Source organism: Mastigoproctus giganteus, chromosome 6 (assembly GCF_048544385.1).
Source record: "Mastigoproctus giganteus isolate SK-2022 chromosome 6, ASM4854438v1, whole genome shotgun sequence".
In the NCBI taxonomy this organism is placed as follows: Eukaryota; Metazoa; Arthropoda; class Arachnida; order Uropygi; family Thelyphonidae; genus Mastigoproctus; species Mastigoproctus giganteus.
In genome coordinates, this window is record NC_143580.1 from 31719901 (window position 1) to 31864079 (window position 144179).

General features: G+C 36.5%; 1 protein-coding gene across 2 annotated transcripts; it reads right to left on the bottom strand.

The window, feature by feature from the left end:
- Window positions 1-13015: 13015 nt before the first annotated feature.
- On the bottom strand, window positions 13016-86756 carry PGS1 (Phosphatidylglycerophosphate synthase 1). Of its 2 annotated transcripts, none has more exons than XM_090375052.1 (9): window positions 86561-86756; window positions 70526-70694; window positions 64549-64626; window positions 64163-64437; window positions 55493-55674; window positions 42313-42638; window positions 30923-31148; window positions 25768-25850; window positions 13016-13146 (listed from the first exon to the last, which is right to left on the bottom strand). In XM_090375052.1, exons 1-9 carry the CDS (start codon window positions 86575-86577, stop codon window positions 13027-13029), a joined length of 1476 nt encoding a protein of 491 aa, XP_090231178.1. In that variant the 5' UTR covers window positions 86578-86756; the 3' UTR covers window positions 13016-13026. The 2 variants fall into 2 exon arrangements, with proteins under 2 accessions (XP_090231178.1, XP_090231177.1); XM_090375051.1 differs by having other exon boundaries at window positions 70526-70787.
- Between the last annotated feature and the right edge of the window lie 57423 nt (window positions 86757-144179).

The following is a 144179-nucleotide window of genomic DNA, read 5'->3' on the forward strand; positions in this document are numbered from 1 at the left end:
AATTTATCTAGATTTTCTTGAAGTATTATACCCTGATTGTCACTAATCACCATGCTCACCTTTGTATCATCAGCAAACTTAGGAATTAAAGTTGAAATACATTAATAAACATTAAAATGGTAATGGGCACCAACATCATGGTATCTCATTGATAGAATAAGTCCATGAAAAGCAGTGGCCATTTATAATTACTGTCTCCTACTGCTTAACCATCCGTTTATGCAATGACCTCTTAATTTACACAGGGGTTACGTTCCAGAATGTCTTGCGCAATTTAAATTCATGCATAATGTAAATAATCACCAAAAAATGCGATAATAGGCCTATGAGAGTAACTCACATCTAGCTAAGTTACCCCTAGCGGTACGTACCATTTGTTTTCTTTGGTTGGAAAACTGGGCACTAAAGAAAATGATTAGCAACCAAATTGATTCATTCATCTTTATTGATTTACTTCTTTTTTTTCCAATAAAAAAAAAAAAAGAATTTCACTATAACCAACATATACAGTACAACATAACAATTGAGAGAGAGAGAGAGAGAGAGAGAGATTGGGGTGTGGGGGTGGCCTTAAGCAGATTGATAAGAGGGATCGTCGTGGTCAGATTCTGTTCCCTCAGATTCGGATCAGCTAAGTGGGAGATGGGAGTGTTACACTAACCCAGGAGGTAGAGGGTTCACTTGACTGCTCCCTTGAGCACTTGAAAAAGGAATCCAGAGTTAGTTGCTTACATGAGAAGAGGCACGATGCCTCTTCCCATGTAACAATTCAGTAGCAATCAAGTTCTAGCATAGCTTTACATTGCACTTTAGAGCTTCTTCGTTCAAGATTAGGGTCTTCATCCGCTAACAGATTTAGGCCTTCATCTATAAGATTTAATGCTTTCAATATTCCTTTCACTGTCAGTCCCCATTCTTCTTTAACCTCTGGGCTTTTGCTCACTGCTGTCTTCTCTTGAATGCGATGCTATTCCAGTGCAAACAGATCTTCATTTGACAATTCTTGATGATGCAAATCAGTTAAATCATCAACATCAATTGCCTCCACTTGGGTAAACCTTATCTTTTTAGTGAGTTTCACGCATTTGTTTGTCTTTAATTTGTGCACAATCTTCATTGGTATCAGAGCCTTTCAAGGAGTTGCTAAGATTTGAACATAACTTATGCCATGAACTTCACGATATGCAGCATCAATGAATTTTAAAGCATCTTTTATATTGCAAGACAGAAGGAATTCTGCCTTGCAATACACTTCCGATTCTGGTCATAACTGAGATCTAAGATAACTTCTGAAAATAATAGCAGTCATACACCCTTTAGGGTTTGAGTACCAGTACACGGACATGTAAGACCTGTTGTAACCTTTAAGGCACGAGAGTTTTGATGGTGGTAAATGCACACAGGTTTATGATCCTCCATATTAGCACCAAATAGAAGTGTCAGCCGATCTTTTGACACCCTAAAGCCAGGTGCAGTCTTTTCAGCAATGGAAATATAAGTGTGATCAAGCATTTTTTTCCAATATAAACTTGTTTCGTTGAGGTTGAATATCTGTTTGGATATGTTTCGCAGGAAATGCATCCACAGAATTTTTATCGGTTGATGCAGCTTCTCCATACATTTTCACATTATGAAAACCATACTGGTGACGAAAATTTGCAAACCATCCTGAACTTGCTGAAAAGGGCTTAACTTACCCATCCTCCTGTTCTTTTAAACTATCATAAAGGCTACAAGCTTTCTCTTGTACTAGGCTATGTTTTTTATTTTGGTCACTCATCCATGTAGCAAGCATTTTTTCCATGCATTCCATCAAACTTGACCGAGCATGCAACAACTTTTGCGCAGGTAAAGGCACACCACTCTTAACGCTTTCTTTAATTTTATCACCACTGTCTCGAATAGTACGTAATGCACTCTCACTCAGACGTAGAGCATGTTTAATACATGCCGTGCTCTCACCTTGTTCATAGTACTTAAGCACTTCCAGTTTCATTTCAAGTGAAATCGATTTCCTTGAGCACTTACTATCACTTATGCTAGAACTATGAGGACACTTACTAGCAAGGCCTCCATAGCCAGGTGGGAAGGAGCAGCAGTGCGTAGCACACGCTTCTTGATTAGACCGGGGTTCGAGCCCGTCACCACCAAATACGGAGGATGCGGAAAGGTCAGGGAATGACCACCGAATATCCCGGAGCAATATGGCCTTAGTTGCTAATGCTCCTATTAAAAAAAAAAAAAAACTTACTAGCAATAAGGGTAATAATAATAAAAAAAATAAGTAAAAATAAGCACGAAAGAAAATAATTATGCACTTCCAATAGACAACCAACCAACAATCTTCAGCAAAACAAAATGAGAAAGTGGTGCTGGCCTCTCATGACTGGACTTGGCACATCATAGCCTTAGTTGACCATGTGCCATAAAAACCAAACCAAATCTCTCGTGGCACTTTCCGTAAATACGGTTGCCGTGCGTTAATTGTTTTTTGCTTAAAGTAAGAAGTTACTGTACATAGTAGTAACTTTCCCCTAATTTCACATTGTTTTTGTATTAAATTAGTGCAATGTTTATGGAACAATTGTTCACGTGGGACAATATCAAAAATATTACTGAAATCAGAGCATATGACGTCCGAATTATTCTTTGCATCCAGTCCCTTTTTGATGACCTCATAGTAACTAATTGGATTGGTCAGACTATCTCCCCTTAACAGATGTGCTGTGATTGTCTTAAGGCCCCATTCCTATCAAGATGATCTTGAATTAGTTCTTTAATTATCATAAATTCTAATTATAATTGAACATTCATTTTTCTTTATTTGCATGCACACCTTCCCCCAGGGTATGGCAGAAATTTATTATTATTTCTTCAGAAATAAATTACATTGGCCCCAAAATAGCATTTATTCATATATCCTGATGTAGTGTTTCAAATATGTTGGTGGGCTGGTGCCCAAATCTTTGAGGTATAAAGAGCAACTGGGATGATTCAACTCTGTACATATCTTGTGACTAGTTCTGTATTATGAAATCCAACCAGTTCTTGTTGAGCAATCCAAAGAGCAGCAAGAAAGTTTTTTGCTTCCCTAAAATGATATCGGAAGGAAAGGTTTCTGCCCCATATCAAGCCAAGGTCTCAGTGGTAATTGACGTTCAATTAAGATGCCACTAATAATAAATGGTAGAGGATGGTTTCTGGCCCAATTGACTGTAACTGTGGATATCTGAGATTTGCATAACTGCATTTTGGAAGACTGGGTGCTGCCTCAGGCTTTTCACAGGTGATAAAAATTTTATCATCATCTGTATATGATACGTTACAGCAGCTGGCAAGAAGAGGTTCCAATTCTGCAGCAAAAAGAGGCACCAGACAATGCTCTACCTTGAGAGACTTCTCTGAAGATATCATAGTGACACTGGAATTGTTGATATGGCAGTGTGCCACATCACTGAGTGCAGATATGGAGGCCTAAGATGGAAGCAGTGGTCAATTATCTGTGCAAGAATAACCTTTTCAAACAGTTTAAGAAAGGAACATCCAGTTGTGATAGGTTGGAATTTCTTCACCCCCATTTTGGTCTCATTCCAAACGAAAAGTATAAAAGCGATCTTAATATTTTGTTAAAGATGAAGAGAAAGACATCCACTACGAAAACTGCTGATTTTTATCAGAACACTGGGAATTCATCAGGCCCAACAGTGGATCTATATGTCAGCCATTAATAACTTTAATGAAGTTCTCTTTAGTAAGTACTATGGAGGAAAGAGGGACAGCATTTCAAACCAGGATGGAAAGGATCATATATGAGCTGCCATTATCTGTGGTATTCTGTAAAGGTGGTTTTAGCCCATGAATAATAAAACTTTATTCAGCTCAAATATTTTGCTGCATTTTGCAAACAGATATTTATATTGCTGGAGTTTATTGGTTAAAAGACAATAGCATGCTTGTCTCTTGAGTTAAAGGAAGAAAGCCCATTCTTTTTTTTTTTTTTTTTTTTTTTTTTTGCCATTTCCTATATGCTCATAGCTTGCTAATGAAGGCTGTCTTGGGGGGTCAGTTGAAAACCATGGTTTTATCCATTTGTTGATTTGGATTTTTTCGAAAACTCCTTGAAATACCCTACCATACCATTGAGATGCATAGCAAGACTTTTAATAGCATAATCAACTGGGAAGGAGGAAAAAGTATACCCAATTTGTTGAAGTGAATCATGATGACATCTTTCTTTAAGAATTTAACAGAACAATTTTAGTTAAAATTTCCTTATTTTTAAGCTTAGGAGATTTGTTATCTAGATCTTATTTATGTTGAAATACAGTAAAAGCCAATTATTATATGATTTTTCTTATATGTGCTTTTGAAAATGTGTGTTGTTTAAATTTTGGCCATTATTGAAGCAGACTGGCAGTGTGCTTTCATGTTTCCATTGTTCCAAGTTTTTTTAAACAATGAAAACATGTGCTAAATGTGAAAACATCTGTTCTCATGTTTTATCTGCCTTTCTGTTTTCACTTTTGCAGGTTGGTAGTAAGTAGTACATTCTAAGGCAACCTTTCCTATGGTTGAAATTAAATGGAAAGTTGTGTCCTACTTTTTTTTAGCATTCATATCTGAGCTGCCTTATTCATCTGTATATTTCATTATCTATTGTGGAGTGCAATAAAAATTATAATGGACAGAGATTAAAAGTGGGTATACAGCATATTTTTCTCAGTTTGTTTTCTTCACCAAAAATGAATCTGTTTTTTAATAAGTAATTTTCTGATTTTTCTCAGCTCTTATCCCAATAAAAAATTTTTTTTTTAAATTTGATATTAAAATTGGCCTAAATGTTACTGTTTTGATTTTAACATTTTCTAACTTGAAATTTTGCCTAATCAACTACTGTTTTATTAATGGGTAAAGTTTTTCCTGGTCATCTGTCTAAAAACGATTGTGAGATAGAAATTTTGCAAAAAAAAAAAAAGTCCAAATCATAATTACACATACAAGGTGCCCATTATTACTATTTCACTTGGCCATTTCCTGACACCAAATTTTATTAATGAACCTTATTGTTTTTGCAAAGCTTCAATCTCACAATCCTTTTATTGATAAGAACTATTACAAATGTTCTGTTTTACTTCTGTTATGGGAGGTTTAAACTTACCTCTCATTAATTGGAAATTGTGGACTAGCAACTCAACCTTATAGGCTATATTTTTTGAATTAGTATGACTGTTGTCTCAACCTTATAGGCTATATTTTTTGAATTAGTATGACTGTTGTCTGTACTTAACATGTCAAAGAGAGTACAAAAGGCAGGAATATTCTTTATCTGGTCATCACATATGATCCAAATATCACAAATATGCTGATACGGTAACATCTAGCAGCAAGTGAACACAATATCTTAATATGGACCGAGATTTCAGCAGTTGAGAGTAGGAGCAAAAGGTTTAATTTTAAGAACAGTGCTGTGGACTAAAAAGGTTCTTGGACCTCATCAGTTGGGACAAAAAGGAAGGTATAGTTGAACTGTGTGGTACTTCCAAGAGATTCATGATTGAAGTGACAAATAAATTAAATCCATTAAGGGAATACTACAAAAGGATGAGTGATGGATGCAAAGGGATTTAGCAAGCTTAACATAACAGAAAGCAGCATGTAACAATCAGTGATGGGCAGCTCAGATTCATAACAAAGTTGATTTATGAGAAAGCATTAACCAAGGGAACCAAGAATGGTGGCTATTCCTAAATGGTTTTATTCATGTGTAAATATGAAGAGGTTAAGGGATTAACCAGACTGGAAATGGATCAATTATAAATAAATTAGCAAGAGTCATTCATGAGCTAAACAGCATCAACTTTCACAATAAAAAGGCCCTTTCTGGGTGGAGGCTAGTGCTAATATACCTAAGCATAGGATTTGATACTGATATTACAGAGGAGCATGTAACAAACCTACTGGGTTTAAAAGTGGGTAAAGCCTAGATAAATACAGATGGTATTTATCCAGTCATATTGAAAGAGGCTGTGAAGAAATCTACCAAACCTTAAAAGTTCATGATGTAATTTTTGAACTCAGGGATAGTCCCTTAGATTGGAGAGGTGAGGTGCCAATATCTTATCACCTCTAAAGGGTGGGGACTAGGGCTTGCAAACCGGTTTTATAAAACCGGTTAAATCGTTTTCATATTGAGTTGTTAAAACCGAAACCGAGCTTCTAAAACCGGATTCGAATATTTTCTTAGTTAGCTCTCGAATATAGTTTTTTGTTACGCACATTTTCTTTTGTTTGTTCGTTTGTCTGGATTGTTCAACTGCTTTATGTTTTAAACATATTTTTTATTTTATTTTATTTTATGTTTGGGAACGAATCTCATGGGCAAGTGGCCCAAATCTAGGATGGAATACCTTTTATCTTCCCACCTGTATCATGGCACGATGCAGGTGTACTCATTTACGACTGAGTGAGTCGGAGCGATAGCGTAAAAGAAAATGCTCAACATTTCTCCGTTCCATCTATCTTGTTCGCCAGGCAAGTTATGGTACGCGCCTTATTGATGGTTACCCACTAGAAACAGATTCGCTGAATATTGCATCAAATTACAATCGTAGAAAGTTTTTTGCTTCTTTATTTCTATTAAATTTGTGATCAAATGTTCTCCAAAAAGCAGCTTCACCAAATTTAGCTTTTATGTAATTTTGAAAATACAATAGATTTAATTGGGAAAAAAAAAAATTGCGAGTAAATAAATAAAAAATTTCTTTCGTGAAAATTTTGAAACTTGCCTCGTTTAGACTCTTCATTCAGTGCTTGCAGGAGTGACGCATAGTATTGTGCCTTTGTTATCTTCAATATTTTTATTTAAAATTGTCGGTGATATAAATTCCTACTAATATTTATTACTCTTAATATGTCTAAGATGAAATCAAATGTATGGAATTATTTTGCTCGAAAAAGCAAAGATGAAGCACAATGTTCGAAATGTCAGAAGATAATGAAGTCGTCTGGAGGATCTACATCATCTTTGATGTTGCATTTAAAGAAAATGTATCAGATTGACATTAAACAAGATAACAGTGAACCTCCCGTAAAAATGGTAAGAACATTAGAAAACTTTGTATCGTTAAAAAATCTATGGAAGAAGAGATTTCAAAATTAGCTGCTTTAGATGGATTTTCTTTTAATTCAATTGCCAAGAGTGAGTTTATACAATCAAGCCTTCACCTTCAGAGAAATAAATACGATAAATTACCACCAGCCTCAGTGAATGGAATTAAAAATATGGTTCTGAATTATTATAAAACTAAGAAAGAAGAACTCATTCAGCATTTCAAAAATTCATTGGTTTTGGGTGCACGGTATTCACTGACTCTAGACGAATATACGTCTATACAAAATAAAAGGTATATGAATATAAATGTGCATTCAAAAGATAATCATTGGTCATTAGGTCCTAATGAGATTAATGGTTCACTTGATACCAGAAAAACTGAGCAAATTCTGAATGGACACTTGAAGAAATTTGGTTTGAACTTGGATGAGGATATTGTTGCCTGCACCACCGATGGAGCAGCAATGATGATTAAGTTTGGCAAAAAAATTACGCCTAATCATCAACAATATATAGCCCATTGTATACATCTGTCAGTTATATATGTACTTTATGAAAAAGCAATCAATTATAGTGCCACAGTCTGAGTCTCCCAAAGACAATGAAGAAAGTAGTGATGATGAAGCAGTTGAAGAAAGACAGCAAGGCATGCTTTATAAAACCGACATTACCGATGAGTTCATTTATTTCTTCAATCCAATGACCAATATTGCACAAACTATTAACAAAGTCAGAAAAATTTGCAAGCTTTTTCAAAAATCGCCTACCAAAAATGACGTATTACAAAATTTTGTTAAAGCAAAATTTAATGGGAAAGAATATAAACTTATATTAGATTGCAAGACTAGATGGGATAACACATTCTATATGATTGAGAGAGTTTTGAAATTGAAAAATTGCATTCCAAATGCTCTATGTGCAGTACTGTCAACTGAAGTCTCAACTGTGTCTGACGATGACTGGAAAACACTTGAATTGCTATGTGAAACTTTGCGACCAGATGAAATGATTCTGAAGGCTATAACCTCAGAAGATACAGACTTACTTAAAGCAGAGTCCTCAATAGAATTTCTGCTTGCTAAGCTTGATACAGCAGAAAACCCATTTGCTTTAAAATTTCACCAAAGCCTTTTGCAGCGTTATAATGCAAGACGAAATTGCCAAACTTTGGCTTTGCTGAGCTATGTACACAACCCCAAAAGGTTTAGGAAAAAAGATTAAGGTTCAAGAACTTTTTGATTTTCCAAGTAAGCAAGTTTTGAAAAAGCATGCTGAAGAGATTTATCAGAGATTATTTGCAAAACATTCCAAAGGAGTCTTAGCGTTGAATGAAGAAACTGAAAATAAACGAACTGTTCTTTTAGAAGAAAACAAAGACTCGTCTAGTTCCGATGTTGGAGATGCACTCATGCGAGAGTATGTAATAGTGTAATAAAGAGATTAACTGAAGAGCCTTCAAAATATCCGAGTGAATTGGTAATCAGCAAAGAATTTAAAATTTTAGAGGCAGCTAGCTGTAGAAGTGAAAAGCTGGAGAAAGTTTATAGAGCACTGCTGACCATTAAACCAACAAGTGTCCAATCTGAGAGAGTGTTTTCGATCACTGGTCTCTTTAACACAAAAATAAGGTCAAGTCTATCAAGGAAAAATGCTTAATATACTTGTTTTTTAAAGGATCATTTTCAGAAGCTGAGCAATAAATAGTAAAGTAATTTCCCCAAGCTGTTTTTTTTCACATTATTTTTATTTATTTATTTATTATTATTATTATTATAGGGCTTATTATTTTTTTGTTTACTATACGAGAAGATAGTTTTTATTCAAAGGATTTGAATACAATTTGTAATTTTTTATAATCTCAAGCTGGTTACTTTTTTTGGAGAATTTTAATTTTTTTATTTTTTTTTACTATAAGAGGTGATAGATTTTGTTTAAAAGATTTGATTACGATTTGTACAGTCTACCCAAGATAAAATAAATACCTGTGTTATAAGCTTTTAATTATTTTCCTTAAGTCTGAAAAAATCGGTTTTAAAACCGGTTTTAAGAGTAAACTTCGGTTAAACTCGGTTTTATGCAAGCCCTAGTGGGGACAAATGGTCATATGGGTAACTATAGATGAGTTGATTTAACCCTACTGGCAGGAAAGATTATGGAATTGTGGTTAAGGTACATTATAAGATCACCTTAAGATATTCTACAGCAATCACAACATAGCTTTGTAAAGGTAAAATCTTGTTGTATTAACCTGATAGTAAAATGAGATTTGCATTAATCTTCACAGTGTGATCACACAAGGGTTGGATGCAAGAAACAATTCTGACATTATATATTCCGATTTTATCAAAGAATTTGTCACTATTCCACATGGAGGTTTCTGTCAAGCTCGAATGTATTGGTATTGCAGGGTCGAACCCAAGCTGGATTAAAGAATGATTCAAAGGCAGGAGACTGAGGAGTGCTATAAATAGCCATTCTTTGGAGTGGGTCCAGCTTATAAGTGGGGTCCCTTGTGGTTTGGTTAGGGTCAATCACATTTGTAATCTTAGATAATATTGATGAGGAAATAAATGATACATGTCCAGATGATATATTATCTGCAGATGATATAAAGATTAGAAAGGTGGTTAATGATACAAGTCAGGCAGAGTTTCTCTAGGGCGACTTGGACAGGCTTTGTGAACGAGTGAATAAATAGCAGTTATGTTTCAATGCTGCCAAATGTAAGGTTCAGGAAATAACAACCTGAGAATAACTTATGCACCAGAGCTGAAGAATATAAATGAGGTGACATGTGTGTTTTAATATGATCAAACAAGGTTAGCATGCAGTATAAGCAAGTGGCCAGGAAGGTGCACAGTATCTTTCCACACTGGTGTGCCTAACATTGCTACCACTTCACTGGCAACCCAAAGGTCGCGGGTTCGAATCCCGCGCCTCGAGCTTGGATCAAAGTACTGCAAAAACCTTGGGAGGTGCATTATGGCCACAGAAGCCGATGCGCCAACAACTACCCAAATTAAAAAAAAAAAAAAAAAAAAAAAAAAGCTACCACTTCTGGAAGTCTTCAGTTGTGGACTGGTTAAATTCTGCTGTCACATCACATTGGATGATTGGTATATAATCAAATCTTCTTCCTTTGAGCTTGGGGAATTAAAAATCATGAGACAAGGTCAGGTGACTATATAGAGGATGGGTACTGCAAGAATGTTTTTTGGGCTTTGGGCCAAAAATCTGAATGAAGAGTGCAGTGTACAGAAGTCTTATTGTTAATTGTCATCATGGACCATTAAACATTTTCAAACAGTTGGTAGCACTTTCTCCTAACTTTTTTCACTCAATCAAACAAGAACTATTTTATAAAAGGCCTTATTAGTTGGAATATCATCTGAGCAGATCAACACCCTGAATGTGAAAAAAAAAAAAAAGTAATAAAGAAATTTTTACATCTGAATAAACCTGTTGTGCCTTTTCTCTCTCTCCCCCCATTTTGTGGTCACATACTCACTGCTCATCATGATAATAGTGTAACTGATGAAAAAATTAGTGTCCCTTTACATCCTTCTTGATTATGAACCATTTGGTCATCATTCAATCTTGAAACAACTTTTTCTGGCTTGATACATTTCTAAGGTCACATTTGCCTGGAATGATCCAAAGAAGATTCACAGTTCATCAGTTGCTTGGATAATTGCTTGCCAATTAGAACAAATTTCTTTTGTCCACTTCAGCAACTATATCATCACTGATAAATGATATCCTTACTTTAACAAGTATCACCAAATGCAATTTAGCATTAGTAGAGGCATAGGCTACAAGCAAGCAAGCTTATATAGCATCAGTCACTCCAAATGTTTGTCTAGTTCTGCCTTGAACTTAAGTTGTTGACTTCCACTACAACAGATGGAAATTTGTTCCAATTATCAACCACCTGCTGGCTAAAGGCAAATTTCTGCATACCTATTTCTTAACATCTAAGGGGTTTTCACTCCGTTTTCCCCATTCTTCACACAAAACTTGATGCACACACACATATTCTGATTTTGTTTCCATGATGACTGCAAACTGCAACACATCTTAGGTCCTAGGTTGAGTTGGAAGTGGCTTAAACCAGAAATGTGTTGGCTTCTTCCTTATTTCTTCACTAGGGTCCTCAATCCTCACCACTTCTTTTGTAATAAATAATCTTTGAACTTTTTGATCAGACTGAATACAGATCTGATAGGAATAGTGATCTTCATTACTGGTATTTTAAGATTAAAATACTGAGGGGGGAAAATTTTTCTATTACCAAAAAAAAGAAGTGTTTGATTTTTTATTATAAATTGTAAAATCAAGACAATATATGTCCAATTTAACATCAAATTCAAACATTTCTATACAAAGATGACAAATTTCCTAACCCTAAAACAGAACAAGATACATCCTGGAATCTTTAAATTGCAAACACTCTATATGTCCTATAATAAGAGTGAAGAAAATCAAGAATACTAATTCTTATAAGTTCAAAAGTCTGGAAAAAAAGAAATTGAGAAAGTTTGCTCTACAATAAACATATCCGCAACCATGCCTACAACTGGAACACCAAAGTGGAAATAAAAATAATTAACACACTGCATTGATGATGGGCGAATTAGTCCACTAAGAGCAGCATTAATGGATGCTACTCTTTGTGTACTAATGTTATTAGTGGAATTCCCCAGGGTGTTGGACCCACTGTTTTGTATATTTATCAATGATATTCATGAAGGTAGATCAGGCTTAATGTCCAAGTTTGCAGATGATACAAAGATTGGTTAATGGCAGTGTGCTACTGCAACAGGATCTAGAAAAGTTGTAGATGGGCTGAGAAGTGGCAACTGAAGTTTAACATTAACAAATGCAAAGTACTGCATATAGGTAGAAGTAACCCCAGGGAACAGGAAATGTACTGACTGTGGTACTAAACTTAAGGTGGTAGAAAATTAAAAAGATCTGGGAGTAATTGTGCAGTCAGATATGAAGTTTTCTGAGCAATGCAGACTGGCTGCCAAAGCAGGTCATGGGGCATTATCAATGATATACAGGAATTTTGCTAGTAGGGAAAAGGTAATTATCCCTTTGTATAAGGCTATGGTCAGGCCATGCCTTTATTACTACAGGCCTCAATTTAGGAAGGCTGTACAGTTGCTTGAACAAGTACAGAGAAGGGCAACAAGATTAGTGAGTGGAACAAAGGGTTGCTGTTATGAAGATAGGCTTAACTTCTGGAAATTGCAGCATCTGGAGAATAGGCACCTGCGAATTGAGGTGTATAAGGCCTGGATGAGTTCAGCATGCTCAACTCTTGCTCAGATTACAAACCTATGGGCGCATAAATTCACAAATTGAGCACAGACAGTTGTAGAATAGATGTGCGTAAATTTGCCTTTAGCTAGCAGGTAGATGATTGCTGAACCAAACTTCCATCTATCATAGTGAAAATTAATACCTTAAATAAATTCCAAGAAGGAATGAACAAACTTTTAGAGGGAATGGATGTGTTAAATGGGGGGGGGGGGGGGGGGGTTGATGCTACATATGCTTGCTTTCTTGCATCACATCATGCCTCTACTACTACACTGGCTAAAATTAAATAAGCACATCTACAAAAACATCTTTGAGAAAAATAAATTATGACAGCTTAAAGCAACGATTATAGCAAAAAAGCTTTACATTTAGAGATGTTTAGCATCATTAAACTGGTAATACATAAGACTTTCATCATATGCATTAAATTTTGGGGCAAAGTACCTAGCCTTCTAAAAAAAAAAAAAAAAAAAGCAAAGAATTCTTCATAAAATTATTTATTTACATAATGATGTCTTTTTACAGTGAAGGATGAAGTTTAATGTACAGTGGATGATAAATATATTAAATCTCAAATGTAATAAAACTTAGAAGTAGCTTTGGATGAAAGGTGCTAGTAATTTCAACCAGAAGGATATATGCCTGTCAGGTTTCTGGAAAGTTTCTGAAGTAATGGGTGTAGTGAGCCGAAACAGGCGTTCTTGTTCCTAAGAAGAAAAAATATTTACTTGTGTGGCTGAGAGTAGTATTCATAACAATGAAATATAATTATTGCACTCACTAAAATTATATTTAAAATTTTTTTTTTCATTATTCTTCATTCATTCTTCTAAAAATTAAATTCCTCTGAATAAGTAATATAAGTATTAAATTAAAATGTGTATACAAACCAGCTTAATGAACAGGAAATAACTTTAAACAACTTTTCTGACAAGAGGAAAGAAATTATCCTTCCATTTACTTAAGCTAACTTTTGAACACTTAAATTTTCATTATTTACAATTCTTTTAGTCAAAGGTGTAACCTAAAACTCAATAAAAATTTAGGGCTGGAATCCTCAGACTACAGAAAACTTACTGTACATACAAATTAGTGCACAGCATCAGATCTGAATCTAGTAAGTTTTCTGTGGTCTGAGGCTTTTGGCCCTAAATTTGAGTTTTAAACTAATGTACACCATTTGGCATCTCTCACATTGTAAAATTAATTTGTGCTCGATTTTCAGTCATACTACCAAGTACCTGCCCACTCACCAATGAAATGGCCATCTGGGTGGTGGTATCCACTGAGACTAAGTAACAATATTGCAGAAGCATTACTTATTTGAAGTATAATGAACAGGCAACTCATTGTGAAGGCATTCACAATATAAAATGCCATGTAATCAACTTCAGTTGACGACCATGTACAGATGATGCGGTGCACTAACTTGTCATGTCCAAGCATGTAATGTGAAATCTCAACTTTTCCTAGCTTAAGTGACTTAAAAACATTTCCCTTTGGGTTTAAGCTCCTAAACCTCAAGGAGGATTGTTACATTCCTATTTGTAGTAATGGTCAGTAATAAGATGACCTCTAATGTGGATTGGGGGACACATTTGCATTCCTTGATAGAGACTATCTGGGCTTACCTTCTGTCAAAGGTACCTTGGTATTGATCTATAAAAATTACCCAAACTTTTAAAAAAAAAGAGTGATTTTGATCATTCTTTATCCTTGGTGGAGGCTAGGATTGTCTACGTTATATAATGTATACACTAAATGAAGATATGAAAAATGCCTGGAATAATGTAGAAAATTTCTTATCCTGACAATCTTTCACTTTACCAACAAAGCTTGGCCTCTTTTTACATTTTGACCTGTCATACACATTTTCAGTGTTTAACCATAGAGTATATATATCCACAATGAAATTCAATATTTTAATATTTATGAGTTGCTTGAACTCGGTCCTGTGATATTTTTTGGAGATTATAAACCATGTTCTTCCCCACAATAAAAAAAATACTATTAATCCTAAGTCTTTCCTCACATTTGTGATTAGAAATATACTCGGGAGTAGCAGTCTCCAAAAAGTAATATATTCATATTGCATATTTTGTTTTGTCTCACTATAGTAACTGGATCCCCCCCCCAATCTGTTTAAGGAAAAAGGTCCAAAAACCACTGCTCAGGAATATCCAATACTATACAGTGATCCATTTCAGACTTTTAAATCTGATATGATGCTTAAAATCACAGCTTCATTATACCTGAAAAAAAAAGTGAAACTGTATTTGTGTACTTATTCAATTCCACTTTTTTTATCAGAAAAAAATGGCATTGAATAAACATTGCATATATCATGCAGAAAACTAATTTTTTCCTAAAGCAAAATTTAAAAAAAAAAAAAAAAAAATACTTCAGAAATAAAATTGAGCAGCAGGTGCTGTATGGCTTTGGTTACCACTTGTGACACAATCAGTATTAGATTAGGACTTTATGATTGTCCACAAAATTACTAAAAGCAACTTTGGTACTGTTAGTAATTTTGTGCAAGTTGTACACCTTCCTAACACCATGTGTGGTAGCTTCACCTCCAGGCTATTTTTGCTATTTCTTCATGCATGGCCTTCATGAACTAACTACTTTACTGAGATTTAGCAGGTGACCAATTCTTTTAATCAGATTTAGGTCCATAATTACTGTCAACGTGTGCACACTTACATTCATATTAACATATATTTTATTTGTCTTGGTTTTTTTAAGTTATTTTAAAAAAAGATTTTGCAACTAATATATTTTTATTTCAAAATAGAATAACTTTGGATTCAAGATGAAGGCAGAAAACATTGATCAACCAGGAGTTCTATGCTTGGTTCAATACCTTGTGGGGGATCATTACTTATAATGCAATCACCTCTCCTATGTTTCATTTGTGTACTCAGAATTTTTCAGTTAATTATAGGTAGTGCTCCTATATGCATATACAGTTAGTGTAAAAGCAGAAGTGTGTAGTAGCCCTAAGATTGGATGAAATGTGACATGCTCAGGCCATTGGGTGGTGGATCACAGTGTGATTTTTTGGATGTAGATCAATCGGATTGTTTCAGATATGTCTGAATAGTGAAAATAAAATTTCATCATTAAACCATGTAAGGATGGTCTTCAGCATTAATCAACAACCTTCTTTTGCAATAGCTTTGTTTAAAAGTATTTCTAATTTATCAAGGGTCAATACTGCATGTCTTAGTAGAAATCTTGACCAGTCATAATGTTGAAAAATTCCTACAAGTGCTCAGAAACAGGTTATCTGCCTCAATCGTTATGTTACTCAGATTAATGTCTTAGTTGGTAGCTGAGTGGTTCGGTGCAGTAGCACACGCACTTGAGTGGGCCATGTTCACACTTGTGACTGTTTCAATCTTATTTACCAGCCCATGTGACTGCTAAATACGGTTAATAATTGTTTCATTGTCAAAAAAAATCAAGCTCTCAGCTGCCCACATCAACACCAGAGCTTGCACTTGGTTGTTATGCAACACAGCGGCAACCCCCAAGGCAGAATACGCTGGTCCCACAGGAACTAGTAGTTGTTGGTGACTCTGTTGTCAGGGAAACGGGGAACATGCTTTGCAAAAAGGATAGGTGGAACAGGACCAGGATATGTCTGCCAGGGGCAAAGGTTGATGAAGTTGTGCGGATATCATCTTTTAAGGGCACAAAAGGTGATATAGTTGTACATGTTGGCACTAATGATATTAAGAGTAGAAGACTGGCAGAATTACTTAACAAGTACAGTTCACTGTTGAAAAAAAAGCTGTGAACTACAGTTGAATTTGAAAGTGTCTGCAATTCTGCCCAGACATGATATAGGAGGGATTGCGCAAGGAGTAGAATTTTTTTTCTGCCTGATCTGTACTTGTTAACAAGAGAGACTACTTCTACAGGGATGGGATACACTTAAATAGAAAGGGTGCAAGAATATTTGCTGATGCTATCGAGGCAGTGTTAGGTGGGTCGGAAAACTGCTAGCTTGGGAGGATACGACGACTAATAGATTAACAGTAGCCACTGGCAGAGGTGAAAGTGATAACTACCATCAGAGGTAAAGGGAAGGGTTATTGCTTTCGTAAAGGCGACTACGATTGGTCTGATACAGTATTTAAATTCTATACAGTGGGGCCAACTGATGATGTTACCAACAGCAAATTCAAAATGGGAAGCATTCAAAGAACTTATCTTGGAAGCTACTAGGCTTTACATACCAACTAAGAAATATTGTTCAAGGTTTAGGCCTAAATGGATGTCAGATGAACTAATGAGACACATGGCAGAGAAAAAAAATGCATGGGATACATATAAATTAACACGTGACACAGAAGCCTACGATAGATATAAGCTGGTCTGTAACCAAGTCACAGAGGAGGTTAGGCAGGCAAAGGCAGATTATGAGAAATCTTTGGAAAAGGATGCAAAGAGTTCTTTACTTATGACAACTCTAGAAGGAAGGGAATGAATCAGATTGGTCCACTTGATATCAATGGTTCAACTGTTGATGATCCTGCTCAGGTAGCTAACAAACTAAATGAATATTTCGCATCAACATTCACACATAAGGAGTTATTCAGCGAGGGGAATGCCAGAGGTGTATTCAACTCTGGCAGTAAGCTAGATAATCTTGTAATAACTGAGAGTAAAGTAAAGGAGAAATTATTGAAGATAAACACAAGAAAGGCACCTGGGGTGGATGGGATCTATCCAGTTATATTAAAGGAGGCAGCAAACCCTTAGCCATAATTATTTGCACTGGAGATGTGCAAATGTGACCCCAATTCACAAAGGAGGATCAAAGGCTGACAAGTAATTATAGACCTGTGAGTTTAACTTCTGTTCCAGGAAAATTAATGGAGGCACTGGTTAATGAAGCACTGCAGGATCATCTAGACAAGACTTCGGTTATAGCTCGGACACAGCATGGTTTTGGTAAGGTGAAATCTTGCCTGACCAATTTGATTGGATACTATGATGCAGTCACAAAAGAGCTGGATGCAGGGAATAACTTTGATATTATATACTTGGATCTTAGAAAGGCTTTTGCTACTGTTGCACATGGAAGACTGCTGCACAAATTGCAGCGGTGTGGCATTGGAGGCAAATTGCTGCTATGGATAAAGGGGTGGTTGAGGGGGAGAAGACAGAGAGTGGTAATCAATGGACATTATTATTGTTTTCTGTATTTATAAATCCATTATTGTTTTCTGTATTTATAAATAATATTGATGATGGTATATGAAGCTTAATGTCCAAGTTTCCAGACGATACAAAGGTTGGCAGGGTAGTTAAGGACACTACTGACACTATGCTGATGCAACATTGGCTGAGAAGTGGCAAATGAAGTTTAACATTGACAAATGAAAAGTACTACATATGGGAAACAGCAACCCCAGAGCAACGTATCAACTCTGTAGTACTACACTGACAATGGTAGAGAATGAAAAGAACCTGGGGGTAATTGTGCAGGCAGAAATGAAGTTCTCTGAGCAGTGCAGATGGGCTGCAAGAATAGCTCGTGGTGTCTTGTCAATGATACGCAGGGATAAGGAGGTGATTATTCCCTTGTATAAACGCAATGGTCAGACCACACCTTGAGTACTGTATACAGGTCTGGAGGCCTCATTTCAAGAAGGATGTAGAGCTGCTGGAACCAGTACAGAGAAGGGCAACAAGATTAGTGAACGGAACAAAGGGTTGCTCTTACGAAGAAAGGCTTAAGTTTTGCAAATTACAGTGTCTGGAGACTAGACACCGGCGAGGTGATCTGATAGAGGTGTATAAAGTCTTGAATGGTTTGAGCATGCTCAATGCTGATGGGATTCTTCCTCTTGCTCGGAATAATCACCTGAGAGGGCATAAATTCAAATTGAGGAAAGACATGTAGGATAGAGGTGCAGAAATTTGCCTTTAGCCAGCAGGTAGTTGGCAGGTGGAACAGACTTCCATCCCTTGTTGTGGAGGTTGATAGCCTCAATGAATTTAAGGCTCCGCTGGACAGGTATTTCAAACGAATGTACGGGTGAAGTGGAAGGTTTTTTTTTTTTTTTTTTGGCTGATACTGCATAAGCTTTCTTTCTTGCATCATATGCCTATGCTAATGCTAAAATTATCAACTCTAAACTCCTCTGCCCTAGTGATCATGCCACATAAAGAAAATAAACATTTCAGTAGAAATCTTGGCTTGCAGTAATGATTAAGAAATATATGCAAATTCTTGGAAACTTATACATTACTCATTTTGGAATTTGTTACCATCAATTTCTGCACTATTACAGTACAATAAAGGTTTTGTGCTGCTGATTCTTGCTAGTAGTGTTGGACTGTATTGTCATAATTACTCAAGTGAATTTTTTTTTTTTTTTTTGTAAGCTGTGGAAGGTGTTTTCTCAATTAACATTTTTCACTTATATCTTCTATTTTATGAGTCTGGAGAATGTCTAGTGAGCAGTGCTTACCCTTTTTAATGACTTATGATAAAGGAATAAGCAAAATGAACTTCATAGAACTAAGTGTAGTTACCTTTATCTTCCAGGTTCTAAAAATTAACTTCTGAGGTTTAATTCTTTGTGTAAAAAATTAAAATAACATTAATACTCAAGCATGTATACAATATCAGATACAATCTGGATTTAATAATTAGCTAAAATAACAAATTTTCAAGTTTCTGGTGAGAAAACAAACAAACCTTTCTCTTACTCTTCCAGACAGGTTTAAAATCTTAGAGAATTATTTTTCATCTTAAAATCAAAATTCACATCCTTATCCTTTAACATAGAATCAAATCACACCAGCAGGCAAACAGATAATATAAAATTGACTGAAGTCTTAAGAATATGTTGTTCCTTAAGTGGCAAATATTCACAATAACTTCTCATTATCAGCATTGCTTGAAGAGCTCCAAAAAGCTTACCTCCTTTTGTAGGCGCCTCCGTAGCCAGGTAGGAAGGAGCAGCAGTGCATAGCATGCGCTTCTTGATTAGACCGGGGTTCAAGCCCGTCACCACCAAATACGGAGGATGCGGAAAGGTCAGGGAATGACCACTGCATATCCCGGAGCAATATGGCCTTAGTTGCTAATGCTCCTAAAAACTAAATAACAACACAACATAACATAACCTCCTTTTGTGGAATGAATCTGCTTGATTTTCAGAAAATTGTGTATAGGAATGTCTATGTACATTTCTTTATTTGTTTAACTCTGCAAGTCACCAGCCCCTTAAAGACAATGCTTAACATTCTAGTCAACAATAAGTTCATTTATAAGTATAATTATCATTACAAAAAAAACAGAACAGCTCTATTTCCTTTAACTGGCATAACTAAATTGAACAAACTTAACTCACTGAATGATAGATTTAAAGTTTAAAAACATCAAGAATCCTAGAATAAATTGAGTTCTTAACTGTTTTTCCCGTGTAATTTCCATTATGTGCATTAGTTCTGCCCCCCCCCCCCTTTTTTTTACAACACTGTATATTATAGTTACCTGGAAACTTATGAATAGAATTTCCCAGATTGTGCAATCTGCAGATGTCCCTACTGTGGCATCTCACAGATATGACACAGTAGGGACAGCAGAATGCCCTCCTGCTGTCTGCTTATCTATTCTGTGCTGCAACAGAACAAGATTTGTTTTTTTCCCATGTGTTATGTTGCTTTTTGCATAGTAAGAAAATATGCAAGGTTATTTTCAAAAAATATAAATACGGCCCCTTTATAATGTATAAAAGCCTTGTTTGTTTAGGACGTATGTATAGACTACTACACTTGAAGGAAAATAAAAAAATGAATATATATATAAAATAAAAATTCATTATTTCTATCATATATAGTTAATATAAGAAGTGTCAGAGGGAAGTTTGACATTACTGCATATTATAATCATATTTATGTCAAATATATCCTTTTTATAGATGAGGAAGTGTAATGACAACTTGCAGTAGTAAAAATAAACACAGTGAAGCACTTCACAATTCATACAAAATATTCAAAACATTCCCAACTTTGAGAAAAGTTGTAATTGATGTTAGAAGAGCAAAATAAAATGTTTTTAATTTTTGAAGGAAAATAAAATAATTCAAACTGCTAATTTTTGAAACCCACATATTACTCTGGGGAAAACATTTTACTCTAATAACAATGGTTATTGAATAAATGAAATAAATAAATAATTGAAATAAACAATGGTTATTGAAATAAATGAGAAGCAAATAAGAAAGATTTAAATTAAGATGCTTTTCCATTCTTGGTATGCACAGGTCAACTGGTACATTTAGACCCAAAACAATACTAACAGCTAAATAAAACTGGCTGTTTCAGATTTTGATATCAAAATCTGTCTTTAGGTCTTGGTTTTTGGGAGTTCTAAAACAACTCCTATGACCAGACACTTTTCTAGTCATAGGAGTTGTTGACCAGACACTTTTATAAAATAGAAAAGTGTCCTATTTTAAATCAAACTTGGTATTACCTCACGATGACCTTCTCGAGTTTAATTAAAATGGAATAATAGATTTTTATATATATAAGTTATTTTAGCACGATGCATTCAAAGTAAATATTTGAGTGTATTGCTTCCTTTCTATTATAATTTATTTTCCTTTTAATTTTCAACTTTTAATAACAATACAGTAAACGCCCGGTATTCGCGATCGCCAATTTAATATAAAATGAAACCTAAAAAAATGTGAATTTTAAAGCGCCGTGAATATTTTCCGCCATAAAAAAACATGGGCGTGGCTAAAATTATCTTTCCTGGTCAAAACAGCGCTCAGTGGGTGGGGGGAGAGGGGTGACAAAATCGCAAGCATGGATGTTTCTCGCTAATCCTTGTTCAGTATGTGTTATGCACTTGTCATGGAAGGTTTCGTCGTTTGCTTTTAATTTATATGCTTATAAATTTATAAATTGATATGCTTACAAAAATGATAAATCTACCATTTTGCAGTGTAAAACAGACTTTTTCGAGTGTGTTAACAGAAGAAAGTGACTTTATTGTGGACAAGTTCTTTTTTACCTGTTCAAAAATATGGCTACGAATAACAAGGGAAATGTGAAAATATCAAAGAAGGTGATGACATTAGCGAATAAAATTGAGTTATTAGACAAAATTTCTAATGGTGAAAGTGTCTCCTCAGTGGCAAAACATTATAAAATCAATGAGTCAACGGTACGATCAATCAAAAAATCGGAAGAAAAAATCCGCCGTAGTGTCCGTGAAAACACGCTAATTGCTTCAAAAATTTGCTCTGTAACTCGTGATGTTAAATTAGAAAAAAATGGAAAAATCTTTAAATCTGTGGATAGAAAACCGAATCAAAATAAAATTCCGTTAAGTTCACTCATCATTCGTGAAAAAGCAAAACTCCTTTATCAACACTTTAGCGAAACTGGTGATAGCTGGCGGGATAAGTTTTTTTGCTAGCAAAGGCATATTACATTTAATATTAAATTGTTTCTTATTTTCATTTCAATGCCATATGCTTGCATTTCACTATATACTGACTATATACATAGTCATATTATGAAGGTACATATAATACATACATACATAGACAAAATTTTAGACTAGTTTTTTCTTATATATTTCATACTTTGGAACGGAAACCCTTTATTACTATGGGAGCCATAACTCAGTATTCACGTTTTCGGTATTCGTGACATTTCTCACGAACGTAACCCCCGCAAATAGCACGGGTTTACTGTATTATGAAGCTATTTATTATTTGGGTTTTTTTGTTTTTTTTTAGGAGCATTAGCAACTAAGGCCATATTTCTCCGGGGATATGTGGTGGTCATTCCCTGACCTTTCCGCATCCTCCGTATTTGGTGGTGACGGGCTCAAACCCCGGTCTAATCAAGAAGCGTGTGCTACGCACTGCTGCTCCTGCCCACCTGACTACGGAGGCGCCATATTTTATGAAGCAGGCGCCTCCGTAGCCAGGTGGGAAGGAGCAGCAGTGCGTAGCACACGCTTCTTGATTAGACCGGGGTTTGAGCCCGTCACCACCAAATACGGAGGATGCGCCATATTTTATGAAGCAGGCGCCTCCGTAGCCAGGTGGGAAGGAGCAGCAGTGCGTAGCACACGCTTCTTGATTAGACCGGGGTTTGAGCCCGTCACCACCAAATACGGAGGATGCGAAAAGGTCAGGGTATGACCACTGCATATCCCAGAGCAATATGGCTTTAGTTGCTAATGCTCCTAAAAACCAAATAAACAACAAACATTTTATGAAGCTAAGTTTGTATATCATTGTATTACAACTATAACTGACATGGCACACACGAGATATTTTTCAATCACATCCACATGAATTTCTACAGTTCAAAGCATTATTAACCCACCAGTAACTTAAGGAACTTCCTTAAGTTATTAACCTACTAGTAAGTTACTCAGCAAAACATACTGGATTTATAATAAAAATATTTTCCTTCTGTGCTTTTTACATAAATTGCAACTTATCCATAAGGTGGGGTGTGTAATGAAACAACCTTTTTCAGATGCCAGCAAAGCAGGGAAAACTAAACATCATAACATTTGCCAACCCACTACCTACTCTGCTATCCACTTTTGCATTGCCCTTCTGTTATATCAATGTATACACTTGATGTTTATTATTCCATTTCATTTCAGTAAGAGAACAAAATTATTATTATTATTAGCCATATGGTGCAAGGAAGCCTGAGGCTTATGCTGCACCAGCAAAAAAAATTCCCGAGTTACCCTGAGAGAGAGGAATCACCAAGGAAGAGAAGAATGACGACGTCTTAAGCTGGATGTCATCATTCTAATAATAAATAAACAAAATAATAAACTATAACTTTAAGTTGATTAAAATTATTAACCATAAACATGTGAGAGTGTCTTTTCATGTTCTTTGTAACCTTAGGACATACTGAGCAGTTGCTTATAACATTACATTTTTAAGAAATGGAAACGTTTTTATTCAACCCCACCAAGTAGACTGAATAAAACCAGCAGAGGAAGAAAGATTTGAGAGTACAATGTGAAATCTCAGACCAGTATAAACAAATGGCAAGGAAAGTCCGTATATACAATAAATCACTGAGAGGGTGCTTGATGATTCTTGTATTGTGTCCAAGTATGGAGACTACCTAAAAAAAAAAAAAAAAAAAAATTTTTAATTTTCAGAGGGTCTAAAGAAGGGTAACCCAAAGAACTTGTCAACCAGACACTTTAGAGGGGAATCTTATTGAATGTGTGATAATACCGACAACTGGAATTCTGTGGGTTATTATTATGGTGAAATGTGTTTACATTTCCATGAAATCTTCAATCATATAAAAAAATTTATTTGCAGAATCTTCTCTTCATTCCTATTTTTAAAGCTTCGTAACTTGTTACTCCATTCTCGCTTGCGCGTATCATGTTACTTGCAATTTGTGTGTGCTATGTTCTTTGTCACTGATTGCTCATCTTTTTACTGTTTTAAATTTTAACCCCCACCCACAAATGTCAGTGAACAGAAATGTTAACTAGTTAGTATGTACATATTACAGTACTTATTAATTATTCCTATTTTCACGCATCATTTAATTTTTTAACTGGTAAGTAATAAAGGGTAAATTTGTGCTTAATATATCTTTACTTTTATAGCCTGTGGATAATATTCCTATTTTCGCTAATTAGAATTGCTGTTTAATAGAATTAAAATTCAATTCACAAATGTGATCACAATGACTGGTGCTTACTACACATCATATAATGAATGGTGCTTTGCTGTGGCGAACGTGATTTCATTAAACAGTGAACCAATTGTAAAGCGGGGATCCATTGTATTTTTAACTGTTTACGTGAAACTTCGGATAATTGGGGCAGCTGCTTAATCGGGCTAAAATGCACTAGTCCCTATGTGTCCCAAATAAATGGAATCGAACATATTAGTTTATTTGTTCATTTATTTTTTGCTGGAGCAGCAAAAGTCTATGGCTTCCTCACCTGCCAAACAGCAAAAGGACCACGGCGAGCAATGTAGAGTCAACAGAAAATGCACCATAAATATGAATAACCAAAAAAAAAAAAAAGACAAAACAAATTTCCATGTTGACCAGAACCAACTGATACGCCTAAGGGAAATACAAAATAAATTAGAGTAAGATAAAACAGAATGTGTGCTGTCCATTTCACTTTGCTAAAAGTATAAATTAAACATGCTATAATTAAATAATGATTTATATAATTACATTACTGTACCACATACAAGAATTGCTACAAACCACTACCTGTATACAAGCAAAATAAAATAAATAAAACTATCTAAAAATAATAATATATATAACATTTTGTAATTTGGTATTTTAATTTGTCTTATTTTGTAATTTTAGACAGCCTATTTGCATTTCAGTTAGGCTGTCCAATTAGCTTAAGCAGAAAACTTGCCAACATGCAAATTCACATTTTGTTTTTCCAACTTCTCAAGGTGTTTCCTGATTACTGGGTTAACCACATTTAAGATACATTTTCTGTTAAATCTGTCTTTACTGCTTGCATAGGAGTATCTATGATCCCTTTGCTGTTTGGCAGGCAGGCCATGACAAATGCAAGTGTTCAAGAATTTCCACACACATGCCTCCTTGAAGTTGTCGTCACTGTGACTCCAGATTTTCTTTCGTGCTATTTTTCTTCTTAGTGGGGGCATCTGTATTCACTCGTTAGGTTGATGGAGTGGGAAGGGGTGCATTTTCCTGTGTTTCCAGGCAACAGTTGCACTACACTTTACACAGGCTGCTGTGCTTTCTTAGGTGAGTGTACATCTTTGCTTGTTGGATGGAAAATTATTTTTTAACGTTACTGGGAAAATCCATCTTGTTCTCAGTTCTTTATATAGAATGTGCAATGCACAGATCACAAATTATGGCACATTTCACCCATTCTATTATGCTAAAATATACAAAACTGAGAAGTGTTAGCTATGCCCTCAAAGCACATTTTCTAATATCTACTCATACACAGGTCAATATATTTTCTGATTTACCAAGGCCCTGTACTTGAGTATCTGCAGTATTTAATACTCCCCCCCCCTTACAATTAAACAGTTTGAATTTTTTATTTTTTTGCTTGTATGCTGAGCAGTTAGCAGCTCTTCAGCACCACTTTTTGCAGTTTGCAGTAATTCCTATATGTGGTACAATAGTGCTTAATTATATAAATCATTATTTGATTACACCACATTTAATTCACAATTTTAATGAAATCAAATACTACAATATAACATTTAACATTACAATTACTAATATTTGAAAATTGCAACTTTAAAAAAATTACTCACGGTATGCAACTGCTCTTTCAGCTGCATATTATCTGTATAAATAGCCACTTGAGCTTCTAGATCTTTATATACAGATCGATAACCTGTTTAAAAAAAAAACATTCAGTTAGAAAAAATTAGCAATTATGAACTAGATAAGTCTAGCAATGTGAGTAGAAAATATTCTTGAGTATATTTTAAAAATAGTTGCCTAGTCACAAAAAAGCACTTGAATACAATGATAATGTAACTACCTTCAAGAATATATATTAGTAATTACACAATTAAATTAACAATGCATGCAGCTTAAGAAAATGCCAAAGAAAATCTTTTAAGTACTTTAAACTTTAATAAAATTATTAAAGGGGTTCTCTGAGGGATTGGCCCAGAATGAATCTAATTTCACTACATATGAATGGGATAATTGCCCTCACATACAACCTTTTTTAGCATAATAATATATACCCATCACTCCTAGAGCCTTACCTTTGCTCAGTTTTAGCATTTTTTTCTAATAGATTCATCCAATCATTGCAGAATACCTATTTGACTCTTATCTATGCCACTTCTGGGCTTTTATGACTGACTCTCCATTTTTTAGCTATCTTCACTAGTGATTCCTCATATTATGGTGAAATTATGGAGGCGGTTGTCAATAATTAATTACATTTGTAGTGACGTAATTGCCTCAAATAAATATCACTAGGAGGAAAATTTTTTTAATGTATAGAGAGATAATATAATATATAAACATACTACATATACTACCTGTTTTAAATTGTCATAAGGTACTTCATTTTTGAAAAATTAAAATATGCCTACCCATCTCATAAGAACTGATGTTTTTTATCCTTTTTTTTTTTTTTTTTTTTTTTGTTACATTCTGACATCCACAATATTTAAAAACATCTAATTGTCTAAAACAGAAGAATAACACTTAAATACACTATGCAGCAATGCAAATAGTTGCCAAATCATAAATAAATGCAGTAAATTACTCAGAGGAAACAGTTTTAGCATATGAGAAACAATAACACAAAGGGGAATGGCATGAATCAATACAAAGCACCAAATTCAAATTAATTCAATTCATATTTTAATTCTCCTTTTATGTCTTCATAACAGTATGTGGTTGCTAAGCATGAAAGAAAGGGGGGCAGAATTTAAAAAACATAACTTTTGTAACTTGGAGTTAGCAGCAGAAAAGAAGAAAAAGAGTTGGAAATGGAAAAGATTTTGAGATGAATGCAATTATTAGAATGAATTCCTTTACTATAAGATTATGCATTTTGTTTGACTTTACAAATTTCACACCTTCAAAAGCACGTAACTACAGAATAAATAATATAGTCTCAGCAAGGGTAAAGACAGTCTCATCTTAAAATCCACACTGGTTACATGTACTTAAAAGAGGTACTGGAATAAAATAAAAACAAAGAATACTGAATACTGCAATACCAAATATTGCAACTACAATCACAAGCCTCCACTTCAACCAGTTAATTGTTGCAAGCACCTGTAGCATGCAATTTTCACCATGCACGACCACCATGGCACGCACAGGTTATTCTGTATTTTTACAATAACGGTCACAACTGAAGAAGGGGATCCCCCATCCAAAATCTTTTGTGTTTATTACTTTGGTTTTTTGTTCCTAACCTAGTTTATTAAACGGAATTTTAACTACAAGCTGTTTGTTTAATCTGTTTTTTTCCCAGTGGCACAACATTGTTACTTTAAAGTGATATGTGGCATCACTGGCCCATTTTCATATTTTCTTTCTTTCATGTTACATGATGAAATTTATACCAATTTTTTCAGGCCATCTGAAACATAACCATGTAGCTCCAATAAGATGAAGGATCACCATATTTGTCTCAGTGTATGAGAAGTACTACGAGCAAGGTTTCCTGATAAGTGGACTATGAAAAGAAGACCTGTCTCTTGGTCATTATGCTCTCCAATCTGAGTTATAACAGCAGCCGCAACAAAACTTTAAGACACAAAAAAAAGTATATTCAATATGGCTGTGCTTACTAACTTCTAAAACTGATGTTCTCAGTTTTAGAAATCAGTAGTCAACTGAAATGTCTTAGAAATATCTACTACTTAGTTGGCTGCACTAATGCAGAGGGTCTGGACACATCATGGCACATGCTCTGAGGTGAAGAGATGTCCAAGTATGATAACCCATATCAACCACACTACATCACACAGTGCTACGTACTTTGTGGTATTGAATTCAGGTGCCAAATACTTTTATAATTAATATTTCTATTTAATGTTTCCATTTCTTTTTATTGTTTCTATTTATGTGGATCATTTAACCCTTTGGCGGTTGTGATCCCATTAAAAAAGTGGTGGGTCGCAATGTATCTGTCGGATACATTTCTAATTTTTTTTATTAACATTTTATTAAAAAAATTTTTATTGCATTTTTCAAGTAGTTTCATACTAAATTTAAAGTTTTAATTATTTTTACTTTTTTTTTTTTTTTTTGTTAATGGTTTTTACCTAAATTTGTTGACGAGAAAATTGAAGGAAAAAAATTTAAAAGTAATTTCAATTTATTTCAAATCTGGGCATACACTTAAACACAAAAGAAAATCATGTTATAAAGGACTGGAGCTGTACAAATGTATCTCCAATTCACAAAGGGGGATCAAAGGGTGACATGAGTAATTACAAACCTGTTAGTTTAACTTCTGTTCCAGGGAAAATAATGGAGTCACTGGTTAAAGAAGCACTGCAGGATCATTAGGAAAGGCACATGATGCAAGAAAGCAAGCTTATATAGCATAAGCCAAAAAAAAAAACACCATTCTCATTTCACCCATCCACTCGCTCCAAATATTTGTCTAGTTCTACCTTGAATCTATTTAAGCTATCAACTTCTACGACAGATGGAAGTTTGTTCCAGCAATCAACCACCCGCTGGCTAAAGGCAAACTTCCACACATCTATCCAATGACTGTCTTTCCTCAATCTGAATTTATGCCCTCTCAGGCAATTATTCTGAGCAAGAGGAAGAATCCCATCAGCATTGAGCATGCTCAAACCATTCAAGGCTTTATACACCACATTCAGATCACCTCGCAGGTACCTAGTCTCCAAACGCTAATTTGCAAAACTTAAGCCTTTCTTCGTAAGAGCAACCCTTTGTTCCATTCACTAATCTTGTTGTCCTTCTCTGTACTCATTCCAACAGCTCCACATCCTTCTTAAAATGAGGCCTCCAGACCTGTATACAGTACTCAAGGTGTTGCCTCACCATAAGGAAGTGATTATCCTCTTATACAAGGGCACAATCACTTCCTTATCCCTGCAAGAAAAATTCCTGTATATCATTGACAATACACCATATGCTACTCTTGCAGTCCATCTGCACTGCTCCGAAAACTTCATATCTGCCTGCAAAATTAACCCCCAGGTCTTTTTCACTCTCTACCACTGTCAGTGTAGTACCACACAGTTGATACATTACTCTGGGGTTACTGCTTCCCATACGCAGTACTTTACATTTGTCAATGTTAAACTTCAGTTGCCACCTCTCAGCCCACCTGCTCAACTTTTCTAGATCCTGTTACAGCAGCGTACTGTCATTAGTATCATTAACAACCCTGCCGACTTTCGTATTGTCTGCAAACTTGGACATTAAGCCTGATATACTATTATCAATATCATTAATAAATACAGAAAACAACAATGAACCCTGGGGGAATCCACTAAAAACATTGGTCCACGAAGAGCAGTGTCCAGTGATTACCACTCTCTGTCTTCTCCCACTCAACCATCCCTTTATCCATAGCAGCAATTTGCCTCCAATGCCACACTTCTCCAATTTGTGCAGCAGTCTTCCATGTGCAACAGTTACAAAAGCCTTTCTAAGATCCAAATATATGATATCAAAATTATACTTTGCATCCAGTTCCTTTGTGACCACATCATAGTATCCAATCAAATTGGTCAGACAAGACTTCCCCTTAACAAACCCATGCTGTGTCCGAGCTATAACTAAAGTCTTGTCTAGATGATTCCGCAATGCTTCTTTGCCTCCATTAATTTCCCTAGAACAGAAGTTAAACTATCAGGTCTGTAATTACCTGTGTCTCCCTTTGATCTTCCTTTGTGGATTTGGGTCACATTTGCACATCTCCAGTCCATGGGTACCTCCCCTGAGTCCAAGGAAGCTCTCATAATTATGGATAAGGGTTTGCTTAATTCCTTTGCTGCCTCCTTTAATATAACTGGATAGATTCCATCCACCCCAGGTGTGCCTTTCTTATGTTTATCTTCAACAATTTCTCCTCCACTTTACTCTCAGTTATTACAAGATTATCTAGCTTACTGAGTTTAATACACCTCTGGCATTTCCCTCCCTGAATAACTCCTCATGTGTGAATGTAGATGCAAAATATTCAGTTTGTTAGCCACCTGAGCAGGATCATCAACAGTTGAACCATCAATATCCAGTGGACTAATCTGATTCATCCCCTTCCTTCTAGAGTTTACATAGGTAAAGAACTCTTTGCTGTTTTCCTCTGCATCCTTTGCAAAAAATTTCTCGTAATCTGCCTTTGCCTGCTAACCTCCTTTGTGCCTTGGTTACAGACCAGCTTATATCTATCATAGGCTTCCATGTCACCTGTTAATTTATATGTATCCCATGCATTTTTCTTCTCTGCCACATGTCTAATTAGTTCTGACATCCATTTAGGCCTAAATCATCTGATGAGCAAGAACAATGTTGACAGTACTGAGAAAGATTCCATCACTTGAATGCTTAATAATCAGTGACACAATATTCTTAAAAAAAATCAGGATTAATTCCTGAATTTGAAAAGAACTGTTAAATGCATTCATGTCCAATTTTTACAGCATTTCATTAATTGCTGGTAAATAATTAATGAAAAGTATATTTCAAATAATGTATGGCTAATTTATATAGCAACTATATTGTTTGTGGAGGTATGGGCTCTCCAATGTCAGGTTAGGTTTATACAATTGTAACAATGTCTAGGTCATGATAATCCTGTATATCTATGAACTAGCAGACCACTTAAAAATAATATGAAATAATGCTGAAAAAATTTAACTTTTTTCTGGCAAAAATTGAAAGAGCATATATTTATATCCTTTATTACAGAATTCCAATCAGTGTGAAATTATTACTTACCAAAATTGGGTGACCCAATAAGTGTGAGTGATGGAAGTACATCATCAGGCTTATAATACCATAAACCCTTAACATGAAAAGTCCAAGACTCTCGCTCATACTCCTGTAGAAAAATTCTATTCTGCTGGCTCCGCTGCTGTACCTGTTCATAGAACTTCTTAGCAATATATGTGTATACTGTGGGAATTGATCCAGCAATTCCTGCAGCACCATAAAATCCATTCACCTGAAGAAAAAAAAAAAATTACTTCACCATTAATGGCCAATTACTTAACTAATTTCAGTAATTACAAACCAGTTACATTCAGAATAAACAAACAAAATCTGGCATTCTCCTACATTAACACACAAACTGAAGACAATACAAGTTAATAAAAAGAAGAACAATTTAAAAATATAAACTCAATTTAAATAAAATTTTCATATTAGTTAGATTACCAAGAGGTAGCTGAAATTCACACAACACAAAATGAAAATGCCAAGGTAAAATGTACAGTGGATTCCGGTTATTTGGGCCACCAGTTAATCGGAGCAGCCGTTTATTTAGGGCAAATCTTAAAAAACAGAAACCAATCAAGAAAATAGCCAGGGTTTACTTTGCTTAATTGGGACAGCATGCTGTTTGATTGGGGCAGGAGACTGCAGCACTGGAGATTACCCTACAATTGTCTTCGACAGTACCACGTGGTTCGGTCAAAATTCTGGAGGTCACAACCATAAAACAATAAAAACAATTAGCCGTCACCTGTTTATTGGGCTTTTCTGTTAGTGAAATCTATCATAAATGGACAGTAAACTCGATCTTACTGAATTTGCGATAATACCGACAGCTGGAATTCTGTGGGTTATTATGGTGAAATGTGTTTACACTTCCATGAAATCTTCAATCATATAAAAAAAATGAATTTTCAGATCTTCTCTTCATTCCTATTTTTAAAGCTTTGTAACTCGTTACTCACTTGTGCATATTGTGTTACTTGCAATTTGTGTGTGCCGTGTTCTTTGTTATTGACCCACAAATGTCAGTAAACAGAAATGTCAACTAGTTCGTATGTATTCGTATGAATTTTTTAATTGGTAAGGTAATAAAGGGTAAATTTCTGCTTAATATATCTTTGCTTTTATAGCCTGTGGATAATATTCCTCCTATTTTCGCTAATTAGAATCGCTGTTTAATAGAATTAAAATTCAATTCACAAACGTGATCACAATGACTGGGGCTTGCACATTGTATAGTGAACAGTACTTTATGTTGAGTTCGTCGTAACGTGATTTGATTATACAGTGAACCAATTGTAAAAAAAAAAGGGGGGGGGGTACATTGTATTTTTAACTATTTACGTGAAACTTCGGATAATTGGGGCAGCCACTTAATCGGGCCAAAATGCACTAGTCCCAATGTGTCCCAAATAACCGGAATGGACTGTATATATGAAAAGCACAATAACACAAGACTGAAAATTTTCTTTGTAACCCTGAAACATTTTCTAAGTTCAGAAACAGATTTTTCTAAGTAATGGCAGAATATGATGTTCAGAATGACTATAGCCTAACTTTACTGCAATTTCTTAAAAAATTAACCTTTGTTGTGAAGACAGGCAACTTTCACACAATTGCAAACATTTAAAAACCAAACAGTATATGATTTATACTTTGAGAGGTAGGTAAGACAATATGCCTCACAAATACTATTATTTTACACCAAAATGATTGATTACCACACTATAGAGATTCCCAATATGGTGGAGTGGACCCTCAAGGAGCATGCTGTTTTAGCGAAAAACTCTTAACAAAATACAGGCAAACTATTCCAGGTTTTTTTTTTTTTTTTTTTTTATGTAAACCCCAAACACGAGAGGTATTAGAACCTATAGTACTTAGTATCATGATTGGGTTGGAGATTGAGAAGATGACAAGATATTTGTTGACATTGGAATTGAACTTCTGTAGACTGTAATTTTCAGGAAATACGTAAGAAGGAAGGTTGTTCCAGAAAACGGCAGTTGAATGAATAAACAAGGAAGATGAAAAGTTGGTTCTGTGAGTTTGAAGTTGGACAGTAAATGGATGTTGGCTGGTGGCGGCACGTGTTCGGAATGTTTTGAAAGGGAGAGCGGGAATTATAGAAGCCAATTCAGAAGAACAGTGCCCATGGAAGTATTTGTAGAAAAGGCTTGAAGCAGAAACAGTACGTCTATGAGACAGTGAGTGGAGAGACTCTGTTAGAGATGAATCATTAATTAACCTAACTGCCCTCTTCTGAATAGAATCAAGAAGCCTGAGAGAGGTTTTGGGGGCACCACCCCAGATGTGGGAACAATATTCCATGGCAGGGTGAATTTGCAATTTATACAGAGTGAGCAGCTGTTTGGAAGAAAAGTAACATCGAGAGCGAAAGAGAAAACAAAGTTTTTTAGATGCAGAGGAAGCAATATTTGTAATGTGCTTGTGCCAAGAGAGATTAGAAGTCAAGGTAATCCCCAAAAGAGATATATCATCTTGCCTAGAAATCAGAGTGTCGCCAAAGATAAGCATAGGAGCAGAAGAATCCTTTTTGCAAGATATAAGACAAGACTGAGTTTTAGAAGGGTTGAAATCAACTAAGTTGTCTTTGCCCCACTGGAGAATTACCTGAAGATCCACATTTAAGGAATTGGTAGCAGATTTTCGAGAAGTTGAAGCTGATTGAGCAGGACAAGGTTTCTCAAAATGGAAAGCGGAATGCAATGTGCTATCATCGGCAAAACTATGGATAGGATTTCCAGTCAATGGAAGAAGGTCATTAATATACAAGAGGAAAAGAGTGGGAGAAAGAACTCAACCTTGGGGGACAGTGGCATTAGTGGAGAAGTTAGAAGACAGAGAGCCATCTACCATCACTCTCAGTGAGCGATCAGAAAGAAAACTGGATAACCAATTACTAAAAACAGTTGGCAAACCATAAGATGGAAGCTTGTTTAGAAGACCTTTATGCCAAACACGATCGAAAGCCTTTGAGACGTCAAGAGAAACTGCTTGTGTTTCACCGAACCTTTCCATTGAATTAGTCCATAAATGGGTAACATAAGCCAGAATATCACCAGTGGATCGATACTGACGGAATCTATACTGGCGATCGTTGATCAGACTGAAAATTTCTAGGTAGTTTAAGAGTTGGCGGTTAATTGATTTCTCCATTACTTTAGAAAGAGTAGAAGTAATTGCAATGGGCCGATAATTGTATGGGAGGGATTTGTCACCCTTTTTAGGAACTGGCTGTATATGAGCAAATTTCCAAGCAGAAGGAAAAACACCTTTCGAATAAGAAAGTGAAAAAAGGCGGCAAAGAATAGGAGTAAGTTCAAGAGCACAGATTTTGAGAACAAGTGGAGAAATACCATCGGGACCTGGAGCTTTCTTGGCATCAAGATTCATCAAAATCCTTCTGACATCGTTTTGACGGAATACCACAGGAGGCATTGAATGGAGCGTGTTGGGAATAGTGGCAGGTGTTTTACGAAGATCATTAATACATGAGTTGGAAGAAAAATGGGATGCTAGCAGGTCAGCTTTATCCTTGGCTGAAATGACAACAGAACCATCTGGTTTGGACAGAGGTGGGAGCAGAGATGGGCAAAAGTTGCGGCCAATAGCTTTGGCAAGAGACCAGAATGCTCGGATACCATTAGGGCAAGAAGCAAGTTTTCTACTCTTAGCCTGTTCAAACTCTAGTTTGGACTGATTAATAACTGCTTTACAATTGTTGCGAGCTTTGGTGTAGGCAGAAAATGAAACTGGAGAATTAGAAACAAGCCAATTATGATATGCAACATTCTTCTCTTGAACAGCCTTAGCAAATTTATTGGAAAATCAAGGTTTATTTAAAGGACGAGATTTTAAAGTGGAGTGTGGGATAAAGGAGAGTGTGGGAAATTCTTCCATTCCTGCAAGAATAATTTCACTGACACGATCTGAGCAAACGTTGACATCAGTAAGTTTTGAAACAGTAATCCGAACAAGGAAAAGAAGAAAAGAAGTCTCGCAGGTCATCCCATTTTGCATTCTTGTAATGCCAAACAACACGAGGTTGGGAATAGCCATGAGATAAAGGTTCCATTGGAGAAGAGACAATCACCAAGTTGTGATCTGAAGTGCCTAAAGGACCTCTGTCATCGACCGTGTACTTAGAAGGGTTGTTTGTGAGAAAAAGATCAAGCATATTGGCTGTATAATTAGCACTGTCCGGTATTCTTGTAGGTAAATGAACAATCTGTGCAAGGTCATTAGTAATTGCAAAAGCCTCAGCATCTCGACCAGCTGGGTTGGTATGATTAGAAAACGGAAGCCAGCTGGAGTTGTGAACATTAAAATCACCAAGGAAAATTACCTCACTGTTAGGAAAGTTGGACTGGAGAAAGTCAAGTTGCAAAGATTGGAAGTCAAAGAGCTCCAAAAGTGGAATGGTTTGTCTGTATAATCTTTCTTTCTTTTATATTAATCAATCTTTTATATTAAATATATTGAACTATATATTCATATTATCAGCCATGTGGTGCAAGGAAACCTGAGACTTTTACTGCACCACGCGAGAGAAGGAAATCATCAAGAAAGCGAAGAATGATGATATCCAGCTCAGGAGCCTGGGTGTGTCAAGCCCATACTCAAGTTGTGAGCCCCTATATATATATATAAAAGTAGGTGTACTCATAGCTAAATTTTATGTCAAACCTGTTTATCTGCACTTTTTCTGGAAAGGGGTTGTGCAATATTTGGGGTTGGGATGCAAAATATCAAAGTTTAGAAAACCTGCTATAGCAGAAAAGTCCAGTTAGTGTTGATTGGCTCATCAAAAAGCAGTTGTCATTTGTGTTTATTTACAATTTTGAATTTAAAACTTCTTTTGACATAGGTATTAATATAGTAATGACACAGGTATTAAATACTGCATCTAACAATATAGTGTAACTAATTTCATACTTAGTTTTAAATTGTTATCTAAACTAAATTTTTGAAAGGTGTTTATGGGATTTACTGCCATAGCTGTACTTAAAAAATTAAATTAACATTAATCTGTATAAGAAATTGCATCAAGCATTTAGTATTAGTCATATACAGTAAACTCCCATTTCAAAGAACACTACTTTAATGAAAATTTCACTGTAATGAAAATATTTCCAGGTCCCAATTGACTTCCCTTATTAATAATGCTTTGTAAATCTTGTTTCAGCAAAATAGTTCTGAGAAAAGATTCAATATTTCAAATTATTTTCAAAATCCACTAATGCCTAAAATGTATTAGTTTACATATGTGACAATTAAAAAAAATATGTTACTCTTGTATTATAAATAAAGTTACAGGATTCAATTAAAGAATGTGAAAAAGAAGTTTTAAAATTTTAATTTTTTTAATTTAAAGCAAATGAATTCAATTTCACACCCTCTAAATTATCTACATTTTTGATTACTCAAAGCCAATTCTGATATGACGTAATGGCACCCTCCCCATCCCTAAAAAAAACAAGTGATGTGAAATGACAAATTCAGGCACCTACTTACCTTTACCAGTTACTTTTTTTTCCTTAACTAAAAAAAAAAATTATATTGAAGGAAATTCAACTTTAGTGCAATCAAAGCTCATTTCAACTGCACTAAATTGAATTTTTGTATTAATGCTAGGGAAAAAAAAAAAAAAAAAAAACCTAAATATTAAAAGCAAAAATTTACATATTAATGCAGTACAGCATCAATAATCCAAACTAATTGGGACCAGGGATAATTCGGTCTTCCGATTTGTTTGGATGTTCCAACTTATCAAAAATAGTGTTCTGGAGACTAAAAACTGCCTAATTTTTTGTTAAAATTCAGTGCCTTTTCACACAACGAAGGTCCAGATATGGGTTCTCCTAAACTTCATCTCTGTGTGAACCACAAATAAACGGCACCTTCGAGGTCATTAGCTGTTCTCATAGTTTATCTTTATTTTTGCACTATCTCAATCAAGTGTTGATGCGAACTTTAAAATTTTTTTCCTTGTCATTTTTAATGTCTGTTATGGTTGACTTTCCAGCATCATAAAATTTTGCTAACGAAGATTCACTTTCTCCCTTTGAAAGTCTGTTTAAAATCTCAATCTTCGATTCAATTGTTAAAAATTTCTGCTTCCTTTTAAAAGATGAAGAAAACTACAGTATGTTACAATAAAATTCTGTAAAAACTGTGTTCAGAATCTTTTTACTCCATATCTTACTTGCAAGTATTGTGTTAGTTGCAATTTCTACGTGCCATGTTTTGTTATTGATTGACACTTAATTTTTTTACTGTTTTAGATTTTACAACCAAAAAAAAAAAAAAAAAAAGTCAGTGAACAGATATATCAGATTACAAAGTGTGTTCAATAACAGATTACAAAGTGTTATGTTTAGTTAGTATTATATGTATATTAATTAAGCTATGTACATAAGCATAAATTTTTATTTTTATTTTGCTAACCTGTGAATAATATTCTTTTAATTTTCACATATCATTTACTTTTGTTAATTGGTAAGGAACAAAGGTGTAAATTTGTGCTTTATATCTTCATTTTTATAGCCTGTGGTAGTGACTGGTAAAAAATTAGAGATGTGAAGTTCAGGATCCAGATGAAATTTGCGTTGTGCGATAATATTCCTCCGATTTTCATTTATTAGAATTACTGTTTAATAGAACCAAAATTCAATTCGCAAATGTGATCACAATAACTGGCACTTACTGTAATTATTTTATGGCTCCAGCATAAAAAAAAATAATAAATGCTGGCTCATTCAGATTACTGACATTTCGAATTACTGACATTTGGATTTTTGATGCTCTACTATACATGCAAATTAAGAGAAATTTATGTTTTGCTCTACCATAAAGTTAGGTTTATCAAAATTTTATACAATACAGTATTTCTTATAAATACGATATGCTTTTAAAACAATCTCTGAACAATTATTTTTACTTTATTTCAATTTATTTATTTATTACTGACTTTAAAAAGGCACCTCCATAGCCAGGTGGGCAGGAGCAGCAGTGTGTAACACGCTTCTTGATTAGACCGGGGTTCGAGCCCGTGCCCACCAAATACGGAGGATACGGAAAGGTTAGGGAATGACCACCGCATATCCCCGGAGCAATATGGCCTTAGTTGCTAATGCTCCTAAAAACCAAATAACAAACAAACTGACTTTAAAGTTCAATATTTAAATAAGGCAGAACTACTATTTCTATATATTAGGAAAGTATAGCAGAATTTATTTTAACAAATAATGGTTCCACTGAAATAATTTTAAGTGACATTCATTGCAAAAAAAATGATTCATGCACCCCCAAAAAGTTCAGTGTTGGAAATTTTGCAGTAAATTATCATCCAACATGCAGAAATTTGCCTTCAGCAGGCAGGTAGTTGATTGTTAAAACAAACTTCCATCTGGTACATCTGGTTTTGTGAAAGTGGGTAGTTTGAATAAATTCAAGGAAGAACTAAACAAACTAGTAGAGGGGATGGGCAAGTGATATGAGAATCTGGCTGAATATAAGCCTCTAGGGGGGCTCTGTATACGTTTATGTATGAAAAGATTAAAATCTTGCTTTATAGTGGAGAAATATATCATTAACTGGTTATCAGGTCTTCAACCTGATAGATGTCTAGCCAAAGTTCCAGCAAGCACTGCAGCTGACTATCCAAGTAGTGGCACATGATATAAATAGCAAAACTGAGAGAAATATAATTTATGAAGTAACTCTTAGTGATATCTTTAATAGACAGTATTGGCAAATGATGCAAGGAAGCAAGCTTATACAGTAACAGCCAAAAAAAAATCTACCACCTCATCCTTTCCTTAAATTTATTCAAACTATCCCACTTCCACAACACCAGATGGAAGTCTGTTCCAACAATGATCTGTGGCTGAAAGCAAATTTCTGCACATCTATCCTGCAGCCATCCTAAAGTAAAGATGACATCTATATTTAGTTTACTTAATTCATTTAAAGCCTTAAATACTTCAATGAGATCCCTCCTCAGGTGCCTAGTAAGTGTTAAAATTTGGTGAACTGAAGTCTTTCATAGTAAGACTTCAGTTTAGAGCCAGATTAGTCAAGGACACCCCTTTTGTGTCCTTGACTAATCTGGTTGCTCTTTGATTCCACCTTTCCAAGAGATCCACATTCTTCTTAAAATGAGGCATCCGGACCTGTACACAGTACTCAAGGTGTGGCATGATCATTGCCTTATACGAGGGGATAATCACCTCCTTACCCCTGCTTGCAAAATTCCTGTATATCATTAACAGAAATCCCATAAGCTGCCTACACTGCTCAGGGAACTTCGTGTTGAACTGTAAAATCCCCCCCCCCCCTAGGTCTCTTTCATTCTCCACCAACTTAAGTGTGGTACCACAAAAAATGATATTTTATTCTTTTATTCCAGGACTATTGCTGTCTGTATGCAGTACACTTCATTTATCAATGTTAAACCTTAATTGCCACTTCTCAGTCCATCTGCCTAATTTTCCTAAGTCTTGTTGCAACAACAAACCTACCAACCTTTGTACGATTTGGATGTGCTTCATAATATGAGACGGGCACATTTTGTAACAAACCTAGTTTGCTTTCTTCATAACGTGCTAAATGATGCATGTGCAATAACGGCATGCAACTAATAATTTCATTATCTCAAGCTTTTTATCTTCAATATTTTTGTATGAATAACATATAAGGACTTCTGTCCAGGTGTAACAATCTAGACTGGCAACCAGTTTTAGGCTTTTAATAGCTTTGTGTCCTAATAACGACAGTCAAACTCAGTTATAACAAGCATATAACTCAAATATAATTAGGGCAAAGCTATAGTGAGAAAATGCTATAAGTGTGTAAATGTTTGCAAACATTAACACACAAAAATTTCACATATATAATAAGCATGCCTCACAGTTACACTGTGCTGCCACTTCATTAGGTACACCTACCTAGTAGCATGTTGAGCCTCCTTTAGCCTTCAAAACAGCCTGAATTCGTCTAGGCATGGATTGAACAAAATGCTAAAAATGTTGTGCAAGAATGGAGTACCATGCAGACATGAGTGTGTCACGCAGTTCCTTGAGATTCGATGGAGGTGTAGGCCTGCAGCAAACAGCCCTTTCCAGCTCATCCGAAAGATGTTCAATAGATTTAAGATCCGTGGACTGAGCAGGCCACTGCAGCAAATAAAAGCCATTGTCATGTTCCTGGAACAATTCCATAGTGATTCAGACTTTGTGGACCAGCGCATTATCCTGCTGGAAGTAACCATCTGACTGAGGATAAACTGTCAACATGAACGGATGCACTTGGTCAGCAACAACGTTTAGGTACGATGTGGCATTCAGATATGAACCTATGGGTACCAATGGACCCAATGTGTGCCAAGAAAACATTCCCCACACCATAACACTGCCCACACCACCTTGCACAGTAGTCAACAGACATGACGGGTCCATGGATTCATGTTTTCACCAAATTCTGAGCCTTCCATCAACATGATGCACCAGGAACTTCAACTCATCAGACCAAGCAACTGTTTTCCAAAGCTCAATAGTCCAGTGCTGGTGTTGCCATGCCCACAGGAGGCGTGTTCTCTTGTTCTTCATTGATAACAAAGGTGCGCGATGTGGCCGTCGGCTATTGTAGCTCATTCGCAACAAAGTGCAACTAGTGGTCCATTGCGATATTTTTTCTGCGCACCAAGGTTGTATTCTGACGTGATGTGCGACATTGTGGCCCGTCTGTTTGTTTGCACAATTCTAGCCATCCTCCTCTGACCTCTCTCATCAACAAGCGATTTTCTTCCATAGGAGTGCCATCGAGAGGATGTTTTCTGTTCACTGTACCATTCTCGATACATCCTTGAAACTGTGGTGTGTGAAAAGTTCAGGAGAACTGCCATTTCAGAGATGCTTTGTCCAGCATGTTTTGACCTACTACCATGCTACGTTCGAAATCCGTTAGATCACTCCTTTTCTCCATTCTTGCTACAGTTTGTACACTTAACTGATACTAAAAAGGTTGTTCTGCATTTATATCCACAACTGTGGTCATGTGACTTGCAACGTTGTGGAAAAAAATCATTTGTGTGCACAGCAGGGGTGTACCTAATAAAGTGGTAGCACAGTGTATATTGAGCAAACTTGGTCCATTGGTTTCCAAAGTATGGACCACTGAGCTAATGTGTTCTCAATTTAGAACATTACATTTTTATAAAAACAGGACTTATCCATGAGTAATTATGTAGATGTTTTTTTTTATTTGCTTAATTATTTTTATACTGTTCTATATACATTTTATACTGTTCTCATATATTAAATAAGCATACTTTTGTTCATTTATTTACTTTTATCTGTACTTGCTTATTCACTTTTATTTATTACGTCAACACTTTTATTATATTAATACATGCATGTTTTTATGTTCAAGGATATTAGGAATAAGGGTTTTGTTGTTTTGTTATTTTGGTTTTTAGGAGCATTAGCAACTAACGCCATATTGCTCCGGGGATATGCGGTGGTCATTCCCTGACCTTTCCGCATCCTCCGTATTTGGTGGTGACGGGCTCGAACCCCAGTCTAATCAAGAAGCATGTGCTACACACTGCTGCTCCTTCCCACCTGGCTACGGAGGCGCCATAAATAAGGGCTATACTGAACAAAATTACCTGATCCCATGGCACTCATTATAACTGATTCCAATTGTAGTTGTTATTCAGGATGAATTAGCAATCAAATCAAGTAAGCATTAAAAAATCACTAAACTGAACATCAGCAATATAACATAGGGCTAATCTTTATCCAAGTAGTATATATAGTTTGATATATACTGCTTATTGTATTATTAATAATACAGTAAGTAGTATATGTCAAACTATATCATTTTACAATTTAAATAACAAAATACCAGTGAATTTTAATCATTTCAGTAGTTTCCCCATCCTCCTTGGCCTTACCTCACTTAAATGCATATAATTTATGATTGCTGAGTGAACCTTTGCATTTATCTAAGGTTGGCTCAGCACTGCCACACTTTTAAAGTTAAAATATTGTCTTAGAGGTCTGTCTAAGTAATGCATATCTGAATTAATACTCTCCATTCATAAAATTAGTAATGAATTTGTTGAATTTAAATTTAATTTAATAATAATCATCTTACTACCACTAAAAAAATAAGTTACCAAATATTATGTAACACTGCCCCTCAAAATAGTAAAAAACTAAAGACTTCAACATACATTCTTCCATTAAATTAGTAAGCAATTCATTATTATACAAATAAAGCAGACTTCTTTCCTACATAAACAATTTCTTTATTATCTAAAAAGTACTTAATGTACTTCATTGTTACTTAAAAAAATTAATTACCTTTGGTGAAGCTACAAGTAGATCGTACATGGCACGAGATTTTAAGACAACATCCATATACTGATTGGTAAGATTAAAATATCCAGAGGCTAACTTTATTAATGACTTTGAATTGGCTTGCTTGAGCAACTGGTTGGTTACTTCCTCATCTTGGGTAATTTCAAGAGGAAACATCTGTAAGAGTGGATATACCCATGTATCAATTTCTGTCTCAAGTTCTGTATTAATTCTGTCTTTCGATAGCACAGAATCCTTGATTGATTTCTTTACTGATAACAAGTGAACCAGAACTGTGTGTGCCTTTTCAATAAACTCGTGAAAGTTCCCTGTAATTCAAATTATGTTTAATTATAATTATTTATAACAGCATACACATATATTTCATGTCAAAATCTGGTAGTTCTATTTAACAATTTAATTATACAAAGAGTTTTTAATTAGCAAATAGAATTAGTATTATTAGTGGAAAATGATGCAAGAAAATAACTTTATACTACATCAACAAAAATAAACACTCCCACATCACTGGTCTGAACCCTCTAACAATTTGTCTAGTTCCTCCTTAAATTTAGCATTAGCATTAGTAGAGGCATTTGATGCAAGAAAGCAAGCTTATGCAGCATCAGCCAAAAAAAAATAAATAAATAAAATAAAATAAATAAATAAATAAATAAAAAATAACCACTTCCACTTCACCCCTCTGTTCGTTCGAAATACCTGTCCAGCTGAGCCTTAAACTTATTTAGGCTACCACAGCACCAGATAAAGTTTTCCAAAAATCAACTACTGCTGGCTGAAAGCAAATTTCCACACATCTGTCCTGCAACCATCTTTCTTCAATTTAAATTTATCCCCCCCTCATGTGCAATTGCTGTCTGAGCAAGCGAGCGAGAGAGAGAGAGAGGGGGGGGATGTTATTAGTATTTAGATTACTGAAGCCATTCAAAACCTTAAACACCTAGGTGCCTGCCTAGTTTCCAGACACTGAAGCCTTTCTTGGTAAAAGTACCCTTTTGTTCCCCTTTCTATTCTCATTGCCCTACTCTGCACCTGTTTCAACAGATCAATATCCTCTCTAAAATAAGGCTTCCAGACCTGTAAACAGTACTCAAGATGTAGCCTAACCACCACCTTATAAACGGGACAATCCCCTCCTTACCCCTGCTCGCAAAATTCCTGTAATATAATTGACAAAACCCCCATTAACTGTCCTGGTCACCTGTCTGCACCACCCCAAAAACTTCATGTCTGACTTCATTGACAAAGGGTATTAGGCTATCTAACTAGAAAATGATTCTAACAAGCTAGGTTAAGATTATGGAGAATCTGCCAGGATCCAGAACTAATGTCTATTTCCCACAGTCTTGTGATAACCTGTTAGTAGCAAATCAGCTACATGGCTATAAATGAATGAAGAAATGAAGATGGGCTGGCAAATATGGGGGCTAAAAATTTTTGGAAAATATAACAAAAACATTCATATTGGCATACAGTAGACTGCTGATTAATCTAGAGTGGATGAAATTAAACTTGTTTAAATAACACTGGTCATCAAACTCTCTGGCCTTTACAGAGTTTGTACTGCTGTTATGTTGTTATTTGGTTTTTAGGAGCATTAGCAACTAAGGCCATATTGCTTCGGGGATATGCGGTGGTCATTCCCTGACCTTTCCGCATCCTCCGTATTTGGTGGTCACGGGCTCAAACCCCGGTCTAATCAAGAAGCATTTGCTACGCACTGCCGCTCCTGCCCACCTGGCTACGGAGGCACCATTTGTACTGCAAAACAGAGTATACAAAAAAGGGGTTGTGGGGTTGATTGTCAAGCTTTTTCTAGCATGTGTAGTTTTTGTAATATGACTAATGATATTAACAGTACAAGTTAATGAAAATAGTTTTTATTACAAAACACAAGACTGACTACAATCACATTTTTATCACCTTTGCAAGTTAAAACCAATACACTTTATACACGTAGTTAAAATAATTTTGGACACTGTTCCAAAAAATATACAATTCAAATGTTGGGCAGATAATTTCCTTTAGTACACTTTGTTTGGAATTTCAGGGTATAACATTGAGCAGGAGCAGTAGTCGCTCAACTTACATATGTTCCAGTAACCTTGATAGCGATTTTACATTGAATTAATGTCTCGATGAAATCATTCCCTACTCATCATCCACCATGTAAATGGTGGATGATGAGAAAAAAAAAGAAATGAATGCAAGAAATGAAGTTTCAGAACATATGACATCTCTTAATATGCATCACACAATGTACAAATTCCATCTTTATATGCAGGAGACTTGTGATTACCTATGGCTTTGTTTCCACAAAGCCATTTGAAAGACTGCCATGCTTTCATGTTCTAATACAAAGGCTTTTCTAATGCTTTCATCCTGCAGAAGTTTCCTGATTTGAGGCCCCAAAAAATTCCAACTTTCACTTTTGCAGTACTGATCTTTCAAACTTTCTCACTTAAGTAATAAAACACTCAAATTTCGAGTTCTCAAGACTGGAGAACTTTTGTTTACAAAAGGACAAAAAAATCGGCATGCACAGCTGCACCCATGCTTCTAAGTTTTATTTGTGAGGTCTCTTTGTATAATCACATATTTTTCATATTATAACTTCAGCAAATAACTGTATGCAGTGCAGTTTTATACTTAATATTCATTCAGCTGCATTATAAGTCTTGAGATCACATTTTCAAATTTTTATACAAAACTTATTATAGTTACAAAATCTATATTTTATTTTCATAAAATTTATAGTATTACTAACCAGATAAAAATATTAGATTTTTGGTGCAGCCAAAATCTAATATTTCAATACTATAACAATTTTAAATATTGATGTAAACTTGCTATAAGCAACTAATTATCTAATAGGCTTTCAATTTTTTTTTTTTTTTTTTTTTATAACTACCAACACTATGAGGGTGATACATTATTTTTGAAGTCAAATTTTTGACTAACAAAACAAAAAATTGTGAAAAATATTAAAAAATGGCTCATTTATAACTGATTAAATTCATAGGGTTAGAAATTGGTTGAGTAAGTGTGTCACCCCATGTGATACACTTACTAAAGTATTAAAATACATTCCCTTTAACATGTCAGTTTAAACAAAACAGAATACTGTATTTCCCCATGTATAAGACGCACCTTTTTTCAAAAAAATTGGGGGTCTAAAAACTGGGTGCGTCTTATACAGTGGTTGTAGATTTTTTTACTTGCATTTCCCGCTTTTTTGCGCTTGTTGTCTTTGTGCTCATTGTTTCGCACTTGTTACCGGTATATTAGGTTACGTTTTGCCACGTTCTGCCCAGAAATGGGTCAGAAAAGATTTTCATACAATGCTGAATTCAAGTTAAAAGTGATCCAGTTTGCAAAAGTGGTTGGAAATCGTGCTGTTGAACGTAATTTTGGTCCTCCTCCAACTGAGAAAACAATCCGAGACTGGCTACGGGAAGAAGAAACCCTACTGAAAACGCTACAGCAGAAGGCCATTAGAGGCAAGTGTCAGCAAAATGGCCTGATTTAAAGAGGGAATTTTTAAGATATGGATTGAGGAGCAAAGGGTAACTGGAATTCCTGTGTCCACAAAGATGGTTCAGCATGAGGCAAGAAGAATTGCTGATGAAAAAGAAGTTACTGATTTCAAAGGAGAACACAATTGGTGCTTCAGGTTCATGAAACGGAATGGACTAAGCACCAGACTTGCCCAAAAGATGCCTGAAAGCTATGAGCAGAAGGTCCTTGCATTTCATCGTTTTGTCATTCAATGTCGGAAGACACGTCAGTTTGAGTTGGGACAGATTGCAAATATGGACAAAGTCCCCCTTCAATTTAATGTCCCAAGTAACAGAACTGTTGATAAGAAGGGGGTGAAAACTGTAACTGTGAAGACAAGTGGACATGAAAAGAGCCATTATACAGTTGTTCTAGCTTGTTGTGCTGACGGAACCAAGCTGCTTCCTATGCTGATTTTCAAATGCAAAACAATGCCAAAAGAAGACATTCCTCGAGGAGTGATTGTCCACGTTCATGACAAGGGTTGGATGGATCAAGATTGGATTAAGATCTGGTTTGAGAAAGTTTGGAGCAGGAGACCAGATTTCAAATGCCATAGATGGAACTGAGGACGAGGCAATATATGAAGACAGTGATTCGTCATCAGACACAGATGACGACAAGCTAATGGATGGGAGTTCTGACAGTGATGAGGAGTTGTATGAATTTTATGATGAATAAAACTTGAGTTCAATAACTTTATGTAATACATTTTTTTTTTCAAATTTCGAGCCCCAAAATTAAGGTGCGTCTTATACATGGGGAAATATGGTATGTGTTGAAAATTTGGTGGCAATCACATTTTTCTTGTTGATTAATGCCAAAACATACTTTCAGTTATGCCAATTTTTGTAAGGGAAGGAGAGAACATGGGTTGTGAAATCTCAACTGGACCTGAAATTTTCCCAAAAATTAACACGTTTGTTGAAAATTTGGCCTCAACTGACTTTTTGTTCTAGAGTAATATACACAAAATATACTTTCATTTATATGAACAGATTTTTGTGGTAGGGAAGGGCAAGGATATGACTGATCTTAAAAGCTTTCCAGGGAGCAACAAAACATATGCTGAAAATGTGACACCGATCCAACTTTTTCTTATTAAGTAATGTCTAAATCTGATAACATATTCCATTACAAGTTAGGTTATGCATGCAAATATGCTACATTTCAAGCACATTCTAATTTTCATTTAAAATTAATTGCATTTTTTTATTTTTCTGTAATTATATGAAGTTAAAAAATACAGTTATCTTCTTATTAATCAATTAATAAGATTATAACTTTATAGAACATATATAAAACTTAGCCATTCAATTTAGTTACAATTGTGTAATATTTTTTATTCTTCTCTAATATTCTTTAAGTCTTCCCCCCTCTCTCCATCTATCTCAGTATCTCTTCACAAGCAACACACATTTATGAATCCTACATAACAATACATGCAAAGCATGCATGGACTGTCTAAAGCTAACAACACAATATTAAAACTACATTTAATCTATGAAATTTCTTTTTTTTCCATACAAATTGTATGTAAAAAGAAATAATAATTGCTGGATTTCTATTTGTCCAATTTTAATAAAATTTGAGACAAACCTGTATATTAATATACAAACCTGTATAATGTATATTAATGACCTTCTTCGACTGACTGGAAATCCTATCCATAGTTTTGCTGATGATAGCACATTGCATTCCACTTTCCAGTTTGAAAAACCTCATCCTGCTCAATCAGCTTCAACTTCTCGAATATCCACTACCAATTCCTTAAATACCGATCTCCAGTGGAGCAAAGACAACTTAGTTGATTTCAATCCTTCTAAAACTGTCCTGTCTTATATCTCACAAAAAGGATTCTTCTGCTCCTATGCTTATCTTTGGTGACACTCCGATTTCTAGGCAAGATGATATATCTCTTTTGGGGATTACTCTGACTTCTAATCTCTCTTTGCATGAGCATATTACAAATATTGCTTCCTCCGCATCTAAAAAACTTGGTTTTCTCTTTAGCTCTCAGCATTACTTTTCTTCCAAACAGCTGTTCACTCTGTACAAATCGCAAATCCGTCCTACCATGGAATATTGTTACCACATCTAGGGTGGTACCCCCAAAACCTCTCTCAGGCTTCTAGATTCCATTCAGATGAGGGCAATTAGGTTAATTAATGACTCATCTCTAACAGTCTCTCCACACTCTGTCTTAGACATTCTGTTTCTGCTGCATGCCTTTTCTACAGGTACTTCCATGGGCACTGTTCTTCTCAATTGGCTTCTATAATTCCAGCTCTCTCTTTCAAAACAGTCAAAACACATGCCACCACCGGCCAACATCCATTTACTGTCCAACTTCAAACTTGCAGAACCAACTTTTCATCATCCTCGTTTATTCATTTAACTGCCATTTTCTGGAACAACCTTACTTCATACGTATTTCCTAAAAATTACAGTCTACAGAAGTTCGAGTCTAATGTCAACAAATATATCTTCTTTCATCTTCTCAACCTCCAACCCATGCACAGTACTAAGTACTATAGGTTCTAATACCTCTCGTGTTTGAGGTTTTCACAAAAAAAAAAAAAAGAAAAATTCATAAAAAAAATAGGAATCAAAAATAAAATTTCATGAAAAAATCCATCCACTGGGAGTTCCTCCATTACATGTAGACAGATGGACAGACGTAAGACAATAGATGCTTACCCCATCTACTTGTTTGTTATAACATAATAACGTTATGTTTTCTCTATTATAATGTAAATTAATCAGTCCTTTGGCCATGTCTACTGTAGAGAATCCTCTCAGAGATGGAAGTCCCCCCCCCCACCGGCCAAACAAAATCTATGAATATGCAAAGTATCTTATATATTGTATTAAACACAATGGTGTTGGCCAGCTCTGGACAATGCTTAACAATGCTCTACTTGAGCATTGTTAAGGATTAGACATACCTAGGAGGTTCCTGTTGTTCCCCACTAAAGACTACTTTAAAAAAGAGCAATTACCATTCTAGATGAGTACAAATGTGGTTTGCAAAATGAGAAGAGTTCACTCATCTCCTGTTACCCACCACAAACTTCCTAGATCTCAATCCCACTGAGCATCTATGAGATTAAGCCAAACAGACTGTACACACAAATCTGCCACCAACTGCATATTAATTGTAGTAGCTCTGTGGGCAGACTCTCCAGATGCACGTTGCAATCTCATGACATTTGCACCATGGCATGTGCAAACCTGTTATCTGGGAACAGATATGCCCACTTGTTATTAGATGTTGATCATATTTCAATGCTATTTATATAATACTTAAACAGTTTTTCATTTTGGACAGTTAACACTTTCAAACAACAACATAAACATGCAATGCTAGAGAAGGGCAAGGCAAGTTTTTATGTGGTACAATTTACTTCCATTTTGTCAGAGCTCGGCAGCCCACTTACTTATTTTCACTTGGCTCAGTATTGTTATTAACAAATTTTTGTCATTTCTATATAGCTTGATGATACACTTAGTTACTCATCCTGATGTAGATCAGGATGGGCAACTAAAGTGTATCATCAAGCTAGAGTTGCCCATCCTGATCAACATCTTTCCCCATCTCCTACTCCACAGCTCATAAACCACATAAAATAAAACATACAAGTATTAAAAAAAAAATTTATGCTAGGCTAGTTACTCACTCAAATGATTAATAAGTGTTACTCATCTAAGCCCTACTAATTGTGATAATCAGAAAGAAACTATGGCATCAGTTTTTTTTTTTTTTTTTTTATGAAAACCCCAAACACGAGAGGTATTAGAACCAATAGTACTTCGTACTGTGCTTGGGTTGAGAAGACAAAAGAAAATATTTGTTAATATTGTACTTGAACTTCTGTAGACTGTAATTTTCAGGAAATACGTATGAAGGAAGGTTGTTCCAGAAAACAGCAGTTGAATGAATAAACGAGGAAGATGAAAAGTTGCTTCTGTGAGTTTGAAGTTGGACAGTAAATGGATGTTGGCTGGTGGCGGCACGTGTTCGAACTGTTTTGAAGGAGAGAGCGGGAATTATAGAAGCCAATTCAGAAGAACAGTGCCCATGGAAATATCTGTAGAAGAGGCATGCAGCAGAAACAGTACGTCTATGACACAGCGAGTGCAAAGACTCTGTTAGAGATGAGTCATTAATTAACCTAACTGCCCTCTTCTGAACAGAATGAAGAAGCCTGAGAGAGGTTTTGAGGGCACCACCCCCAGATGTGGGAACAATATTCCATTTCAGGGCGGATTTGTGATTTGTACAGAGTGAACAGCTGTTTGGAAGAAAAGTAATGCCGAGAGCTAAAGAGGAAACCAAGTTTTTTTGATGCAGAGGAAGCAATATTTGTAATGTGCTTGTGCCAAGAGAGATTAGAAGTCAGGGTAATCCCCAAAAGGGATATATCATCTTGCCTAGAAATCAGAGTGTCGCCAAAGATAAGCATAGGAGCAGAAGAATCCTTTTTGCAAGATATAAGACAAGACTGAGTTTTAGAAGGGTTGAAATCAACTAAGTTGTCTTTGCCCCACTGGAGAATTACCTGGAGATCGGCATTTAAGAAATTAGTAACAGATTTTCAAGAAGTTGAAGCTGATTGAGCAGGACACGGTTTCTCAAAATGAAAGTGCAATGCAATGTGCTATCATCTGCAAAACTATGGATGAAGGTCATTAATATACAAGAGGAATAGAACTGAACCTTGGGGGACACCGGCATTAGTGGAGAAGTTAGAAGACAGAGAGCCATCTACCATCCCCCTCAGTAAGCAATCAGAGAGAAAACTGGATAACCAATTACAAAAAACAGTTGGCAAACCATAAGATGGAAGCTTGTTTAGAAGACCTTTATGCCAAACACGATCGAAAGCCTTTGAGACGTCAAGAGAAACTGCTTGTGTTTCACCGAACTTTTCCATTGAATTACTCCATGAATGGGTAACATGAGCCAGAATATCACCAGTGGATCGATACTGACGGAATCCATACTGGCGATCGTTGATCAGACTGAAAATTTCTAGGTAGTTTAAGAGTTGGCGGTTAATTGATTTCTCCATTACTTTAGAAAGAGTAGAAGTAATTGCAATGGGCTGATAATTGTATGGGAGGGATTTGTCCCCCTTTTTAGGAACTGGCTGGATATGAGCAAAGTTCCAAGCAAAAGGAAAAACACCTTTGGAATAAAAAAGTGAAGAAAGATGGCAAAGAACAGGAGTAAGTTCAGGAGCACAGGTTTTGAGAACAAGTGGAGAAATACCATCGGGACCTGGAGCTTTCTTAGCATCAAGATTCGTCAAAATCCTTCTGACATCCTTTTGACGGAAGACCACAGGAGGCATTGAATGGAGCATGTTGGGAATGGTGGGAGGTGTTTTACCAAGATCATTAATACATGAGTTGGAAGAAAAATGGGATGCTAGCAAGTCAGCTTTATCCATGGCTGAAGTGACAACAGAACCATCTGGTTTGGACAGAGGTTGGAGCAGAGATGGGCAAAAGTTGCGGCCAATAGTTTTGGCAAGAGACCAGAACGCTCAGCTACCATTAGGGCAAGAAGCAAGTTTTCTACTCTTAGCCTGTTCAAACTCTAGTTTGGACTGATTAATAACTGCTTTACAATTGTTACAAGCTTTGGTGTAGGCAGAAAATGAAACTGAAGAATTAGAAACAAGCCAATTACAATATGCAACATTCTTCTCCTGAACAGCCTTAGCACATTTGTTGGAAAACCAAGGTTTAGATAAAGGACGAGATTTTAAAGTGGAGTGTGGGATAAAGGATTCCATTCCTGCAAGAATAATTTCACTGACACGATCTGAGCAAACATTGACATCAGAAGTTTCGAAACAGTAATCTGACCAAGGAAAAGAAGAAAAGAAATCTCGCAGGTCATCCCATTTTGCATTCTTGTAATGCCAAATAATACGGGGTTGGGAATAGCCATGAGATAAAGGCTCCATTGGAAAAGAGACAATCACCAAATTGTAATCTGAGGTGCCTAAAGGACCTCTCACTTCAACCTTGTACTTAGAAGGGTTGTTTGTGAGAAAAAGATAAAGCGTGTTGGCTGTATGGTTGGGATTGTCCCGTATTCTTGTAGGTAAATGAACAATCTGTGCAAGGTCATTAGTAATTGCAAAAGCCTCAGCATCTCGACTGCTGGGTCAGTGTGAATAGAAAACGGAAGCCAGCTGGAGTTGTCAACATTAAAATCACCAAGGAAAATTACCTCACTGTTAGGAAAGTTGGACTGGAGAAAGTCAAAGAGCTCCAAGTGATTAATGGAGTTGGGTAGAGACAACAGATGAATTTGACACAATGAGATAGAGAGGTTTTAAGCCAGAGAAGGTCGAAGAGAGGAGATTCCAAATTACCAAGTCTCTGACAGGGAATATCAAACTGGACATATGCACAAGTACCACCTTTGAGACGAAAGGAATCATACAGCAAATAATTTGGGCATCTGAGATGAGCAGTAGTTGAATCAACCGATAACTGAGATTCTGTCAGAAAAAGTACATTGGGTTTGGCAGACTGCAAGTGGAAATCGTTGAGATTAGAACTGAGACCACGTATATTTGTGAAATGAATTAGGAAGTGTTTGGGAGGTTTAGATCTTTTTGCAGATAAACGTAATCTATCAGGTTGACAATTCATGGTGTATTCAATAGTAAGAAAAAGTGGGTGGGACATGCTGTATGAAGTAATGAAATTTTTGGATATGGCATACAAATGGTAAGAATATACCCAGATCCTTGACATAACGTGGCCTCGACAATGCCCCTCGCATACACACTACTCGGACCCTCACTATCTGGCAGAGTAGAGGTAGCAAGATTATACACTAGCTGATCCAGAAGCCTCCTAGAGAGTTACCAATAGGTTCGGTCCGGTGTACTAACTAGCGGCTGGCCTGCGAACACCGTTTTAGAGCTGTACCCTCGAATTATAAGGAAGATTGGATCTTGCCATAATGTCCATCATAATCTCAAAAGTCAGTCATACTGCATGATGGAAGAGATGGGGAAGGGTTGACCGGAACTTGGCTCTGTAGACTAAACATGGGTTCCACCACTTCAAGCCTCCAATAAGCAAAGTGGTGGTGGTTGACAAGAGTCACCTTCCACCTAGTATTGCCTGATAACACAGAGGGGCGGCATTCCTCCATGTGGTGTGGGTGCCACACCTCTATCCCTGCTTACGTTGGTTCATATCTGGATGGTTACTCACATGTGCTTGTGCATGGAGGTTATACCCAGAATTACTAACAGTCCCACCATCGTGAAGGTGCAAGCAGAGGATCTGGCTGTCACAGACCGTCCGACATAGACTGAAACGTCTGTCACAGACTGAAATTGAGTCTACTTGACTTGAATGTCACCCGAATATCAGTTCCATCAGCGTTTTAGACTCCCAGGTAGCCAGTACAGCTTGTCTGGCATATCTGAGAAAATGTCTGTGACATCCTCAAGGAATTGAGGACAAGTTTGAGAATAAACTTACATTTTTTTATAAATTTTACCATTGCTAATACAATATTAATTGCATTAGTAATGGTATTACACAGGTAATAATATTATTACCTGTGTCTTTTATTAGTCCAAATCGCAACCATAATAGCTGATATGAACTAATTTTACTTGGCTGCAAACTTCCCAAGTTGGAAATGCCACTGTAAAAAACATAATTATAACAATAATTATTTTTCATTTTGCACTTTACAGTAGCCATGCAGCCAGTATAGTTAACAAAATAATTTAAAAAAAAAAAAAATTGGTTGGGATTTTTTTTTTGGAAGGGGGACATGTTCCTAGGAGCACAAGCTACTTAGGTCATAATGTACCAGTTCATATAACACTAGATGAAATCTCTTCTACTGTGCATTACACACAATCCATGTATTCACTGGCTGCTTTGCATTTGTGTGGGCTAAACAACTCTACTCCTTCCACTTGCAATTTTATTCTTCCACAGCCCTGACTCAAGGTATCTTCAAAATTTTAAATCCAGACGCTTCTAAAGGAGTGAAAAGTACCAAACACATATTGTACTGTCACAGACAAATTTTGCAAAAGAATTTATGTAGTCACTAAAAGGTGAAAATAAAAAATTGGCATGATCAAATAATGATTTATAAAATTAAACATGTTGATGTTGAAGGAACAGTTGCAAATTGCAACTAATAATGCTAAAGAGCTGCCAACTGCAACCTGCACATCTGTGAAAATAAAAAAATAAAATTACTGGTTTTATTTTTAATAAAATTACGAGTTTCAGAAGGTGTGCCTTACTTTAAGCAGAAAACTAGGCCAGTACTTTCCTCCCTGGGTGAGTGTATGCTTCTGCTTCTTTATTTCTATCTTTACTTGATAGTTTTGGTTTTAATTTTCACTCACATTCAGCTCCCATTTTGGTTCCTCTTCAGCATTACTGGCTGCAGTTAACTATCCCTTCAATGTATAATTGTGTTTAATTTTCATCACACCAGGTTTTATTTTCACCTTTTAATGAACTCAGATATGGAAAGTATAAGTCTGTTGCAGTATTTTTTCTCTTTTAAGTTTGTGTTGATTACCAAATTAATAATTTAATTTTATAGCCAATTTGCAGGGCATATTTACATTTTGGTTTGGCTTGTTGACTGAGCAGTCAATATTTAATTTGCATTTTGTCTTAGTTTTTTTGAGTTGCCTCCTAGTTACTGAAATAATCATATTTAAGATATGTTTTCTCTTGTAATCTGTCTTGATTGCTTGTTATCAGGGCATCCATGGTTCTTTTGCTGTTAGCGAATCATGACAGAAATGTAAGTGATTTTGGAATTTACACAGGGCTAATGCCTCTCCTAAGAAGTGGTCATTATGATTCCCTTAACTTTCTTTCTTTTAGGTTTTGCCTGCATTTGCTTCTTGGGTTAAGTGGATTGGGGATTTTCTAGCTTGTTTCTGGCACTGCTGTGCCAGAAACAAGCTAGAAAATCCCACTTTAAGTCTCTTGATTAAAATGTGTGCCACACTTTAAGCAAGAGACTGCACTGCTGCACTTCCCTAGGCAAGTTATTTCTAAAAATTTCTCATTTTTATCTGTTAGTTTTATTTTTAATTTTCACTCATACTGTACTTTTTTTTTTTTAATTAAATTAAAAAATTAAAACTGAAAATTTAAAGTGATACCTGATCAACTTATCATTTTAAATTTATAACTATCTGTTCTACATGATATAATATAATTACGCTTTAATTTTGTAAACATTATTAAATTATGTATTCCCAGACCACACAATTTTGGTTTTTTTTTGTTTTTTTTTGTTAGTTGTTGGCACATCGGCTTCTGTGGCCATAATGCACCTCTCAAGGTTTTTACACTACTCTGATCCAAGCCCAAGGTGGGATTCGAACCCGCGACCTTTGGGTTACCAGATAGGCACTTTCTCCACCCGGCTAGCCCGGTCGGCAATTTTGGTATCAAACAGATTCAAATGTGCATATAAAAGTCTATGTGAACACTAACAGAAATGTTTTAAAAAGATGCTAAAATGCTAATTTGTAACAACTAGGTCACAGACCACAAAAGAAACCTTACTAACCTTCAGAAGGATGGAGAGACCAATCTGGATGAAGTTTCACAGAGTTATCCTTCTCTAGTTGCAAAGAAAATGTAGATATTGCTAACACCAAATCATCAAAGAAATTGGCTAGCTCTGTACAGTTGTGGAAGACTACATATCTGTCTTGGCGATTGGTGAAGTACTGATCACTCAAATTAGCCCTACATCCTCAAAGAAAAAGAAACTTGGTCATTAACACATAATATAATTTCATTATAATAAATTACAATGTAAAAAATTATCATCATTTAATTAATTTAAATGAATTTTAAATGAAAGACCTTCCACTGCCTTCTAATCAAAAATACAATAAGCTATTTGCTTTTAGTAAAAACAAATGTCTTAGGTGAGACTGTAATTTGTGTAATGGAGTTGCACTACTATTGTAAGTAGTGCAATGATGAGTCATTATGATGTAACATAAGCACTGAGAAAACAAAAAATGAGAGTAAAAACATGTTTGTTTGTTTGTTATTTGGTTTTTAGGAGCATTAGCAACTAAGGTCATATTGCTCCAGGAATATGCGGTGGTCATTCCCTGACCTTTCCGCATCCTCCATATTTGGTGGTGACGGGCACGAACCCCGGTCTAATCAAGAAGCGTGTGCTACGCACTGCTGCTCCTTCCCACCTGGCTACGGAGGCGCGTAAAAACATGTCATAGACCTAATAACCAAATGAGCATTTGGTTATTAGGTATAGAGGTAGCCCAGTAAATCAGAATGTCCTATAATGGAGAATTATACTTTCCAGATGCTGAATGAAGCTTGTGGGTTGGTCACTCAGTAGCAAGACTTTTCTACATTAACTGGATGACTGATTTCTACATTAGCAAGTAAGAGAGGCAATAAGAGAAAGCAATACTTATCTAATTATCAGCAGTGATGCTTCATTCATTAAAAATCTGCAGATATTTAAACCACTAGGTGGCAGTGATCAAACTGATTTGGGATCTACTTAATGATTAACTACTGTCAAAGGTAAAGGGGAGAGATTTTGCTTTCATTAAAGATGACTCGGAGAGTTTTTAAATTCTATTCGGAGGGTGTTACCCTTTGTAATTATAGAAGCTATTAAGATTTTAATACCAACTAAGAGATACTGCATTCAAAGTTTCGACCTAAATGGACATCAGATGAACTGAGAAGACTAGTGGCAGAAAAGAAAAATGTGTGGGTTTTTTATAAATTATCAGAAGACACAGAAATTGATAGCAGGAATAAACTAGTCTGTGCTCAAGTCACAACAGGGATGGAGATTGGGGGGGGGGGATTGGACAAGCCAAGGCAGAGAATGAAAGGCGAGAATTTATTTAAGGACTGAATTCCATTGTTATTATAAAATCGTTTAGTTTTTATTAAAAACTAAATGATTTTATAATAACTGAAATGAAAGTGAAAGAGAAATTGAAAGATTATTTTTTAGGGATGGTGATGCCAGAAGTATATCAAATCTAAAAGGGAGCTAAATGATTTTATAATAACTGAGATGAAAGTTAAAGAGAAATCATTTGCAGCTAAAAGTAACTAAGTCATCTGGGATAGAATGGATTGATCCAATTATATCAAGGGAAGCAGAAAACGAGGTACACAAACCTTTAGGCATAATTATTAGTGCATTGTTATAGTCAGGAGAGGTCCCTACAGGTTGAAGATGTGCAAATGTCTCTCAAACTTGCAAAGGGGAACAAAGCTGAAGTAAGTAATTACAGACCTGTAAGCTTGACATCTGTTCCAGGGGCAGTAATGCAGGACCATCTAGATAAAAATGCAGTTACACAGCAGTCAGCATATATTTGTTAAGAAGTGATCTTGTCTGGCCAATCTGACTGGATACTATGATACCAGTAACAAAGGCAAAAAATAATTTTGACATCATATATATACAGCAGGCCCCCGTTATAACGCGGTTCGCTTTACGCTGATTCGCTACAACGCTGTTCTTATATTATAACTCTTATCCGACTATAACGCTGTCACAGATCACTATAACGCTCTTTTACACATTGCATTTTTGCATTATTTAACGAAATCGTTTCATTTGATGGAGTCGATAGCTTGAAAATGAATAGCAAAGCAGCATTAAAAATGTTTCCCACGCCGACTTCAGAAATTTTCCCATGCTCAGTGAAATTTTCTCGCACGCTAATTTAATTGCAGTACAGTGACTTGTTACATAGTTCCGAGATCAACATTTTAAAAAATGATCAAGTATATTGCTTGTAATATTTGTGTTATAAGCATTTATCTGAAGTCTAGTCATCACTCAGTACAGTATTAGACATCGTGCGTAACGGACAGTTTACTTGAACATTGTTACATTTTCCATAACCAACGCAGTTACATTTTCGAAGATTTAATAATGGATGATAAGAATGAAAAAGCAACAACGTCTGGGCGCAGTACGAAGACTATAAATGTAAGAAAAAGCCTGAATTTGAAAATTAAATTAGACATTTTGAAGCGAATCGATTCCAGTCAACGACAAGCGGATGTGTGCCATAATTTAGGACTTGCAAGTTTAACTGTAAGAACAATTATAAAAAAATAAAGAATTAATTCTTTATTTTTTTATAATTGTTCCACTGCAAGCAACTAGGGCTAGGCCGACTATTAGGATTGAAATGGAAAGACGTTAATTAATTTTATTGAAGATCATATCCAATGCAGAATTCAGTTAAGTTAAATATTACAAAAAAAAAAAGAGAGAGAGAGAGAGAGAGAGAGATTAGCCAATATTGATGATCTAAAGAAAACTCATCTAAAAAAAAAAAAAAAAAAAAAAAAAAATGGTAAGGGCTGGTTGAATAGATTTAAAATCTAGGGAGAAGCCGCAAGTGCAGATCAAGGAACCGAAACTTTCAAAAAAGAACTTGTTAAAATTAATGAAGAGGAGTATTGTGTGTTATACTTCTCAACAAGTTTATAACATAGATGAAGCAGGACTTTTGTGGAAACGAATGTCTAAAAGAAGTTTCATATTGAAAGAATAAAAAAAAAAACATGCCAGGTTTCAAAGCGGCGAAGGATCGGGTGACTTTATTGTTGGGTGGTAACGCTGCGGGGGATTTAAAATTAATACCCCTTTAAGTTTATTTAGAAGAGGGCCAACCCAAAATCAACACATTTTTCGTGATTAAATTCATCAATTAAATTAAATCAATTAAAATCAATTAAATTCATCATTTTAATTGGAATTTTAAGTTTAATTTTGATACGTAAGTAGTTACCACATAGTTATATGTAATGCAGAATATTTTATATGTACAAATATTTGAATATTAAATATTTTGACCGACATTTGTGCACCTTTTCATTACCGTTTATTATTGATTAGGAAATATCCTATGGCACCGACCGCAACTTACAAATACATATGTTACCTTATGGGAATGCGGCGCTCGCTTAGCACGGATTCACTAAGCGCTCTGTTTTTCCGGAACGAATTATCAGCATTAAGCAGGGGTCACCTGTACTTTGATTTCAGAAAAGCATTTGTTACTGTTCCATATGAAAGACTGCTGTATAAACTGCAGCAGTGTGACATTAGGGACAAGTTGCTGTTTTGGATAAAGGAATGGTTAAATGGGAGAAGACATGATACTGATGAAGACATATCAGGCTTAATGACTAAATTTGAAGATGATAAAAAGGTTGGCAGGGTGATTAATGTCAGTAATCAGGCCAAGGTCTAGAAAAATTAAATAGTCTTATACGTGAAATTGAAGTTTAACCTTGGCAAATGCAAGGAAATGCATATGGGTAGCAATAATCCCAGAATTGCATACCAGCCTTGAGTGTGGTGCCACACAGTGGTACCATACTCAACAGAGCTAGAACTAGGCAATCCTACGCCTGGGGCAAAAGTGTTTTAAGTATGCCCCATTATATGCAGGTAGTTAATCTTTCAGTAGTGTAGCTAGGGTCGTCAATGCCCAGGGGCAACACGTCTTTCCTGGTGCCCCTGATTGTGATAGAGCATTCCTTCAGTTTTCCCCCTTGAAGCTCGCTGTTCCTGGGGGGGGGGGAATTCCCCCTCTGCACCCACCTTGCTACACCTCTGCAATCTTTATGAATTTATAAAAATGACTATTGCAACAGTCTATGATTTGCATATATTTATTAATGAAATAATTTAAATAATACAATGAATATAACAAAACAAAAATATCAAAGAAAAAGAAACTACAAATATTCATTTATATCTACAGAGAATTTAATTCTATATAAACTACAAAGAAAGTATATATAACTACAAAGAAACTAGAAAACCAGATAGTTTATGTTCACACCGATGAGCCAAAACATTATGACCACCTACCTAATATGATGTTGGTCCTTCACATGCAGCCAAAATTTAATCACATTTTTCCCGGCAAGGCATGGATGCTACAAGATTTCTAAATGTGTCTTTTGGTATCTGTTAACAACATGTAACCAGCAGATCCTTTAACTCATGTAAGGTCCATGGTTGAGATGCCACAGATCAGAGTTGCTCTTCCAACACAAACCACAGATGCTCGATGGGATTGATGTCTGCAGAATTTGAAGACCAGGACAATACCTGGAAATCTTCCTCGTGTTCCGCAAACCAGTCTCGAACTATCCAGGCGGTGTGGCATGGCATGGCACATTATCCTGCTGAAAGATGGCAATGCCAGAGGGGAAGACCATTGCCATGAAAGGGTGTACCTGGTCAGCAATGATGTTTAGGTAGGTGGTAAACATAAGAGTGCCCGGCACATGGATGACTGGACCCAGGGTATCCCAGCAGAACATCACCCAAAGCATAACACCACCACCACCAGCTTGTTTTCGTCCCACGGTGCATCAGGACACCATGACTTCCTCAGGTAAACAACACACACGTACCCAGCCATCTACATGGTGCAACAGGAAACATGATTCATCAGACCAGACAACCTTCTTCCAATCACTCAAGGTCCAGTTTCAATGCTCACATGCCCATTGTAGGTGCTTTCGTCGGTGAACCGAGGTTAGCATGGACACTCGGAGCAGCCTGCGGCTACGCAGCCCCGTTTTCAGCAGGGTTCGATGTACTGTGTGTTATGACACATTACTCCCATCACCAGCATTCCAATTACCGGAGAGTTGTGCCAGTCACCCTTCTGTTGTCACATACCACCTTCACTCATCTCGAGCATCGATGAGCCATGGTTGTCCAACACCTCGCCAGCAGTTCGTGGGTTTCCCCTCCTCAGACCACTTTCGAGGTACTAACCATGGCTGACCATGAGCATCCCACCAGCCGTGCCGTTTCAGATATGCTCTGACCCAGTCGTCTGGCCATTACAATTTGGCCTTTGTCGAACTCACTTAAGTCTGCTGCCTTCCCCCACCTAAAGAACAAGAGTAATACTGATTAACAGATCTTAGTATTTTTTTATACAGTGTCCAGACCCACGCATGCGCCGTAGTTCACCTGCAGCTGCTTCGATTTGCATAACGACTCACTTGTCAATGTTTTGGCTCATCAGTGTATATATCTAGTATAAAATCATAGAAACAAAATACTGTGAAATATAGTACTTTTAACATTATAACATAAATTAAAAATATGCAATGAAGGTGTATTATGTATTATTTTAATTAAATTTTTCTCGCTTTGAAGTACCTTTCACAAGAAGCTATCATTACAGGCAGGGTAAGAAAAAAATCTTAGTGCTATTTCTATATTTAGATAAGGTTCTATTAGACAATACTCATGAACAAATTGGTGAAGTTGTAAAAGGATTACAGATTTTATATCCTGCAGAATTGATAAAACATGATTTTTCAAATATCTGTTGAAATATCAACAGATATTTGAAAAATTTTGTTTGTCCTCCAGTGGTTAGCACTTTTTGGTTTGTCCTCCAGTGGTTAACACTGGAGGACAAACCAAAAAGCTCAGAGATGTGATGTCACAAAACAGGCCATATACTTTATAGAAGTTTGTAATTGGAGCTTCTCTGTTATTTTCAAAATTTGTAAAACACTGTTCCTCCCTGATATTTTTTTCTGTAAGTGATTATAAAACCCACATTCTCATAAAAATTTCTGGAATCATAAGTAGCATGTACAAAGATAATGCAGTATTTCTTTTAATAAAATTCTTATTTTTATTTTAAACAAAGAACACAAGTTGACAAGAAGCTATTATCCATGACGGGAATAAGCCTTAATCTTTTGACTGGCTATAGAAAGCAGTTGACTAGCATGACTTCTCGGTATGTGGAATAGGTGGCTGCATATGTAATGGAACGGTAATCCTTTTAACAATTAATTTGCGCTTTCTAATTGCTTAAATTGCCTAAAGGCTGGAGATGGAAACAAAGCATATAAAGTTAAATCTCTCGTAATCCGTTCGTTATATGGAAATTTTCTTCATTCTACAGAAACTTTTAAATGTAATTACCAAAAGGAATTCAAAAAATTCCCTATAAAGAAGTTCGTTAAACACAGGGCCGACTGTAATTAAATCAAAAATGAAGCAACTTTAAAATATATAACTGGTTGGATGCACCCTTGAAATGCAGCACCTGGGGCTGGCACCTCCACTCGCTCCACCCTAGTTCTGGCTCTGATACTCAAGACTAGAAAATGAAAAAGACCTGGAGAGCAATCATGCGGTCAACATAAATTCTCTGAGCACTGCAGACACAGGCTGCTAAGGCAGCTGATAAGGTTTTGTCAATAATACACAGGAATCGTTTCAGCAAGGATAAGGAGGTCATTATTCTATTGTATGAACCAATAGTTATGCCACGGCTTGAACACTGCATACAGGTCTGGAAGCCTCATCTTAGGAAGGACAGGGATTGGTTGTAATGGTGAAGAGAAGAGCAACAAGATTAGTAAGAGGAACAAAAGGATGCTCTTACCAGGAAAAGCTTCATTTCTGAAAATTACTGTATCTCGAAACTAGATCTGCGAAGAGGTCCAACTGAGATGTTCAAAGTTTTGAATAGATTGAGGCATCCTCACTCTTGTTCACACATAAGGTGGCATGAGTTGAGGAAGAATGATTGCAGGATAAATGTGCAGAAATTTGCTTTCAGTGGATGGTTATTGGAACAACCTTCCATCTGGTGTAATAGACAAATTATTAGAGGATATGGACAGGTGATGTGGGAAGTGTTTTTTTCCTTCTTGATGCAGTATATATTTGTTTCCTTGTGTCACTTTCCTCCATTAATATTAATAACCTTCTTTCATGAAATTATAAACCATTCATTTGCCTTTAACAACTGCTGCCTCTTTCCTCATCATCCAACTTAGAACTCACTCCACAATCACTCCCTGCTAACGGTTCCTGCACTGTCAACCCCATAATATTAACAGGGTTCATCAAGATATTCTGGGCCTGATGATCAAGTCCAGAATATCTTGCTCCTAGCTTTTCCTAACATGCTGATACAAATAACAGCCATCTAGTTTATTTAAAAATTTTGTTCCCCATGGTGTTTTTCTCCCACTTGCTTCAATCAAGAACAAACTGAAATAAGCCATAATAAGACATTCAACTTGCCTGCCAATTCCATTTGCACATAGATGCTCTCATCATAATCAGTACATTCTTCTGGTCTATATATTACTCCCAGTTTCATTATGCCTTTGCTTCCAAATATCTCACACCACGCAGAATCTATACTAGCTAACTTCTGAATCTGGGAATGCTTTTGTCATGCTCAGGCTAGTTTTGATAAGAAACATGACCAAATCAACCCTTCTATTTTCCCAATCCTTCCTAAACACATCACCTCCTATTATGTCAGCATTAGTTGTCTTGACCAGGAGTTCAAATTCACTCATTTTATTGACACTCCTGAATACAGCCTTAGTCTTATTGATTGACAATTCAGCATTGTCAATCAATAAGACTGTGTCTCATATAGTTTACTATCCTAACATACTCCTTGAAATTATTTAAGCTTGTTTCCCTAGCATTAGCTTCCTGATCATTTGAAATGTCATTACTCCAGAATACCAATATCTTATAATATTAGCTTACCAATATCAGCTGTTTTGGCAACAAAAATGTGTAAAATTACTTTGTCCATATCATCAGATACACACATATCTATACCCTTGTCTCCCCCCCCCCCTTCAACTAGCAGTTTCCTAGAATCATTAAGATATCCTCTCAATGATACTGGCAAAAATCCTTGTCCCACCTATAAATTCAAATGTATCCTGTCTCTACAAAATGGATTCCTTCTACCTACATATATGTTGGCCACACTGATAAAAATTTCTCTCCAAAAGCCTTACAGACGCCCTCAAGTCTTGATTTAATCCATAGAAACTTTCAGCATATAGTCCCTCCCTCCCTCCTATCATGCCTTGGGCAGAACTGCAGACACACATTCTGACCTAACTCAAGGCATTTTTTCAGCATGGTCCTATATTTATCAAACAAATTGTCAGTTTGTGTGCTTAATATCATTAATCCCCATATGAATAATAATGCTCACTCCACCCCCCTTAAATCTGATGATCTACTGATGACATTAATTGCTTCTCTGGTTCTAGACCATCTATTCTTATTAAATATTTATTAATAAAAATTAACATCAATAATGAAATACTGAATAAGAAGGGTGATATTATAATAACATATTAATTGCAATACTTAGCATTTACATACCCACTTAAGATAAGTGTATCATCAAACAAATAAACCTTCAAGTGGAAGAGTCCAATAACTTCATTCCATCGTTCTGGCAATAACCATTTAGTCCACCCACGTAAAGTTGGTGTGTGATACAATGCCACCTGTATACGGTCAGGAAATTTTTCAAGGAGCGGAAGAAAGAGAGTACGTGAATTTTTTGTACCTCTAGAACCACGTGTAAAGTCAAGCAAAATTCTTGTTTTTACATTGCTTGAGGGATTAATCAGGGCATCATGAATACAAGACAACTGAAAAAAAAAAAAAAAAAAAAATGACACTGAAATTTAATTCTGCAAAAACATTTAACAAATTTTTTTTCATGAAGGTAAAAACATGCAAATAAAATTTTAACATCTCACCAGCTGTTCTTCCAAATGGCCAGTACCTATATAAAGTGATGCTATAGTAATCCTGGTGGTTGCCTTCTGAGAAAATTCCTAAAAATAAAATTGCTTCCTTTGATATATAATATTTCATAAAATGATAGAAAAACTGGAATCTGAACATTTTAAATTATATATTGGTTCTCACAGAAATGGGTACTGCCTAAGGATGCCCCGATTAATCAGTACATAATTGGTAATCGACTCCTTGGCCGATTAATCATTAGTTAGCTTTTTTGTCAATTAATTGGTTTTATTAATTGGCCATTTCCTGCTAAATTTAAGCCAGTTAATCACTGCCAAGAGATTCATCAGATAGCTTTGATATACTGAAATGTATCAGGTAAACATTTTCTCGGTTTGGCTTCTGTTATATAGCCAATTTATTTTTATTAATACAGAGAATAGAATAAAATATAAATGCAACTTAACAGGTATTTTAATCAAATTTATCACCTTTTTTAACACAGTATAAAGGTAAAAACAAATTAAAAGTAGTTTTAACAGAGTAATCAAACTTGAATACTCTTAAATTGTAATGCAAAACATCAGAGTTTCCCCATTTTCAGGACATAGCCTATTTCTTGCAGGCTATGTTACCATCACTACTAAATATTCTTTCACTTTCAACTGATGAAGCTGGTGCACTTAAATATTTCAAAGCCATATCTGCAATAAGGCCTCTAAGGTTGGGATTATTCATACCACAAATTTAAACATATACACCAACCGTTTATAACTGATTTAATAATAAAATAAAATAAAATAAAATAAAATGATACAAAAGACTGTAAAATAATATTTACAAAAAATATGATTTACAAAAAACTAATTTACAACAAAAATAAAATAAGTTAAAATGCTTTAAAATCAATAAAAACCTAGTACTTAAGGATGTGTCGCTTAAATATTCATTACTGCTGAGGAAGGAGGCAGACACCTCCGAAAGCTTTAATAGTGTTTTTATCGATTTTAAATTTATATTTTAATGCATTTTAACTTATTTTATTTTATTTTAAATTACTTTTTTGTAAATAATCATATTTTTTTGTAAATATTATTTTGCAGTCTTTTGTATCATTTTATTTTATTTTATTATTAAATCAGTTATAAAAGGTTGGTGTATATGTTTAAATTTGTGGTATTTCAAAGCCAGTTACCCACAAGAGGTAATTTGTCTCGCATGTTTTTCCACCACAAAAATGGGCTATCACTTCTAGGCAGTACTGGCAAATTTAAATACTGATTTGATTCTTGAGTGCAACACTGAATAATGCTTGTTCTTTTTTTGCGGATTGCTTCTCTTTTGAACTTACTCTGGGTAACGTTTCTTCCATTACCTTCATTTTGAATACTGTCTTAGCAGAAGCTAAGACAGTATTCAAAAAAGCAGAAGATAAGACAGTATTAAGCTACTTCATCAAACAAACTTGAAAAGGTCATAGTAAAGCCTGGAATACCTTGATCAGTAGAACTGGTTGAAGCATGTCATGTTAAAATATTATCAAGAGAATCCCATCTTACTTCCATTTGATCTTGCACCAGAGCTTCTAAAACCCATTCCTTTATTTTGTTTTTCATATCACTTCTTTGAAATTTCATCTTAAATCTAGAATCTATAAAAGTATATAAATACAAAGATTTATTTCCATGTAAATGGAAAATCTTTTCACTATTGATGATTTAAGCTCCTCAAATGTGGTAAGAATTCCACTGAAATTATCATTTTGGAGAGCTTTGGACAAAAATAAATTAAGAGTCAAAACTGTAGGGATTATCATTTGAATGGTAGATTCTCTTTTACTAGCTTCATTAGTGATTTCTTCAAATGGACCTAGGAGTTGGACAATTATTTTTCTATAATACCCCACTGTATATTCCAAAATATACAGTGGGATATTAAATATTCCAACATTAAGTATGAACTTAATGTTGGAATATTTTTATCCACAGCATATGTTGCAAGAGCTTTTCCAAAGAGTAGATACATCTGGAATTAATTTATGCTACTTTAAATTTAGCTGCTCCTATATTTCCATTAATTTGCTAACTGCTGAAGCAGAATAACTAAAGTATTTTACAATATTCCTATTGATAGTAACAACAGTCCTTACAGCCTGCTCAGTAAATATGGAGTCATTTATTGAAAGTTGTAATGTGTGTATGAAACGTGATTATGACTGTAAATCGCAATCAGTGACACCAGCTACCATATTTGCTCCAGAATTTTGCAGTATGAGGAAGACTGCTTTTTGAGAACTTATATTCTTCTAGCACATTGTTCATCTCTTTAATGATCTGTATCCCTCTATGAGAGCCTGAATAAAGGAAGAACTCTTAAGACAGCTGTGTTGTTCAAACTCATTTAAAAGCCAGTGGCATGTAACACTCAGAAATGGAGAATTATTTGTAGTAGCTGTCCAAATATCAGTGTTTAAAGAAATGTTGGTGGCTTTATCAAGGTATGTTTGAAGTCTTGTTTTTACCTTCTGAAATATATCTAGACTGATTTTTATCAGTGAAATATTTTCTACTAGGTGGAACCATGGATAATGTTATTTAAGCTGGACATAAGACCAAGCTTTAACAACAAGTTCTTGACATCAAACTTTTGAGAGAGCAGAAAAGTTCCCCCATAATCATTAGTAATGTGCCATCTGTCAGATTACACGCAACTAGGGCTTACCAGTCAAAATCTTAATACTGATAATTCAGTATTTTTAATTTATGAAACTGGGATACCGGTATTCCAAAAGAAAAACATTTTTCGCAATAAATTTTGATGACAATTAGGTGCAATAAAGTAAGGAAAAAACAAGTAATTAATTGGATTCATGTTTTTATTACAATAATAAATATTCTAACAAAAAATTATTAAACATACAGTTATTCTAAAAACAAAAAAATATACATATGGAAACTGCAAATTCGGTTATGTCTAAGCATCCACAGTACCTGTCCAAATAAATTGAGCTCTTAAGAAACATAAGCAATCAATTGTGTTATTTTTAAACTGGATCTATTTTGGTACATACAGTAAACCCTCGATTTAACAGACTAATAGGGGAGAAGGGGTGTCCGTTAATGCCAAAAGTCAGTTAAATCGGATTTAACTTAGGGAGCATTTTTTATTGTTCTTGGTGTAAAAAAAAAAGCTTTAATACAATATACGGTACCATACAATATAAAATTATGTTGCAATTTGGCCTTTGATTTGCGAACATCAGAAACAGTTTGTTTTTTTATGCCATAAATTTCACAAACACATGCTACTGAGATGCCTTGTTCTAATTTCTTAATTAGCTCTAATTTCTGTGCCACATTTAAGTTCACACGCTTTCTTTTAACTCCTCTATCATTTGATGCCATTTTAAATTGTAAGGATTGCAAAATTATTTAATAAATAAAGTCACAATTCAGAAATCACAGAAACACTCTATATACAACCTGACCGCACAAAGGCAGACAGACCGAAACAAAGCAAGTTGGTAGACCTGCAGTTTAGTGTCCTGAGTCACGTTCAGCTCACAAGTCACTGCCTGCTCTTATCTGTAATCTGGGAAAACAGCTATTTGAACACGTTTTCAGAAAGAATAAAAAACAATTTCCTGAATTTGATTATAAAAATAAAAGTAGGTAATTATCAAAACAATAATGGAAATAGGTAATTATTAAATTTTAATTAATAATAACACTGAAGTTTTGTATAACCTAAAAAAATTAATATGGTCGAGATTAATATGTACCTTACTGTATTATTATTTGTCCAGTCCGTTAAATCCAAAATCCGTTACATTGGGGTCCATTAAATTGAGGGTTTACCGTATTTAATTAGTGGCAGAAAACGTCCTTTTGGATTCTGTGCTGGTTGGTGCTATTATACTGAGATAGTCATAGACGAGTTTCAGTTTACCACCCCCTTATTCCCTCATCTTGTTGCAGTTTACCCCCCACTTACTCCCTCATCTAAGTTGTGGGGGGTTTATTTATTTATGTATTTATTAATTTTTATTTCCCTGTACCTTAGTATTGCCATCAGTGGCCATTGTTATAATTACAGCAGCTCTCCTCAAGCACTAAGGCCCACAAGCTACCTAACAAATGTAAAATGAGAATTTCCAGGACTGAGGGATATTCCCATATAACACACACACGAGTATATATATTATATATATATATTATACATGAGCTGTCAGTTTCTCAAGAGCAATGACACAAACATAAAACAAAAGTCATTTATCATACAAAATTACTTACAAATATTTACATAACTGCTATTCATTTACACCTAATCTATTCATTTTTCTTATTTTATCTGTTAATACATGTTATCATTTCCATAAAATTTCTCTCAATTAACAATATCAACTCTCTCTACAGCTGCAAACACTAAACTAATTCAATCTTGATCAGCCTCAATCTTCCTCATATTTCTCTTAATCAGCAATATCAATTCTCTTCACAACAGCAATCAATAAGTCACTAACTTAATACTAACAATTCCATGTAATCTCTCTTAACTTAGCAATATCAATTTTCTTTACAACTTCAACCAATATATCAACTCAATACTAAACATTTCCTTATTTCTCGTAATTTCTTCAATTTCAACCTTCTCTAAAATAATCTACCACTTTATCTAAGTACCTTTTCCAATACAAGACAGTTCAGAGGACTTGCCTTCTCTTTCATGGTGGGATTCCTTTGTGCGGTGATGTTGCTCTCTCTCTCTTCTTAGTTGAACTCTGCATCTCTGCTGCATAGCTCTTCCAGTACTGTCTTATTTCGGGAACAGTTCTTTATTAATAATGAAGGAAATTACCACAGCAGTAGCAGAAGCCAGGGCACTATCTCATGGCTTGTTATTCAACTTCCGGATTAACTTCTAACACAGGAACATGCCCGGTGGAACTTTTCACTATATAGCTGGCCACTCCCAGAACTATCACTGCAAGTCAAGTCTGCAACCCCTCCGAAAAACAACCACAAACCCCTCTTTTGGCGTGAGAACCTTATTTATTATTACTTATTTATTATACAAGCTTACATATCTCCCCCTATAAAATTTAAACCTGACCCAATCACAGTGTTATTCTTTAAAATCACTCTTCTTCCTTTGGTGGGAAAAACAGAAAAAACAGAATATTTTTCCCCACACAACAAAACGCTTTCACCTTTTTACCTCTAGATCGCCTGTTCACAATACCTTTGAACGGCTCTATACCGACGCCCTTTCCCAAAATGCACTAAATGTCGCATCCTCAAGGATGCGGTGTAATAGAGGGATTAAACTATTGTTCAGAAACTTAATTTTAACCCTTCTGCGCCTGCCATACCATTGTTCACCATATTCCTTAATTGCCCTACCAGCCCTACTCCCACTAATGGAAATATTTCCATAATGATGTTTTCGCACTTAAGGAGTAAGTAAAGCACTTATTCCTTAAGTGCTTTACTTACACACACACTATACTTACTAAGAGAAATATATTTGTAAGATTTTATGTCTTACAGTTTCATGACGTTTTCAGGTTTCTGTTGCATTTGTATTGTGTATAACAATCCCTCTGTTACAAATTCTGTGATATTAATGATTTATTGTTTTATAACCTTTATATGAATAAATCATAAACAATTATTTTTTTAAATTAGTACCAAAAAAACTGGTACTATTTTTGTATCAATATCGGGATTTCAAATCCTAAATAAAATGACCGGGATCCTGGAATCTTGGTATTGTAAGCCCTACATGCAACCACCTAAATTCCATTTTTTTTATTAGCAACTTTTGTGAATGTATATTAGCTAAAATGCTTACTTCCAAAAGGGAAAAAAAAGGCAAGCTTTTACAGAATATTAGCTGCTCAAATTATTAATTCCAAATAAAAGCATGGGTAGAATATCTAACACTTCATTATATAATTCTTTAAGAAAATATCTGAAATTAACAAACCTTTAACTTTTCAAAAAATTCTGTTGGTTCATGAAGAATTTGTACTTTTTTCCCATTTATGCCAAATTCTGGTCCAAACTGGGACATCCAAGAAAAGTCATGTCTGGTTATATTGTCATGTTTTGAATCCATATCAGTTTCCTGTGGTGCTGCTGAACAATAAACTTTTCTAGTAGTAATAAAAAACAATGGCAGATGAACACCACATAGAGTAAAACCTTTCCACACATGTGAAAATACTTTAGATTTAGATGAGCACCATCTAGAATAAGAAATATTAAAAGATTTACTTTTTGTATGTAATCATATTTACATTAATAATAATAATTTATTTATCCCTATTTCGTTACACTTTTTTGGGAGATAAATTGGCACATAAGCCAATGCCTTTTTAGGGGGTGTTCCCTTAAAAAATGATGAATATACAAATATACAATTGAAAAATGTACAGTTCTGAAATTGTACAGGTAATGTTCAACAGGAAAGACATAAATAAATTGGAGTTTTTTGTACATTTCTTTACAGAAGACTTTGAAAAGCATCACTACTTATAATATCATTGTGAACATTTTTATAATTAAATGAGGAGAGAAAAAAAAAATGATGCGATATATGCACAGAAATTTACAAACTATTTGCCAACTGCTTCCTTTAACATTTGTACATTATTTCCATGTTGGTGTTTTTAAAATCCAGGAGTTGAATGGAAAGTAATTTGAATCAGACATCCCTGGTGATGTGTTCATTTAGTAGTTTCTTGAATTGATTTAGTGAAGTGAAGTGACATTTTTGATTTTTGCAGGAAGTTTGTTCCAGGTTTTAGCACCTCTATATTTTATACTTTTCTGACCTATGGCTTTTCTGAAAAGCAGAATCTTCAAGTTGGCTTCGTTTCTTAGATTGTATGATATTTCTTCTTCTTCTATGGTTATGAAAAAGGATCTGAAAAGAGGGGAAAAGTCTGTTGTCTTCATAGCATTGTAAACAAGGATCACCTCGGCTTTCTGCAATAGCTAGTAGATGCTTAGGAGTCTCACTTCTTTGTATCTCAAACTAACCGATGCATTCCAGGAAGACCCAAAATTGAACGAATGCATCGATTGAGAATGGAGCTGATTCTCGCAAAGTTTTCTTGGCTGGTGGTACCCCATGAGATGATTCCATAGGTGAGGTGCAGCTGAATTAAAGAAAGGAATACTAGTCTGAGAAGGGAAGGAGACACCCAGGCAGAGGCCCTGGTTAGTATTCCCACTAGTGACAAAGTTTTCTTTCATAGGGTTATCATTTGTTTTGTCCAACTTAGCTTATCATCTAGCCAGATTCCGAGAAACTTGGTTTCATTCACCCTTTCAAGTTGTTTTTCTTTGTATGTTACATCTAAATCAATATTTAGTGGTTTGTTTTTCGTCCTAAACACCATATATTTTGATTTTTCTGGATTCAGTATAAGCTGATTCTTTTGAAGCCAATTATGCATCACAGAAAGCAAGGCAGAGATTTTGAGTTGAAGCTCATTTGGGGTCTTTATCTGTGATTAGGATGGAAATATCATCGGCATATGCTACTAGGTGAGAAGATGGAAGAAGAGAGAGAAATTCATCGATGTAAAGAACAAATAGGATAGGTCCAAGAAGTGAGCCTTGAGGTACTCCCCTGGAGAAATAACAGATGTCAGAGTATGATTGATTTGTTCTTACAATAAACGGCCGATCGGTAAGGTAGTCTTCAAGAAGAAGGTTAATTTTCCCTCTCAAGCCAAAGTTATTGAGTTTGTTAAGTAGAATAGTATGGTTTATGCAATCAAAAGCTTTAGATAAGTCAAGAAACAGTGCTATAGCATAGTGACCCTTTTCAAGACTATCAGTGATCCTTGAGCAGAAGTCAACAATTACAAGATCAGTGGATCTTTTAGAGCGATAAGCATACTGTTGTTGATGGATGAGTTGATTTTCTACAAGAAAACCATAAGTCTGCTATGAAGAATTTTTTCGAATAATTTTGCAAAAACTGAGAGTACAGCTATTGGGCGAAAATTGTTGATGGAGTTACAACAGTTTCCCTTTGGAACAGGGATGATTATTGCTTTTTTGAATTGAAAAGGGAATTTACCAGATTGAGATTGAATATATACTTTAGTGGTGTAAGAATTGAGCTAAGGACATTTTTCAGCAGAGATGGAGATATTTCATCAAGCCTTTTCTTTCAATTGATTCCTTGCCTCTAAAATCTCTTGATCGGAGAGAGGAGAGAGAAAAAAAGTTTCTGATTGAGTATTTGGCAGATTCTCTCAATTCATTGTCTCTGAAGTTAAGTTCATCTTGAAAGAGGTTATTCACACTTGAAATAAAGTGGTTACAGAAGGCAGTAGCTTTTAGCTTGTCATCTGAAATGAGTACCTCATTTTCAACTACATCTCCAACGTAGCTCCTTGATTTCAGTTTCCTTCCCGGTAATAGTTTATTCAAAACTGTCCATTTTTTTCTTGCTTGTTATGATACCTGTAAGTTGAGAACTATAGTATTTTCTTTTCTCTGACCGAATGCAGTCAGTGACTTTGTTTCTGTATGTTGTGTATTTAATTTTATCTGCCTCGATTCCTGTTGCTCTAGCAATTCTTGCATGGTTGTCTCTTTTCTTTAACATATTACAAATCTTGTTTGAGATGAACGGGCATATTTTCCCTCTTGTCCTGGTGGCCTTTTATTCCCTGGGCTCCTAATATATGACACTTATTTTTCAAAGCTATTTAGGATATGCTTAAAAAAGCAGTTAGTTTCAATTTCAGGATCACTTGCAGCAAGCACTCCATCCCACGTTGACTGCTGCAGGTTGTGACAAAGCTGATTGAGAGAGTCTGGAGTGACAGATTTGAAAGTGTGCATGATCTCTGCTTCATTTATTTCATTTTCGATTACCATTAAGATGGGATGATGATCCGAAATAGTTGTATCAAGTATTGCATACGTGAGAGAACATTCCCCAATTGCGAAGTCAAGAAGGGAATTGTGGGACTCTCCCATTCTAGTCGGGATATCTCCATCAGTAAGAACAGAGAAACCATTTGAAGTAATGACATCTAAGAGATCTTGCACCTGAGAGGAAGAGCTTTGAAGAATGTTAATATTAAAGTCACCAATCAGTAGAAGGCTTAGGGATTTGCTTGTGAAATGAGATAGTGTTGTCAAGAGTTACAAAGAAGCTGTTAACTGAAGCTGAGGGAGGTCGGTATAGACATCTGATCACCAAAGAGCCAATGCGGATAAAAGTGAGTTCACAAGCTTGATCAAGCAGAGTTGAGATAGGAAAGGCAGAGCATCACAGATGGCTATGAACATAAATAGGAACTCCATCACCTTTTGAATCACCTCTGCAACTTTGAAAAAGAAAGTAGTCTGGAATTTGGATTGAAACCTCAGGAGAGAACCAGGTCTCAGTAAAAAACATCAGATCTGGATGCAGATTCCATGATGTCAGTTGAGTGAGGATTTCATCATTATGTTTTATAAGACTGTGGGCATTCATATAGAATACAGTAATTGCATCTTTTGATGCTGCAACAAGGCATAAGTTGTTTGGCTTAATTGTTGGCAAATGACAGGGTAGAAAGATGTTTTCACAAGAGTTAGTGTCATTCATATTCTGGTAGGCTGAAGAGATAGATGAATCATTTGTAGACGTTATTTCCTGTAGAGATTCCTGAATATCTGAAAAACGCACGGATTGTCATTCATGCTCACTTGTTTCAATAGCTCAGTCACTAGCTGGTAACCTAGGGCCAGGAACAGGGGATCGTCCATAGAAAGGCCAAATGATAGTTCCCACAGGCCAACAGTGGTCCTTCAGTAATTCATCAAAGTCTGTTTGCTGGCATTGAATGTAGAAAGAACTGTACGACTCATGTTTAGAAATCATTTTTATTGCCTTTGTTTCTATCTGCAGCTGCGTTCTGATGTGCTGCGCTACTTCTCTATCGCAGAGTTGGGGTTCAAGTCTCGAGACAAAAATACCCTTGGTCGAACTTTTGGTTCTGGGGATTGCTATGATTGTAGAGTTGTGGCTGTTCCCACAACAGGAGGAGGATGTCAACGTCTGCCTGTGTGATTAGAGGCAGATAGATTCCGCTGTCTTCTGATGAGATCTGTCTGCCGGCGAGAGAAAATGACATCTTCTAGGAGTAGATTTGCAGTTCAATTGACATCCTTAGATGTTTTCTGAGACTGACTGGGGACAGGAGCATATACTGGAGGGTATGGAGGTTCCTTTATAATAGATACGTAAGTGGCTTCTGCAACAGGAGCAGGGGTTGGCTGGAAAGTAGAATTTTCCATGGGTTTCGTCCAATTGTACGTAGGACTTAATGATCTGCTAGTTTTTCGAATAAGATCTGTCAAATCCAAAATTTTCTTTAGTAAAATATAATTAAATTCACGCAATTGCGCATTTTCCAATTGATTTTTTTAGTTTCATCAAGAAGAGACCATCATGGATTTGTGAGTGTCCAAGATTTGAAAAATGAGTTTTGTGGTCAGCTCATTTGGAATTTCATCTTGTGAAACTTCTTGGTTAAGGAGGTGAGAGAAGGAACGATTTGTCTGCTCTGATGCCACGTCATCAGGTATGGCCTCGGATAGCCCACTCTGCCGAGTATCCATTGACGACGAGGGACAGTTGAAACACTGAGGTTCACCATTGGGAGGACTTGAGGGATCAGCTGGGCTGGAGCCTAAGTTATTTTCATGTTTTGTCTGCTTTTTCTTTGATTGCCTGTGATTTATACAACAAGGGCCCTTTCACAAGTCGATGGCTGCCTGTGACATCTTTTTCCAGTTCACAGTTGACATATCTATGCATTTGATGCAGTACACAAGACCACATTGCATTGAAGGAAGTCTTTGCATTTCTTTTTGCACAATTGGCAAATAATTTGCACTTGCGGAGCCATTGTAATTAACAATAAGTACACAGAATTTCTTTTGAGATTAAACAATAAAAAAATATACAATATACAAAATATGAATATACAAAGTATGAGATATACAACACAGAATTATTGCTATCTGAAATAATTTTGTACTAAACATATCCGTGAACTTTAGTTAAAATTCTTCAGAATTCATTACAATTCATTCCAAGAGCATATTTTAAAGATATGCTTAGTAAATTCCTAATTTAAGCAACAGACATTCCTAACAACATTCCTAAATTTTAACATTTAATGTGAAGTTTTAGAGAGATCTTCAAGTACCGTGTTAATAGACTAGTAAAGGATAGGGAATGCTTATAAAGCGGTACTCACCTTGAATTAATCTGCGATGGCTTACTTAGGCAGTGTGGTTAATATTTAAGTTGAATTGTTAAATTGAATAAAATTAAAAGGGGGAAGTAGGTAAGTGTTGACTGAGTTAAAATAGGCGCAAGGAAACAGAAGTGTACACATCCAATCCTTGGTTGTCATTGAAGTAAAAGAAGCAAAAGAATAATTAAAAACTACAGAATTTAAGCAACAGTTCTGGATTTCACACCACTGCAGATTAACTAGTAGAGGGTCTTTTGAAAGGCACAGTCCTCTTCGTAAGAACAATGGCAGGTGACCTTGCGTGCTATTATTGCTATTATCGGACAAAAACAGCAGTAGCGGCATGTGATGCAAGAAAGCAAGTGTATGAGCTTATGCAGTAGCAGCCAAAAAAAAAAAAAATCACACCATTCCCTCCAAATGCCTGTCCAGTTCCTCCTTAAATTTATTTAACCTGTCAACTTCCACAACGACAGATGAAAGTTTGTTCCAGCAATTAACCACCCGCTGGCTAAAGGCAAATTTCCGCACATCTATTCTACATCTGTCTTTTCTTAATTTGAATTTATGTCCCCTTAGGTTCGTAATCTGAACAAGTGGAAGGATCAAATAAGAATTCAGCGTGCTCAACCCATTCAAGGCCTTATATACTTCAATCAGATCACCGCGCAGGTGCCTAGTCTCCAGCCACTGCAATTTGCAGAACTTAAGCCTCTCTTGGTAAGAGGATCCCTTCATTCCCCTCACCAATCTTGTTGCCCTTCTCTATACACGCTCAGGTAAATCTACATCCTTCCTAAAATTAGGCCTCCAGACCTGTACACAGTACTCAAGGCATGGCCTGACCATTGTCTTATACAGGACAATCACCTCCTTCTCCCTGCTAGCAAAATTCCTATATATCATTGACCCCATGACCTGCCCTGGCAGTCTGTCTGCATTGCTCAGAAAACTTCATATCTGACTGCACAATTACTCCCAGGTCTTTTTCATTTTCTACCACCTTAAGTGTAGTACCTCACAGTTAGTACGTTTCTCTGGGGTTACTTCTACCCATATGCAGTACTTTGCATTTGTCAAGGTTAAACTTCAGTTGCCACTTCTTAGCCCATCTGCCCAAATTATGTAGATCCTGTTGCAGTAGCACACTGCCAGTACTGTCATTAACAACCCTGCCAACCTTTGTATCATCTGCAAACTTCGACATTAAGCCTGATATACCTTCCTCAATATCATTGATAAATATACAAAACAACAGTGGACCTAACACTGAACCCTGTGGGACTCCACTAATAACATTAGTCCACGAAGAGCAGCACCCATTGATTACCACCCTCTTGTCTTCTCCCACTTAACCATCCTTTTATCCATTGTAGCAACTTACCCTTAATACCATTCTGCTGCAATTTGTACAATAGTCTTCCATGCGCAACAGTGTCAAAAGCTTTCCTGAAATCCAAATATATGATATCAAAATTATTTTTTGCATCCAGTTCCTTTGTAACCACATCATAATATCCTATCAAATTTGCCAGACAAGACTTTCCCTTAACAAACCCATGCTGTGTCTGAATTATTGCTGCAGTCTTGTCTAGATGATCCTGCAATGCATCTTTAACCAGTGACTCCATTATTTTACCCGGAACAGAAGTTAAACTAACTGGTCTGTAATTACTCGTGTCACCCTTCCATCCCCCTTTGTGAATTGGGGATACATTTGCACATCTCCAGTCCGTGGGAACCTCCCCTGAGTCCAAGGATGCTCTCATAATTATGGCTAAAGGTTTGCTTAGTTGCTTTGCCACCTCCTTTAATATAACTGGATAGATCCCATCCACCCCAGGTGCTTTTCTTATGTTTAACTTCAACAATTTCTCCTCCACTTTGCTTTCAGTTATTACAAAATCATTAAGTATCCTGCTACAATTTGATAACCTTGTGCCATTTTCAAACCTCAATAATTCCTAATGTGTGAATGTAGATGCAAAATACTCATTCAGTTTGTTTGCTATCTGAGCAGGATCATCAACAGTCGAACCATCGATGTCCAGTGGACCAATCAGATTCATCCCCTTCCTTTTAGAGTTTATATAAGTAAAGAAATCCTTGCTGTTTTTCTTAACATCTTTTGCCAAGGATTTCTCGTAATCTGCCTTCGCCTGCCTAACCTCCTTTGTGACCTGATTACAGACTAGCTTATATCTGCCATAGGCTTCTGAGTCGCTTGATAATTTATATGCATCCCATGCATTTTTCTTCTCTGTTACAAGTCTCATTAGTTCATTAGATAACCATTTAGGCCTAAACCTTGAACAATATTTCTTAATAGGTATGAAACTTTTAGTAGCAAAGCGACTGACCTTGGTTATACTGCGAGGGAGTAATCCTTTCGTTGATACTTCCCAGATTCTGGGGCGCTTACGGAAATGATCTGAGATGCCTTGTAGAAAGGAAACATAAATTTCATTCGTTATAGCATGAAAAACTATCTTTCCAAAACCTCTTCTTTCTTGATGGATGTGACGAATATAACTCGCTGATTCAGACAGTATAAAAATGTTGGAGTAGATTCATCAGAAACTATTCATTTAGCTCACTTTTGCAGGAACACAAACACAGCACAACCACTAGTGCAATTCTCAACAATATTCTCATCAATCTAACAATTAACATGTTTAATTCCAATACTTTAGCACAATATTTCTGAATGCTTACTATTCCTATTACATAACTTAACTATTATGTTATGGAGTAGTGATTCTAAACTTTCATTTGTTGACTGGTAAAATTCCTTAGTTTTGGGGATCAGCAACACATGACTGTTTGATATTAGCATTAGTAATGGCATATGATACAAGAAAGCAAGCTTATACAGAACCAGCCAAAATATGTATATACTGTAGGACCTCTATATATAACGAAATTGATTGTTCTCTTGAAAAAATTCATTATACAGAAATTTCGTTATAAAGAATTATGACATTTTCAACAATGAAAAATACTGCAAATTCAGAAATATCATAAAAAGTGGGAATGAATAAATTTTCTAACATTTTAAAAATACACATATTAAGAAATTACTACTTACATGATGTCCACAATTTATTAGTACACTTTTAAGAATTGTGTTGAAAAATATTTGGTTATTTTTTGTTGTACACTGGATTCTACTGTATACCATTCATAAAAATGTTCATATTTATTTAAACTTTAAACACTCAGATATATTTCCTGTTACATTTTCTTCCCACTGAATACCTCGATGCAAAGTTTCAAATGCTGCAAACTCTTGTTTGGAAGGTTTAATATTGCCCTCATTTTCATCCAACTCATCATCGACATTGTCATTAGTTCTTGGAGTCACTCGGATATTCAGCTACTATGACAAGTTCTCCACTGATCAAACCTCACTTGGAACTCTTCCCAAGATTGCTCAATGTTCTTCTAGTAGTTCATTAGCATTTAGAAAAACCTGCTTTTGCGAAACAATTCTTAATCATTGTTTCCGTCACATCTTTACTCCACACTTCCTCCAACTCTGATGTGCACATCCACGAATCTATAGGTTGGTTGCTTTCTATTCTCAGTATATTTTTTCAGATACACCTTCGCTAGTGCATTTTGAAATTCTTGATAATCCCTTAGTCCATAGGCTGCAGTTAAGACAAATTATTCGGAAGGAAGAAAACAAGCTTCACACCTGTAAGTTTCGAAATTACTGAGTGAAGGTGGGTAGGGCAGTTGTCGACAATTGACGCGATTTTTCTGTTTTCTTGCATCACATTTCTACCAAAATTTAAAATCCACTGCTCAAAAATTTTGCTTGTCATTCAAGGTTTTTTGTTGTAGTTGTAGTCCAACTCTGACGACTTTACCCCTTTGAAACATTGGGGTTATTTACTTTTGCCTATTACCAAAAGCTTCAGTTTTTCATTACCAGCCATATTTGCAACCAAGAGTGCAATTCTCTCCTTACTATTTTTATCACCTAAACATTTATCAACTTTAAAAGTCAGTCTCTTGTTTGGCAAACATTTAAAAAAGACATGTTTCATCAACGTTGAATGTCTTGAATATAACTCATAGTCCTCCATAATATTTTTCCTAAACTGTTTCTTTCCAATGGGTATAGTCTTCTTCGATTGCAACTCCACTTTCATCAGAAATAACTTTTTTCAAGCAAGCCATGATGCTCTTTAAATTTGTCCAGCCAATCAGAACTTGCTTGGAATGTTTTGTGCCCCCAGTAAAGATGCATACTCCATAGGCGTTTCTTTTATTAATAGCCCTAATATCAGCATGTTTAGGTCTCAAATCAACTTCTTCATCCACTTAAAAACTGCTTCATCTACATCTTCCCAAAGGCATAATTTCCATGCTTCCGACTGGGTCACATTTCCTCAAACAGTTTGAGAATCGAAACAGGGGTTTTCAGAATGGTTGACAAACTAATGGCAAGGACATCAAATTTTAAAAGTGATTTCTTTTTTTTTTTAATACCTCAATCTACACTATTAAGCACGTCCACTTTTCCACAGTACACTCAAGGATTTCCTCTTAGACACTGTAAGGTTACTTGCACAGCAGTTAAAACAAAGCTGAAATTAGGGACCACTTGTATTTACCATGTAAACAGAGACAGGTGAAATTTAGTGAAGGCATAGATGACTCATTTCTTTGAAACAACAGATGAATTTCCGAGATATAGGAAAATTGCACTCTCTTAATTCTCTAATAGGTTGCTTACAGTAAAAAATAGGTTGACCAGAGCCAATGCCCACATCGAGAATATGCCTTAATCTTTGCCAATGACTGTAGACAGCTGACCAGTGGAACTTCTTGGCATAGTATTGTATAAGCTGCATAGGTTTTACTTCTTTTTAGCCATTGCTGACCTACTACTGGGCAAAGTGCCTCTCCCAAACTTTTCCATCTTTTTCTATCCTGTAACATGGTTGGCCAGTTTCCTCCTATGGGATTTTACAGGCACCATTAAATTGTAAAATGTTTTAGCTCTTAATTCGTGGAATTAAGGGCTAAAACATTTTTATTGCCTTAAAATCAGAGGTGCGAACAATGAATACCCAGGTCTCTCGGAATCACTTCATTATATGGAAATTTTCTTCATTATATGGAAACAATTTTCAATGTAATGCACAAGAGGAAATCAAAAAGGTTATCTACATAGAAAATTTCGCTATATGGAAGTTTGTTAGACTGTGTGTGTGTGTGTGTGTGTGTGTGTGTGTGTGTGTGTGTGTGTGTGTGTGTGTGTGTGTGTGTGTGTGTGTGTGTGTGTATGAATCACTGAAATCTACATATATTTCTAAATTTTATATATGTAGATCTATATATTTCTAAATTTTGCAGACTGGCACTATCTGCAGATGAGTTAGAACCACTATTTAAAAAAAAAAGAATTATGCTTTTTTTTAATAAAATTTATAAGTATAGTATTATTATTACCAAGGAAACAAACACAGCACAAAACAACAGTCATTTTCAGTTGTGTAAATTTTATTCTTGCACCTAGCCTAGAAAGGGCCAGCTTTTTTCAACTTAAAATACAAATATTTCAAAATTTTCACTTTCATAACTGCAACAATAATTACAATGTTGAAATATAAATGCGTAAAAACATCGCTTTACCTTCCCATTTCCAGGTTTACTACTACAAATAAACTGCACAGTTGATATAAGCAGATTAAAGACAAACTTTTTTTAAAAAATAAGAGTAACAAGATTTATAACTCAAAGCTGTATCATACCAAGGAGTCTATATTCAGCTCAAAGTGCAGTATGTGTGAAAAGGCATTATAATATATACGCACATAATAAAAACAACACACATGAAGGATAAAATGAAATGAATAATTAAAATAAATAATGCTATTTGTTTCCTAGAGCTCACTGACTCTAGTAATGAAATTTTTATAAAGCATGAACTTTTTTTTTTTTTTTTTTTGGAGGCGGGGGGGGGGGGGGGGTCAAGTGTTCTGTGAGGTTTCTTCCACCTCTTTTTTTCATTTCTTTTACAAACTCCTGAGACTTTACTGGATCTTAAATATCCATGCAAATCATACTGGAAATTAATGTTCAGTGACACAGCTCAGATTTTTCATGTGTTTTGGTGGATTACTCATAGAATTTCTACAAAAACTCCCTTCTCATATACATGTTTATTAGTCTGTCTATTTAGAGGAGAAATCACCCAAGCTTAAAAAAAATGCCAAACTGTTGCACACCTCCAAAATATTCCCATTTGATTACAGTTATGAAAATATGACAAGCACAAATCAAACTGTTATGAATTAATTATGTTCACTGATTTACATTTTAAAAAGACCTATTAGGGTAACGTTTCAGTTCGGAGTAATATGTTGTATTTAAAAAAAATTTTTTTTTTTAGAACCCCACCTCCTTGCCAAACATGAAAGGTATTAGAACCTATAGCAATCAGTACCATGCACGGGTTAACGGTTGAGAAGATGAAAGATACTTGATGACATTAAACTTCTGAAAAAAAAAAAATTTCTGAAAAATGACCTCAAAAATATTGTAAAAAAATTCTTATATGTGGAAGAGCATCAAAATCTTTTCTGAAATCTAGGTATATGATGTTGATATTAATTTTTTTCATCAAGTTCCTTTGTTACTGAGTCACAGTATCCAATTAGGGTATATTCTTCCTTGTGTGTATGCCATATCCAAAAATTTCATTAATTCATGTGTCCCCCTGCCACCTCTTCTGTACTAATAAATCATAATAGCCAAATTAATAAAACAAACTTATTTTCTAAAAGATCTAAACCTCCCAAACATTTCCTCATTCATTTCACAAATATGCATGGTCTTAGTTCCCATCTCAATGACATCCATTTCCACTTACTCTTTTAATGACAGAATCTCAATGATCAGTTGATTCCACCACTGCTCATCTCAGTTGTCCTAATTACTCACAATTCCTTTCGCTCCTTCAAAGGTGGTACTTATGCATATGTCTGCTCTGAACCTCCCTGTCAGAGACTTACTAACTTGGAATCTCCTCTTTTCAATCTTCTCGGGCTTGAATTCTCACTGCTCCATTTTGTCAAATTCATCCGATGACTCTATTGATCTCCCAATTCCCTAATCACTTGGAAATTATTATTATTATTATTATATTTAGCCATATGGTGCAGGAAAGCCTGAAGCTTTTGCTGCACCAGCCAAAAAAAAAAAAAAAAGAAAAAAAAATCTGTTGCCCTGAGAGAGAGAGAGGAACAAGAGTAAAAGTAGAAGGGAATCACCAAGAAAGAGAAGAATGATGACATTAAATCTCAGAACCCTAGGTGTGCCAAGCCCATACTCACCAGATGTGAGCCCCTAGGGTATTGTAATCTTTGACTTTCTCTCTTTGAAGCACAACTTTCTCAAGTCCAACTTTCCTAACAGCAAGGTAATTTTCCTTGGCAATTCCAATGTTCACAACTACAGCTGGATTCAGTTTTCTAGTCATACAAACCTTGCTCATCAAGGTGATGAAGCTTTTGCAATTACTAATAATCTCAAACACAGATTGTTCATTTATCTAGCAGAATACTATATAGTCCTAACCACACAGCCAACATTCTTGATTTTTTTCACAAAAACAACCCCTCCAAGTACACAGTCAACAAAGTGATCCTCTAGGCACCTCTGATCATAACTTGATGATGGTCCCTTCTCCAATGGAGCCTTTCTCTTATGGCCATTCTCAGCCTCATGTTGTGTGGTATTATTCTTGTAGGGATGAAATCCTTTACATCTCTTGGCATTAGCACATCACAATTACTGCTTCCTCTGCATCTAAAAAACTGGGTTTTCTCTTTTACTCTCAGTATTACTTTTTTTTTTTTTTCTAAACAGCTACTCACTGTGTATAAATCTCAAATCTGCCTACCATGAAATATTATTCCCACATCTAGGTCATTGCTCCCATAACCTCTCTATCTTCTAGACTCCATTCAACAGAGAACAGTTAGGATAATTAATGACATCTATTACAAATTCTCTCCATTCTCTGTCTCATATATGTTGTTTCTGCTGTATATCTTTACTGTAATTAATTTTTTTTTTCCTTTGTTAGTTGTTGGTTCATCGGCTTCTGTGGCCATAATGTACTTCCCAAGGTTTTTGCACTAATCTCATCCAAGCCAGAGGCTTGGATGCGATTAGTGAAAAATTCGGGTTCGAATCCCGTGACCTTTGGGTTGCGGGATTCGAACCCGTGACCTATGGGTTGCCAGACAGACACTTTACCCACCCGGCTAGCCCGGTCAGCTGTATTTACTACAACAGGCACTGGTCATCTGAATTAGCTTCTATAATTCCCTTTTCTCTTCCAAAACAATCTGAACATATGCCACAACCAGTCAACATCCCTTTACTGTCCAACTTCAAACTCAAAAAACCAACTTTTCTTCTTCCTCATTTATACCTTCGACTTCTGTATTTTGGAACAATCTCCTCCCTACACATATTTCCTAAGCATTACAAACCACAAAAATTCAATTTTTTGTCAACACATTTTCTTTTGTCTTCTCAACCTACAACCCAAGCACTGTACTCAGTACTATAAGTTCTAATACCTATCTTGTTTGGGGTTTTCATAAGAAAGAAAAAAAAAATCAGACAGGTCAGAGAAGATAGTCCCTTAACAAATCGATCTATGACTGCAGTATAAATGCATTCCTGTCTATATGGTTGTCCATCACTTCTTTAACCAGTGTCAAGGATACTAGCACACCTTCAATCCACAAGAACCTTTCTTGAATCCAAGAATTCACTCATAATTATGGATAAAGGTAAATTACCTCTTTGCTGCCTCCCTTAACTGAATAGATCCATCCCAGGTGTCTTTTCTACATTTAGCTTCAACAATTTATGTTCCATTATCTGCCTCAGTTAGCTCCCTGTTACAATTTGATACACTCATGACATCCCCAACCCTAAAAAATTCCTCACGTGTGAATGTAGATCCAAAATACCTATTCAGTTTGTCAACAACTTAAGCAGGATCATCAACAGTTAAAAGATTGACATCAAATGGACAAATGTAATTCAACCCCTTCCTTCTATTGTTAATATAAGTAAAAAAGTCTTTACTACTTTCTTTGCATTCTCTGCCAGAAACTTCTCGTGATCTGCCTTAGCTTGTCTAACCACCTTTGTGGCTTGATTACAGAACTTTATATTGATGATAGGCTTCTGTATCATCTGATAATTTATATGCACCCCACAAATTTTGTTTCTCTGCCACAAGTCTCATCAGTTCATCTGATATCCATTTAAATCTAAGCCTTGAACAGCATCTCTTAGTTGGCCTAGTTGCTTCTACAATTACTTCCCATTTAAAATGTGCTGTTAATAACATAATAGTTGGTCCCACTGCATAAAATTTAAAAACCATCTCAGACCACTAGTCGCCTTTTCAAATAAAATACCATTCCAATACAATAAAATAAGCTAAAAATTAATTTTTTTTAATAATAAGAGAAATCTGACATATAATACACATCTCGATAATGCCCTTTAAGGAGTGCAGCCAATGAAGGGTTAAATTTTCTCATGCAAATTACAAACTTGAAAGATTTTATTTTGTATACACAACTGGGCCATATATGTTGGGTATGAATACCCTCCATATTGATCTACAAGTTTCAGTACACTGCATAAATTTCTAATTATAGGCAGAAACCAGGGAGAGCATTTATTCTGTTCTCCTCCAAACAAACACACAAGTTCTAATATGGGGCAAAATGTTCCCAGCTTTTGTTATTCAATTAGTTAATTGATAACTTACTAGTGTCTGAACATAACATTCTTACTTTATAGTTTGTCCATGCGTACTTGAAAAGTAAACACTTCTACCAAAATCATGACAGCATTATACATTGCTTCTATTTCCAAAGATTTTTAAATTTTTAAAATTAAAATTTTTAAAAGCGTCATGAAAGTTGTTTTTAATGACTTTTCCCCTTCTTATTGAGATAAATTAGATTTGGTGCGGTTTGCAAGTTGAATGAAATCATACTGTACACAGAGGCGTGATAACAAAATTTTAACAAACCATTCGGGCGAACCGGCTCCAAAGAGAATTAGGAGATGATATTTCCTGTATAAAGCGTACAGCCTCATACAGAATATTACGCACAACTGAGAGCTACCAGTTACCCTGTTATGTACTTTTAATGCTGAACCAACCAGCATAGCGACCATCATAGCGATAAGAAAATAAACAAATAAAAAAATTAACTTGCCTTGGGTCGGGTAAAATAATTTTGCATTTTTCAGTTTCTATTCCATCACATTAGAAATTTATCCTAAACATCACTGAAGTGACCATATTCGGATTCTTCTAAAATAGCGCCTTCTTCCGTTAGCTATACACATGATTTACTGGTTTACATAATATCAGCAAATACCGGTGATAAAATAAATTTTGGTGCATGTGCAATAATTAACTAAATTTTAAGTAGTGAATTTACATTTTTATCAAAATGGATTACTCTGGAAGGTAAAATTTGCGCTGTTGATAAAAACGACTGTCAATATTTAAATATTAATAGATAACTAACCGTTCTTAATAACTTCTATATAAAATTAATTTATCACATATCACGGGCTACTCAATTCCTACACAATTAACGATTTACGTAAAAACGAATACTTTTAACAACTTATAGCTGAAACAAACGACAAGTAAACATTACACCTACCTTAATAAAATAGCCATAGTCGCAACGCTTTCAAATGTGGTCCATAATCAACTACATTAATTCTATGATGTAATGTGTCTTTAATATCTAATTAGTAAAATACACTATTTCATATCTCAAGCACAATAGCGAACGCGAATATTCAAATTTATGTCATTTCAATAAAACGCGCTACACCCACGAATTCCATGCTTTGTGTTCCATTTACAGCACTTTATTCATTTCTCATCATCACGCCTACACGTTATAATATTGGGCTTTATTTGGGCGATAATGTTAATAGCTTCTATGGTTACTAATATTGTTTCAGTATTTGAACGGGATGCATTTAACGTACTAAACTTTATAGTATATGTAATCAGTTTATGGCAAGCACAGGGAATGGGTCGTCTCGAGGGTGAAAGGGGTACACTGCACCCGGGCGTCAACGTTCGAGGGGTACCTGAAACTTACATACACATATGAAGAAAATTTTAAAGGGGGCGTCAAATTCCAATTGGCACCCAGACGCCAAATACCCTAGGATATTAAATTTCATAATTCAAAAAATGTTTGTCTTGTATGTATTTTTCTGCATTAACAATAATTTGATAATAATTCATAACATCTTAATAAAAATTGACAAAAGTTGTCCCACAACCATACGAAAAAATAACGAATAATAATCCAGTAACACAAAAGTATTGGTGGATTGGTTGCAAAATTTTTAACATTAGCAGCCAACTGACGAATAGCTACGTAGCTACGGTCTTTGGGGCGGATCCTTCTGGTGCCACTCCCTAAATTTAAAAAAAAAAAAAAAATTTAAAAAAAAAAAATCACAGAAAACTAAGAAACGTTAACAATTCAGTGAATAAAGTACAGCATATTTACATAGCATTTAATATAATAACAAAAAGGGATACAAAATGTGAAAATAACAGAAAGGATTTATAGTTTCCATTTTTGTGTCCTTAATTTCGGCAAATTTATCTATAACCTCATCAAAATTAATTTTACTGCCATATTCATTTTCAACAGATAGTATAACTAGATTTGATAAACTAATCAGACCCATTTATGAGGGCAAGTAATTTTTAATTAATTTTAATTTGGAAACGCTTCTTTCGCAAGAAGCTATAGATACACATACTGTTAAAAAGAACCTTAAACATAATAAAAAAATTTGGTAGAGATTTCAAAAATTCCCACTTTATAATAAAGTCTACAAACTCCAAAGCTGTCTGCTGTTTTGCTTCGTGAACAGTAATTTTTGTGTAAGTCGGCCAATTTCAATACAATTTCTTCATGATGAAATTCATCGACAATTTCGATCAGTTTTGAAATATGCATTTCATATTCTTCTTTCTTCGCAACAACCAAATTATACGGTTGAATAATGGCAAACAGTAAAAGAATTTGGACCATCGCTTTCGAAGGAACCTCCAATTCTCGACTAAACCTATCCAGGCATTCATAAACCGCTCTTTTTAGTTCTTCTTAGGACGGTCCAGCATCCATCATTTCGCCATGGCATTTTTTTTTTTTTTTTTATCATTATTCTTCCTATTGAAATGCCCATTTCCTCACAAGTTGTATTTGCGAATTGAAGAACCTTTTCTACAATTTTATTTCTTTCTTCATTAATAAATAATTTTAAGGTCTGTAACTTTACAACACATTTTGCCAGACTTATTCCTGTTTGGAAATATTTTCATGTAAGGTTAGCTTCTTGTAGAATTTCGTGCCAGAAAGAAAGATAACTTAGAAAAGAAAAATCACATATGGATGATAATAAAATTTCAGCGGTCCCTCTGATATCTATGAGTATATTCTCTTGAGGTTAGCACAGTGTGTGTAGAGTGGAAGTTATTTTTTCAAAATTCATTTTGACCATATATACAGATTCATTTCTTCAAATAGGCCTCAGGGGGTTGGAAAAGTTCTGATTCATAATAACTGCAATGTAATACACCAACCGTATAACTGAAACTTTATTAAAATAGAAATAATATTAGACGATTCATTCTGACTGATTAATTTCATCAGTCTAATATTAGACTGATGAAAGTTCTGATTCATAATAACTGCAATGTAATGCACCAACCGTATAACCGAAACTTTATTAAAATAGAAATAATATTAGACTGGATCAAATTTAAATGATAAAATATAATGCACTGATTTAATGAATCAGTTTATTTTATTTTATCATTTTAATTTTATCTGGTCTAATATTATTTCTATTTTAATAAAGTTTCAGTTCCATGGTTGGTGTATTACATTGCATTTATTATGAATTTACAGATTCATAATGCGCACTCCACTTTGTCTGGGCAAATCTTTTGACTGTCATTCCTATATGTTTTTTCATTATTTCCCAACAGTGTGGAAAGACTGAAAAGAAAGAGTAAAGGTGTTCCAAAGCAAGTTACGCACGACGAAACTCTTGCAGATTAATGCGCTCCACATAAATTTAACGAGTGGTTTGCACAGGGTATAAACAATGCTTTGGGAATAATTTCCTTGATTTTATATTGGACCCCCACCATAAATTCCTGAATTGTCGTAGCCTTGACCAAGGACAGATTTATATTCAGCCCATCCTTTTCTAAATTATTCAAAATTTCTTTTGTGAATTCGGCAACTGTCTTTCCAACAATGGGGAAGAAGCATAAAAACGACTCCTTCACGTCAACCTTGTCATCTTCAATGTAAACACATCTAATTACTTCACACATTTAGTCAGTGTGGGATATGGCTAGTGTACTGTCAAATAGAATTCCAAAATATTTAGTTTTATATTATTGGCTACTATATGTTTTTTTTTTTTTCCTCACATGATTTTCTAAAATGTTAATAAACTCATTTTGAATCTCCAGCGATAAATATGAAAGTTCTTTTCTATCAGATGAACGTTCAATCTTAAAATATGTTCTTTCAAAGCGGGATCATAATTTGATAGCAATTCTACCCTTTCTCTAAAATTTCTTTTATTTGTAGAAAATATGGTTTCATCATGTCCACGAAAAGAAAGATTTTGACGAGCCAGAAATAAGACTGCATCTAAAAGCCGATGTAAAGCATATCTCTCTCTCTCTCTCTCTCTCTCTCTCTCTCTCTCTCTCTCTCTCTCTCTCTCTCTCTCTCTCTCTCTCTCCCCCTCTCTCCATTTCTTTCTTTATCCAGTACTGTTTGATGAATGTTATCGATAGTTTGTTGAAACTTCAGCCCTGCACTTAAAGTTTTCCACCTCTCCAAACGTTTCATGGTCATAAATCTTTGGTTTCATTTCCACCAAGTTTTAAATCCCGTGATACGTCTGGATTTCTTTATTTTCTTTATTCTCCAATGAAACAGTTTTCAGCAAAAAAATAAATTTCTTGATGTTGGTGAATAAACCATCCATGTTCTTAAAATATTTTCTCCGTTTTGTAGTCTTATAAAACCAGGAAATTGTTAGCTGTCGACATTTCCCTTTAGTTTTTTCTTTTGTTCTTCTTTCAACAGTGTCTAAAGGTCCGTCCTTATTTTGAAAATATTCACTGCCTTTCTTAATAAAATAAATTCTCAAGTTATCTGGAACCGGGACAAGCCAAAAAGCAATGTCAGAATACTTTAAAAATATGTTTATTTCCTCTTCCTTTTCAGAATATTCTCTCTCTCTCTCTCTATGCTCATGTGTATTTTCGATAGATTCTTCTCCACTAGTGGATGAATAAGCATCTTTTATCACATGCAAATTTGTTAGGATCAGCATCAAGATTGTAGACCTGGGAGAACATCTGTAAAGGGAGGAATCGATCTGTCAGGAAAAGTCTCGAATTCCGAGCTTCCGTCTAGTTGCCTGTAAGGCAGAGATATGGATTCTCCAGCAACATGTATCCCATATGGATGGCTCGGAAATAAATCCTACAACCATTTTCACTGTGACGACCAATCTTCAGGAATCAATAAGCTCGGACTGATGGAGAACCCCCTATTGCACATGCTAATGCTGTTGTTCTAGCTTGTGGCGGCAGATTAGATTTCCAATTGGCCCATTTCAAGAGCCAATATTCAGATGCAATGAGAGGCTTTTTAGTTGTTTGAGTGGCTGAAGCCCAGACTTCCGACACATAAAACAAAGGTGGGTAGATAATTTTGTCAAATTTTATTTTGTTGTCCAATGAAGACTTGAAGCCCGTGAGGCGAATTTATCCACTGCGTATTAAAACGGAGTTTAGGGTCGAACATTACACCTAAGTCAAAATGTGAAGTACCAACAGGGATTTGGGTGGTACCAAAAGTGGGAGAAATTACGGAAGGATTGGTCTTTAGAGAGAACCATCATCATATTGGTCTTCGCGGAAGTGATCGTCAGGCCAAAGTGCTATAGACAGGATGTGGTTTCCAAAAGACTATTATTAATGTGGTTAGTTGTCGTGATGTGATTGGGACTGGGCCCGATTGCAGTAAGAATCTTAAAGTCATCTGCATAGGAGATTATTTTTTGGTTATTCCGCACCAGTAGGGCAATAATTTCTGTGAACAACAATCCAGAGAGGATACCCCCTAACGGTAACAGTCCTCCAATAGCCTCTTCTTCCAACCTCTTGCTAAGGAGAGCAGACAAAAAGCACAGCATGTCACCCTCTCCGCTAGTGAATGAATAACTTTCTCTGTTAGATCCTCTTGAGAAGATGACTCTTGTACTTGCTCTTCTGATTTATCATGCTGAATATCTATTGCACTGGATGTTGAAAGTGTAGCATACTTCAACGATGATCCAGACATTGCTTGAATAACTCTCTTGATTTCTTTGCTTTTCTCTGTTGAAATCTGCTGGATCGATTTCGCTTCATTTTATACTTATATGTTGAGACGTATATAAATAAATTTATTAAAAAGCAGAAAATATCTGTAAAATGTAAAATAAGTAGAAATCAAAATTAAAAATCAGTTTTCAAATGCAAAGGTATTATATCAGTAATGGCCTCATGGTTCAACGAAGTATACTACACCAGCTAAAAAAAATAATAATAATAATAAACAAAAAATAATAAAAAAAAAATAGCAAAAAATAAAATAATAAGAAAAACAAATGAATAATAATAATAAGACTATAAAGCGTAATAAGAAGAAAATTTAAAAAAAAATAATAATAATAATTAATAACACCCAAGTAGGTAACTTATTCCAGTAATTTATAACTCGCTGGCTAAAATAAAACTTCCTGTAATCCAGTCTAAATAACCTCCCCCCCCCCGTAACTTAAAATTATGGCCCATTGTTCTAGAATTATTTATACCGTTAAAATTTCGTCCTCATTCATTTCACTTATGCTCTCAGAGCCTTAAACACCCCAATCAAGTGTTCCTCTAAGGTGCCTAGTTTCCAAGCACTGCAACCCACATAATTCGAAGTATTTCCTCATATGGACGCCCTTTCGCCGATTTCACCAGGCAAGTTACCCGACTTTGGACCCTTTCAAGAAGCAAAATGTCTTTCTTTAGGTGCGGTCTCCATACTTGAACACAGCGTTTCAAGTGTGGTCTAACAATAGTACAATGAAATAAGATAAGTGTAAATCCAGTAAATATCTTTAATTATGAATACTTTGGAGCTTTCGAGACAATCGTGTCCCTTCTTCAACAGAGTTTAAACTAAACGGATATAGTTATGCGTGCAGTGAGGCACGCATTACCGTTAGGTGGAAAAAATGAAAACGACCTGGGAGTAATTGTGCAGTCAGATATGTAGTTTTCTGAGCAATGCAGACAGGCTGCCAGGGCAGGTCATGGGTTTTGTCAATGATATATAGGAATTTTGCTAGCAGGGAAAAGGAGGTGATTGTCCCTCTGTATAAGGCAATGGTCAGGCCACGCCTTGAGTACTGCATACAGGTCTGGAGGCCTCATTTTAGGAAGGATGTAGATTTACTTGAGCGTGTACAGAGAAGGGCAACAAGATTGGTGAGGGGAATGAAGGGATCCTCTTACCAAGAGAGGCTTAAGTTCTACAAATTGCAGTGGCTGGAGACTAGACTTATACACCTCAATCAGATCACCTGCGCGGTGATCTGATTGAGGTGTATAAGGCCTTGAATGGGTTGAGCACGCTGAATTCTGATGGGATCCTTCCACTTGTTCAGATTACGAACCTAAGGGGGCATAAATTCAAATTTAGGAAAGACATGTAGAATAGGTGTGCGGAAATTTGCCTTTAGCCAGCGGGTGGTTAATTGCTGGAACAAATTTCCATCTGTCGTTGTGGAAGTTAATAGGTTGAATAAATTTAAGGAGGAACTGGACAGGTATTTGGAGGGAATGGTGTGATTTTTTTTTTTTTTTTTTTTGGCTGATGCTGCATAAGCTCATATACTTACTTTCTTGCATCACATGCCACTACTACTACTACTACGTTATTCAGTCATTAAACTGGCGTTCATTGTTGCAACAGGGACATGCGCAGTTCTTCTCGAGCGCTTGTCGAGGTATAAAACGGTTGTCTCCAAGATGGGGTGCAGTCTCATGCCCTTGCAGCGGTTCATGGCTCTCGAATTGCTCAATATACTGAGTGACTCCAATATACTCAGTGTCTCCAACCATGTTTGGAGACACAGACAATATATTGAGCAATTCGAGAGCCATGAACCGCTGCAAGGGCATGTAGATCATTTTTGAATGGGGAGTCATGAACTGCAATTAAATGGTAGTATATAAAATGGAAAAATTATTATTAATTAGACATTCTTCATGTTTGAATTTCAGGAGTGAGCTTCTATTCTTTGACTAATTATTTTCGATTAGTTAATACAGTTTAAAATTTTACTTGAGGATGCATTGAGGAAGATTATTGTACATTATCCCAGGGGCTCACATCTGGTGAGTATGGGCTTAGCACACCCAGGATCCTGAGCTGGATATCATCATTCTTCTCTTTCTTGGTGACTCCAATATACTCAGATTCCATTATCTCTCTCTCTCTCTCTCTCTCTCTCTCTCTCTCTCTCTCTCTCTCTCTCTCTCTCTCTCTCTCTCTCTCTCTCTCTCTTTCGGGGTAATTCAGAATTTTTTTTTTTTTTTCTTTTTGGCTGGTGCAGCAAAAGTCTCAGGCTTCCTTGCACCATATAGATAATAATAATAATAATAATTTCAGTCAAATTGTTTAGGATCTAAATAGTTCTTTTCTAAGAATTAATTTACGATATATTTCCCTACTCTAAAACAGCTGTATTGTAACATAATTTGATAACCGTTCTTAAGCGAAGAATATCAGCTTGTGACCATTTAATTATTGTATCAATTCTGATATTTAGTGAACTGTTATAATGTGCTCTCACATATTTTATCGATTTATATGTGTACGGAAAAATTTGGTAATTAGATATTGATAACAATACACAACAGGAAGATTTAATAGAAATAATACCGAATTACAGATTTATTTTTATAACTGGGAGAACTTTGAACATTTTAGAAATATTAGTGAGGAGATATATGTTTCATAAATGCGGTAATGGTAAAACGTGTACAACTATATGACTTGATTTGTCCTCAAATCTTATTTAAAAACTGAGATTTCATCTTCTTAACTGGAAGACTGTAAATAATTAAGAACGTTTATTCATTAGAGAACCTATTCAATAGAATAGTTGAGATTTCAGTTGACTGGATTTGTGCTAAATATGTATCTTAGGGGATCAAATTATGTATCTTTTTCTTTATTAATTTTTAATAATTGAAGTACATATTTAGAAGATATTTGATCATCACATTATCGCTGAATTTCTGGCTGAGAATGGTAAATGATTTCGGTGTTCTGCCTGTTTTGGATTATCTTATTGCAATTTGCTGCAACTGTAATTGGCTGAACCAACTGGAATTAATGAGCGATTGGTTTTTCACTTTCAGTCAGACTGCTGGGTTATAGCTGTCAGCGGCATTTTGTGATGATAGGAGTTAACCTTTTTTTTTTTTTGTTTGCATTTTCAGAAATACAGTATAGCATTAGCATTAGAAAAGGCCAATAGATCGAGGCCCCTAGGTTTATAAAAGAAAAATTGTCTGTGTAATCTGTATTCCTTTTGTCATACTCCTCCCACTGCAGGAAGATACCGATCAATCCATTTTCCCTTTAAATTTTACCAGACTGTCAAATTCCACCACCCAGGAAGACAGTTGATTCCAGTGGCCGAATAAACATGAATAAATGTAACCTTCCCAACAGTTTATATTTGTGACCCCTGGTTTTAGTATTCCATTTCAATGTGAAAATTTCATCTTTGTTCAATTTGCTCCTCTCCCTTATACAATTCACGCAGGTGTTCCTCCACCACCTCAAGATGCCCACTTTCCAAGCCCTGTAATTCATACCTTTATAGTTTCTTCTCATACGGACGCGCCTTTTTTAATTTCATCAATGGTGTCGCCGCCTTTGGACCCTTTCAAGAAGCTCACCGTCATTCTTTAAATGGGATTTGCAGACCTGAATACAATATTCCAAACGTGGTCTCATCACTCACTTGTATAAACATGGCTGTGTGGATAAATATGCTCACTGTAGGCATTTCCGTGCTATTATCGCCTGCCAGATAAACGACATAAAGCAGAATCAAATTAATTCTGGGACATACATAATAAGAATAAAAAGGGAAATATTAGCATTAGCATTAGCATTAGCAGAGGCATATGATGCAAGAAAGCAAGCTTATTCAGCATCAGCCAAAAAAAACAAAAAAAAAAAAAAAAAAAAAAAACCCACTCCCATTTCACCCCTCCGTTCGTTCGAAATACCTGTCCAGTTGAGCTTTAAATTTGTTTAGGCTATCAACTTCAACAACCAGTGATGGAAGTCGGTTCCACCAACCAACCACCCGCTGGCCAAAGGCAAATTTCCGCACATCTATCCGACATCCGTCCTTCCTCAATTTGAATTTATGCCCTCTGAGGTGATTATTCTGAGAAAGATGAAGAATCCCATTGGCATTGAGCATGCTCAAACCATTCAAAGCCTTATACACCTCTATCAGATCACCTCGCCGGTGCCTAGTCTCCAGACACTGTAATTTGCAAAACTTAAGCCTTTCTTCGTAAGACCAACCCTTTGTTCCATTTACTAATCTTGTTGCCCTTCTCTGTACCCGTTCCAGCAGCTCTACATCCTTCTTGAAATGAGGCCTCCAGACCTGTATACAGTACTCAAGATGTGGCCTTACCATTGCCTTATACAATGGAATAATCACCTCCTTATCCCTGCTAGAAAAATTCCTGTATATCATTGACAAGACACCATGAGCTACTCTTGCAGCTCGTCTGCACTGCTCAGAGAACTTCATATCTGCCTGCACAATTACCCCCAGGTCCTTTTCATTCTCCACCACTGTCAGTGTAGTACCGCAGAGTTGATACGTTGCTCTGGGGTTACTGTTTCCCATATGCAGCACTTTACATTTGTCGATGTTAAACCTCATTTGCCACCTCTCAGCCCATCTGTTCAACCTGTCCAGATCCTGTTGCAGCAGCATAGCGTCAGTATTGTCCTTAACGACCCTGCCAACCTTTGTATCATCTGCAAACTTGGACATTAAACTTGATATCCCATCATCAATATCATTCATAAACACCGAAAACAACAACGGACCCAACACTGAACCTTGAGGAACTCCACTAATAACATTAGTCCACGTTGAGCAGTGTCCATTGATTACCACTCTCTGTCTTCTGCCACTCAACCATCCCCTTATCCATAGCAGCAATTTGCCTCCAATGCCACACTCCTCCAATTTGTGCAGCAGTCTTCCATGTGCAACAGTATCAAAAGCCTTTCTAAGATCCAAATATATAATATCAAAGTTATTCCCTGCATCCAGTTCTTTTGTGACTACATCATAGTATCCAATCAAATTGGTCAGGCAAGACCTGCCCTTAACAAAACCATGCTGCGTCTGAGCTATAACTGAATTCTTGTCTAGATGATCCTGCAGTGCTTCTTTAACCAGTGCCTCCATTAATTTACCTGGAACAGAAGTTAAACTAACAGGTCTATAATTACTTGTGTCAGCCTTTGAACCTCCTTTGTGAATTGGGGTCACATTTGCACATCTCCAGTCCATAGGTACCTCCCCTGAGTCCAAGGAAGCTCTCATAATTATGGCTAAGGGTTTGCTTACTTCCTTTGCTGCCTCCTTTAATATAACTGGATAGATCCCATCCACCCCAGGTGCCTTTTTTATGTTTATCCCCAACAATCTCTCCTCCACTTTCCTCTCAGTTATTACAAAATCATCCAGCTCACTGCCAATGTTTACTTTACCTACATCATTCTCCTTCCTGAATAACTCCTCATGCGTGAATGTAGATGCAAAATACTCGTTTAGATTGTTAGCCACCTGAGCAGGATCCTCAACTGTTGAACCATCAATATCCAGTGGACCAATCTGATTCATCCCTTTCCTTTTCGAGTTCAAGTATGTAAAGAACTCTTTTCTGTTTTTCTTTGCATCCTTTGCCAAGGATTTTTCATAGTCTGCCTTTGCCTGCCTAATCTCCTTTGTGACTTGGTTACAGACCAACTTATATCTATCATAGGCTTCCATGTCACCCATTAATTTGTATGTATCCCATGCATTTTTCTTCTCTGCCACATGTCTCATTAGTTCATCTGACAACCATTTAGGCCTAAACCTTGAACAATATTTCTTAGTTGGTATGTAAAGCCTGGTAGCCTCCAAGATTAGTTCCTTGAATGCTTCCCATTTTGAGTTTGCTGTTGGTAACATCATCAGTTGGTCCCACTGTATAGAATTTAAATACTGTCTCAGACCATCATAGTCGCCTTTACGAAAACAAAAACCCTTCCCTTTACCTCTGATGGTAGTTACCTCCTTGAGTAAATCCCACTTCAACACACTGTGATCACTGCCACCTAGTGGTTCATTTATCTGCAGGTTCTTAATGCATGAGGAATCACTACTGATAATCAGATCAAGAGTATTGCTCCCTCTCGTTGCCTCACGAACATGCTGATGTAGAAAACAATCATCCAATAAATCCACAAAAGCCTTGCTAGTGTGCGAGTGACCAACCCACAAATTCCAGTCAATATCTGGGAAATTAAAATCCCCCATTATAAGACTCTCTGATTTACTGGCCCACTCTATTTCCCTGTACAATATCTTATTATACTCATCAGAGTCATTAGGCCTATAGCACACTCCTACTCTCAATTTTGATTTCCCTATGCTTATGTCACACCAAACTGACTCGACGCTGCCCTGTCCATCGATGTCGACTGGCTTCACTTCCTTGGACTTTATGTGTTTCTTAATTAATAGCATAACCCCTCCTCCCCTCCTGTCCTGTCTATCCTTTCTATACACATTGTATTCCCCAAATTCCAGTTCCGCATTACTTATATCTGTGTGACACCACGTCTCTGATATCCCAACAATATCTGCCTTTGATGTTTTGAGCAATACCTCAAATTCATCAAATTTATTTACCAAACTCCTAGCATTGGTGTACACGCAGGTATACATGCACCTGTTTCTATTCTTAGCTACCCTAACACAACCCATGTGTTTACTTGTACCGCAATGACTCCCAGCAGTCTCTGAAATATCCTGCATCCTGTTTTTCAGACTTCTGCTCATTTCAATAGAAGCAGTGCAAGAATCACTTCCACCTCTGCCACTGGCTACTGTTAATCTATTAGTCCTTGTATCCCCCCCAACTAGCAGTTTTCCGACCCACCTAACACTGCCTCGACAGCATCAGCAAAAATTCTTGCACCCTTTCTATTTAAGTGTATCCCATCCCTGTAGAAGCAATCTCTCCTGTTAACAAGTACAGTCCAGGCTGAAAAAAATTCTACCCCTTGAGCCTTGCACAATCCCTCCAGGGCCGAATTGATCGACAAGGCTCTCATCATATACTCCCTCCTATCGTGTCTGGGCAGAATTGCAGACACTTTCAAGTTCAACCCTAATTCACGGCTTTTTTTCAACAGTGACCTGTACTTGCTAAGTAATTCCGCCGGTCTCCTACTCTTAATATCATTAGTGCCAACGTGTACAACTATATCACCTTTTGTGCCCTTAAAAGATGATATCCGTTCTACAACGTCATCAACCTTTGCCCCTGGCAGACATACCCTGGTCCTATTCCACCTATCCTTTTTACAAAGGATATTGTGCCACTTTAAAAGAATATTAACAGACTTCATCTCCTAAACTGACTTCTGTGAATAAAAATAATATAAAAAATAACAACATCAAAAAAATAACATCAGCGCTATTGTTAAAATGTCTATATTCTCGAGAACGTTTTTTCCTTCCTGTGGTCGGAAGTTTGCAAATCCCATTGCAAAATGTAATTATGTAACTTTGAATCACCTTAACTACTGATGTCAACCAACATGATTAGTCTACCAGATATTACATAATTTATTATTTATTTTTATTTCATCACCAATCAAATGATTTTATATTAAATTCAAGTATAAATGCAACACTACGCCTCTGCGTGACAGGCTAACTGCAGACTCAAGTGAAATGTCCTTTAAGAAACTGCTGGGTTAGGCTGAGTTTTGCCATATCCAAATTTTAATTTCTATTCTTTAAAGGCCTTCTTCATTCGACAGAGGGTTTATCCTAAAATATTTTCTGCCAGTTATGCAAAACACAATTCCATTCATATTTTATGCATCATTGAAGCCACTGTGTCCTCGCCGATAGCACAGTGCTTATAATTCTTCTCTCACAGGGAGGAAATGGCCCGAGTTCGAGTCCCATCAACAACGCGAGGAACTTTTATGGGCTTTCTTCACTTGGTGGATATGGTAATCGGTTTCGGGAGAGGACAGGCAAAGTTTTTTCTCCCCAAACCTGGTATTTTTGTCAAGAAAACAGCCAAACCGACCAGAGAACGCACGCAATTTATAGACATTATACATGGGTGGATGAGATACTTCTACTAACCCTAATACGGCAATTTTTTTATTTTTTTATTTAAGCCATTGTTCAATACACACTCAGTGTCCACTTTATTAGATACACTTACGTGCCTGGAGGCTGGAAAAGATCGCAACCTTCCACAGAATGTGCTGCAATCACACCCAAGAGTAAATACAGGGTTTGGTTCGGTTTTGGGTTTACTGGCGCAACAGCAACCTAGGCTTTAATGCGCCAAATAAATACAGGGATTCAGTTCCTCAAGAAAGGTTATTTCAAGAAAAGAAAGTTGTGTGTATGTTTTTATATATGAAACTTAACTCCCAGGATGCATAGCTAAAGCACGTGTTGGAAATTTTATGTGGTAAACTCCATATTGGCAAAAGATTGGCTGGTAGTTTGATATTGAGAATCACATTCTGCGAGCTCTGACGGAACCATTCAATTGCTAAAGCTTCAAATAATAATAATTTATGACTTGAAGTTGAATTTAATTTCATTAAGGTTATTGCTGAGTTAATTTTAAGGTTATGGTTATGTGTTGTGCCTGTTAGCTAAGTTCTGTAGCAGAATAATTATAATGAAGACTATTTCTGTGATAATAGCAGGGACGGTGCATCATTAGGCCAACTAAACAGTCGCCTAGGGCGTAGACCTCAGAGGGGAGCAGTACTGACCTCAGCCTACACTTCCCTTGGAGTCTGGGGGCGCTGACTTCATGATTTGCCTAGGTCGCCTGTCGCTGGTGGCTAATCTAGCGTCGGCCCTGGATAATAGGCTCTAGTATTTGCAGTCTTAGATGATACAAATTTTACGGTTGTGCTGCCTATATAGCATGCATTACAGTCATGTTGACATTTGATAAGATATATTGTTTATATCCTGAATAATATTATATATATATATATATATATATACACTATATATATATATACTGTATATATATATATACACTATATATATATATATATTAAATAATGTGTCTAATCTATTATATGAATAAAAAATTAGAATTATGTCTGTATCAGAGGCGGCGGACTGGGTCAAAAATTTTTACCGGGGAAAACTTGTAGCGACCTCATACCAGTGTTTATGACATATTTTGAGGAAGTTGTGTGGTGGGGGGGGGAATTACAAATAACTAAAATAATTATTGATCGTTAATTTTTTTTAACGAATTTTAAATATAAATATATAAACATACATACCTATATTTATTTCAATGTGTCCACTCTTAGGTATCACACTTTAACTTTACACATCAACTGCTAAATTAAACAAAATTTTACAGTTTTCTGGCCTAAATTTCTGTAGATTCTCGAATCCATGGGTGGTCCAATTAACACGAATTAAGAGATAAAGGGATTACCATTCCACAATTCAGAGGTGTCCGTAAAACCTATATAACCCTTCTCCCACATACTATACCGAGAAGTCGCGCTTGTCATGACAACGCCATAGCGGCTACAGTCACACCACCTTATATGAATATGTATAGCAGCCGATAGCCGCAACGACATCTGGTGATGCTGCTGTTTTTATCAAACAGGCTCTAATAGCGTTGATGCGACTACTATACATGCAAACAGAACATTTCAAAAACGACTTCACCCATAAATTACTATGGATAATGAAGATCCATATTTTTCTTGGGATTTTTGTGTATTTAGTTTTTATATATTAATATTAGTCAACAAACAATGTATGGGAGATCAGAGTGTCGTATTGAAAATCACCCCGGCTCCTCCGACCAATCGTGGTTTCTCGGATAAGTCTTATGACTGCCTCTGGTCGGTACCGAAAAATGTCACAAAACCTAACTAACTATTAAAGGTTAACAAAGGCTAACTGACTATGGTATGGGAGTATGACTTTGATGCATTGAAACGAAACATACAAAGGGTACTAGGAAAGTTTTGCAATACAGCTTTGTTTATTTAATTTTTTCAAAGTAATTTCCTCTACATTCAATATACCTCTCCATCCTCCGAAACCAATCTTTAAACCAGTTCTGCCAAGTTTCACTAGGGAGTAAAGCACACTCGTTGTCCCAAGCCCGTAGAAGGTCCTCATCACTGGAAAACCGCCTCCCTTTTAGCTTCATTTTCACATGCAGGAACAGTGCAAAGTCGCAGGGAGCAAGGTCTGGACTGTCAAATATTCGGTGCAGGCTTTGGCGCGGTTAGCTGGAGCATTTTCGTGATGGAGGTACCAGGTGTCCATTCTTGACTTTGGCCGCAGGTTCTTCATAGATCCAATGACTTTAGGCAGGCATTGTTCAGTATACCACTTAGCTGTGACTGTCTTCTGCGTGTCCAAAACGACACGTTCCACAATTCCACTCGATTTGAAAAATACAGCTATCATTTTCTTCTTTACAGATCGGGATTTTCTGACAATTACGGGTGTGTCGTCATCATCAAAGACCCAAACTTTGTTTTGAGCCTTGGTCAGCAGATCGTAATAGTACAGCCAAGTCTCGTCACCTGTCACGATGTTGTTCACATACCGAGATTGTCCCTTATCAAACTTTTTTAACATCTCCCGGCACCAAGTCACACGTCGTGTCATCTGCTCTTCAGTCAGTTGATGCGGCACCCAGAGAGAACAAAGTTTCTTCACGTGCAAATGATCTTGCAGAATCGAACGAATTGCTGGTGCATTTAGACCCAAAGTATCCTCTATCTGTTGGTAGGTCACTCGCCTGTTTTCGTCAAGCATTTTCCTCACAGCAGTAACGTTTTCCTCCGTAACTGACGTTCGTGGCCTTCCCGGCCTCTCAGAATCCTCCAGAGTGAAATTTCCCCTTTGGAATTCTCTATACCACCTGAATATCGTTGTACGATGTGGACAATCATCATTTAGTGCAAGAGTCATTTCTTCTAAGCACTGGTCTATGGTTAAACCACGCACGAAATTATACCGCAAAACTGTCCTTATCTCATTTCGTGACCACGATGCCATCGCAAGCACTTTACACTCTCACTACTAATGAATAACTGAGCCCATCGACTTGGCGCGGCGGCTACTATGCACGTATGAACATGTCTCAACATGCAGCAACAAGCAGCTTCCTGTGATTCATTGTTGCGTCATATTGCAAAACTTTCCTAGTACCCTTTGTATATTAAACCTTACATTGTCATAGCTAATTTCAAAAAATTAACGAAACCCTGTTGTCATATGCTTAGTGTATATGATCTTGGAAAAGTATGTACATTAGAAGTAGATACTAGTTAGCAAGCCTGAACTAGAAAACAACTGAATGCGGTTAAAAAAAAACAGTTGGTATATTTATATAAGTAGTCAACAATCTGAAAGGTGAAATATTTATTCGCTATATAAGTAAATAATACTTTCCTGTTTTTATACAAAGCCATATAGAAGAAATATTACTCAGCCACTTATGTCGGTGTTGTCAAATCGGACGTTGTATAAAAGGAAATCATCCACCATTTAAAATAAATATATCCGTTATAAGCCTGTACCCAATTTTTTTTACCCCATATTTCCCTTGAAACATCGAAAATTGTGATTCACTTAGGTTGCCATCTTGGCACACATAAAATATCATACCCACACTCTCTTAGTTGGAACTGCTTTTTTTTTATGTTCCCAATGATGCCCCCCACGAGAGGCCAAAGTGACACTTTATAAGCACCCCTGTAAATTACACTTGAATTCAAGTGAGATCTTAATTATGATTTTCAACATTTAGGAGAACAAATTTCTCTCAGAATTGGAAAAGTTCGGTCTTTAATTCATTCGAAAGTTTTATTTTCATCTTTACTTTTAGTGATAATATAATTTGTTATTTTCTAACTAGGAATATTAGTAAGATACAGTACATTTAAAACATTTTACATTCATTATTGCGCGCTCGCGGTGAAGGATGAGAGATACCCTTAAGAATTTTGCTTTATATTATATAATTGAACGGTTACTTGTTGAACCTTCTGACCCTACTAATGTGGAACGTATGAGCTTCCCCACCCCCGAAACAAAATTTATGCAAAAATTATTTAAACAAAAGGGGTGCGCATTTGACATTCAACGTTAAATTGTTCTTCTTTGTTAACAAAATGAAACTGTAACGGATGTTACGATGATATCTCGGAAATGATATCATACATCCGTTGGAGTTCAGTACAGTTCCTGAACAACATGGGTGTGAATGGAACAGATAAACAAAACTCAAGATCTGATATATCGACTGCTTGTGAGTTCGCTTTGAAAATGCAGCGCATTTTCTCAGTTGCATGTATGATCACGAGCTTCGGTCCTGTTGCAACTTTATTAGGCCACAACGTCTTATCTTTCTTTCTTTTGAACACTCATGAGCTCAGGGTCCTGGTGCAGCTGCACTTTGCACCATAGGAGTTTTGTTTTTAATGGAACTTTTTCAATTCAGTACATAAATGCTTTGTTAATATACATGTATTAAGCTGCAATTATAAATATAATTAACTATTGAAAACTCAAGTAATTGTAGAGCAAAAGCTTCAGGCATACAAGTGCTATATAATATTAATGTACGAATTGGCAAAAGCCTCACAATACTTCCATTGTAAGGTTTTTGTCAATGTACGAGGGGGGGTTGAAAAGTTTCTAGCCCCTCATAGAAGAAATGCTGGGAAGTTGCGAAAACCAGTTTATTTTTCAACATAGACCCCCACCCTAAGGTCAACACACTTTCCTCTAGCTTTCGTAACCAACTCAAATAAAATTCAGATTTTGGCTCAATCCAGTTGTTTACTGCATCCATCACATCAATGTCAGTGTCGAATTTCTGTCCTTTCAAGTCCTTTTTGAGATTTGGAAACAGAAAATACGGAGCTAAATTTGGTGAGTAGGGCGGATGCTGTAATAGATCGAACCCACAGCCACGCAGTGTTGCCCGAATCACAAATGCTGTGTCTTTATGCAAGATGACTCTTTTGGCCAACCAATTTCTCGCGCCTCTTGAGCTTCAATTCCTCGTAGAAACGTCTCAGTCGATTAGAATAATACTCGGCATTGATAATTTATAGTGGCATCTCGTACCATAACAACTTCTTCTGCATTCCAGAAGAAAGACGGATGCCATGACTTTCCTAGCAGCCGACTTCTGCACTCAAAACATTTTAGGAGGGGCGAAAGAGGATTACTTCGATTGCTCTTTTTTGCTCTTCGATTGCTCTTTTGTTTCAGGGTAGAGTGATGCACCAATGTTTCGTCCATAGTGATATACTGCCTACAAAACAGCTTCAAAATACTCGACAACCTCATGATAACATCACATCTCATTCTTTCCCCCTTCAGATCTGCATTCAGTGCTTTTTAGAGACCCACCTCGAAGAAACCTTTTTCATTCCTAAAACATTCACCACAATATCGTGAGCTCGCTCACGATATTGTGGTGAATGTTTTAGGAATGAAAAAGGTTTCTTCGAACAGCTTGAACAGCTTGCGGGAGTTTATTAAAATATGCAATTGTTAGAAAAAGCATGTAAATTTTCTTGTGTCCTAATATCTAATAAGACACAAGAGAAAATATATTTATTTCTCCTAGTTAATTATTTTTATTTTAGAAACATCATTTTACTATTATACATTGGTGTGAAAAATTTAAGGGCCAGTCAGGTTTTCACCTGTACCTTCTCATAGGAGTGGCCTGGATATGGGAAAAACATACCAAAGGAACCCCTTGAAGTACAGAAATGATGAAGGAAACAACACCGACACAACAACGGAAACAAAACGGTACAGAGGGGCTTTATTCAAAAATGGCAAAATAGCACTGGCTTCCATGATACAGAGCATCACTGCCAAAGATAGAACAAAGGGAAGAGGTGGTCCTCAGTAGGAGATATGGCCACCCCTAATGTCGATGCTTTGCACCGCCTGTCCATACTGAGAACGTTTGTTGTTGATAAGTTCTTGCGGTAACATCGTCCATTCCTCTCTCAGCACGATCTTCAGCTGGTGAACATTTTTTGGTGGGTGTGCACCTGCCGCTACGCGTCACCCCAGAGCGTCCCATACGTGTTCGATGGGATTTAGATCGACTGAAACGGGCAGGCCAATCCATACGAACAATGTCCTCACTTTCCAAAAGCATATCAACAGCTACAGTGCTATGGGTTGTTGTGGCGTTATCATCCATAAACACGAACTTGGGGCCAATAGCACCTCGGAACAGACGCACATGGGGAAGGATTACATCAGTACAGTAGCGTGCATAGGTTACCGCTTTCCAGTATCTGGAATTGTGTACGTCCATCTAAGATAACCATTCCATTTTCCATTTTTTCCATTTATTTACACACACAATTTTATGTACATTCTCATGATATAAACAATTTATATACAAGATTATATACAGTTTTATGGACATTATCATATACATATATATATATCCATTCTATATAATGGTAATCAAGGTACTGTGTGTGTTTGCATGTGTGTGTTCTTATATCGGGGTGGCTCCTAGGCCTTAGCCCATCTCCACCTTTGTACTCTGTTATGGTGCAGAAACTCTGCATAATGGGCCTGAAAAGTGTCAGTGTATGTGTGTTGTTTTGTTTGTGACAGGCTATTATGCCACCAGGGTGCAGCCAACGTATGGGCAGCTGCTGCCTGGTGCCCATCCCTAGCACCGGGCCTGGGTCAACAGTCCTTCTATACCGGTGTTATCACCACCGAAAATCTCGCACCCGCCAGAGGGAGTGCAATACTGGCGAGTGCCTGCAATCCCGCTCCCAGGTTGCCCTTACCGGAGAGCCAGCTAAAAAAAAAAAACTAGTAGTTATATACATGATGTTCTAGTAAAACAATTGTAACAATTATATTAACATATATACATGATTTCCTAGTCTTAGTCTTTTTCACCACAGTTCATTTATTCTCAGTACATTTTCTTATTTTCAAATGAAGTCACAAGTTGAACTGTCCAGTTTGATTTCATTCAAGAAAAAGAAGTCAGTTCCAGTAGCCTTCCCCGGATCTCAGCTGGTTGGAAGTCGCAGATTGGATGCCTCAATAGAACTCTAATGGGAGGATATACAGGGACCCTCGGGTGTTAACAGGATTCTCAATAAGAATGTTGATTGATTCTGGGGCGTGACACCTGAAATCAAAAACTAAGGAACTAGATGGAAACATAGTTTACAAGCACAACCTCCTCTGAAACTTTTGGAGTTATAACTTGTGTGGTCTTAAGTGACATCTAGATCTGTGACCATATCTAAGATAACGCCTCCCCAGACGAGAACACCTCGACCGCCATATCGATCCCTTTCAGTGATCTTTGCGGGGGTGGTACCGTGTGCCAACCTCTCGCAAGATTAGCTGACGTCCAGAATCGCTGCTGAGACTGGATCTACTCTCATCAGTAAAGAGTACCTTAAGCAAAACTTTTGTGGTTGTAACCTTTAGAAATAGTGTTGGTCCTTAAGTTTTGCACACGAGTGTATATTATATAGGCATATACAACCTACTGGCACGTGTTCCTAGGCTTATCGAAGCTACTACTCTGTGGTCGAAGCCTTATTAGCATTAGCATTAGTTGAGGCATATGATGCAAGAAAGCAAGCTTATATAGCATCATTCAAAAAATAACCTTCCCATTTGGTCACTCCAAATGCTTGTCTAGTTCAGCCTTAAAAGCTGTCAATTTTCACCATAACATCAAATGGAAGTCTGCACCAGCAATCAACTACCCACTGGATAAAGGGAAACTTCTGCACATCTATTCTACAACTGTCTTTCCTCAATTTGAATCTAAGCCCCCTTCAGGTTCTTAATCTGAGCAAGCGGAAGAATCACATCAGCATTGAGCCTGCTCAAACCATTCAAGGCCTTATACACCCCGATCAGATCACCTCACAGGTGCGTAGTCACCAAACGCTGCAATTTTCACAATTTTCAGAACTTTAGCCTTTCTTCATAAGAACACCACTTTGTTCCTCTCACCAATCTTGTTGACCTTCTCTGTACTCGTTCTAGCAACTCTACATCCTTCCTAAAATGAGGCCTCCAGACCTGTATGCAGTACTCAAGGTGTGGCCTGACCATTGCCTTATACTAGGGGATAATCGCCTCCTTATCTCTGCTAGCAAAATTTCTATATATCATTGACAAGACTTCGTGACCTGCTCTGGCAGCCCGTCTGCTGCTCAAAGAACTTCATATCTGACTGTACAATTACCTCCAGGTCTTTTTCATTCTCCACTTCCCTGAGTGTAGAGCCACACAGTTGGTACCTTTCTCTTCTTGGGTTACTGCTACCCATGTGCAATACTTTGCATTTGTCATAATAATATTTTTGACGTTTGTTACCTTATTATCATCTCATTATTCTGTAAAATTTCTTTTCTATATTGTTTTTGAATATTTCCATACTTATCAACATGCTAATTATATACATTCATCAAATAAAATAAAATAAAGACAGGGAAAGAACCTGAATTACAAAATTTATATGCAGATATGCAGCACGTTTCTATGAAACAGAATTAAAAAAATAAATAAATAAAAATAATTTTTCAAAACGTAACTATTAATAATACTGTCAGTATGATAATGGTATCCAGGGCCGATTCAAGGCTTCGTGTGATATGTGAACTGCACATGTGCGCCGATCATGATAGGCCTAGACATAGACCCAGACCTTCGTGCGCGATAGGCCGGGACGTCCGCAGCGGCTGCCGCAGATGTTTAGGTCTAGTGCTTACGAAGTATTAGATGAAATTGATGCCGATAAAATAATAAGAATAGTTGCTTCTGCATCCAGTGCCGGATTAAGGCAAGGGCTATCAGGGCCCTTTCCCGGAGCGCTGTTCTTTAAGGGGCACCAAAGTTTACAAATCATGAAAAAAAAAAAATATATATATATATATACAGGGTGTTTCAGTTAAACGTTTCAGAACTTCTAAGAGGGGTAGGGTACATCCTGACAACTCGAAATCATATAGCAATGTGGGGTCGGAAATGCTTTCCTGAAGCGGTGTTGTACACAGAAGCACCATAAAGAAAAGAGACCGTAAGTGAGAAATCGTTTTAATAATACATGAAAAGAAGCAAAAGGTACATGGATTAAAGTAAGTGTTCGAAGTTTCTTCCACGGGCTACAATGCACGTCTCACATCTCCGACGCATGGACATCCGAACATTCTGGAATACTCCAGGCAAATTTCGAATTTCTTGAACAAGAACGCCAAGTTAGTAGGATGGATGATTACACGAACGCAGAGTTAGCCGATATGCATTTGGCGTACGGGGCTGCAAATTGTAGTGGGCCAGCCGCACAGCGTTTGTACGCGGAACGATATCCGACGAGGCGTATTCCCAGTCATAATTTCTTTGCAAGACTGCACCAGAGGTTAGCTGAGAGAGGTTCATTTGAAAGAGCTGACAGGGACAGGGTAAGAACAGCACGGACTCCAGCCGTCGAACAGAATGTGCTGCAGCATGTACAGGGGAATCCAAGAACGAGTACACGAAGTCTAGCAAACGCAGTCGGGGTTTCCCATTGCAGCGTCTGGAGGATTCTCCGAGAACAAGACATGCATCCGTTTCACGTGCAGCGTGTCCAGACACAGCAACCGGAGGATTATGCACCTCGTATTGCTTTCGCACAGTGGTACCTTGGAAAATGTGCTACAAATCCCCTTTTTCCTGCTGAAGTGTTGTTTTCTGATGAGGCATCCTTCACAAGGGAAGGAATTTTCAACACGCATAACGACCACATCTGGGCGGTCGAGAACCCGCATGCAATACGACGTCGTGCAGCACAGATTCGATTTTCGGTCAATGTATGGGCCGGTATTATGGGAGATCACCTCATCGGACCTTACCTGTTACCGTGTCGTCTAACCGGACCTATCTACTTGATCTTTCTGCAGCAAGTATTGCCACAACTTTTGAGAGATGAACAGATTTCTGCATCGACGCAACAGACAATGTGGTTCCAACACGATGGAGCCCCTGCCCATTATAGCGGAGATGTTCGTAACTACCTGGATGTCACATTTGGTCAACAGTGGATCGGACGTGGTGGTCCCGTGCGTTGGCCTGCTCGGTCACCCGACCTATCATGTCTTGATTTTTATTTTCTGGGGTCATATGAAATCGCTAGTTAATGACACCCCTGTTGACAATGCTGAGGAGCTGGTTGCAAGAATCGCAGTAGCTGCCGAAGAAATTCGAAATTCGCCTGGAGTATTCCAGAATGTTCGGATGTCCATGCGTCGGAGATGTGAGGCGTGCATTGTAGCCCGTGGAAGAAACTTCGAACACTTACTTTAATCCATGTACCTTTTGCTTCTTTTCATGTATTATTAAAACGATTTCTCACTTACGGTCTCTTTTCTTTATGGTACTTCTGTGTACAACACCGCTTCAGGAAAGCATTTCCGACTCCACATTGCTATATGATTTCGAGTTGTCAGGATGTACCCTACCCCTCTTAGAAGTTCTGAAACGTTTAACTGAAACACCCTGTATATATATATATACAAGGTGTCTCAAAAATATTGGTACAAACGTTTAGGGGAGGTAGGTAACATCTAAAGGAATGTGAATCGCATAGAACCAATAACCGGAAACGTCACCGTAAGTTGGTAGACGGCGCTGTTCATCAGTTCGCGAGAGGGAAAATTTCTGGTTTACTCAAGCAGTAGTCGCCGCACGAAGAGCATGCGTCGATATACGAACTGTGAGCTGGTAGACATGCACCTAGTGTATGGATTAGCAGAGGGCAATGGACGAGCCGCTCAACGAATTTATGGAGAGAGAACGCTTCCCAGACAGATATGTACCGGACCACCGTTTGTTTGTGTGTGTTCATCAAAATTTGTGCGATTATGGGTCATTTAGAGGTAACAGGAGTAGTGTGGGCAGACCACGTTCGACGCGAACTCCCGCCATGGAAGAAAGTGTGTTGAATGCCATCCAGAATAATCCTACTACCAGCACACGTGCCGTTGCCTCTGCCTTAGGAGTGTCTCGTTGCAGTGTACAGCGTGTCTGGCATGACGATTCTTTACAGCCCTTTCATCTCCAAAGGGTTCAATTACTGCTACCCCAAGATCATCCTGCACGTGTGGCTTTTGCGCAGTGGTTTCTCCAAGAAAGTGTTCAAGACTTGAATTTTCCAGCCTATGTTTTGTTCACTGATGAGGCTTATTTCACTCTGGAAGGTTTATTCCATCAGCACAATGCTCATGTGTGGGCTCACGACAACCCACACGGTGTGGGCTCACGACAACCCACACGGTGTGCGCCCCCATGCGGCACAACATCGCTTCGCAATAAACGTGTGGGCAGGTATGGTCGGTGACTGCTTAGTCGGCCCATACCTGTTACCATCCCGCATGAACTCCGCTAAATATCGGATATTTCTTGAACAAATTCTACCAGGGTTACTTGACGATGTTCCAGCAAATGTGAGATGCAACGTTTGGTTTCAACATGAAGGGGCGCCTGCCCATTATGGAAGGTGTGTTCGTGACCATTTGAACAGGCGTTTTGGGCGTCGATGGATTGGCCGTGGTGAACCCGTTGCCTGGCCCCCCACGCTCACCTGATTTATCGAGCCTTGATTTCTTTCTGTGGGGGGCCCTCAAATCTATCGTGTATGAATCGCCTGTGTAGACGGAAATGGATCTCGTGGCGAGACTCGTCTGCGCTGCTGCTACTGTCAAAGAAACTCCAGGTGTGTTCGACCGGGTCCGCCAATCCATGCTGCGTCGGTGTCACGCATGCATCGCGTCTCATGGTGGAACGTTCGAGCCTGTTGTAACATCATGAAATGCATCCATCTCGTACTCCATTGTTAATATTATGTCAAATAAATGTTTGCCACTAATTACTGTCTTGTGTCATTTCTGCTTGTGCCTCTGCTACTACTTTCTCGTGACGTTTCCGGTTATGGGTTCCTATGCGATTCACTTTCCTTTAGATGTTACCTACCTCCCCTAAACGTTTGTACCAATATTTTTGAGACACTCGGTATATCCTTAGCAAAGGGGGAGCCGAAAAATCTTTCTGCTCGGGGCGCAAAATACCTTGATCCGGCACCAGGGTGGCCAGCCGTCCCGATATGGCCGGGATTTTCCCGATTTTGAACTTCAATCCCACTTCCCGATAATAACATCATTTGTCCCAATAAGAGAAAAAAAAAAACTGTTAATTTATTGATTTTACGTATTTTTAATTAATTCTTATTGGAATCTAACGAATCTGTTAAAAATTAATTCTAATAACAAAAGAAAAATGAGGATTGAGAAATCTTTTTTCCACCAACATTAATACAATTTGAGAATTAGTAGAAACATTCAAAATAAAAAATGTTAACTTAGATTTGTTTTTTGAAGAAATTTTAAGTCTAAAGGCATTTTGTTCGTCACTGAGTAATGAAGAAAAGAAAATGAGTGTTGATAAAAAAAAAATAAAAATAATGGGTGCAATTTTTCTCAAAATTTCCGGAGGCAAATAATTTGTCTCAAATTGTAAGTTCCTTATTAAGCAATCCACATTCAAATGCTTCATCAGAAAGAGTTTTCAGCTTAATGAAAACTGCTTGGTGGAAAGAGAGAAACCGTCTTTTATTAGAAAATTTAGAAACCGAACTTTAGAAGGTGAAAGAAAACTATAACATGTCCTGGTCAGAATTTAAAATCTTCGGAAGGAGAAGAAATTTTAAAACTAGCGAAATCTAAAGAAAAATATATAAAGTAAAAGTAGTCTTCCTCGCTATTTTTAAAATAACTGTTATAAATAATATTATAGTTTATATAGGACAAATACATATTAACAACAACCATATAACAAATATATACTATGATTAATTGATTGATAAAAAAATGTATTTTAATTGTAATTTTATATTTCTCTTTTAATTTTTGAAGGAAAAAATGCTATACTACACGCAGGGGCGTTCCTAGGGTATGTGGCACCCGGGTGCTATTCGCAATTTGGCGCGCCCCTTTAAAATTTTCTTCATATATGTATGTAATTTTCAGGTTTTTAGGCACCCCTTGAACGTTGATGCCCAGGTGCAGTGCACCCCTTTCACCCTCGCGACGGCTCGCCTCTGACTACACATTTCATTTCAAATTGTCCCGCTTATCAATTTTCAAAATATGGCCACCCTGTCCTGCGCTGAACCCGACAAGTGAAATTTTTGTATTTTGTTAATTTTATTGCACTATGTTCTTCTTGTCTTTGACAATACATACATGTATATTGTAATATTTATATGATGTTCACTTTAAAGTAATTTAATAAATAATTTAGGTATATGCATTTGTAATAAAAACGTAATTTTCTGGTTCTTCGTTACACACAAACATGAGTAAGTGTACAAATTTTTGTTGAAGAATTGGGGGGGTTGGAGCGCCGATTTTTTTTTTTTTTTTTTTTTAGCAAACGTATGCCAAATATCACGGATCAGTCCTGATGGTATCAATACCATGGCCAATCCTGTTATGGAGAAGATATACAGTACTTGAAAGTTAACTCAACTTTTAGGACTCCGTACGCAGTCCTAAAATGATACCTAACTGCAACATTGGTTCTATAGAAGCTTCGAATAGTTTTCGCCTGCTGGTTATCCATGTGCTGTTTGGCAACAAGTTTGTGACGTCATGCTGACTCCACTGTAATCTGCTGCTGTGGTTATCTTTTGCTCTCAGTGTTTGTAACGTCATGTTGACTCCTCTGTAATCTGCTGCTGCTGTGGTTATCTTTTGCTCTCAGTGTTTGTAACGTCACCGCACGTCATTTCGGATATCTTTCGAAGTGTACGACTACGTCACATACATTCTCTGAACAGCAGGGGTTTTTACCATTTAATGTTCTCGTTTGTGCGCGATTAGATATGAATATCTATAATGAAGTTGTTGATCATATTAATTATATTATATGAACAAAAACTGCATTTTGCTTATCTGGATGAGTGCTCATCAATCTGCAGTGCTGAAAATGTACTAAATTATTCTAATTTTGAAGTCAGTTGCGGAGATGAGGAATGTTATACAGAAGATGTAGACCTGCTTTCAAAAAAGTTGGTTAATCAGTATTGCTTGGTGAGTGACCAGATTGATAGTATTTTACAAGCTGGGCGTAATTTCCTTTCGATAAAAACGGTGCCAGTGCCAAGTGGAGATGACGTGCTGTTGAATTTAACATGGAATATTCCGAGGAATTTTCAATATGCAATTAAAAACGTGTCATTAAGTATTATTACCTTCACTGATCTACATCTCTGTTATTCTTTAAAAATTCCTGAAAGCTCAGCTCAGTATTTTGGATACCCATGTTTACTTGTTCCATCCATTGCACCCGTATTTATAATTTCTTATTTCAATATTCTTTTGTTGGACGAATCAATGAAGGGTAATCATTTAACAATTAAAACAGAAATGATTATTTCCGTACCGAATTTAGTTGGAAGCAGTCAGAATTTTTCATATGTTAATACGACATCGCTTTCCAAAAATAACGTGCATCTAACACAGGAGGTTTTCGGTTTTGTGCCATCCAACTTATGCAGATCCTGGAGAATAAATATTACCCATGAAATGACCCGAAGTGCATTAAATATCACATTCGTTCCTGCACCTGTTGAATATGGTTTCTTGTCATATAAAGTGAATTTGTGGGACTCCCAGGATGGTTACAGCTGTGACAGTCCTTCACAGCAACTTTTTCAAAAATTAGTAGTCCCTGTATGGCCTGTGACAGCGGTTTTGATAAATTCTAGCTTTACACCTTATAAAAAGTATTGCATAAGTATTATACCAGAAAATATAAGTGATCATGGTAAATGTAATTCTGGATGCAATATCTATAAATCTGAAGCATTTTCTTTTACTGGAGTCGACTGTTCATCGTGGATTGCAAACGTTGTTGGACTTGTGGTAGGAAGCAACCTTGAATATCATTTTCAAATTTCTAATAAATATTTATTTTGCTTTGGTGAAATGAAAGTTGCTTTGAGAAGTGATGTTATTAGAAACTGTGATGGAACAACTGGAAAAGAAATTGGGAGTCAAATAATTAAAATTAAAGAAAAAAATATGGTATCATTTTCTGATCTTCCTCCAGGTAACTACTGTGTTAGATTTTACCCACAGACTCCTGAATGTATTGCAGACGTTTTTAAGTGTCTTATTCTCTTTTCTGAGATTGTATCTTTACAAGTGCCCCCTAATCAGACTGTCTTCATTGGTGATGCTATTTTACCAGAGAAACTACTGGTGAGAAATGGTAATTTTACTGATGTCTGGTTGTACCCAGTTTTAGGAATAATAATAACTTTATTTGTATTAGGAACATTTGGGGTTATATGGTGGAAACGAAGATTTGCATCAGTAAAAAGTCAGCATAGATTAAATAGTACGCTAGATAACTCTAGTGAAAAGATATTAAAGAAAAAGAAAACTGAGGTTGTAGTTTTACATTATTCACATTCCTCATATCACAAAAAGCTAGTTAGTGGTTTTGTCACTTTTTTGCGTGAATGTTTTAATGTTGAAGTTATATTTGACCTTGAGCAAAAACATATAATATTCATCGATAGCGAAAAGTGGGTCACAAACATTCTTCAGTCATACTGTCCAGAAAGAAAACGGCAGTCTTGTCCACAGAATGACACGGAAAGAAAAATACTGATTATAGAATCTGAAGAAGCAGTACTGTTACATCACAAACGTGACATTTTGAATCCAAGCGTGGATGAAGACTACATGACATGTTTCTTCATGAACTGCCTAACTTTTATTACATCAGACCTTGAGAGGAGCATGAAAGACTACTGTCACATTTTTGTGCTTAATTTTGTTAACCCTCCAAACCATAAATTTGAGAGCCTTGTTCCACATAAACGTTACTGCATTCCAGATCACTTAATTGAACTTTACTGCTCCCTTTGTCGTGGAAATACAAAAAGTTCATTATCACCTTATGAAAAATCTCAGTTACTTAAGAAATGGTGCGAACACTTTTCTTACCATAATCTGCTCGAAATTTTGAAAAACGAAAACGAATTTATATCTTAAATTCGTTTTTATATGTATATATAACTTTTTATATTAGATACTAAGTATCTAACATAATTTTGTAGATACCCTGTATATATTTTCTTTGGTACTTACTGTGGTGTTTTTTTGTTTGCTTGTGTCAACAATAAGTTTGCCTTAATAATTACTCACTATAGAAATGCCCAACCATTACTGAAGATAAGAATTCCAAAATATAATCTACTCACTTATTAATTTATGAACCAAAAGTTTCTTATCTTATTCATTTTCAAAGTGGATGAAAAGCTATCTCAGTAAGCATTCTTTGATATTGTCCCAGCTGTTTAACTTCGTGTACACTACTGAAGCTGTATTATTTTTCCCTTATTAAGTTTTGATTTTAAATCATCCTGAATTTAGGAGACACCTACTTCTAAGTAACATTTTATTGTATATTTATAAAAATCTGTAAGCATTTGTCAATTGTGTCAAGCTTAGTAGCAAAAGTATTGTGATGCCATGGAAAAAAAAAAAAAAAAAAAAAAAAACGAGCCTTCAGGGTGTTTTTTTCAGGGTAACATCATCAGCCATTTTCAAGCTACTGCAGGATGAAGGCCTCTCCAGTAACTTTCCAGTTCCTTCGGTTTTGAGCACTGGCCATCCATTTACTACCCACAAACTCATGAATTTCATATATCCATCTCCGCCTTTGTCTTCCAGGTTTTCTTCTAGCTCCTCTTGGGTACTATTCTGTTATTTTCTTAGTCCATCTGTCATCATGTCTTCGAGCTATGTGTCCTGCCCAAGACCATTTTAGTTCTTTAGTTTTGATAAGAATGTCCTTTACTTCAGTTTGCTGCCTAATCCATGTGTTTCTCTTCTTATCTAACAGTCATATAATTCATTCCATTCTTTACTGTGTAGTTCTCAGCTTCTCTTCTATTCTTTTGGTGAGTGCCCAAGTTTCACTTCCATAAGTCATTTTGGGGAGTATACATTGGTTCATTATTTTACGTTTCAGACAAACTGGGATATTGCTCTTCAGTATATGACTATATTTCCTGAATGCTATCCATCCAAAATTTATTCTTCTCTTGACTTCCAGCCATTTATCATTATTACAGCTAATAACTTGTCCCAGATAAGTATATGACTCCCACCTTTTCAATTACTGCTCCTTCAATCATTATTTCCATTTCTGTGGCATACTTTTTTCATCATTACTTTTGTTTTAGCCACATTCAGTCCAAAATCCTTACTAACTGTGTATAACTGATTAAGATTTTCCTCTAATTCATTGGGATCGTGGTTTATGGCCCACAATGTCATCTGCAAATCTTAAATGGTTTCGGTACTCTCCATTCACATTGACTCCTTTCTGCGACCAGTCTAATCTTCTGAAAGCTTCCTCAAGGGCAGCAGTTAATAGCTTCGGAGATATTGTCTCCTTGTCGAACTCCTTTCTCGATTTTAAATTTCTTACTGTCTTTGTCTAGTCTAATAAAGGAGGTAGCATTCTCATATATTTTCTTCAAAATCATAATATGTGGGGTATCTATGCCTTGTCTTTCCAGTGCCCGAAACATTGCCTTATGCTGTATGGAGTCAAATGCCTTTTCATAATCCACAAATGCCAGGCATAATGGTGTTTTATATTCATTTGCTTTCTCCATTAGCTGTGATATTACGTGAAGGTGATCCATAGTTGAGAATCCTGTCCTAAAGCCAGCTTGCTCTTTTGGTTGATTCTTATCAGGTATTCTTTCTAATCTGTTAGTAATGACCCTTGTGAACAATTTGTAGATGTGGGATAACAAGCTAATTGGTCTATAATTTCCAATTTCTGATTTATCTCCCTTCTTATGCAGCAAAACTATGATTGCATTATTCCACTGCTTAGGCATCACACCTTTTCTAATGCACTTTGTGAAGAGCCTTGCCAGTTTTTGTGTTATGTCTCTTCCTCCCAATTTTAACAACTCTACAGTATCTTCCCCCGGGGCTTTCTGATTCTTCATTTTCTTCAATGCATGTTCTACCTCATCAGGAAGAATATCGGGTATGTCATATGTGTTGCTAATTTGCAATCCATCTTCCTCACTGCTGGCATCATTCCCTCGCTCCTTGTATAATTCTCTATAGTAGTCTTCTGCTATTTGAATTATGCCTTCTCTGTTGTTTATAAGTACACCATCACTATTCTTCAGTTTCAGTATCATTTGTCTTTCTGTATTATATCTCATGGCTGCTGATTTAAATCCTTTGTTTTCCCTTAAAGCTTGTTCTACTTTTCTTGTGTTCAGGGTATTATTGGTATCAATTACAGCATATATTTTTTTGGTACACTTTTTACCATTTTGTGATAATTCTTATCTTAGAGAAATGGTAAGGTATTGCTCTGAGAGGTTTTAGTGAGCAAATTGTCCTTCATATTAACTACACGCTCATCTCCAGCCTAAATTTGATTAACTGACTAAACAAATTTTGTCTTTCAGGATTATTTAATTTTATCTTTATAATATTAATGTGAGATATATAAATTTTATTTTTGAAAATTAAAACTATTAACATAAAATATTAATATTTTATAAACATTAGTATAGTCATTGTTAACAAATGTAAAATTTAATTTAATGATTGTTAGAATTCTGATCCATGAACTTTGTTATTTTACTGTTGAATTGTTTATTTACTGTTATATCCTGTAACAGTTGGAGTTAATGCATTGCTATTGATATTTTAACAGTGTTATAAAACTAACTTTTAGGTAGAATATCTACCTATCTTCATTAAAAAATTGAATAAAATAATTAATTCAATTTATTATTGAGGATGCATGGATATTCCATTCACACACTGACTATAGCCAAGCATTTTATCTATATTTTATCGTGAAGATATTTCAGTTAATAAAATAATAGGATATTGAACAGCCATAGATACATGAATATGTTTTTCCTTAGCCATGAAGAACTGTTAGTATTAGTAGTGATAAATGAGGCAAACTTTTTTTTTTTTTTTTTTTTTATGAAAACCCCAAACACGAAAGGTATCAAAACCTATAGTACTTAGTACCATGCATGGGTTGAAGGAGAAGTATGGAGGGAGGGGGATGCCAGAAATGTTGCTCTAGAGACTAAACACGGGTTTCACTACTTCAAGCCTCCAATAAGCAAAGTGGTGGTATTTCACCGGTTGATGAAAGTCATCCATCACCTAGACAGCATCGGCCAAAAAAAAAGAAAAGAAAGAAAGAAACAAACTACCACATCTCAACATCACCTCCAACAATTTTTGTAATCCTTCCTTAAATTTCTTGAAATTACACACATTACCAGATAGAAGTCTGCTTCAACAATCAGTTACTCTCTGGCTGAAAGCAAATTTTTGTACATTGATCCTGCAACCATTCTTTTTCAATTTAAATTGAAAAAGAATGGTTGCAGGATCCCTTTTGTTTTCAAAGCAAGCTGAGACACAGACATCCTGTTTGTAGACTGAGATGCAATCCACAAAGATATAGGACTTTACTTAAAAAATTCCATGAGTATTCAATGGTTGAAGATAGTCTGGGTCATATCCCTTCCCCCTTTAAACCATGAAATTTTTTATGCCTCTCAGTTTAATCAAAGATTAGCATTAACAAAAAAAATACATATTTTATGTTTTATAAATGGCACAAATAAATAGCTTTTTGGGATTTACTTGAGCTGCATCATTTAAGTGCAGTGGGTTTAATCTCTTTTATTTTGTAGCCATCTTGTTTCATTTTTCTTGGTTTGCTTTTATGAACTTAATCAAATATATTTCAAGTTACTGTAATTGTCATGTATGGCTGGTACATGAGCATAATCACATATTCAGCTCCAAACCATCTAACTCAGATTGTTATGCCATTTTGTTTTTGATGATGAAATCAAGCTCAATATGCCTATACTCTCCTTTTTTTTTTACTAATAAAAAAAAAAAGAAAAGAAAGCAATATTATGGATGGTGAGAGGCATTTCACATGCACTACACTTTATTCTGGGCTACTGGAACTTTATTTAGAATTTAGAAAATATAACAGTTAAATATATAGCTATATGAAGGAGTTTACTTATGCATGGGTAATGTGCACACATCATTTCTACTACCAAGGTAGTTTTAATGCATCTGTTTTAATTGTATCTTATATTGTGAATACCTTCACAACGAATTGCCATGGTATTGCACTACCTCAAATAAGTAATACTTCACCTATGGAGAAGACTAATGTTACTTATTCTCAGCAGATACCACCACCCAAGTGGCACCGTTTTGAAGCTTATTGGTTTCTCATTGGTGGGTAGGCAGGTACCCTATTATTGCAATAGTGACAACCCAGTTTTCTCATATTGTGGAGTTCATAAGTGGGTTGTCACTATTGCAACAACAGAGTATTTGCCCACCCACCGATGAGAAGCCAATAAGTTTGGTATCTGCCTAGAATAAGTAACATTGCAAGGTGATCTGATTGGTGTGTATAAAGCCTTGAATGGTTTGAGCATGCTCAATGCTGATGGGATTCTTCCGCTTGCTTAGAATAATCACCTGAGAGGGCATAAATTCAAATTGAGGAAAGACGGTTGTAGGATAGATGTGCGGAAGTTCGCCTTTAGCCAGCGGGTGGTTGATTGCTGGAACAAACTTCCATCTGTCGTTGTAGAAGTTGATAGCTTAAATAGATTCAAGGCAGAACTTGACAAACATTCGGAGTGAGAGGATGGGTGAAATAAGGGGTTTTTTTTTTTTTTTTTTTTTGGCTGCTGCTACATAAGCTTGCTTTCTTGCATCATGTGCCCTTGCTAATGCATCGGTCTTCTCCGTAGGTGAAGCATTACTTATTTGAGGTATTGCAATACCACGGCAACTCATGAAGGTATTCACAATATGAGATACAATTAAAACAATGCATTTAAAACTACCTTGGTAGTAGAGATTGTGTGTGCATTAGCCATGCATGAGTAAACTCCTTCATACTCTTAGGCATTTAGCCAAGAAATATCTTTTAGATATATATTGTTGATTATTTTGATTTAATTAAATGCTGTATGTGGACATACTTTATGTTATGGGACTGGCTTCAGTCCCTCCTTCAGTAGCTTTAGAGATAACTAAAACTTACCATTAACATGTTAAACGATCATCACAGTATCTATTATTAGTGGTATCAGTCACTTCTTATTGGTGATCGCTCTGAGGGAGAAGTTCTGTATACTAGGAAGGTCATCAATGAGATTTATGTGGCAATCCTTTATAACTATTTTTTAATTTTTTAACATGTTAATTTAAGTTTTAGTTATCTTTAAAAATAATTATGTATTGTAAGGCTGAGTGCTTTATTCCAAATACAAGAAGTATGCTTATACAGAATCAGCCAAAAAAAAAAAAACACTTCATTTGTCCATCCCTTCTGATAATTTATCTTATCCGTTTGTAAATTTACCCAAACTACCATTTCCACAACACCAGATGGAAGTTTGTTCCATCAGTCAGTTACTCACTAGCTAAAAGTAAATTTTTGCACACATATCCTGCAAAAATCTTTTTAGAATGTAGGTTTTGGATTAATTAACTGCTTAATTAACTATCATTTATGATAGTTAATTAAGCAGTTTTAATTGAGGTTGAGAGATTAACTAAAGGAATTTGTAAAATAATAAGAGTTTACCTCAATATGATATGTAGAATACTTCCGTATGATACTCTCCAGAAATTAAAACGAAAATATCATTGGGATGTGTTCTATGTATCATATTGAGGTAAACTCTTATTCTTTTACAAATACTGATATCAACGTAGAATGTGTTGAGCATTATAGCTCTGGTTCATACTAACTAAAAGAATATATGTAAGTGCACTGGGCTATAATGACTTCTGTAGTGTCCAGAACTGGAGAGGAAGGAAGATGCAGAGCCAAGATGAGGGAGGGTATTAAAAAAAAAAAAAAGAGTTTCTATTTATACTTCGGAATGAACACACAGTCAGAGGAGTTCACAAGATTGAGAGAATATGAGAAAAAGCATCGTATTTAGCAGTCACGGGCTTGAACCCCTGTCACGCAAAGCACGTGTGCTTGTGTACCCTTGCACTTGACTACAGTTTTTATCCCAACATAATGTTTTGTAACAAAAGTTTTGATTTCACCAGAAGTTTAAAATTAGGTCATAGCACAATTATAATATGTTCTTGTTTCTCGTATTCTCTACATTCACTATTTATAATATAAATAGTGAATGTAGATAAATTCTTGGTTCCATGAAAAAGGCAGATCAAGACTTTTTCCTACAAGCAGAGGATAAAAAAAAAAAAACTACCTACATCATCTATTCATTCCCTTTAAGAATCCAATCCTTCCTTAAATTTATTCATACTATCTTCCACAACACCAGATAGAAGTTTGTTTCTACAATCAGTTCCTCTCTGGCTGAAAGCAAATTTTTTGCACACTTATCCCACAATCACCCTTTTTAATTTAAATTTGTTTTCTTTTGTGTGTCCAAGAAAGACTATGAATGACACAATTTGGTTTACCAAATCCATTTAAAGCCTTAAATACATCATTTGAGGCTCCTCACGGGTTTCTAGTTTCCAGATACTGCAATTTGCTGAACTAAAGGCTTTCTTGGTAAGAACCTATTTGTGTCCCTCCCCGACTAATCTTGTTGCTCTTTTCTGCACCTGTTCTGACAGGTATACATTCTTCTTAAAATGGGGTTTCCAGATCTGTATGCAGCACACAAGGTGCACTGGCTTATACAACAGGATAATCACTTCCAGTTCCATGGTGGCAAAATTCATGTATATAATCACTAAGGGATCCCCAGAAGTCCTAGCAGCCTGCTGCACTGCTCAGACAACTTCAGGTTGGAATGTGCAATTATCCTTGTCACTTTCATTCTCCACTACATTAATTGTAGTGCCACCCAATTGGTATGTTATTCTGGAATTCATCATCATCAGCCATTTTCAATCCATTGCAGAATGAAGGCCTCTCCAGCAACTTTCCAGTTCCTTCTGTTTTGTGCAATGGCCATCCATTTACTACCCACAAACTCATGAATTTCATCTATCCATCTCTGCCGTTGTCTTCCAGGTTTTCTTCTAGCTCCTCTTTGGTACCATTCTGCTATTTTCTTAGTCCATCTGTCATCATGTCTTCGAGCTATGTGTCCTGCCCAAGACCATTTTAGTTCTTTAGTTTTGATAAGAATGCCCTTTACTTCAGTTTGCTGCCTAATCCATGTGTTTCTCTTCTTATCTAACAGTCATATAATTCATTCCATTCTTCGCTGTGTAGTTCTCAGCTTCTCTTCCATTCTTTTGGTGAGTGCCCAAGTTTTGCTTCCATAAGTCATGGTGGGGAGTATACATTGGTTCATTATTTTACGTTTCAGACAAACTGGGATATTGCTCTTCAGTGTGTGACTATATTTCCTGAATGCTATCCATCCAAAATTTATTCTTCTCTTGACTTCCAGCCATTTATCATTATTACAGCTAATAACTTGTCCCAGATAAGTATATGACTCCACCTTTTCAATTACTGCTAGTTCAATCATTATTTCCCTTTCCGTGGCATACTTGTTCATCATTACTTTTGTTTTAGCCATATTCATCTTTAGTCCAAAATCCTTACTAACTGTGCATAACTGATTAAGATTTTCCTCTAATCCTTTAGGATCGTGGCTTATGATCGCAATGTCATCTGCAAATCGTAAATGGTTTCGGTACTCTCCGTTCACATTGACTCCTTTCTGTGACCAGTCTAATCTTCTGAAGCTTCCTCAAGGGCAGCAGTAAACTCCGCTAGCGTTCGTAATTTTCCCGCCATTGTGATACGATAGTTGTATGCCGTACTAGATAGCGTTAGTTGAACTTGGTTAGCAGTTAAATTGTACGTTTAAATAAATACATATAACGACTTAGATTACAAATGTAATATAATTAATTATATTTAACATAATTAATAACATAACATAATTAATTATAATTAATTAATAAATTATTAGAATCATGACTCAGACCAGAGCAGCAAAGCAAAAGGCTCAAGCTAATGGAAGCGCTGTGGCTCAGAGCAGAACTGAGGGGGGCAGTTGTCGTCTGACTCACAGCCTTATAAAATGCACTGTTTGCTTGATGTTTGCAGAGCAATCGGGTACGGGACATGATACTGCCAAGGGGGATGTCTTTGTGTGTGCGCGATGCAAGGAGTGTATCGATATCAGGCAACAACTCGGCGTTCTTGTGGGCCTATATGAGAGGTTGAAGGACAGGGTGGATGCCTTCGAAGAAACTAAATTGAGGGGCCCATCAAGCTCTCAGCTGCCCACATCAACGCCAGAGCTTGCACTTGGGCATCGCGTGACACAGAGACAACCCCCAAGGCAGAATGCGCTGGTCCCGAAGGAACTAGTAGTTGTTGGTGACTCTATTGTCAGGGAAACGGGGAACATGCTTTGTAAAAAAGATAGGTGGAACAGGACCAGGGTATGTCTGCCAGGGGCAAAGGTTGATGACGTTGTAGAGCGAATATCATCTTTTAAGGGCACAAAAGGTGATATAGTTGTACACGTTGGCACTAATAATATTAAGAGTAGGAGAACGGCAGAATTACTTAACAAGTACAGGTCACTGTTGAACAAAAGCCGAGAATTAGGGTTGAATTTGAAAGTGTCTGCAATTCTGCCCAGACACGATAGGAGGGAGTATATGATGAGAGCCTTGTCGATCAATTCGGCCCTGGAAAGATTGTGCAAGGCTCAAGGGGTAGAATTTTTTTCAGCCTGGACTGTACTTGTTAACAGGAGAGATTGCTTCTACAGGGATGGGATACACTTAAATAGAAAGGGTGCAAGAATATTTGCTGATGCTATCGAGGCAGTGTTAGGTGGGTCGGAAAACTGCTAGCTTGGGGGGAGACAAAGACCAATAGATTGACAGTAGCCACTGGCAGAGGTGAAAGAGATTCTTGCACTGCTTCTATTAGAATGAGCAGAAGCCTGAAAAACAAGATGCATGGTATTTCAGAGACTGCTGGGAGCCATTGCGGTACAAATAAACACATGGGTTGTGTTAGGGTAGCTAAGAATAGAAACAGGTGCAGGTATACTTGCATGTACACCAATGCTAGGAGTTTAGTAAATAAATTTGATGAATTTGAGGTATTGCTCAAAACATCAAAGGCAGATATTGTTGGGATATCAGAGACGTGGTGTCACACAGATATAAGGGATGCAGAACTGCAATTTGGGGAGTACAACGTCTACAGAAAGGATAGACAGGATAGGAAGGGGGGAGGGGTTATGCTATTAGTTAAGAAACACATAAAAACCAAGGAAGTGAAGCCAGTCGACATCGCTGGACAGTGCAGTGTTGAGTCAGTTTGGTGTGACATAAGCATTGGGAGATCAAAATTGAGAGTAGGAGTGTGCTATAGGCCTAATGACTCTGATGAGTATAATAAGGAACTGTACAGAGAAATAGAGTGGGCCAGTAAATCAGAGTCTTATAATGGGAGATTTTAATTTCCCAGATATTGACTGGAATTTGGGGGCTGGTTACTCACACACTAGCAGGGCTTTTGTGGATTTATTGGATGATTGTTTTCTACATCAGCATGTTCAGGAGGCAACTAGAGGGAGTAATACTCTTGATTTGATTATCAGCAGTGATTCTTCATGCATTAAGAATCTGCAGATAAATGAACCACTAGGTGGCAGTGATCACAGTGTGCTGAAGTGGGATTTACTGAAAGAGGTAACTACCATTAGGGGTAAAGGGAAGGGTTATTGCTTCCGTAAAGGCGACTACGATGGACTGAGACAGTATTTAAATTCTATACAGTGGGACCAACTGATGATGTTACCAACAGCAAATTCAAAATAGGAAGCATTCAAAGAACATATCTTGGAAGCTACTAGGCTTTACATACCAACTAAGAAATATTGTTCAAGGTTTAGGCCAAAATGGATGTCAGATGAACTAATGAGGCATATGGCAGAGAAGAAAAATGCATGGGATACTTACAAATTAACACATGACACAGAAGCCTATGATAGATACAAGTTGATATGCAACCAAGTTACAAAGGAGGTTAGGCAGGCGAAGGCAGATTACGAGAAATCCTTGGCAAGGGATGCAAAGAAAAACAGCAAAGAGTTCTTTACTTATGTAAACTCTAGAAGGAAGGGGATGAATCAGATTGGTCCACTTGATATTGATGGGTCAACTGTTGATGATCCTGCTCAGGTAGCTAACAAACTAAATGAATATTTTGCATCGACATTCACACATGAGGAGTTATTCAGCAAGGGGAATGCCAGAGGTGTATTCAACTCTAGCAGTAAGCTAGAGAATCTTGTAATAACTGAGAGTAAAGTGGAGGAGAAATTGTTGAAGATAAACACAAGAAAGGCAACCGGGGTGGATGGGATCTATCCAGTTATATTAAAGGAGGCAGCAAAGGAAGTAAGCAAACCCTTAGCCATAATTATGAGAGCTTCCTTGGACTCAGGGGAGGTACCCATAGACTGGAAATGTGCAAATGTGACCCCAATTCACAAAGGAGGATCAAAGGCTGACACAAGTAACTATAGACCTGTGAGCTTAACTTCTGTTCCAGGAAAATTAATGGAGGCACTGGTTAAAGAAGCACTGCAGGATCATTTAGACAAGACTTCAGTTATAGCTCAGACACAGCATGGTTTTGTTAAGGGGAAGTCTTGCCTGACCAACTTGATTGGATACTATGATGCAGTCACAAAAGAACTGGATGCAGGGAATAACTTTGATATTATATACTTGGATCTTAGAAAGGCTTTTGATACTGTTGCACATGGAAGACTGCTACACAAATTGGAGCAGTGTGACATTGGAGGCAAATTGCTGCTATGGATAAAGGGGTGGTTGAGTGGGAGAAGACAGAGAGTGGTAATCAATGGACACTGCTCATCGTGGACTAATGTTATTAGTGGAGTCCCTCAGGGCTCAGTGTTGGGTCCATTATTGTTTTCTGTATTTATAAATGATATTGATGATGGTATATCAAGCTTAATGTCCAAGTTTGCAGATGATACAAAGGTTGGCAGGGTTGTCAGAGACACTACTGACACTACACTGCTGCAACAGGATCTGGAAAGGTTGAGCAGATGGGCTGAGAGGTGGCAAATGAAGTTTAACATTGACAAATGTAAAGTACTACACATTGGAAACAGCAACCCCAGGGCAACGTATCAACTCTGTGGTACTACACTGACAGTGGTAGAGAATGAAAGGGACTTGGGGGTGATTGTGCAGGCAGATATGAAGTTCTCTGAGCAGTGCAGACGGGCTGCAAGAGTAGCTCATGGAGTATTGTCAATGATATACAGGAATTTTTCCAGCAAGGATAAGGAGGTGATTATTCCATTGTATAAGGCAATGGTCAGGCCACACCTAGAGTACTGTATACAGGTCTGGAGGCCTCATTTCAAGAAGGATGTAGAGCTGCTGGAACGAGTACAGAGAAGGGCAACAAGATTAGTGAATGGAACAAAGGGGTGCTCTTACGAGGAAAGGCTTAAGTTTTGCAAATTACAGTGTCTGGAGACTAGGCACCAGCGAGGTGATCTGATAGAGGTGTATAAAGCCTTGAATGGTTTAAGCATGCTCAATGCTGATGGGATTCTTCCTCTAGCTCAGAAAAATCACCTGAGAGGGCATAAATTCAAATTGAGGAAAGACAGATGTAGGATAGACGTGCGGAAATTTGCCTTTAGCCAGCGGGTGGTTGGTTGGTGGAACAGACTGCCATCCCTTGTGGTGGAGGTTGATAGCCTAAATAAGTTTAAGGCTCAGCTGGACAGGTATTTTGAACGAACAGAGGGGTGAAGTGGAAGTGGGTTTTTTTTTTTTGGCTGATGCTGCATAAGCTTGCTTTCTTGCATCAAATGCCTCTACTAATGCTAAACAGCTTCGGAGATATTGTGTCTCCTTGTCGAACTCCTTTCTCGATTTTAAATTTCCTACTGTCTTTGTCTAGTCTAATAAAGGAGGTAGCATTCTCATATATTTTCTTCAAAATCATAATAAGTGGAGTATCTATGCCTTGTCTTTCCGGTGCCCGAAACATTGCCTTATGCTGTATGGAGTCAAATGCCTTTTCATAATCCACAAATGCCAGGCATAATGGTGTTTTATATTCATTTGCTTTCTCCATTAGCTGTGATATTACGTGAAGGTGATCCATAGTTGAGAATCCTGTCCTAAAGCCAGCTTGCTCTTTCGGTTGATTCTCATCAAGTATTCTTTCTAATCTGTTAGTAATGACCCTTATGAACAACTTGTAGATGTGGGATAACAAGCTAATTGGTCTATAATTTCCAATTTCTGATTTATCTCCCTTCTTATGCAGCAAAACTATGATTGCATTATTCCACTGCTTAGGCATCACACCTTTTCTAATGCACTTTGTGAAGAGCCTTGCCAGTTTTTGTGTTATGTCTCTTCCTCCCAATTTTAACAGCTCTACAGTATCTTCCTCCAGGGCTTTCTGATTCTTCATTTTCTTCAAAGCCTGTTCTAACTCATCAGGAAGAATATCGGGTATGTCGTATGTGTTGCTAATTTGTGATCCATCTTCCTCACTGCTGGCATCATTCCCTTGCTCCTTGTATAATTCTCAATAGTAGTCTTCTGCTATTTGAATTATGCCTTCTCTGCTATTTATAAGTACACCATCATTATTCTTCAGTTTCAGTATCATTTGTCTTTCTGTATTACTGCTCATGGCTGCTGATTTAAGTCCTTTGTTTTCCCTTAATGCTTGTTCTACTTTTCTTGTGTTGAATCTTCTTATGTCCTCTCTGTGAGCCTCTTTCTAATGGCTTTGCATAACTCAGTATACACCAATTTTTTCCTTGTCAGTGTTTCATTTGTCGCCTTCGGTCATCATAACAAGTGTTTCTTGACTAATTTTTTCTTCTTTGATTTCTTTTTCCTATAGGTTTCTTGGGCTTTATCACTTTCAGAAATTTGTAATATTCCACATCGATATCTTGGTCCTGAGCAGTCTGCAGAAGCTCTAACTTGTTCCTAAGTTCCAGTACATACTGCTCTTTCTCGTCTTCTGTTATCTCAAAGACCTTCATATTATTTACTCGAGTCAGTTTTTTCTTTCCTACATCTATATCAAGTGTGCATCTTACCATTCTGTGATCATTTCCATCATTTACCTTATTCAGGAAGGTAACATCATTCATGGTATATCTTCTGTTAATGAGGATGAAGTCGATTTCATTAGTTAATCCATTTGGACTCTTCCATGTCCGCTTTCTGTTCACCCTTTTCTTGAAAAAAAGTGTTTATTACTGACAATCCTTGAGATTCTGCAAATTCCACAAGTCTTTCACTTCTTTCATTTCTTTTACCAATTTCAAAATTTCCTATAGTTCCCCTTTCTGTGCTGTTTTGTCTTTTTCCAACCTTAGCATTGAAGTCCCCCATAATAATAATGTAGTGGGTTTTCTGCTCATCTAGAAGACTCTCAATTTTGGTGTACATTTCTTCAACCTCTTCATCATCATGGCTCAATGTCATAAATCATTATAACCTTTAGCTGGTACCTCTTAGAAATCTTGAGTATTAGTCTTGACACCCTTGGTGATATACTTTTGAATTCCAAAATGTTGTTTTTTATACCTTTATGGACCAGAAACCCAACTTCACCTTCGTTCCTTTCACTGTTTCCATTGGTGTTCAGCAGATTTCCACTTGATAAACTTATGATTCATTTCTTCTTGTTTCAGCCAAACTAATGATATCCCAATTCACATTTTCTAGTTCCTTCTAGCAGTAATTCTGGAATTACTGCTTCTCATATGCTGTACCTTGCATTTATCAGTGTTAAACCCAAATTTCAACTTTACAACCCATCTTCTTAATTTCTGTTACAGTAGCATACCCTGATTCTTGTCATTAACCTTCACTCACCCACACCTTCAACTGTAATACTGAACTGATAGTGGTGATCTCTTAATTAAACCCAATTAAAAAAATAGTGAATGAAAATAAATGCGAGAAACCAATAATAATAATAATTGTTTATCACCTTTTTTTTTTTAGAAATTTCAAGATTACTTCCCCCCCTCCCAGATTGAAACTCAGACGTGTGACATCTGGCTGTCGTGAACATCAGTATTTTTGTCAGCTGGCAAAATTAAGCTGCCAAAATCAAAGCATCATGTTACGATTACACACCTGTTACTGGCATCTACATGATAATAGGAGTTGCCTAGAAAAAAGATAATGCTTTTGCTCACCTGGCAGCTATTAAATGCCAAACAAAAATTTGTCTCATAATTCATAGTACAAATATATCAAAAGGAAAACAGAAAATACAGTATAATCAATTAAGTTAGGGAATATTTTTAGATAAAGACACACAGGAGGATTTGATTTTGTTTCCAGATTTAAAAAAAAAAACAGAACAATTTAAAAACGGCATTTGTCAGAATGCTGGCATGCTAGCAGATGAAGATTAACAACCTTGTAAAGCTTTATATTATCAGCAAACTAAACTTGATTTGCTTTCAACAATATCCTTAAAAAATATTAAAAACAATAAGGGACCTATCACTGAACCTTAAGAGACTCCACTAATAACAGTCTAGAAAGAGTAATGTATGTTAATAACCATTCTCTGTCTTCTGCTGTTCGACCATCCCTTTACCCATAGCGGTAACTTGCCCCTAATGCCACACTGCTACAATTTGAATAGCAGTCTTTCATGTGGATCAGTTAAAAAGCTTTACTGAACTCTAAGTATATGATGTCAACATTTTTTTTGCTTTCAGTTCACCTGTTTCTGCATCATAGTACCTAATTCAATGGACACTACTCTTTGTGGACTAATGTTATTAGAGGTTTGCTGTTTTCTGTATTTACCAATGATACTGATGAAGATATATCAGGCTTAATGTCCTAGTTTGCAGATGATACAAAGGTTGGCAGGGTTGGTAATGACAGTATGCTACTGCAACAGGATCTAAAGAAGTTAGGCAGATAGGCTGAGAAGTGGTAGCTGAAGTTTAACATTGACAAATGCAAAGTGCTGTATATAGGTAGCAATAACCCCAGAGGAATGTACCAACTGTGTGGTACTACACTTAGGGTAGTGGAGAATGAAAAAGACCTGGAAGTAATTGTGCAGTCAGATATTAAGTTCTCTGACAGCTCATGGGGATTTGTCAGTGATATACAGGAATTTTGCTAGCAGGGATAAGGAGGTGATTATCCCTTTTTATAAGGAAATGGTCAGGCCACACCTTGAGTGCTGCATATCTGAAGGTCTCATTTTAGGAAGGAGTAGAACTGTTGGAAATGAGTACAGAGAAGGAAAAAAGGGATTGGTGAGGGGAACAAAGGTGTTCCCTTACCAAGAAAGGCTTCAATTCTGCAAATTGCAGCATCTAGAGACTCAGCACCTACAAGGTGATATGATTGAGGTGTTTAAGGTTTTGACTGGTTTGAGCAAGCTCAATGCTGATGGGATTCTTTCTCTTGCTCAGATTACACTCTTGAGGGGGAATAAATTCAAATTGAGGAAAGACTGCTGCAGAATAGATATGCAAAAATTTTCCTTTAGCCAGCAGGTGGTTGGTTACTTGAACAAACTTCCATCTGTCATTGTGGAAGTTGATGGCTTAAATAAATTCAAGGAAGAACTAGATAAGCTTTTGGAGGGAATGGATAGGTGAAATGGGATTTTTTTTTTTTTTTTTTTTTTTTGATGCTATATAAGCTTGCTTTCTTGCATCATATGCCACTATTAATGCTAATCAGATTGGTAAGACAACATCTCCCCTTAACAAATGCGTATTGTCGTTGACATATAACTGCATTCCTGTCAATATGATCCAATATTATTTTTCCTCAAACAGAAGTCTGTATTTACATACTTTGCCCCCTGAAACCCCTTTTTGGGGATATGAGAGACATTTGCACATCCTATTCAAATCTCAAATGCTCTCATGATAACTAAAGGTTTGCTTACCTCTTTTTCTACTTCTTTTAACATTGGATAAATGTGTATCAAACCCAAGTTCCTTTTTACTTTGTTTCAAAAATTTCTATTCCCCTTTCCTCTCAGCAAAGGGGAATAGAAATCACAAAGTCAGTTATCACAAAATCATTTACAATCGATTTAAAATCATTTTTTAAATGTGATCAAGCCACTCACCCAGCTGATTGTCTTGATCACATTTCAAAAGCCACCTCCGTAGCCAGGTGGGAAGGAGCAGCAGTGCGAAGCACACGCTTCTTGATTAGACCGGGGTTCGAGCCTGTCACCACTAAATACGGAGGATGCAGAAAGGTCAGGGAATGACCATCGCATATCCCGGAGCAATATGGCCTTAGTTGGTAATGCTCCTAGAAAAAAAAACCAAATAACAACATTTCAAAATTTACTTCAGAATCTATAACAGCCTGGCAGAACCTACAGAACAGATGGCAGTGAGATACCCTCACATTTATCACCATTTCGAAGAGAGCTAATTCTTACCATCAGTGACCTTCCACAACCAACATCACATGATGGAATCCCACAATTTATCTTAAATAGTGTAAGTGTCTACATCATAGATGCTCTCCTAGTTATCCAAAATGGCAATCTCACCACTCAACTCTTTCCAACAGTCTGGAATCAACATACAGTGCATCCTATACTCAAAACACAAGGAAACTCCAATAAATCTAGAAAAGTTGTGCTACTTTGTGAGAGTGACCAATCCACAAGTTCCAGTCAATATCTGGAAAGTTAAAATCCCCCATTATATGACATTTTGATTTATTGGACTACTCTGTTTGTCTACATAGTTGTTTATTATATAAGTCACAGTCATTTGGCCTACAGTATAACATGCTAGGGCAGGCTGGAAATTTTGTGGGGCTGGGTGCAAACATTGAATGCGGGGCCTCTTATTATTAGTATTATTCCTCCCTGCGGTATGACAGCCCGTGGTGAGCCTCTTGAAATGCTCAGCAGTCGATGCTTTTCTGTAGGACAGAGTGGGACCTTTCAACTAACACGAGGAAATATCTAACTTAATTACTATAACAGTGTCATTTCATATTACATATTACAATACAAAATATTTTAGTTAATTTTAAAAAAAAAATTTTTTTTTTGTTTTATGTAATTTAATATTTTTTAAAAATAAATGTCTGCCCAAGCACGGGGCCCTGAACATACTCCTCTGATTTTTGTTTTCTTACTACTAAACTAACATAACATTATGCTACCACCCACTTAAACTGGATGGATTGCCTTGGATTCTATGTGTGTCTTAACCAAGAGCATAGCTCCCATCCTGTTGGTATGATACTTTCACAACTGAACTCAAGATCCATTCTTTCATTTGAGAAAATAATTCAACACTATGTTATGTTTTTTCTGCTATGACAGGAGACACTTTTGTCCTTCCAGTGGTCAGTAGTGGTCCTGTGATTTCCTGAAGGAGGGAAGTGTACTAAAGCAGCACACGGCATGCAAATTGGCTTGTGAGCACACAATGGTGTTACATTGTCTTCATTGCCAATGCATCTAAAACCTAACCTATGGGTACCTCCCCTAAAATGGGGAGGTACCCATTGACTGGAAATGTGCAAATGTGACCCCAATTCACAAAGGAGGATCAAAGGCTGACACAAGTAATTATAGACCTGTGAGCTTAACTTCTGTTCCAGGAAAATTAATGGAGGCACTGGTTAAAGAAGCACTGCAGGATCATTTAGACAAGACTTCAGTTATAGCTCAGACACAGCATGGTTTTGTAAAGGGGAAGTCTTGCCTGACCAACTTGATTGGATACTATGATGCAGTCACAAAAGAACTGGATGCAGGGAATAACTTTGATATTATATACTTGGATCTTAGAAAGGCTTTTGATACTGTTGCACATGGAAGACTGCTACACAAATTGGAGCAGTGTGACATTGGAGGCAAATTGCTGCTATGGATAAAGGGGTGGTTGAGGGGGAGAAGACAGAGAGTGGTAATCAATGGACACTGCTCATCGTGGACTGATGTTATTAGTGGAGTCCCTCAGGGCTCAGTGTTGGGTCCATTATTGTTTTCTGTATATATAAATGATATTGATGATGGTATATCGGGCTTAATGTCCAAGTTTGCAGACGATACAAAGGTTGGCAGGGTTGTCAAGGACACTACTGACACTATGCTGCTGCAACAGGATCTGGAAAGGTTGAGCAGATGGGCTGAGAGGTGGCAAATGAAGTTTAACATTGACAAATGTAAAGTACTACACATGGGAAACAGCAACCCCAGAGCAACGTATCAACTCTGTGGTACTACACTGACAGTGGTAGAGAATGAAAGGGACTTGGGGGTGGTTGTGCAGGCAGATATGAAGTTCTCTGAGCAGTGCAGACGGGCTGCAAGAGTAGCTCATGGAGTATTGTCAATGATATACAGGAATTTTTCCAGCAGGGATAAGGAGGTGATTATTCCATTGTATAAGGCGATGGTCAGGCCACACCTAGAGTACTGTATACAGGTCTGGAGGCCTCATTTCAAGAAGGATGTAGAGCTGCTGGAACGAGTACAGAGAAGGGCAACAAGATTAGTGAATGGAACAAAGGGGTGCTCTTACGAAGAAAGGCTTAAGTTTTGCAAATTACAGTGTCTGGAGACTAGGCACCAGCGAGGTGATCTGATAGAGGTGTATAAAGCCTTGAATGGTTTAAGCATGCTCAATGCTGATTGCATTCTTCCTCTAGCTCAGAAAAATCACCTGAGAGGGCATAAATTCAAATTGAGGAAAGACAGATGTAGGATAGACGTGCGGAAATTTGCCTTTAGCCAGCGGGTGGTTGGTTGGTGGAACAGACTTCCATCCCTTGTGGTGGAGGTTGATAGCCTAAATAAGTTTAAGGCTCAGCTGGACAGGTATTTTGAACGAACAGAAGGGTGAAGTGGAAGTGGGTTTTTTTTTTTTTTTTGGCTGATGCTGCATAAGCTTGCTTTCTTGCATCAAATGCCTCTACTAATGCTAATGCTAACAACAACAGTTTATTCAGGCTTTGGGAGGAGAGGAAGGGAATTGTCCCCTACTGACTTAGCTTAGTGTCAAAGCAAGTAAGATTGAGGAATCTGTATATTATGTCTGTAATTGCATGTATTCTTCAGTCAGTTTCCTTCAATAAAAAAAAACATACACACACCATAAATATTTCTTGTTATTAACAGGATTCAAACCCAGGCCTTTTACTGTGTTTCTACTACTGCAATTAAATGCATTTTTATAAGAAAATCTCTTGTTAAACACTAACCCCCATGATAACACAACCTGAGAACTGATTAAGATAAGTAAGAGTGTAAAAATTAATTCTTACAAACATAGCCAAGTGGTCAGGAGTACAGTAGTACATGCTCTTTGAATGGACAATAGTTCAAGCCAGTCACTGCTGAATATGATTAACAATTGTATTTATGATTTATTGTAAACTCTGACTTGGTGGTTGTGCCAGAGTATAAACAAGAACCTTTTGTTTTTTTAATTTGCAGATCTGTATCATCAAAAAAAACTACACCAATAATGCTCTGAGTGAAAGCAGCACACTGTATTTCTTACACAACCAAATCAGTAAGAGACATACAAATTCTGCCATTACCCTCTCACTCCCTTCCCTTTAACAATCATGCAAAGGAAACCTGGCCCCACAGATTAGTCAATAGACCACTGGGACCTGGATTGGCCCTCCCCCTTACCCCATGGTGGTGGACTTGGTGGTACATTATTTTTGTTGCTGAACTGAATTACTATTTTTGTACTGACAGTCTGGGAACACTTTTGCACCCCCCCCCCCCACTGGCAACAGTGGTGTATTTCAGGATTTTCTGAAAGGGAAGGGGTTAAAACAGTGTTCTGGTGAATTACTGATCTTTTATCATGTAGCAGTAAAAAAAAAAAAAATCCACATTTTTTTTTTATAATAAACTCCACATTTTTTTTAAATTTTTTTAATTATTTAAGTGTAGCCACAATTAAATAGAAAGGGTGCAAGAATATTTGCTGATGCTATCGAGGCAATGTTAGGTGATTCGGAAAATTGCTAGCTTGTGGGGGGATACACAGACTAAAAAGTTAACAGTGGCCGCAGGCAGAGGAAATAGTGATTCTTGTATTGCTTCTATTAGAATGAGCAGCAGCCTGGAAAGCAAAGCAATGGAGATCGGGGCCTACAAGAGGGAGGGAGTACATCGTACCCAAGCCCTGGGTCCAAAAGGGGGCCTGGGAGCCAAAGTATTAACTGTAACCTATATCACACAGCTTCCCAACTGGTGTGCCACAGAAAGATTACTGGTGTGCCGGGAGAGATTAGGGAGAGGGGGGGACATATGCCCTCCCTTAACCAAAAATTTTAAATTAAAGAAAAAGAACACAGGAGGTATTTTACTTCTCTATTTTCTCAAGGGGTTTTCAGTGTACGAAGAGCTAACTGAAAGACAATCTCCAGAAAAACCAATGATTTTGTTCAGTGGTGTAACTATTCCATGCAGCTGCATTTGGGCCCGATCTTGAAAGGGATCGTTAAATTTACAAGACAGATTCATTTCTAAGACAATTAACGAATTTCATTAATAAACGAGAATTTTTTTTTTTTAATTAAATGCAACATTCTTATCAGCACAGTGACTGGCCATCCGATTTTTTGACTGAGCAATGCTTATAGAAATAGTAGCAAATAAAAGACAGTCATGAAATATTCAGCAAAACCAGTGCCAAATGTACATATACGCAGTGTGTACATCACATCTGATTTTATTCTAGTGTTGAATTTATTTTACATTTTTTGTGTGTGGGTATACTGATTGTTGTTGCTGGGCAATATGTTTTACGTTACAATACACAAATTTGTCACATAACAGTCTAGCTATGGCCAGTGTTGCCATTTTAGTAACTTAGATTTTTTTTTTTCCTTTCCTTTTTTTTTTGCTTCTCTGAAGCGAAAAACTGCAGCTAGCTAGAGATATCTAAATTGCCGAAGATCCTTTGATCCTCACATATGTCGATGACATTCTGTGTAAGTGACCAATGCAGTGGGAGGAACCCTTTGTGTAATTAGTGTTTATCTCGTGGTGTTCGGAGACCGAATTAAACAATGACAAGGAAGATTAAAATGTCTACTTCAGTCACCCCACAATTAGCGGGTTTCGATCACACAAGTTGTTTGTCCAACATGTCACTCCAAAGCATGCAGTTTCATTAAATTTACGGTTTTGAGGTCATTTGCTATTTTCACAACATTCTGCCCTTGTCTATTGCTTTCTTTCTATATAGCCAACAAAACGCTTTGCTGCTTTTAATACATTTTATAACCGTTTTATATGTATCTGTTCTGTTTTTGCTTGGGGTGGAAAAATTTGTTGCAAAGTTACTTTAATTATTAGTTATTTTAGTTTTTTTTAGGAGCATTAGCAACTAAGGCCATATTGCTCCGGGAATATGCGGTGATCATTCTATGACCTTTCTGCATCCTCCGTATTTGGTGGTGAAGGGCTCGAACCCCGGTCTAATCAAGAAGTGTGTGCTACGCACTGCTGCTCCTTCCCACCTGGCTACGGAGGCACCACAAAGTTACTTTAAGGAGAAACTGGGGAAATGAGAGTGGGAAACAAAACAAAAAAATTCAGCCAATCAGATGTTTTCATTTTGCTTTATTGGCACAAAAAGAAAGTTCTGTAGCTCTTATCATGTATTATTCTGTGATTATGCATTGTGTGGTGTAGTGATTTTACATTTTCGAGTTTCTCAGAACAGCACGAAAAAAATTCGCCCATTCAAGCATTCTTTTCTAACCTGCGATAGAAAGTCTGAAAATGTAAGTAAATTTATTATTCCAGTTTTCATTAGTTTACACAGGATGGACCATTTACAAACAGAGGCGGACTGACCATAAGACTTACTGGGGAAATCCTGGAGGCTGGAGACCGATGTGCAATTGCATGGCCATAAACACTGTTGTAAAAGTTTTCCCTGGTAAGAATTTTTGATCCAGTCCGCCGCTGTTCACAAACATTGAATGATCTTTGGTGTCTGCTATAGTCAAAAGATTGTCCAGTTTTGATAATAATGTTACTCATTGCTGTAGATTTCTTATTTTTTTTTTACTATTCTTTGCATTTTATTACAACTTTGCAGAACAATCTGTAATGTTGTTACTCTGGTGTCAGTATTTTTATTATTTTTTTATTGAAAACCTGTTGCTGGATCATTTACAGATTATAGAAAGATGTAATAGGAATTTCAAAGTTATTTTTCGTGATTTCAAAAATCAGAAAAGATTTTATTTTGAAGTTTTGTATGAATTGAGTATTAAATATTTAACATCTTCCGTAGTATTTATATTTTACTTATCATAATTACATATAATGTAACAAATGTAATGCATTTTTTCACAAAATCCTTATGTACGCCCCAAAATCTGTTCGTTTATCTCTGTGTGCCGTACTAAAATTACAAGTTCCCAAGTGTGCCGTAGCGTAAAAAAGATTGGGAAGCACTGCTTTTGCAACAGTTCATAGTTTATCTATAGAACTTTTGTGGCCTAATGATGATAATTATGATCGCCAGCTTGGCTAAGCCTATTCAAAAGATCAGGCATCATATATTGTACGTTCTGATAAGCCAATGATTTTATGCTAGAAAGAAACTTAAGTAGGTATGCAATTTGAACATGAATCGTGAAAAGGTAAAGTGCATATTAACATACAACATTTAAAAATCGGAATAGCTTTTATCGTTGGCTGGTGACATTGCTTGAACTTAGCTGAGTATCATGAGTCACAGAGTACTAAGAAATCATGCACGTTAGTGTTGAGTCACCGCCAGCTCCAACCTGTTGTGAATGACATTCTGACTACAGAGTAGTAACATATCCTACTTCTCTGTCTAATAATAATTATCTATTTCCATTGTTGTTTTTATAATAAAATTCTTACGTAGTCAGGAAATCGATTTTTATTCTTTCTAAAAACGAAAAATAATTAAATTACTGGGAGTACGTAGTACAATGCCAGCATATAAACTGGCACACACAGAGTAATAAGATACTACTCACTGTATCTGCAGTAGTAGATACAGTGAGTGTCGCGCATGATTCATTATAATTAATGTACGTCACGTTAACTATAGCAGTACTATTATTATTATTATTATTATTAGCCACATGGGGCAAGGAAGCCTGAGGCTTATGCTGCAGCCCAAAAAAAAAAAAAAAAAAGAAAAAAAGTTTACCACATTACCCTGAGAGAGTCAGAAATAGAAGGGAATCATAAAGAAGGCAAGAAAGATAAGAATGATAATATCCAGCTCAGGATCCTAGCTTTGCCAAGCCCATACTAGCCTACCACTACTAAATTATTAGTATGTATGTTTTTGTCTTATTGTCTTCGCCCCCCCATTTTTTAAGATATAAAAGTATAAATTATAAATCATCTCTCCAAAATGTATTCTCACAAATCAGGAGCCCAGAAAAGAAAATACATGAAAGAACGAGAGGAAAATGAAAAAAGGGGTCAACAAACGCCCTTTCAATTTGGATTAAGTGCGGCTTCAAATTTTTTTTCATTTAACTCACCAATAGAATTGGAGCAAGAAGAAACTGTTGGAAACCTCATCCTCAAACAGAGTAGTTGATTTGGGTAATCATGGACAGGATTTTGATGAAGGGGCAGATGTAGAACATTAAAATAGAAAACAGAAAGAAACAGACACACAGCAGCATGTGGAAGTGAATTTGGAAAAAGAAAGGAGTAATCGTAATGTAGGCCATTGGATATATCACAACCGAGTTTCCATCTCAAAAGGAAATAGAAAAGTATGTTACGAATGGTCACATCCCTCTGCCTAAAACATTCCTAAAAGATACCTGCAATCAAGTTTTCCCAGAAAGCATACTGAAATTTCAAAGCACCAATGGAGAACTACATGTAAAAGACTGGCTTGTCTGGAGTCAACATAAACAAGCATTATATTGCTTTCCATGTCGATTATTTTGGCACAAGACAGTCAATAGTCTCAAGACTAGCACTTCTGCATCTAAATCTGGACTGCTATATGCTGAAGGCCGGGATTCTAATGGGAAGTGGCAGAAACTTTCCTACAGGATCCCAAAACATGTAAAATGCGAAAATCACAAAGAATGCTACCTAGCTTGACGAGAACTAGATAGGCGCCTGCTGTCTGGGACAGGAGTTTACACCATCTTAGAAGCGTCAACCAAAACTGAAGCTATGAAATGGTACGATCTTTTACAGCGCATCATCGATGTTGTACTCTTGGGAGAACGTTGTCTGGCATTTACTGGTTCATCCCATCGAATTAGTCTTTCAAACAATGGACACTTTTTAGGACTCGTTGAACTGCTCTCCAGGTGGGACCCCATCCTTCAGGAACATGTGCTAAGTGTATAGGAGTCACAGAAAAGGAGTGAACGGCTTCAAATTCATTATCTGTCCCCTGACTCACAAAATGAATTTATTGCAGAATGCTCGAATCTTCTGAAACAACACATTTTCCTGGAGAGGCAATCTGCAAAGTATTTTGCAGTAATAGCATTTGCCATACCAGATTCCTCCCATATTGAACAAACAACATTTCTTTTGAGATTCGTACTTTTAAAATAAACGCAGTATGAGATTCAAGAAAGATTTCTCAAGTTTGCAGATTGCAGCAACAAAAGAGGGAACGAAATTGCTCAGTTGATAACTGATACATTGAAAGAACATGCTGTTCCTCTCAGTGATTGCAGAGCTCAAGCCTACGATAATGGGGAAAATATGGGTAGAAAATACAACGATGCACAAGCAAAAATAAAAGAACAATGCTCCACAGCAATTTTTTCACCTTGCGGTTGTCACACACTCAACTTATGTGGAAATGATGCTGCTGAATGCATACTTGAAGGAATAACATTTTTTGAACAATTCAAACTGTGTACCACCTGTTCAGTTCCATTCATAAGCGGTGGGAATTGCTACAAAACCGTATTAATTGTTCTCCTCATGGTATGTCTGAAACAAGATGAGCAGTTATTAAGATTTGAAAATGCCAGAAGGTTATCAAATTGTAACAAGGTGCATAATGATTTTGTAACAACTGAGAGCAAAGTGGAGCAGAAATTGTTGAATTTAAACATAAGAAAGACACCTGGACTGAATGGGATCTATCCAGTCATATTAAAGGAAGCGGCAAAGAAAGTAAGCAAACCCTTAGCCATAATTATGAGAGCATCCTTGGATTCAGGGGAGGTCCCCACGGACTGGAGAAGTGCAAATGTATTCCCGATTCACAAAGGGGGATCGAAGGGTGACACGAGTAATTACAGACCAGTTAGTTTAACTTCTGTTCCAGGTAAAATAATGGATTCACTGGTTATTTAGACAAGACTGTAGCAATAATTCAGACAGCATGGGTTTGCTAAGGGAAAGTCTTGTCTGACAAATTTGATTGGGTATTATGATGTGGTTACAATGGAACTGGATGCAAAACAAATTTGATATCATATACTTGGATTTCAGGAAAGCTTTTGACAATGTTGTGCATGGAAGACTATTGTACAAATTGGAGCAGAATGGCATTAAGAGCAAGTTGCTACAATGGATAAAAGGATGGTTGAATGGGAGAAGACAGAGGGTAGTAATCAATGAGTGCTGCTCTTCGTGGACTAATATTATTAGTGGAGTCCCACAGGGTTCGGTGTCGTGTGCACTGTTGTTTTGTATATTTATAAATGACATTGATGAAGTTATATAAACCCCAGAGGCTCACATCTGGTGAGTATGGGTTTGGCACACCCAGGATCCTGAGATGGATATCATCATTCTTCTCTTTCTTTATGATTCTCTTCTACTTCTGACTCTCGTTCTCTCTGTCAGGGTAATTCAGAAATTTTTTTTTTTTTTTTTTTGGCTGGTGCAGCATAAGCCTGAGGCTTCCTTGCACCATATGGCTAATAATAATAATAATATCAAGCTTAGTGTCAAGGTTTTCAGGGTTGTTAATGACAGTAATCGCAGTGTGCTACTGCAGGATCTAGTAATTTTGGGCAGATAGGCTGAGAAGTGGCAACTGAAGTTTAACATTGACAAATGCAAAGTACTGCATATGGGTAGAAGTAACTCCAGAGAAACGTACCAACTGTGTGGTACTACACTTAAGGTGGTAGAAAATGAAAAAGATCTGGGAGTAATTGTGCAGTCAGATATGAAATTTTCTGAGCAATGCAGACAGGCTGCCAGGGCAGGTCATGGGGTTTTGTCAATGATATATAGGAATTTTGCTAGCAGGGAAAAGGAGGTGATTGTTCCTCTGTATAAGGCAATGGTCAGGTCACGCCTTGAGTACTGCGTACAGTTCTGGAGGCCTCATTTTAGGAAGGATGTAGATTTCCTTGAGCGTGTACAGAGAAGGGCAACAAGATTGGTGAAGGGAACGAAGGGATCCTCTTACCAAGAGAGGCTGGAGCTGCTGGAGACTTGGCACCTGCGAGGTGATCTGATTGAGGTATACAAGGCCTTGAATGGGTTGAGCACGCTGAATTCTGTTGGGATTCTTCCAATTGTTCAGATTACAAACCTAAGGGGCCATCAATTCAAATTTAGGAAAGGCATGTAGAATAGATGTGCGGAAATTTGGCTTTAGCCAGCGGGTGGTTAATTGCTAGAACAAACTTCCATCTGTCGTTGTGGAAATTGATAGTTTAAATAAATTTAAGGAGGAACTGGAAAAACATTTAGAGGGAATTGTTTTGTAATTTTTTTTTTTTTTCTTTTTTTTTTTGGCTGATGCTGCATAAGCTACTACTACTACAAGATGGTCAGATCGTGTTGAATGTGTAAATCCTTTTGCAGCTCATTTGCCTGACATTAAATTAGCAATGGAAGACCTCCTAGAACTAAATTTGACAGCCAAAACAAGAAGTGAAGTCTATGGAGTTTTATTATATGTGCCATCTTTTGCCTGTGTGTTAATGTCAGCTGTGCGGTACAAAAATATTAGCTGGCATAGATATTTGCAACAAGGTCATCCAAGCTAGAGATATCACACTGGATGCTGAAGTAGCAAACAGAAACTCTCCTCACAGATCTGACAAAACTTCGAAACAACTGTAAATGTATGTGGAATGAAGTCAAATTGGTTGCGTCAAACCTAAATATAGAAATAAAACTCTCCCGTAGATGCAGTGGAGTTAGGCGCAAGAGGGCCAGGCCGCATGATGACAGCACACCTGGTGCTAACTTGGAGGAAATGAATGAGTGACACTAATGATACGCCAGAAGATGCCTACTTCAGAAATTGTGTGTTTTACGTTTTGGTAGACAATGTTATAACAGGATTAATTGTCCGCTTCAATGCTGTTAAGCAGTTGGCAGAAAAATTCGATTTCTTGTGGCAATATCTCACCAGGTCTGAAAGTGATGTGGAGAGAAAATTTTTATCTTTATCAGAACATTATTCTGCTGAGCTTAACGGTGATAATTTTGGAAAAGAAATGCAACATTTACCTTCAATGCATAAAGCAAATTTTGTAAATGCACTGTTAAAGCCCTTAGATCTGTTGAACTTGTTAATAGAGTACAGACTTAGTGATCTGTTTCCAAATGTTTGTGTTAACTTAATAATAGTAGTAGTAGTAGTGGCATGTGATGAAAGAAAGCATGTGTATGAGCTTATGCAGCATCAGCCAAAAAAAAAAAAAAAAAAATCACACCGTTCCCTCCAAATGCCTGTCCAGTTCCTCCTTAAATTTATTCAACCTATCAACTTCCACAACGACAGATGGAAGTTTGTTCCAGCAATTAACCACCCGCTGGCTAAAGGCAAATTTCCGCACATCTATTCTACATATGCCTTTTCTTAATTTGAATTTATGCCCCCTTAGGTTCGTAATCTGAACAAGTGGAAGGATCCCATCAGAATTCAGCGTGCTCAACCCATTCAAGGAATGGGTTGAGCACGCATTACTGTCACTTAAGAATACTATTAACAATTCCAGCAACAGTAACTTCTGCAGAGAGGTCATTTAGTAACTTCTGCAGAGTAACTTCATTTAGTAACTTCAACAGTAACTTCTGCAGAGAGGTCTTATTCAACTAAAGCTGAATAAGAATTATTTAAGGTCCACAATGTCACAGGAACGTCTTGTGGATTTCTCCAGGCTAACTATTGAATCAAACATTGCTAGAACAATTAATTTGTATGCAGCGATTCCAAATTTTCACACAAAAAAAGGCCAGGAAAGCTCTTTCTATAAATTAAAGTAAATACTTAGCCTATCTACCTTTTTTTTTTTTTTTTTACTTTTTTCTAATAATTGTCTTCTGATGATCTGATCGTCATTGGAATATAAAATGATAATTCAAAGTGAATTCTTTCTCCTTATCTGTATTGTGGCATAAACATAGATGGTCAAATCAAATGTGCTGTCTTCTCTCTGATATTTTATTTTATTTTATTTTATCATGGAGGGAGTATAGGAGCATAAGGCCTCAAATGCAGAAAACCAACAGAGCGCTCCATTCCACCCCTCTCTCATCTTCCATACTCTTTTTAGTATTACAGGCTACAGCTCATGGCATAAAACCATAGTGGATAAAAACAGGATAACTAATGGA

What these genes read in the sequence shown, in the direction of transcription:
- PGS1 (XM_090375051.1), bottom strand. An exon ending in GATACACTTATCTTAAGTGG is followed by an intron (nt 55,675 to 64,162) that starts GTATGTAAATGC and finishes TTGAGGATGTAG; the next exon opens with GGCTAATTTGAGTGATCAGT. An exon ending in TACTTGTAGCTTCACCAAAG is followed by an intron (nt 31,149 to 42,312) that starts GTAATTAATTTT and finishes TTTTTTCTTCAG; the next exon opens with GTGAATGGATTTTATGGTGC.